At 38.9% G+C, this 129657-nt stretch overlaps 1 protein-coding gene across 2 annotated transcripts; it reads left to right on the forward strand.

The window, feature by feature from the left end:
• Positions 1-33945: 33945 nt before the first annotated feature.
• On the forward strand, positions 33946-121251 carry FAT2 (FAT atypical cadherin 2). Of its 2 annotated transcripts, none has more exons than XM_070739038.1 (24): positions 33946-34046; positions 51848-55111; positions 55720-56034; positions 70743-70804; positions 72161-72472; positions 75609-75819; positions 80470-80609; positions 83628-83903; positions 84108-84318; positions 87292-91347; positions 92928-93124; positions 93444-93597; positions 94344-94577; positions 95134-95520; positions 95948-96162; positions 97142-97279; positions 98983-99126; positions 99582-99779; positions 101565-102375; positions 104506-104651; positions 112066-112507; positions 114656-114812; positions 116831-117417; positions 119539-121251. In XM_070739038.1, the coding sequence occupies exons 2-24, from the start codon at positions 51856-51858 to the stop codon at positions 120066-120068; spliced, it is 13179 nt and encodes a 4392-aa protein (XP_070595139.1). In that variant the 5' UTR covers positions 33946-34046; positions 51848-51855; the 3' UTR covers positions 120069-121251. The 2 variants fall into 2 exon arrangements, with proteins under 2 accessions (XP_070595139.1, XP_070595140.1); XM_070739039.1 differs by lacking the exon at positions 33946-34046 and adding an exon at positions 34357-34380.
• Positions 121252-129657: the final 8406 nt, after the last annotated feature.

The raw sequence follows: 129657 nt of genomic DNA on the forward strand, positions 1-129657 counted from the left end.
TACCTTCCACTTAGAAAATAACAACCTACTCTCTAACAAACAATTTGGTTTTAGGAAAAATTATCTTGTAATATGCAACTTCTGCACTGCAAAAACATATAGACTACATAACTCGATCAGAGTAAAGCAATAAACGCAATTTACATAGACTTTTGTAAAGCACGACAAACTACTTCTGAAGTTAAAATCTGATGGCATCTCTGGACCCCTACATGATTGGATAACTGCATTCCTGTCCAACAGAAAACAAGTGGTTAAAATAGTGGTATCCCTTAGGGCAGCATTCTAGGACCAACACACTTCATACTTTACACAAATGATCTTTGTGGTCCTATTATAACCAACTGTGTTCTCTTCACTGACTATGTCAAACTATTTAACACCACAAACAGTGGTGTTCAAAAAGACCTGTGTATCAGAATGGTCAAACAAGTGGCAACTTCAAATCTCAACCAACAAATGTTCCCTCTTACACATTGTCAAGAAGAATCAGAACACAAAATACATGCTTGGAGGAAATGACCTTATACATGACCTTCATTCTGTCAAGGATCTTGGAATACTCATATCTAATGATCTAAATGCCAAAACCCACTGTAGCAATATTGGTTCTCTGGGTAAAAATGGCATGGCTGATGAAGCTTGCGGTTTGGAACCAAACTGAAAAATAGGATTTTCAGAAGTGGTTGCCATTGCATGCTTCCTAGGGCTGAGTAATTGCCCATGGAGAATAGGTTGACCCCTCTCCCTACCCATTCTTTTTTGCATCGCCTTAGGGAGCATGTAAAGTAAATATGAAGGAGTATGTAAACCCCCTGATCTCTCAAAGAACAAAAAGAGAAATATTAAGCAAACTATATATTTTTCGTATGGCTGAGGTTCAAAATTAAGTACTTAGAAGAATTATTTAAGCCTAGAGTTTCATCTATTGTTCAGTTTGCTTCCAAACCCCAAGCTTCATCAGCCATGCCATTTTTACCTAGAGAACTCATGTGCAAAAGCCTGTTTCCACATGTGGTACAGATTATCCTAGGTGGATCGGGGGTTTTGTACTTTGTTGCTCTAAGCTCTGTGAAGATAGGCCAGTTAATTATCATTTAACAACTAAGCTTTCTGAAATACTTGGTATAAATCTCACCCTGTGCCTACTTGTTACAATACACCAGTAGCTTTGGTAAGTATTTATAATGTTCACTCAAATCAATCATATCTCCTTAGAATCATTAAATGTTCAGTAACTTGTGGTAAGATGTGTGGTAAGATGTGTTGATGTGTGGTAAGATGTGTGGTAAGATGTGTAAGATGTGGTTTCCATCTTCAAAAAAGGGGGAGGGAAAGCGACCTAGGAAACTACAAACCAATCAGCCTAATATCAATACCTGGGAAGATACAGAAAAAGATAATTAAAAAACCGATCTGTCAACACCTAGAAATGAATGAAGCAATAACTAGCAGCCAGCACGGGTTTGTTAAGAAGAGAACATGCCAAACCAATCTCATTTCATTCTTCAACACTGTGACTAAACCAGCGAAACACTGTAGACATAATATATCTAGACTTCAGCAAGGCATTTGACAAAGTAGACCATAACCTACTTCTTCATAAACTAGAGAAAAGTGGGATAGACAATCTCATCACCAGATGGATCCACAATGTGTGGCAAATCATACTCAACGAATAGTCCCTAATGGGTCTAAGTCCACATGGAGAGAAGTAAGCAGTGGGGTACCACAAGACTATGGCAGTGACTGTGAGAGGGATCTTGGAGTCCTAGTGGACAACCAGCTAAACATGAGCCAGTAATGTGCAGTGGCAGCCAAAAAAACCAACACAATCCTAAATTGCATTAACAAAGGTATACAATCTAGATCAAAGGAGGTACTAATACCACTCTACAAAGCCTTAATTAGCCCTCACCTGGAGTATTGCGTCCAGTTTTGGTCAACACACTACAAAAAAGATATTGAGATTCTAGGAAAAGTACAGAGGACAGCAACCAGAAGATTGGAGACTAAAATATATGAAGAGCAGTTGCAAGAATTGGGCATGGATAGTCTAGTGAAGAGGACCAGGGAAGATATGATAGCAGTGTTCCGATATTTGAGGGGTTGCCACAAAGGGGAGATAGTCAAGCTATTCTCCAAAGCACCCAAAGGGCAGACCAGGAATACTGTAATGGATGGAAATTGATCAAGGAGAGATTCAAAGTAGAAGGAAGGAGAACTTTCTGACAGTGAGAAGAATCAACTAATGGAACAGCTTGCCCTCAGAACTTGTGGGATCTTCATCACTTGAGACTTTCAAGAAGAGATTGGACTGCCATTTGTTAGAAATTATGTAGGATCTCCTGCTTGAGTGGGGAGTTGGGCTAGATGACCTACAAGGTCCTTTCCAACTCTATTAATCTGAGTCTGGACTACATAATGAGCTCAATAAGATACAATCACTTTTTGAAAACCTGTCAATCATCTACCTGAAAGATAAGTTCATTTGTTGAACTGTTCAATCCAATGTAAAGATTCAAAGCCATTAGCAATAACAGCAAAGTCCATGAAATTACATCTAACTACCAGATGAAATAAGAACACCAATCATCTAGTCTCCACTGTGGGCAATCACTTTTTAATATAGTGATTATTTCTAAATATGTTCTTAGATTTTCCATCACAGAGTCTGGTCCTGAAGTAGGGATCAATTCAGGGATTAAATCACCCCAAACTCTTATTATTAATATTTACGAGAAGGAAAGTTAAACCTGCACAATAGGAATCCCACCAAATACTCTGCTTTCAGATGAGAAATAGCAGTGATGGCGAACCTTTTTTCCCTTGGGTGCTGAAAGTGTGCACGCACACACTGTTGCACATGCACAAGTGGCCACACCCATAATGCAATGCCTCTCCCGCACATCCTGCCCCCTACACATGCGCATGCGACTGTCTTATTTTGGCCTCCCATACTAAAACAGCGGTGGGAGAGTGGAAAGCCTCCCATCCCCAAACAGAGCTGGGACGGGGGGGGAGCCTTGTGGCCCAAACAGCACTGGGGTGGAATCTCCAAAGATATGGGAAGGCATGGGCCACAGAAAGTGAAGAGAAAGCATGTAAGTGCCTGACCCAAAAATCAGCTGGCCAGCAGGCAACAGGCACACATGCATATTGGAGCTGAGCTGGTGAACGACTCACATGCCTGCAGAGTGGGCTCCACATGCCACCTGTGGTATACATGCCATAGGTTCGCCATCATGGTTATAAAGGCAACACGTTGCTCTGTCTTCTTCTTGTTCTTCTTCTTGTTCTTCTTGTTCTTGTTATTTATTATTTATTTTATTTTATTAAGTTTGAATGCCACCCCTCTCTGTAGACTCGGGGCGGCTAACAACAATAATAAAACAGCGTATAACAAATCTAATGTTTAAAATAACTAAAAACCCTTATTAAAACCAAGCATGCACACAAACATACCATAAATAAATTGTATAGGCCTGGGGGGAAGGGAGTATCTCAATTCCCCCATGCCTGATGACAGAGGTCGGTTTTAAGCTTACAAAAGGCAAGGAGGGTGGGGGCAATTCTGATCTCCAGGGGAAGTTGATTCCAGAGGGTCGGGGCCGCCACAGAGAAGGCTCTTCCCCTGGGTCCCGTCAAACGACATTGTTTAGTCGACGGGACGCGGAGAAGACCAACTCTGTGGGACCTAACTGGTCGCTGGGATTCGTGTGGCAGAAGGCAGTCCCAGAGATATTCTGGTCCAATGCCATGAAGGGCTTTATAGGCCATAACCAACACTTTGAATTGTGACCGGAAACTGATTGCAACCAATGCAGACTGTGGAGTGTTGGTGTAACATGGGCATATTTAGGGAAGCCCATGATTGCTCTCGCAGCTACATTCTGCACGATCTGAAGTTTCTGAACACTTTTCAAAGGTAGCCCCATGTAGAGTGTTACACTAGTTGAGCCTCGAGATGATGAGGGCATGAGTGACTGTGAGCAGTGACTCCCAATCCAAATAGGGCCGCAACTGGTGCACCAGGCGAACCTGGGCAAACGCCCCCCTCGCCACAGCTGAAAGATGTTTCTCTAATGTGAGCTGTGGATCGAGGAGGACACCCAAGTTGCAGACTCTCTCTGAGGGGGTCAATAATTCCCCCCCCCCAGGGTGATGGACGGACAGATGGAATTGTCCTTGGGAGGTAAAAACAGCCACTCCATCTTATCAGGGTTGAGTTTGAGTCTGTTGACACCCATCCAGACACCAACAGCCTCCAGGTACCGGCACATCACATCCACTCCTTCGTTGACTAGACATGGGGTGGAGATGTACAACTGGGTATCATCCACATACTGATGATATCTCACCCCATGCCCTTAGATGATCTCACCCAGCGGTTTCATGTAGATGTTAAATAGCAGGGGGAGAGGACCGACCCCTGAGGCACCCCACAATGGAGAAACCTAGAGGTCGACCTTTGACCCCCCACTAACACCAACTGCGACCGACCGGAGAGGTAGGAGGAGAACCACTGAAGAACAGTGCCTCCCACTCCCAATCCCTCCAGCCAGTGCAGAAGGATACCATGGTCGATAGTATCGAAAGCCTCTGAGAGGTCGAGAAGCACCAGGACAGAAGATAAACCTCTGTCCCGGGCCCGCAAGAGATCATCCATCAACATGACCAAAGCAGTTTCTGTGCTGTAGCCGGGCCTGAATCCTGACTGTTGAGGGCCTAGATAATTTGCTTCTTCCAAGGACCACTGGAGCTGGAGTGCCCCCACCTTCTCAACAACCTTCCCCATAAAGGGAAGGTTGGAGACTGGCCGATAGTTGTTAAGAATGAGAGTGCCTCCTTGTAGTGATCCGGAAAGGACCCCCTCTTCCAAGAAGCATTGACAATCTCCTGGACCCAGCTCCATATCACCTTCTTGCTGCCTGAAACCAGCCAAGAGGGACACGGATCCAGTAAACAGGTGGCGGAACTCACAGCTCCAATAGCATTGTCCACTTCATCAGGTGTCACCAGATCAAACTCTTCCCAGACAGATGGACAAGTACGGGCCCCAGTCACCTCGACTGACTCGTTGTCAGTCGACTCTGTAATCCAATTGGAGTCAAGGTCTGCCCGGATCCGAGCGATTTTATCAGTGAAAAACATGTTAAAATCCTCGGCACTACTCTGTAAGGGCTCCCCAACTCCCCTCTGGTTAAAAAGGGAGCAGGTCACCCTAAACAGAGTAGCCGGGCGGGACTCAGCTGATGCAATTAAGGTGGCATGATACGTGCATCTTGCCGCCTTGAGCACCACTTTGTAAGTCTTAATATGAGCTCTTACAAGTGTCCGATCGGATTCAGACTTACTCTTCCTCCATCGCTTCTCTAGACGTCTCTTCTGGCGTTTCAACTCCCGGAGCTCCTTGTTGAACCATGGAGCTCTACGGGGTCTAGCGCTGTGAAGAGGTCGCAACAGTGCAATCCGGTCAAGAGCCTCTGCTGTAGCCTTGTTCCAGGCCTCAGCAAGAGACTCTTGTTCTTGTTCTTCTTGTTCTTCTTCTTGTTCTTGTTCTTCTTGTTCTTCTTGTTCTTCTTGTTCTTCTTGTTCTTCTTGTTCTTGTTCTTGTTCTTCTTCTTCTTCTTCTTCTTTAATTTAAAGAGGTGGAAGTTTATATTTCTTAGTAATAGCAGGACAATGTAGATCTGATGATTGTTTTGGTAATCCATGTCCAGATGAGAAATCATTCTGACTCTATGGTTAAGTTCATATCTGCTGTTATGGCCCGTCAAGTAGCCTGTGCAGCCAGAGCCTTTGGAACTTCCAGCACCTCTTGGCAGTGATGGGAAAGGAGGAGCTACTCCTTTCCTGAATGAAAGAGCATGCAGGGTTGCCAAGAGGCAAGAAGGTTTACTTTGGAGGAGGTCTCCTCGAGAGTAGAGCTGCAAGCAAATTGGCCATGTCCTTAGACTACTTAAGTCCTAACCATGCTGAGTCCAATTGCAGGGAACAACATGACTCAAGAATCTTGGCTTCAGTTTCCAATTTGTATCATGACTCCTGAATCTTATATCGTCATTCCTCAATCTTGACTCCAGTTTCCAGTTTGCATCATCACTCCTGAATCTTGACTCCTAAATCTTGACTTCTGTGTTTCCAGTATACCTAGTCATTACTGAATCTTGGCTTCTGCCATTCCAGTTTGCATTCCAGCCCAGATCTTGTTTCTTGCATTGTGGTTTCTGAATCTTGACTCCTATGTGGCCAGTTTGCATTTCAGTTCAGTTCGTTTGAATTAACAACTGGGGCTTTTAAAACAGAGAAACTTCTGCCTATTTTGTTCTGTATGCGTTTCTGGGAAGATATGAGATTTTGCTGTTTAAAACAAACTATGTTTGGACATTTGTATGTTACACAATTATTTGGGGCTCGGTGCTGGGACAGAACATCTACATCATCCTTTTCCCCTCTTTTTCCTCTTCTGTTTTTTTCTTTGGGTGTTGGATAATCACTTCATCTCATGGCTTTAATTTGTGACTTATTCAAGAAGAATCTCACTTGCTCAGTTGGCATCATGGACTGATTCTTTTCAGTCCTATACACCATGAAGCACTATTTTTGATGAATTAGTTGTTCTTCTTCCTCCTGAATAAGTGCATACTTGGCCTTGTAAGATGCAATCCTCACGAATTGCATTTGGGTCCTTGCTATTGAGTGTCTGGGAGACAGGCCTTTAGGGTAAGGATAGAATAGGGGTAGGGAACAATGCCAGCCAAAACTATTGCATGCTGGGTGGCATAAACCACAGAAGGTAATTATTCCTGGCTAGGATCCTGAGGCTTATGAATTAAGATCTGCCAGTATCTTCCAGCACCTACTGAACCCTCTGCAGATATTTCTGTGGACATGTTTTTTTCACATTTGAAAGACCAATCTGCCAGTAAAGTACATTTCTCTCTCAGGAAAAACCTTCACTCTGTGCATATTTCCCTGTGGGGTTTTATTATTATTATTTGCTCTTTTCCAAACGAGTCTTGGTGCGTTTTGAGGTTTCTGTTACCTGTCTTGTACACTCATTTAATTTTTCATGCGGTAATGGCAGAGAACTGTAGCAACATGCCCAAAATCTTCCTCCTTCAGAGCCTTAATAGCTGAGTCCTTTAGCCATCCTGATGATAGAAGATCCGATCTTGCAAAGGCATCTATTACTTGAATACAGCACTGGGGCTGTCATCCAGCTAGAACCTCCTTTTATTAATTTCTTGCTTAAAATCAAAAGCAAAGCAAAAGCTGCATAAATTCAAGAAAGCCATTTTTGCTACCAAGAAGGAGGTATGAAGTGTCTACAACTGCCATAGTACACTGAAGAGGAATAGGGATCTTATAGATCAGTGATGGCGAACCTTTTTTTCCTCGGGTGCCAAAAGAGCATGTACACACACTATTGTGCATGCTCGTCATTTAATGACCATTCCAAGTTGCAGTGGCACTGGAATATATATATATATATATATTTGCCGAGAGGCAAAAAAAGGAGCTGTGATGTTCCTTCAATACACCAGGGTGATTCGACACAAAAATATGTAACCCTTCCCTGGTGCAGAGCTGAAGGGATTGGATACTATAGCCTAGAGGTTAATTCTCTGCCTTACAAGGGAAAGGTTGCAGGTTGAAGTCCCAGTGAGGGTATGGCTAGCTGATGAGGCCAAAATAAGGCCAAAATAGATCTATTTTCAAATTCAGCACACACAAAAAAGTGACACACACACACACACACACACACACATATATATATATATATGACAAATTTTTCAGTTATGACCTTTGCAGTATCCTTATGATCATGTGATCACAGTTCAGATGCTTGGCAACTGGTTCATATTTATAACTGTTGCTCTGTCCCAAGGTCATGTGATCACCTTTTGCAACCTTCTGACAAGCCAAGTTAATAGAGGAGCCAGATTCACTTAATAGCTAGGTTACTAACATATCAACTGCAATGATTCATATAACAACTGTGACAAGAAAGGTCGCGCAATGGGGCGAAACTCAATTAGCAAATGTCTCACTTAACAACATACATTTTGGGTTCAATTGTGGTCATAGGTCAAGGATTATTTGTGTTAAAAGATACTATAGATGAGTCAAAATGCAAGAGCATGTATTCTTTTAACACAAATAATCCTTGACCTATGACCACAATTGAACCCAAAATTTACAATTGAACCCAAAACCCAAATGGCTCTTTAATTATGTAAGTTCAAAGGAAGATGCTAAATGCTAGACTAGGTCCAGACAGTTACTGGAAGGATGAGAAATTGTTTCCAACTATATGAGTGTACGCACATGTGTTTCGGTATACTACACTGTGTGATGTATTTGTTGTCACACACGCCTTCAAATAAGAATAGAAGCTTTGAGGTGCTATCTTCACCTATTACTCTGCACAATTTTATAGATGTGCACAAAGGTTACATTCTTCCCAAATGTATTCAGCCCACATGCATCATATTAGTCATTTCTTGCACCTTTCAGCAAGACGGTATAGAACAAGGGTAGGCAAAGTTGGCTCTTCTATGACATGTGGATTTCAACTCCCAGAATTCCTGAGCTAGTATGATTGGCTCAGGAATTCTGGGAGTCGAAGTCCACAAGTCATAGAAGAGCCAACTTTGCCTACCCCTGGTGTAGAAGATAGGAGGGGTGAGGAAAGACCCAGTTCTCTTCCCTTTCCCACAATCTTTCTGGAATGAAAGATAGCCCTCATGCATCTGAAGACCACCTGTCATGGTTCCAAGTAAGGGTCCCGATCAATTCAGGATTCTGAGGCTGTACCTTTTCTCAAAAATCTATTTTATTGGGTACATCATATTGGCACATTCAAATGTGAAGCCGACTGTAAATATAACCCACGTTTTGGTATAATTAAAAAATAGACATCCCCCACCCACTTTGTGTCACAGACCAAGTTAATCAATCAGATAGATGGCAGGCTGTTCAGCTGCTCCCTCCAGCTGTGACTAGCGTTCCTTGAGATGACTTTTGTTCTAATGGATCTTATCACTGTTATGTCTTGCACAGCGAAGGGAAACATCCCACATTGCATAGGTCCCCCTTCCCCCACCATGTGTTTGACATCTATGAAACAAAGAAAAATAAATATACCATATTTTAGGAGTATAAGACTCACCTTAGTTTGTGGGAAGGAAAATAGGGGGAAAATCTGCTCACCAGGTATTTGTCTGGTTAGCATCCTTGGCCAGCACATTATTTTATCCTCTGGTTAGGGCTTTAAAAAAATCTCTATTTGGAGAGAGTAACAATTAAAGAGCTTGCAAGCCAGTAAGAGCTGGGAACATCAAGTCTCCAGAGAGTCTCCGGAGAGGGGCGGCATACAAGTCTAATAAATCATAATCAAATCATAATCATTAGCACCTGGAACAAAACAAATAGAGCGGCACGAAGGCCCAACCAGTTTCCTGCCATTCCCCCTTTAATCCTGACCATCTGGGCTGCCAAAGGAGCGTTTTGGTGGCGCTTAAGGAGTCTTTGGCAGTCCAGAGCGAATAAATCATTTTCCTTTCTTTGGGCACTTGGACAGGGAATGAACCTCTGCCAGCGCCCAGAGAAAAGAAATGCTCCCTTGACTCTGGGCAGCCGAGGAGTCACCACAGCGAAGGAAAGGAGAGCAAGCAAGAGGAGAGGGAGCCCTTCGGCATGGGAAGGAAGAGGCAGCAGGTAGCAGCAGCAGCAGCAGCAGCAGCCAGTGTATGGGAGGCAGTGTATGGGAGGCAGCCTCGCTCTGGGTGTATTGGAGGCGTGTGCTCCTCCTCATTGCCTCTGAGTCCCTCTTTTTTTTTTTAAGCCTTAAGGTTTTGGAATTTTTTGATTCCCCTCACCTCATCTTCCTCCTTCGGCAGCGACTGTCCTCCTCCTCTTCTTCCTCCTCCTCCTCCCACCCAAATTCCGAGCTTTTATTTCTTTCCTAATGTGTTTGCATGCAATATTTGCTTTTACATTGATTCCTATGGGAAAAATTGCTTCTACTTAAGAACTTTTCTACTTAAGAACCTGATCACGGAGCGAATTAAGTTCTTAAGCAGAGGTACCACTCTATAATTGTTTGACTAAATAAATAAATAAATAAATAAATAAATGAATGAATGAATGAATGAATAAATAAATAAATAAATAAATATTTACTGTTTCCCTGTCATTAGATAGGCTCAGCCATCCTTTATCTTTTAATATAAACAACTGAAACTTTCTTTTCTAGCCATTCTCATTTCCATTCTATTTTCTTCCACTTCTTCCATTTTTTTCTCATGTCTCTTTTTTCAACGATCCACTCCTAATGCTATTGAATAATGAGAAGTCAGGTTCCATTGGTTTCTGTGTTTTTTCCTTTCCTTTTCTTTTCTTTTAAACTATTTTTGTAGAAACAAGAACTAGTCCGGAAGGCACCCAGGTTAGGCGAGATGGAGCTCTACTAATGAAAGTAGTGTCACTCTATCTTGAAATCAGCCTCTGGAAGCAGATGGAAGTAGGGAATATGGACCAGAATGTCCCCCAATAGTAACAGCTGTGAAAGTGAGACACCAATGATTATCCTTCCCAAGCAATAATCTGTAGGTAGTTTATAGAATAATTGATGATTAAATGAGTTTATGTTGTCAACAAAAAATAAACAACAAAAATAAAGGGAGCAGGGCTCTGGCTCAGCAGAGAATACTTTCACAGGCTTACGCCACAATTATCAGAAGTGTAGATTCCACCCAGGCCAATTTCATTCTATATCTAATACAGTTCCTTCTTTTTCAAGATTCCCAATCCTGATTTTCTCGCGACTTCGCCGCTCCCTCATGAGTCATAGCCTAGGGGGCAGAGTTGGTTTTTAAAAAGAGAGAGAAAGAAACATAGCAGGTCAGAGGGACATATCGGAAGACCTGTGAGTCACTGAAATGGAGAAGAGCTTCTGCATGTAGAGACGTAGCTCAGGTAGAAATGAAGCATGGCTATAATCTAAAGAATGTGCACTTGATGGGCAGAGTCAGTGGGAAAATATCTGCATTTGGACAAAAGGAAAGAAATGCCTGAAAATATAGGGGACGAGTAGACAAAGGGAGATTGGGCAAAAGCAAACTGTTTCTACCTGCTGGAAGAATATTTGTAAGGTTAACAAAAGGGGATGAGGAAAGGGAGAATAATTAAATAATTTTAGATGTAAATATTTTCACTGGTAAAGTTTATTCTTTCCCTATGTTTACTAAGAGTCAGCCTGGCCACTAAGCAGGTAATATTCTGAAGAAAATTGGAAGAAAACTAATATAAAGTTTGATGGGCTGCTGAATCTGTGGATTCATTGACTTAATTCACAATTTTGAAGCAATTACTCTGGTTTTAATGGATTTCAATACTCATTACAAATACAGACTTTTACTTTCCTGAAATAGTTTGGCGTACATTGTGTGAGAGAATATAGTTCTTCAGCATGAATTTGCACCACACTCAAAATTTTCTAATCAGGACTGATAATGAGTCCCTTAAAGAAAAGGTACAATAATCTCCACCAGAAGGAAGGTTTCTTTACAGTAGTATTCTCCTAAGTAGGGCTGGATTCCAGTTTTCTTCGCTGCTGGTTCGCTCAGTGACATGCTGTGTGGGTGTGCACAGATTGCACACATCATGCATATGTGCAATGCTTAAAACACAGCGTTTAAGCATGCGCAGAAGCAAAAAACAAGATAGCACCACCTATGGTGCCACCAAGAAAGCCAGCTCAGAGGTGTGGCAGGCCTGGGTCGCTGCATGTTCTAGCAACTCAGGTTGCCAAGTTACTACCGGTTCTATAGAACCGGTCTGAATCAGTAGGAATGCACCTCTACTCTTAAGAGACTGTTAGACTGACTTTTGGGCCAGTCTCATCCCCATCCATTTCATAGGATTGTTGTTGGGGAAATAGGAAGTGGCAGGTGTGCTGGTTATGTTCTCCATCTTGAGTTATTTCTAAAGATAATAAAGGCGGGATAAAAACAAATATCTAGATGCTTGTGAACGTTGTTTGAATTATTCTGAAAAATATAAATGACTTTTGGCTTTCTCTTGTTATTTCCCACTTGATTAATTGATTGATTGAATGATTTGAAGGTATTTTCATTATTGCATAACTGGAATATTATAAGTAGGATTGAATAAGATTGATAATGGGGGAAAAATACCCCGAGCAAGCACAATATAAATAGATATAAATAATTTAATACAATTAAATATATGTTTTAAGAATTTACAAAGACAAGTATTTTAAATGCGTAACCATTATATTTCAGTGGTTTTACATATTATATATTGTCCCCAGCTACAATATTTTCTTAATTTGGAAAAGAGTTTTTCTTGCTTACGTTATCAACAATCTAGAACAATAGTAACCTTAAAAAACAAAGTCATCCTTTGTTTCTTCTTGCACCAAAATCATGGTGCACTGGAAATAGTAGAGATTTACTCCCTGGTTAACTTGATTTCTGTTATTGAATGGGGCATTTCAAACGCATAATGCTGCATTTTCCTCCCCTCACCAGTCATGAAAGTCAAATGTTTTATTCTGCAGAGTCTCATTGAGAGTCTGTTTATCTAAGGAATAACTGTCTGTCTGTCTGTCTGTCTGTCTGTCTGTCTGTCTGTCTCTCTCCCTCTCTCTCTCTCTCTCTCTCTGTATCCAGTTGCCTTTTGAAAAACACTTTGTGACAGCCATGACCTGGATGGTTGAGAGTCTCCATAGACATTGGGCACTCTACGTTGTAACTTAGTAAACTCCCTTTAAAAAGGTATATCGACGAGGAAAGGACTGGAGATGGTTCCTTCTAGCTAGAAAACAAATGAGTCTATAAAGTCTATAAATTCAGAAGTCTATAAATTGAGCAGGAAGACTCTGAACTTAAATGTAAAAGTAAGTTTGGGAAAAGTTGACATGTATCCAAGAGCCTCACCTTGGTGAACACAAATGCCATCTCTTCATTTCCTTTGAACAGTTGCCCCTGCAGGATGTACCAAGTGCTGGAGGCCAAGCAGATACCTTTGTTCCGTTTTGACTTTCAAAACAATTTCTTCACCCCCAGGCATGATAAGAAACACTTAAGTAAACTCCTTTTGCTGTTTTAAATGTAATCACTACACAAGAATTATGATTCCCAGGATAGGGGGAGGGGAAAGGACTAAGAGGTTGTGTGATGTATTTTATTGTACATGGTGATTAATAAGAGGCGTATCTGGGATTGATCTAGCTACATGCATATCTGTGCTTTTCATCTATAACTCCTTAGCTTCATCTATGGTGAGATTCAAGAGAACATTTTGTATTTCACCACGCATATCATTTGTTCTATAATGTACCAAAAAAGCCTCTACTTCTATTTTATTATCCCCACTCTATGTCATCAGCAATGGTAAACTCCAAAGATGGTGAACATTTCAGAACAATTAGTAGAACTAGTTTTTGTCTCTGAAAGAGAATAAGGTGCCTTCATCTGGAAAATATCTACCTTGATTGCATGAACAAGAAAAAGTGCATTTGTGACTTGTGGTTTTGATGATTAGGGGAAGAAATTGGATAACAGAAGAAAAGTAAGCTTTTTTTTAAAACCAGAGTAAGTAGTAATCTTGTAATTATATTTGCTGCAAAGGAAATTGGAAGTTTCTTTCTATTTTTTTCTTGCTTTTTCTTTCTCCACTTTGGTCTCTCTTTTTCTTGCTCTTCTTTATTCTGTATTAGTTTGTATTAGGGGTTTTTTTCATTTAAGCATACGCCCATCAACTACTAGAGCATGTTTTACTCCTGTAAAATAGAATTATTAAGCATATTGCAATCAAATGTTGTTCCAGGAGAAAGTGAATGAAGAAGAAAACATAAGTAAGCAAAATATGTTAATCCTTCAAATTGCTTGAAATGTAGAGTGTAAATGCTGTCAGGTGTAACGATGTATTGGTTCATTTATTACAGCCAATTTTTGAACAAATTTCACTACATGCTAGCAAAGTGTGGCAAAATCATAACGCAGGTTTCAAGAATGCTGCTTCTAGTCTTTACTGAGAAAAAACAGTGACTATCTGTAGATCATTGCCACACTGCAAAAGGCCTCAGTCCTCTCTCTGTGACCTCTATGAGATAAAATGAGTCACTAGATCAGTGTTTCCCAACTTTGGCCACTTGAAGATATTTGGACTTCAACTCCCAGAATTCCCCAGCCAGCATTCGCTGACTGGGGAATTCTGGGAGTTGAAGTCCAAATATCTTCAAGTGGTCAAGGTTGGGAAACACTGCACTAGATGATAATAAATATGCTAATACTAGGCCCAAATCCACTCTCCATTTTTCCATTTGAGATAGAAGCATTTTAATTGTTGACCTCGTTCTCACGTTCTTTCAACATTTCTGTTGATGTTTTCTTTGCTTCATTATTCTCAGAGGAAAGTATTTGTTTCCCCCTCAAATATCTTTCCAACCCTTTATACTTCTTTTAGGAGAGCCTTGATTCAGTGGTGCCTACAGCAACCACAAAGACTGACATATGCAATGACACATAATGGTCACCTGCAGAGACAAGGACATACTGTAAGTTGCAGTATTTAGATTATGATTTCATGATACATTTTACCACATGGCCGCTTGCCTGCTGCAGATGTCCATTCTCTGCTTCCTGATCTGAAAAATCTCCATAAGAAAAGTTGTCTTAGAATGAATGACTGCACAATAAAAGGCATGACACTAGCATTCATCTCTTCAGTAAGACTCTGGATGGTCAATTTGGGTGAGACAGGTGGTAGGTAGTCTTGGCTTAAGACTATGATATCTCAATCACTTCTTCACTTTTATACTTATTAGAGTTTGAGATCAGTACCAATAGAAGAAGAAAAGGCCTGCTACTAGCTTCCCCCCCACCCAATAGTGGAATGGTCTTCCCAGAGATGTCTACCTGAGGTCTGATTTGGTTCTGGTTTGGTTCTTGTTTGCTTCTGCAAGCCAACAAGACCTATGCAGATTTCAGAGGATAATTAGAACTGCAGAAAAAAACAATTGCTGCCCACCTGCCTTCCATTGAGGACCTCTGTACTGCATGAGCCAAAAAGTGAGCTGTGAAAATATTTATTGACCCCTCACATCCTGGACATAAACTGTTTCAACTCCTACCATCAAAACATCGCTACAGAGTACTGCACACCAAGACAACTGGACACAAGAACAGTTTTTCCCCAAATGCCATTACTTTGCTAAACAAATAATTCCCTCAACAATGTCAAACTATTTATTAAGTCTGCACTACTATTAATACTAGTTTTTTCTTATCATTCCTATCACCCATTTCCTCCCACTTAGGACTGTATGACTGTAACTTGTTGCTTGTATCCTTAAGATTTTTATTAATATTGATTGTTTTCTCATTGCTTATTTGACTCCTATGACAATTATCATGTTGTACCTCATTATTCTTGACAAATGTATCTTTTCTTACATGTACACTGAGAGCATATGTACCAAGACAAATTCCTTGTGTGTCCAGTCATACTTCGCCAATAAAGAATTCTATAAAGAATTTATTTATTTCTTTCAGCAGGATGTAGAGATCCATTTTTTTCCATATACAGTGGTACCTCTACCTAAGAACGCCTCTACTTGGGAACTTTTCTAGATAAGAACCGGGTGTTCAAGATTTTTTTTGCCTCTTCTCAAGAACCATTTTCCACTTATAAACCTGAGCCTCCGAAACTGTAACCAGAAAAGGCAGGGAGAAGCCTCCATGGGGCCTCTTTAGGAATCTCCTGGAAGGAAACAGGGCCTCCACCAGGGGTGGGCTTCTGCCCGGATGGGGGGAACACAGTGGCATAGTGAAAATGGAGGTCCACCCCAGAGCACCCAAATTGCACTGAAAGATATTGAAAGAAAATGCAGGACGTCTTGCATAAGCCACACCCACAGTGTGGTAGTAAAATTTTTGGTAGCCCTTCACTGGCTTCCACCTTACCTCTGGTTTCCCTAATGGCACATAATATTTGCTTTTATATTGATTCCTATGGGAAAAATTGCTTCTTACAAACTTTTCTACTTAAGAACCTGGTCACGGAACGAATTAAGTTCCTAAGTAGAGGTACCACTACATATGTATTTGTGATCACTAAGGGACCTTCTATTTTCATATCATTTACTGTTTATTCCATTGCATAAAACAGGAGCTGTTGTGGGGATATTATTTCAGTAGATGATGGAGACCACAGGAAGGCCTTCGTCCTTATTTGATTATTTGAAAGAAAATGATAACAGTTACTAATAAACAACAGCTGCGCATATTCCTTAGTTTCTCCCCTTATTCTTGGTTGTAATCCTTTAATGAATCAAATAGAGCAATTAAACAGGATCCCTGAAATCTAAATTGGCATAAAATAGCTTGGATTGTTTTTGCCAAAGCATCTAATGTGATAATTAAAACAAAGACCTCAGATTTAGGGATGCTTTGCCACACCTCTCTTACCCACAGTTATTTCCACGTTCCTAAAATCCACATTGGAGACTCAGTTATCATTTTCAGCATGGACCTAAACCAAGTAATGGCTGAGTCATGCCTCAATGCACATTTGGAACCACTGTGAAGGGCCTCCATCCTTCAAAGCAGGATAATTCCCATCATCAGCCAATGGAATATGTAGTCTCACATTGGAAAGCTGTAATGGCATATGTAGGAATGATTTTAGGAAACAGTAAAAAGAGTCACAGCCAGCAGAACAGTAGGCAGTTTAATTTACAACTGGATTATGGGCATGACAAACGGCTCAAAAGAGACACTCTCTGGTTTCATGTGTTGTAAAGGTGACATGAGAAAAGATTACTTCAGATTTGCAAGATTTGTTAATGAAATCTTATGAAATAAAATATGGTTAGTTCATCTGGATTATCTTTCATGGCTGACAAGCAGCTCAAAAAGACATAGCCTGACAGTACTTAAGCCAGAGTTTAATTATTTCTTTTTTAGTATCATCTGAATCTAAAATTTTCTTTGCTTTAAATTTTGAATTTCCATTTCTTACTTTATGCACACACATACGCACAGGTTTTTCTGAAACTTTTGTAATGAAAGAAAAATTACAATGTCTTTATTGATGTCACTGGTACATGATCTGATCTATTACCATTATCAATCCAGTCTACTAAGGATTAGTTTACAAAAAAATTATCTGAGAACAGATTATTATATGTGTATCTACTTTTTATAAAACAGATGTAACAAGAGTTTGATTTTTTTTTTTACACATATGCATTTTGTAAATGTATTAGTTGTTTGGGATGCCTTTAATATTCATAGCTGTCTTACTGTTTGCATGTAATTGAAAAAGAAAATTGTAAAGCTTTTCAAAGTTCAAAGGTACCTTTGAACATAAATGAAATACAATCTGTACCAAAATTATATAAAGCTTTTTTAAAGTTCTGAACTAAGACGTTAAATCTCTTTATATCCCTGAAACAGAATATTCACTGAGTTACAAACATCAGATATATTGGGAGCAAGATGAAAGACCAACAAATTACTAGCCTTTTGGCTGAAACAATAGGAAAAATGTAATATCTTCTATTTAGGCTGTCAAAGTGAAAATATATTTGTTCTTAATGGTACAATACTGTACCGTTAGAACTGAGTAAGAAATTAATCTATTTGAAATAATATTTGTTTTGTGCATTTATGCATGATCAAACTGCCTCCTTAACTACACATTTTTCTCATATGTAATAATAAATATCATTACATATATGAAATCAGGAAAAGCTCCCAGACTAGGTGATTATCTTATTGAGTGGCATAAGATATTGGGTTCTCTCACCCAATACAGTTGAAAGTCTACAATGAAATCTTTTAAAGTTAGGATTTTTCGCTAACTGTACAGACGTATCTGATTCGATAGAACCCTAATACAAAATATTTGCAAAAATCCTATCAATTGATTTTATTATCACTTTTCATAATCTGGTTTTGTAAAAGATTCTTGTAATAGTTATAACTAAATGGGTTTCTGGATGCTTATTCAGAAAAATTGAAATCCGTAGTGATGGTTTCGTTGCATGTGGAAAAGGCGTTTCCTATGGTGCAACAGAAATGCTCAAAACCAGTCTTACCTAAATATGGATTTTCTCCTTTTCTATTAAAATTGTAGCTATCTCTTCTATCAAAATGTCTCACAGAACCTTTATCTTCTCTTATTTTTCTTTTGAAATTGGACCCACTGCCTGCTTATATTCCTTCCAGGTAGGCAAGGCATGGAACAGACAATACAAGGAATACAAAAATTCTTTTGTTATAAAGCAATACTTGTTAATCTCAGCAACTTTAATTTCGTCATTCATAGAGAAAGAGATGAATCAGTCAGAGATTCCTTGCATAGATCCCCAAAACATTTTTTTCAAATTTCTGCAATTATTGATACTCTAATCCAGTGATGGTAAACATTTTGGGCTTGACATACCAAAAATAAGGAAAATGCCTAACATGACTCCACTGGTATGTCACTTCCCTCCTGAAGAAAAGAGAAACAGTTCTCTACCTACCTACCAGGCTAATGGCAGTCAACAGCAGTTCTGCGGGTGGCCCAGAAGTGGAGGCATGAGCCTCAACTTAAGCCCTAGCACCACCATCACTGCCACTCAAAAGGTTGCCTTATGTCATTCCACAAGGCATGCAAGCTTTTCCTTTTATAAGGGAAATCCACTCCAAAACAAAAGCATCCATCTTTATTTTATTTTATTTTATTTTATTTATTTATTAGATTTGTATGCCGCCCCTCTCCGTAGACTCAGGGCGGCTCACAACAACAAGAGAAAACCGTTCATAACAAATCTAATAATTTTAACGATTAAAAAAAAGGAAAACTTTAAAATCCCCATTATTAAAGCATACATATACACAGACATACCATACTTAAATTGTATAAGCCGGGGGGAGATGACTCAATTCCCCTATGCCTGATGGCAAAGGTGGGTTTTAAGGAATTTATGAAAGGCAGGGAGGGTGGGGGCAGTTCTAATCTCCGCGGGGAGCTGGTTCCAGAGAGTCGGGGCCATCACAGAGAAGGCTCTTCCCCTGGGGCCCGCCAAATGACATTGTTTAGTCGACGGGACCCGGAGAAGGCCAACTCTGTTGGACCTAATTGGTCGCTGGGATTCGTGCGGCAGAAGGCGGTCCCGGAGATATTCTGGTCCGATGCCATTAAGGGCTTCTCTATGCTGTGGGTGGGTGGAGAATAATGTCTGCCACCTGGAGCAGGGCACTCAACAGTGTCCTGGTTAATCCAAAGCAGAACTAGTACTTTAGGAAAGCTGTACAGTGTTTAAATCAGATCCATCCCACTCCAATTACCTGTCTATATAGCTTTCTAATAATTCTATAACTCATAGTATTACCCAATAACCAACTCATATTGTAAGACATTCTTGAAGTGTTTAATCTTTAACACATATCTCTTAGAGTATACTAATGGTTGTAACTAGTTGTGAAGTTGTGTCCGACTCATCATGACCCCATGGACAACATTCCTCTAGGCCAGGGGTAGGCAAAGTTGGCTCTTCTATGACTTGTGAACCTCAACTCCAATCATGCTAGCTCAGGAATTCTGGGAGTTGAAGTCACATGTCATAGAAGAGCCAACTTTGCTCACCCCTGCTCTAGGCCTTCCTGTTCTCCTCTGGAGTTCATTTAAGCTCACATCGACTACTTCAGTGATTATCCAGCCACTTCATTCTCTGTCGTCCACATCTTTCGCCCTCAGTCATTCCAGCATTCAGCTCTTCTCCAATGTGTCCTTCCTTCTCATTAGGTGGCCAAAAGTATTTGAATTTCATCTTGAGGATCTGGCCTTCTAAAGAGCAGTCAGAGTTGATCTCCTCTAGGACTGACAGTTTGATCACCTTGCAGTTCAGCGGACTGGCAGGAGTCTTCTCCAGCACCATAGTTCAAAAGCCTCAATTCTTTGATGGTCAGCCTTCTTTATAGTCCAACTTTCACAGCCATACATTGCATGTGGGAAAACCACAGCCTTGACTATGTACAGGGCGATGTCTCTGCTTTTTAGAATGCTGTCTAGATTTGCCATAGCTTTCCTCCCCAGGAGCAAGCATCTTTTAATTTCTTGGCTGCAGTTCCCATCCGCGGTGATCTTGGAGCCAAGGAAAATAAAATCTGTTGCTACCTCCATTTCTTGTCCAGGCAATAATACATGAAGGGGAAGAATTTTAGATTACCTAAAATTGAGAAATGGCTGCGCAATCACTTCAAAACAAGATGAAATTCCCAAATTGCTATCAATATTGGAATGTATCTTAGGTAACATTTCTGTATTTTGAATAAACAATGAAATGTCAGAAACTTAAGAAAGACAAATAAAACCAACATTTCCTTTTCACATTACTGATAAGCTTCTAGATGCAATTCAAAATGCTGGTAGGGACATATAAAACCCTTCATGACATCGGGTCTGGTTACCAGAAGGAGAACCCTTCTTCCATTACACTTGGTAAGAAAGGGCGTAGTAGGCATGTTCCAGGCCTCATCCTTGCAATACATTGCAACTTGCATGTCCCAAGAAACATGCTTGCTATCCTAGTGCTCTCTCCCGGCCAAAGGTTGGTTTTTACCTTGATGCTACTACCCTCCTTTAAGTGAACTTGAAGACCAGGCTCTTCCTCCAGGCCCTGAGATGAGACATGATTTTTTTTTAGTTGTCAGTCTGCCCTTGTTCTTTTTTGGGTCTTAATAGTTTTATCAGGTCATGACATTTTATTGTATATTTGCTTTTCAATTAATCATTTGAAGCCATTCAAAGTTGATTTTGTTTGGCAGGTCTATTCAGTTGCAAAAAGAAACAAATAAAATATCCAGATGCTTTAGAACAGTGTTTCTCAATATCAGCAACTATAAAAAATGGGTGGACTTCTTCAGGGAGCTTAAGGTCCACCTGTCTAAAGTCTTTTAGATGAAAAACACTGCTTTAAACAATGTTTAAAAATGGTTGGCAGTCAATCTCAAAAAATGTAAAATGGGCGAGTGAATATGAGCTTGCCCTAATACTCTTCTCTTTTCATTTAATACCAATACATTTATTAATATGTTATTACAAAAGCGTGTTGAAAGATATGAGTATACTTTAGATATCCAAAACCTGGAATGGACCTCTGTATGAAGAATTGCATATTTATTGATTATGTTGGGTAGCTATTTAGACTATATGTCTGGAAAAAATATGTAGATGCCATTTTATCATCTTGGATCCCTATTGTGTATTTGTTTTTATCTGGATGAATTAGTTCTTCCTATAGGTCCTGGAAAGATTGAGCAATATTATTCTGTGACAGACTTACACCCGTTAAGAAAACCCAATACTTTAGATTGTTTTTATGATTTGATTTTTTTCTGTGCAGTATTTGAATGAAACAAAGGAATAACAATAAGATGACAACAGCAATAACAGCAACATTTGCAGGGTAGTCAATAATTTCCTGAAAGTCATTAGTAACTGGACATTAGTCTTCTTTTATAGATAACACTGAGAATTACATACAGAAGTAATTCTTAAGTTACAGGCTACATGGGTGGCCTTTTTACATCTGTGCCCTATGCTTTAGATCAGTGGTTCTCATCCTGGGGGTCAGGACCCCTTTGGGGGTCGAATGACCATTTCACAGGGGTCGCCTAAGACCTTTAGAAAATTTCCCATGGTCTTAGGAACTAAAGCTTCTATTCTGGTGCCTTGGAACATATTTTTACAATTGAATCAATCAGGTGTTTAGAGTGGGGGTGTCTCTCTGACCTTCCTGCCAATCAGCTTAATGCTCTGTCGGGAGAATTGGCACTAGACTTATGGTTGGGGGTCACCACAACATGACGAATTGTATTAAGGGGCATTAGCAAGGTTGAGAACCACTGCTTTAGATGAAATGTGTCAGTAATTATTTTTTTATCTTTCCATTGCTACCTTGAAAAGACAATGTGTTATTTTCTCAAAATAAAAGTTAGGTACCTTCATTAATCTTCCACCTTCCTCCTTGTGTTTCAGGAAACACCTCTGGATGATCAATAGCATTGTGTACCCCAACCTGAGCAACTTTAAGATGTGCAGAATTCCCAAAATTCAGGGAGCTGAAGTCCATACATTTAAAGTTGCTAAGGCTGAGAAATATTAATCTACACCCACCAGTTGCAGTTGGCATTATTGCTGAGCACGACAAAGCTGAACCGCCTTACCAGTTTGCAAAAATTTGCTCACACCGCTTAGCACTGGTGATAAAGGCCTGAGCCACTCTGACAATTGCTGCCAAAGAGAATACAGGAGAACAATACCAAGGATGCACTACCATGCCTGTACATGCCCAGAGAACCTGCTTGTTCCAGGCTGTGTAAATAAAGGTTGTGCCTCTCAGAAGGTTATGTGCGGATTACACATCTTTATTGCTGAATTTCCCATTATTAGGCATTTAATGTTATTTATATATGCGTGTGTGCATTACTATAACTGGCATGATTTGTTTTTACCCTTTGCATATTCATCCTTTTATTATATGCCTCTCCTGTCCATCTCACATTTTCAGGTTTCTGAGAGGAATCTTTTGCAGATCCTGTGTATGACATCGAGATATTTCTGCCTTTCCCAGGATGGAATCTATAAAGTTAAAACTAATACATTCTTTGCTGTAGTTACAGGAATGAAGGTCAAAACATTTTTTTTACCTAGATACTCTTGATCTTTCTTTCCAGATGGTTGTGTGCTTTAGTGTTTTTATTTGAACCCGGATGGTTGTGTGCTTTAGTGTTTTTATTTTAACCCAGATCAATTGGTATTAGACAGGAACATATGCATCTTTAGTAGTAATAGCAGCATTAGTATCACATACTCATGTAATGCACATAATCATGATAACAGTGTCCCTCCCAATGGGTGTGAATGTATTCACAAGAAAATAAGTGATGACTGTTGGGAGTTTAGAATGGCATTATTGTATCATTTGGCTAAAGGAAAGTAGACAGATACCTACCTACAGTACAAAAATTCTTAAATGAGCCTTTCAAAGATGCTTACCATTGAAAAAGTATTCCATATGTTGATATTTCTGTAAGGTAATTTGCACATCCACATAAAGGTTATTTTATATTCCGGCCATCTACTGAAGAAAGGTAGTAAAGAGAAGAGAAGCAATTATGAAATGAGCAGTTTTGTTTTGCCTCTCTTTTACAAGAGATCAGAAATAGCAAGAGAAGTGAAAATCGAATTCAAAAAACGAATTCCAACACTTAGTTACAATTATATTAAAAGTAAGTACTTACTTTTGGTAGAGACTAAAGTATTATGGCAAAAAAAAAAAATTGGCATAAATTTGTTTAATCTTTATATTAGAATCCCATTTGATACTCAATGATGTTACAGTAATAGTACGTTTTGTATTTATTCTTTAGCATCTATTGCCCTCCAGTTATATTTGAAAGATTGTTTGCACTTAATTATGAAAGGGCACAATGCTCAGAGTACATTTCTCAAGGTATTGCTTTAAATGACTATCTGAACATTCCTCCACTTTTGGCACAGAACATGACAGGACAAACTATACAATTTCTTTAGGAAATGGATTCATAAGTGAGGGGGTCCCCATTGTAAAATACATCCCAGTATTTGGACAAGTATAAATATCAGACTACATCTTGCATTCTATTATATATATGTTTCAGGAGATAATAGATGGATGGATGGATGGATGGATGGATGGATGGATGGATGGGTGGGTGGGTGGGTGGGTGGGTGAGTGGACAGATGGACAGATAGACACTGTATTTTTCAGAGTATAAGATGTATATTTGTCCCCTTTAAAAGAGGCTGAAAATTTAGGTACGTCTTATAATCTGAATGTAGCTTTTTTGAACCTTTTCTTTCCCAGCCCTAACAAGGTGCTAACAATCTTCCCAGCTCTTCCCAGCTTGCAGGCTTGTTTTCATTGCTACTCCCTCTGAAAAAGATTTTTTCAGTCCTAACAAGGTGCTAACGATCTTCCCAGCTTGCAGGATTTTTTCATTCCTACTCCCTCCAAAGAAAGTTTTTTTTCCCAACTCTAAGTCTTTGCAGGCTTGTTTTCATTGCTACTCTCTCCAAAGATTTTTTTTTCAGTCCTAACCAGGAGATAAAATAATGTGCTGAAGCTGATCAGATTAAGGACACCAGCCAGATAAATCCCTGGTAGGTAGACTGTTCTCCCTATTTTCCTCCCCAAAAACTAAGGTGCGTCTTATACTCTGAAAAATACAGTAGATAGAGATAGATGGATGGATGGATGGATGGATGGATGGATGGATGGATGGATGGATGGATAGATAGATAGATAGATAGATAGATAGATAGATAGATAGATAATGTACCAAGTACAGTGGTACTTCATGATACGAACTTAATTGGTTCCAGGAGGAGGTTCGTAAGGTGAAAAGTTCGTAAGATGAAACAATGTTTCCCATAGGAATCAATGTAAAAGCAAATAATGCATGCAAATCCTTCAGGAAAATCCCAAACTTTAGAAGGGAGGCGAACAGAGGGCAGGGAGGAGCAGCTAAAGGGGGCTGGTGGAAGAAGCAAGGCTAGGCTAAAGGGTGAGTGGGAAGGAAGAAAGGCAAGGGGGGCACCCCTCCCTTTTCTTTCTTCAAAAGACACAGTTTCAAGCTGCTCCTCCCTTTTCTTTCTTAAAAAGACACCGTTTTAGTGCTTGCAAACACGCTGTTCTCCTAGTTATTTAAATGGAGTCTTTCCCCCCTCCAAGCCGCCCCTCCCTTTTCTTTCTTAAAAAGACACCCTTTCAGTGCTTGCAAACATGCTGTTCTCCTAGTTATTTAAATGGAGTCTTTCTCCCCCCCCCAAGCCACCCTTCCCTTTTCTTTCTTCAAAAGACACAGTTTCAAGCTGCTCCTCCCTTTTCTTTCTTCAAAAGACACCCTTTCAGTGCTTGCAAACACGCTGTTCTCCTAGTTATTTAAATGGAGTCTTTCCCCCCTCCAAGCCGCCCCTCCCTTTTCTTTCTTAAAAAGACACCCTTTCAGTGCTTGCAAACATGCTGTTCTCCTAGTTATTTAAATGGAGTCTTTCTCCCCCCCCCAAGCCACCCTTCCCTTTTCTTTCTTCAAAAGACACAGTTTCAAGCTGCTCCTCCCTTTTCTTTCTTCAAAAGACACCCTTTCAGTGCTTGCAAACACGCTGTTCTCCTAGTTATTTAAATGGAGTCTTTCCCCCCTCCAAGCCGCCCCTCCCTTTTCTTTCTTAAAAAGACACCCTTTCAGTGCTTGCAAACATGCTGTTCTCCTAGTTATTTAAATGGAGTCTTTCTCCCCCCCCCAAGCCACCCTTCCCTTTTCTTTCTTCAAAAGACACAGTTTCAAGCTGCTCCTCCCTTTTCTTTCTTCAAAAGACACCCTTTCAGTGCTTGCAAACACGCTGTTCTCCTAGTTATTTAAATGGAGTCTTTCCCCCCTCCAAGCCGCCCCTCCCTTTTCTTTCTTAAAAAGACACCCTTTCAGTGCTTGCAAACATGCTGTTCTCCTAGTTATTTAAATGGAGTCTTTCTCCCCCCCCCAAGCCACCCTTCCCTTTTCTTTCTTCAAAAAAAGGGGGGGGAAGAAACCCCTTCATCCCAGCAGCAGTGGCTTGGGTTCGTAAGGTGAAAATAGTTCGGAAGAAGAGGCAAAAAAATCTTAAACACCGGGTTCGTATCTTGAAAAGTTCGTTAGAAGAGGCGTTCGTAAGATGAGGTACCACTGTGTATACTCTTGGTGGCCACATAGATGATTTTACCCAAGATGATCTGTCCTCTATAGTGGTTCTTCAAATATTTCAATGATGCATGCATAGCCTCAGTAACTGAATGCATCCACGTTGTTGCCAATCAGAATAAAGATCAGGTTAATGGAGAAAGTTACCTGTAAAATCTTAGACATGTCAATTGGAACATGGAAAATAAGAGATCCATCAAAGGAGGAAACAGAAAATCTGAAATTTTATGTGAGCTGTACTTTAACAGTTTAGCTGCCCAGAAAGGATAGGAATGCTGACATTGTCCCACACTAATACTCGTTTGGCAAAAATACCACCATAGAAAAATGGTTGTCATTAGTGACTCTTGATTTTTGTTTACAGACTTCCAAAAAATGCATACAGTAATTTTAAAAGTTTAAACAATTTTACCAACTCTAAATATAGTTCAGTACTATGCAGTTCAATACATCCCTGTGTTTGTTAAAGGTCTCTTTTTGGCTCTGAGTCTGCGGCAGTCATCCTATGAGTTCACACTTACTGGGAACACAATCATATTCAAACTGGATGATCAATAGATCTTGTCCAGAAATGCCAGTTATTGCAGCATTTGCTACTCTAAAAAGTTGTCATGAAGTTTTTATCATCCCTTGACATACCTAAAAGAATAAGAGAATAGTTTAATTTCTGAATCCTTGTGATATGGATCCAAAGATTTTTCTGAAACTTACATCTTCCCGCCCCTTCCATTCTTCCATTTCTTTTGATGCTCTGCTATATTCAAGACAAGCTGCAGGGATAATAGCCCAGTGGCAAAATATAGACATTACATAAGAGCTTCAAAAACAGATGAAGATCGATTAGCTGAAGATGAGCTAATAGTTACAAGTACAGAAGAAATACTGATGGCCAAATCATCTCATGGTGGGTTATTTCTCACCTGTCGCAGTCTGAAAGAACAGTTGTCATGATCCATCCTTCTGTCACAAATCACTTTTTTCTAAAAGAAAAATTGTGATTCACTTGCTAGATGGGTGCCAACTCATTAACTGAATGCATGAGCGAGTTCCCTAGCACTCTTTGTTTGCTCAGAGTTTCCTGAAGCATCCCTTATCAGGACCCCATCTGCTTAGAGGAGGAATGACAACTATCCTCAGCATGACACTGGCATCTCAACTTGCAATAAGCTTTCTGTTTCATCATGTTCTCAAAGTCATCATGGAACCAGATGGCCTTGTATAGGATGATTTCATCTCTTTTAAATACAATCATTCCTTCTAGTGAATTCTGGGAACTGGGTATAAGTGAACTCTTACATTTAGTCCAGAAAATGGTCCTGAGAATATATCAGCAAAGATCAATAATCAGGTTAATTTCATCCAAAATATGACTTTATATAAATATCTGATTGGAATCTGATAAAAGGAAATGCAAGTAGTTCAATCTTTGTTTTATGTAAAATACAGTACCAATGAAAAATACTTTTGCCTCACTTATTTAATTTTCCAAAATAGTTTGTGCTATTTGTTATATGACATACATCTGAAGAAGTGGACTTTTAATTCATAAATGTATATGCATAATAAGTATACTATCAGTCTTCTAGCTCCATAAAACTTTTCTTTTTACACAAAATTAGGGTATTCTAAGTATATACTATAAATTATCTGCAATTCTGCTCCTGGAATATATAGTGTGAAGAGAGAGGAAGCAATATTTAACATTACTTTTTCTTAAAATTTTCACTTTCACAGACCCCTGCATCTCCTTCAAATTTTTCTTCAGATGGACCACAGAAGGCTAATACCTTCTCCTGATTATACATATAAAAAAGACATTTCCTGAAAGAAAATGTTCCACTCATAAATCCTAAAACTATATATTGAGTTATTAATTGTACCAATACCAATTTGCTGTTAGAAATTGATGGATCACTGACACTGTTCAGTGATAAAAATGGTTCCCTGTAGAAACATAGAAGACTGACGGCAGAAAAAGACCTCATGGTCCATCTAGTCTGCCCTTATACTATTTCCTGTATTTTTTGTTAGGATGGATATAAGTTTATTAAATTACAACATATTAAATAAAAAATAATAGTTAGAATTTATTGAACTCCATTAACATCTGTATAGAAAACGATTATCCACTCTAGAACATGGTTTTGTTGGACATGTAACAAGGACATTGCTTCTTTAAAGCACATTTATTTTTACAATGTCTTGTATTTACTAAGCTTTGGAGAAAATAGTTACTATATAAAAATGATTGTGTGAGAAAAGCTAAATTTTAAGAGGATAGTCTCTTGAATTACATATGTAGTATATGCAATTTGACAATTGGACAGTGCAAATAGTTCTCCATCCCCTTATAATGGCTAAAATACTAATATTGCAACTTTGGAAAGATAAACATATGCCTTCCCCTTTTACTCATTGCATTGAAGACCTGATTATACTTGCTACCTATGAACATACTTCCCACAGATATAGACCCTACATGGATAAGTGTAATGAAATATAGTAGTCCCTCACCTATCGCTGGTGTTACGTTCCAGACCTGGCCGTGATAGGTGAAATCCGCGATGGGGAATTTATCGACTGATAGTACTTATTTAAGTATTTATATTGAAATTGTTTGGTAAGTTTTCATTGTTTTAAGTGTTTATAAACCCTTCCCACACAGTATTTTAGATACAGTATTTAAATACAGTATTTACAATTTTAGATATTTTTTTTTTGAAAAACCTGCCGATCGAGTTCGGCGGGCTGTTTAAATCTGCCGATCGACTTCCTCAGAAACCCGCAAACCAGCGAAGATCCGCGAATGATTTTTCTCATTAATATTTCTTGAAAACTCGCGATGAAGTGAAGCCGCAGTAGGTGAAGCGCGGTATAGCGAGGGACTACTGTATGGGATTCTTTCATGCCAAATACAGAAGGTTATAAAGCATGATAATTATATACTGTATATGTATTATATTTTTGACTGTTTAGTATTGTAATGACAAATACTGTTGCATGTTTTCACTTATTTTTAAGGACTTGATAAATGCTGTTAACAGATCTAATATTAATCTGGAGGTTCTGCTGAATTCACAACCTGCTCAATGGGCTTTTGCACATCTTTGTATTGTGCACCAATTGTGCCCATGTCAGGACTGAACCGCTTTGCTTGTTTCAAAGCCTATCTTTATTTTGATATACTGAGAAGTTATGCACAGATTGTGAGATCCTGGAAACCATCAAGGTCACCAGTGCAGCTGCTTGAGAAGGCGTTGCACTGTTCCCATAAAAAAATAATGTCTCATAATTGGATAGTGCGCTCACCCAGGGGTGAGGAGAAAGGGAACCTATTGTTAACTTGGCAAGCATTTGTGTAGGAGCACCAGAGCTGATTTTGATTCTTCAGTATCAAAATGGGGTATTCAATCAAGTTTTACTTTTGGAAATTCAATGCTCTCAAGAATGTTTCCTTATTTTGGGTTCACTAACTGGACAGTTAACAGTAGATCAATGGACCCTATTCATAGTCACTCGTGCAACTGGACATCTGCCAGTCGGACTACTATAATTCACTCAACATGGGTTGCTCTTGAAACTTCAGCTGGTGTAAAATGTAGTGGGATGTGGTAGAACACACATTACACCTTTGCTTTGAGAGCTGTGTTGTTGTCAGTTTGCTTTCAGGTCCAATTCAAGGTGCAAGTATTAACCTTTAAAGTGCTTCATGACATAGGAGTGGAATATTTAATAGATTGCCTCTCCTGGTTTTAATCTGCCCATCCCACCCATCCAGGAACATGTGCAGTCAGCCTGGGAGCTACATTTGGAAGGCACTAGTTACTGGGCCTTTTCTGTAGTGACAAGTGTTATGAAATCTTCCCCCATCTGAGGTGAAATTGGCCTCATCATGGTTGATATTCCAACTATCCCTTAAAACCTAACTGTGTCAGGAAACCTGAGTGTCACAGGAGAATGTGAATATATAAATTAAAAAAATAAAAACATGATGTTGCTACATTATTATCTTTAACATTTGTATTTCCTTGTTTGCTTTCATTTTTCATTTTTAATGTTTTTGTTATAATTAATAGTGATATTTGTTTTTCATACTTAATTCACTCTTTTTAGCTTTGTTGTGTGCCACCCACATTCACTTTTGGGTGAGATAGGTGACTATAAAAGATGGTTGGTAGATGATAGATAGATAGATAGATAGATAGATAGATAGATAGATAGATAGATAGATAGATAGGCAAGCTTGCAGACAGAGACAGACAGACAGACAGAGGTAGACAGACAGACAGACAGACAAAGAGACAGAGATATTTATGTCTTTGTGTCAAAAAAGTATGTAATGACTGCATTTGAATGATCATGCATGCATATTTTGGCTACAATATGATCTCCTAAGGATTCTAGTGAGCCCCAATTTTTGTTCATCCTGCCATAACACTGATATGGTTCACCTACCATGTATTGAAGACTTTTCTCACAGTGGTGCCTCCTTCATGGATTGGCTCCTTTGGGGATAGGCTGAAAGCAGATTCAGGTCATCCTAAAGCAGCAGTCCCCAACCTCTGAAGCTTGGCAGTCTGGCTGGTGGCAGGGGGAGAGGCAGAAGAAGGCCTGCTGGTCATGCAAGTTGAGCTGTGTGGCACACAAGGGCTCTGATCAGCCGCTTGCATGGCCCAATTCTAAATAGGGAATTTTATGCAGATGAATGTAAACAAATGGATGGGTATTGAGTGTTGATTCAAAAAATGTGGATTGAGAAGCTGCTAAGATAGACTCGGGGCGGCTAACAACAATGATAAAACAACATGCGACAATCCAATAATAAAACAACTAAAAACCCTTATTATAAAACCAAACATACACACAAACATACTATGCATAACTTGTAATGGCCTAGGGGGAAGGAATATCTCAACTCCCCCATGCCTGGCGGTATAAATGAGTCTTGAGTAGTTTATGAAAGACAGGGAGGGCGGGGGCAATTCTAATCTCTGGGGGGGAGTTGGTTCCAGAGGGCCGGGGCCACCACAGAGAAGGCTCTTCCCCTGGGGCCCGCCAAACGACATTGTTTAGTCGACAGGACCCGGAGAAGGCCAATTCTGTGGGACCTTATCGGTCGCTGGGATTTGTGCGGTAGCAGGCGGTTCCGGAGGTAATCTGGTCCAATGCCATGTAGGGCTTTAAAGGTCATGACCAACACCCAGTACCCATAAGGTACAACACTTAATGATAGTCCGGGCACAAAAAAGCAACCAAGTACTCAATAAAAGGGCGATATTTATTTAGTTAGTTAGTTAAGTAGTTATTTGTTTGTTTGTTTGTATGTATGCCACCCATCTCCCTAGGGACTCTAGGCGGCTCACAAGAATTAAAACATATAAATAATATTAAGACCTCTAAAAACAATTTAGAACAATTTAAATCCCACAGTTTTTTAAAAAAACATACATGCTATTTATGGCTGGATCTTGATAATACACCATCAGATCAACAACCCCAGGCCTGCTGGACAGGTCTTTACAGCTTTCCAGATGGCCGGTAGGGTGGGAGTAGTCCAGTAGAACCAAGAGGTAGCTGGTTACAGAGAGTCGGAGGAGCCACAGAGAAGGTCCTCCCCCTCGAACTCGTCAGCAGACACTGTTTAGCTGATGGGACCCGGAGAAGATCAGCCCTGTGGGGCCTTATTGGTCACTAGGAGCTATGTGGTAGGAGGTGGTATCCAAGATAGTCTGGCCCTAAGCCATGTAGGGTTTAAAAGTAATGGCCAATCAGAAGCCAGCGCAGCCCGTGGAGGATTGGTGTAACATGGGTGTACCTAGGTGCATCCACAACAGCTTGCGTGCCTGCATCCTGGCCAGTTGTAGTCTCTGAAGGCTCTTCAGGGGTAGCCCCATGTAGAGCCCATTGCATAATCTAACTATTAGGTGATGAGGGCATGAGTGACCATGAGAAGAGCCTCCTGATCCAAGTAGGGTCGCAACTGGTGCACTAGGGGAACCTGTGGAAAGATCCCACTAGCTACAGCTGTCAGACGTTGGTCTACCTTAGCTATGAGTCTAGGAGGACACCCAAATTGCGAACCCGTTCTGAGGGGTGTAATTTTTCCTTCCCAAAGGTGGTCAGTTGAAATAATCCTTCGGAGGCAATAATCACAGCCATTGGGTCTTGTCAGGGTTAAGTCTGAGCCTGTTTACTCCCATCCAGACCCTCACAGTCTCCAGGCACCAGCACGAGTCTGCGGAGAGGGGCGGCATACAAATCTAATAAATAATAATAATAATAATAATAACAACAACAACAACAACAACAACAACAACAACATCATCATATCCACTGCTTCACTGAACTGACACACGATAGAGATATATAACTGGCTATTATCAGCCTATTGCTGGTACCTCACCCTGTGTCGTTGGATGATCTCACCCAGTGGTTTCCTGTAGATGTTAAATAGGAGAGGGGACAGGACCGAACCCTGATATTGGAGATGAAGGTATGAATAACCATCACAAAGTCCAACTAGCACAGAAAGGCTCAGTTTTCTCATAAGCTCCTTGCCACAATCATCATTTGGAAGGCTAGTGGCAGGCTGTGGGTCAAGGAACACTTCCTCTTTCTGAGTCCAATCCTTGAATCCAGACATTCCTTTTATCAATAGCAGTTTTATATTGTCTATATATAATTTCTCTTTGTTCTTTGTTTATCAAGTTTATACATTGTTCAAGGGTGCTATTTACTTCCATTATATTAGGTGGTGCTCCACTTCAAAGCTTCAGCAGCAGCTGCATGCAGATGTTTAAAAACAAGATAAGAGCCTGGAGGGATGCCAAGTATCAATGGTCTAGGAGTCAAGCCTTGGTCCCCCAGTGCTAAAATCTGGTTGCAAAGCCTGAAAGATTGGATGCATCCTATAAACAGGGGTGGGCTACTGCCTGAATGGGGGGGGGGGGAAGAAACGCAGTGGGGTATCAAAAATGGAGCTCCACCCCAGAGCACCCAATTTGCACTGAAAGATGTTGAAAGAAAATGCAGGGTGTCCTACATAAGCTACGCTCACAGTGTGGTAGCAAAAATCTTGGTAGCCCTTCACTGCCTAAACCCAACTCCCCATGAAACCCAATTCCACCAGATAACCCAGAAGGATGCATGGTTGATGGGCTAAAAAAGCCCAAGGAGATTCACATCAATAAAGGAGACTATTTGTAACTCAGGGTTGAAATGAGGGGTCTTCGATGCTCTCTGAGCTTGGTTATTTTCTTACAGATTTTTCTAACTAGCACCTGGTTTGGGTAACAAAACACCCACAAGAAAACAACCAAATTAAGAGAGCACCAAAGTTGCACATCTCTACTTAAAAGTTTAAAACCTAGATCATCCGCCAAGGTCACCGACAATCAAATCCAACCCAATTGAGAAAGGAGTCAGAATGATCCATTTCAACCAGATGCACCTTGGGTTGCAACGGCAGCAGCCTTATCAGTCGCTGGAAGGAAGAATTTAAGATTAGAGACCAGTAAATAATTAACGAAGAGTTTTCAAAGCTGTCGAGGCAATATCCCTCCCAACCCTCACTTTGAGGAGGAGCCCATCTTTTGCTATTCGAGGCTAAAATAAAAAAAAAGAAGAGGAGATGGCGGGCAAGAAAGAGTCCACATCCCCCCTCCCCCCCCTCCCCTCGGACTCTAGTATTTGGTGTCCCCCCCCCCCTCAAGAGGAAGATAAGCCTCGTTCTGCTTTTAGTTCTTTCTAATTTGCGCTCCCTCAGAAGCAGAGTTTTCCACAGGGCCGGGGCCCCTTCGCGCCTTTCCACCTTGTGGCGCGCCCCCAGAAAACTCCACAGCCCGCCTGACACACAGCACTCCGGCGCGCGCTTTTTCGCTGCCTCAACCTCCACCTCCGCCGGTTGCGCTCGACACCTTTTGCTTTACACTCAAGCGCGCGCAGGCACCCCCGAACCCCACCCCACCCTTTTGGCGCTGCCTCTTTCTCCTCCCCGGCAGCCGGGAGGAGGAAAGGAGCGAAAGAGGGCGCGAGCGCGGCAGCCCCTCCTCTAGCTCCTTCGGCAACTTTTCAGCTGCCTTGAACTTCTCGGAAGAGCCGCCGCCGCCAGCGGACATCGTCATGCGCTTTCTCCTAACCGGCTCGGCGCTGTACACCGTCCTCCTCGGAAGATCCAACCAGACAAAGGGAGAGCTGGTGAAAAAGATTTGGAGGAACGCTCCTTCCCTGCAACGCCAGGTATATAGAAGGAGGGGCCGGGCGGCTTCCCTCATGGGTTTTAGCGCGCAGGAAGGGTAAGCTGGTGCCTTTTGCTTAGGGAAGACCTTTCCCCCCCTCAATTCGTTTTGCACGGGCGCGTTGGATTCGGGCGCCCCTTTGGAAAACACATGGAGACAAGCGTGGAGTGTGGTGGGGAAAGCGATGCGGGCTGAAGCAGGTTTCCTGGTCGCCCTCGAAACCTTCCGGCGATTCGTCCGGGTAGGATTTTTAGGCGCGTGAAGACGAACGGCGCCTGGGCTGCGTTCACACGGCGCGGCGCACTAAAGCAGAGTTAGGACAGAGTTATTAGAAGGTAACAAGTTCAGTTGGGTTTCTTTTATTCCTTTTATTTCTCACCGTTGTGTTTCTTTCGGGTTGGTTGTGTTTTGTGGCTTAGTGATAATCACAAAAGCCAGCCCGTCTGATTTACTGGTAATTTCTTCTCTGCAAATTCGGCATTCGAATGAAACGTGTTCGGCAAATCCAGTCGTTTTGGTGGTGGGCACTTTCATGGGGTCGAATTGTCCCTGCTTTTTAATGCCAACTGATGTGGGAATTATTTTGGGGAAGCTTGGAGTTGGGTTTAACTAATCTTCCCTGTTGCTGCAACTAAAACAACCCTAAGAAGTTGCACGTCTACCGAAGTGAAGTCTTCGGTTGAAAATCAAGCAAACAAAAAGAGATGAGATATGAGCAATGAAAGTGTATGCTTATTATTATTATTTTGCAGAGACTTGCTAGCTGCTTGTCTTAGCCTCCTGATTGCTCTGTGGAGGTAAAAATATTGACCTGTTTTAAGGATTATTTTGATAAGTACTGAAATCATAGCGGGGAGTGCTTTCAACATCTGGAATGAAGCACAAAACAGTACTATGTTTTATTTTAATTTTTTTTTACAAAAACACCAGTTGGCTGTTGAGAAGGGTTTCTTTTATTACTTTATTCCACCTTTGCTGTGTTGCCCAAGTTCTAACTCTGAGAATACCAAGATGAGTCAGAGTTGAGTTGGTTCTTTATCTAGAGTGAAATCAGTGGATTTAATCTGCTGGCTTTAATGGAGCACAATCAAATTGTCAATTTCTATTTTGAGAAGACTATACCTTTCAAAAGCATAAGTGCCTTCACGTGGATAACTTTGCAAATGAATACAGTGGATAATTAGTAAGAAATGGATTTAGTTTTTGGAACCGGGATGTAGAGATGAATGTTTTACCAAAAACATATAAGCAGGTTGGAATGATCCTTCCCAGGTTTCTCTGTTCTATTCATGTGTCATTGTAAAATTGAAGCTAATCTTCCATTGGAATTTAGAACTTAAAATGAAACCATGCCAGAATGTTCAAACAAATGAGTAATTTTGCCACTACAGATGTTTGAACAAGATTGTAAAATATTTCTATCAGCCTGACTGCTTAGGCTGTCATCGACAAATTGACAGCTGTGAGAAGTGTTGAACAGATACCTCAGTGGAGCCAAGGCCTCCCAGTTGTTGTCTTTCCATACAGGTGTGATGTATGTGCACACATGTATGTACATACCTTGCATATGTGTGAAAAGGTATACCAGATTCTTGATAGACCAGCAGGATTGACTGCCTTAGATAACAATCTCCAAGTAAACTGAAATCATGATTGCTATATATCTTGTTTCTTCTGGGGCAAATGAGAGAAATATAGAAGATGAGTGAGAAAGGATAGGAAATATGCAGATATTGACAGAACAAAGGTAACACAAGCAGTAGCAGTTATCAGAGAATTAACCTTGGGGATTTAAGAGCAGACTAATAGCAAAGATCAGTTGCTCAATGGCACATACTTCTTGCAATAATGTGACATTTCAAATTAAAATGATATAATTCTAAACTTTCCTGGAAAGAGCCACAAAGTAGAGTATCATGTGGAGGAGCATGGATTAGACAGCAAGTAATTTCTGATACTTCTACTATCAGGTGCAACCTTACAAATTAGGCAGTTGTTGCTAATTGTTGAATAGAACGTAATGGCATGAATAGAATGTAATGGATCTGATATAGAGAGTGTTTTATCTATTAAGATGATTGTACCATAAACATATCATGTTTTCCCCAAAATAAGACCCTGTCCTTAAATTGTTTGAACCCTGAAATAAGCACTTGGCCTTATTGCCATGTACTCAAAAGCCCAATTGGGCTTATTATCAGGGGATGCCTTATTTGGGGGGAAACAGGGTAGGTAGGATTCATTTATTTCATTCATGCTTCTGTGGATGCAGAATACATCTGTGTTTACATGCAGTTTAACTGGAGAATTATGGTGCCATTAATTCTGATTTAGTTTTTCCTATCTGCAGGAGTGGCTTAACTAACCAGGAATTAAAAGTTTAGTGTTACATCCAAACTTTGTGAGTGGCTATTCTTAAAGACTGTAAGCCAATTTTGTATGGTTTTTTTTTTTTGAGGGGCGACCCTGCCTTTGCAATCCAAACTTCTTGCAATGGCATCAAGTCAAAGCTTCACTTTGAATTGTACACAAAGTCTTAACTTCTGGTTCATTAAATCATTCATTTTGGTAGGAAGAACAAAACAAGAATGTACCAGGATGCAACTCTATCCATACAGAATTCAATGTCTTTGTATGCATAGTGAATAATGTGCATGGCTCCCCCCACCCACCCAAGTATATTGTAATTAATTCAGTATAATGAATAGTCCTTTAACGAATTAATTATTGGCCCTATATTTTCAATACTTTAATGCAGAATATTTAGTCTTAAAATAATTATTTCAATAATTTAAAATAGAAAGATTAAGTTCAAAAGTCCTGCCCAAGGCTTTCCTGGAAGTTTAGCAGATGAGTAAGTTTTGAAACCTTTTTTTACATCATACAAGTTTAGTTTACGTTAAATAAAAAATGAATATAGCGTATTAGTTTACTATTTACCGTACATTACTTCCAGCTCTCTGGTGTTAAGAGGCTGATACTTTTGTTCTGTTTGGTAATAAATTTTTGTAGAAGACCATCGGAAGTGTTAAGCAAGTAAATAAACATTGTCCTTATGGTGAAAGGGAGGTAAAATAAAAAATAATTTAAGCACACCTGGAATGCAGCATCAGCTCCAGGCAACAAATGCATTTTGCATTATGATGTTGTAGAGAAACAACTTTGACTTCAGTACAGATTGTATAGGATTGTTCATGCTGGGTCTTAGCTTCAGAGCGTGGTCTTTTTTTTTTTAACTGCCTCTCATTAATTGTGTCTGTAATTGTAAGTAAATACAGGCACAAATCTTCCATACATATCAACAGGCACATTTTAATCTTCAGAAATGCATGGAGATAATAGGATTAAAAGAAAGAGACTTTTCTTGAAACCTAGGTACCATTGTGTTATTAGAATAAACCCAATTTTGCTGAACAGACAGGATTTCTCCCTCTCCCCCTTTTTTGTGGTTTTTCTGGAGAGGTGGAGTAGAAAAAGCAAGCATCATGCAGTAGAGACATTTTCTTTTCCTGGTTCTTCAAGTTGCAATAGAGCCCTTTTAAGCACAAGGAAGAATCGTATTTTTAAAAAAATCAGAAATCAATAGAATGGAATGGAATGGAATGGAATAGAATAGAATTCTTTATTGGCCAAGTATGATTGGACACACAAGGAATTTGTCTTGGTACATATGTTCTCAGTGTACATAAAAGAACCTATGCCTTCCATTTTGTAGAACAATAACTAGTAATAACTTTTTCTTTGGACATCCCTCAAAAAGTGCATTCCTACAAATCATTAATAAGAATGGCTTTTAGGAATAGCTACTCCACCCTAAAACTCATCACCCTACATTTATATATAATTGTTAATGGAACACAGAAAAAACAAATGTACCATGTATATATGAAATTGTACACATTCAATAAAGGTTAACCATATTTCATAGCACTTATCCATATATAAGCTACATCTTATACCCTACTTAACTGTGAGTTATAAGTAACATCAGTAGTCCATTGAGTACTTGAGTCTACACGTTTATATTTCTAGTGTTGAATGACTTATCTCTTAACAAATATATCACAAAGAATCCATTTTGGGGTGATTCAGTCAATTTCCATGTAATAGCAATAGTTGAAAAGAATATACCAATAGATGTCAGAAAACCTTGTCCCAAACTCATATTAATATGTAACTACTTTCCCCCAGAAGAATAAATTTAGGACATTTGAAAAAAAATGCTTTAAGGCAACTTTTAACGTTTTGCGTGCAGAAAATATTCCCTGCATAGCAACATCCAGGCAAGAAATTAAAAAGAAAAGAAACCTAATAACAGAGGGAGGTTTATTTATTTACTTATTACCTGCCTTTATTATTTTTATAAATAACTCAAGGTGGAAAACATATTCAACACACCTTTCCTCCTCCTATTTTCCCCATAACAATAACAACCCTATAAGGTGAGCTGGGCTGAGTGAGAGAGAATGGCCCAAAGTCACTCTGTTGGCTGTCATGGTTAAGATGGGTTTAGAACTCACAGTCTCCTGGTTTCTAATCTAGTGCCTTTATCACTAAATTAGCCTAAACAAGCTCTCTATGCTGCACTTACACAAATTTGGGATCAATGATAAGTGCTCAAATGGGATAAATATATTACACTCCAATTCTTACATCATTCATTCAATCAACCAACCAACCAGGTCTTCCGGTTTTCTTACACTTTATTTTTCCTTCAAACTCACAAAACTCTAATGATCATAATGTAAGAAGTCAGACATTTTAATTGTTTTTATTTCTATGCTGTCCTTCAAACTGAAGTTTTCCATGGATGGTTCTCCATGGATAGATGAAAATCAGTCAAAATTATAAAACAAAATACATACCCAAATACGATTATTAAATAAAAGCAATAACATGCATAATTTTAACAGAATAATAGAAGTGAGGACTGACCAAAGCAATTCCCAAATTTATTTTTCTCCTTGGTGGAATTGATGTTCTGAATTTTGTGAAATTTTCTGCCAAGGATTGAACCCACCAAGAATATTTTAACCACAAATCTTGCTTCTACAGTGAACAAGAACTGTTTGTAAGGACATGGCTCTTGATAGTCAGTTGAGTAAGAAGGACCAGAAGGTCCTGCTTGCCCTATCTTTCATATGGTGTGATTGTCACACAACTTTCCAGATACATTCTACTTTTCTATCTTTTGTTTTTTAAAGATGCTTTTTAATCTATGGAGATGTGTTCATAGACAATAAAATCCTATGAAATCCTTGTCAATATCATTTATATCCTATGATGTATACTGCCTTTTAAAGAGAAAACAACACCTTGATGGATTTGAAATTACAATCCTTCTCTATGCCATAATGCCTCCATGTTTGCGTCTTTCAATCCGGAAGTATCTGGGGACACTGTTGTAACGATGGTGAGACCACACTTGGAGTACAGTGTACAGTTCTAGTCACCACACCTCAAGAAGGATATAATGGAACTGGGAAAGGTGCAAAAAAGGGCAACAAGAATGATCAAGGGAATGGAGCATCTCCCTTATAAAACCAGGTTGCAACGCCTTGGTCTCTTCAGCCTTGAAAGACGGCGTTTAAGGGGTGACTTGATCGAAGTGTATAAAATCATTCATGGGATAGAAAAGGTGGATAGAGAAAAATTATTTTCTCTGTCACACAATACTAGGATGAGGGGGCACTCCCTGAAGCTCATAGGTAAGAAAGTGAGGACAAATCAAGGGAAATATTTCTTCACCCAGAGGGTCCCTGGTTTATGGAATTCACTTCCAGAAGAGGTTGTGACAGCTGTCAGCCTTGATAGCTTCAAGGCAGGATTAGACAGATTCATGGATGCCAAGTGTATCGGTGGTTATTGAAACGGATGTCCATGTGCTGCCTCTATGTTGGTTGAGGAAGGCAGGATTCCCTTGAGTACCATTTGTTGGGGGTCAGGGGAAAGGGAGGGTTTTGCCTTCTCTTTCTGCTCAAGATCCCCATGGACAATTGGTGGGCCATTGTTTGACACATAATGCTGGATTCGATGGGCTTTGGCATGATTCAGCACGGCTCTTCTTATGTTCTTATGTTAACAGAGTTGGTATCTAAAAGCAGCAGGGAGGTATAGAATAGTCTTGTGTGGCCTCGGTATTTATGCAACAATGATGAGACAAGGCTAGTACAAAGCTCTGTGTAGTACAGGAATTGTAGACTCACACACACTGTTGCTTCTGTGTGTCTGGAGTCACGGAGACATTGTCTCTCTGGGTAAGGAAGCCTCCTGCACCTGCCTTCAAGGGTAGCTCATGGGAAGGCATGACATCATGCCACAGTTAAAGGCTCCTGATTAGATCCAATTTGCACTCTCGGTCTATTACTCGCTACTTAATAAATGTTTTGGCTAATCAGTATCCCATGCTACATAGAAGACTTGAAGAACAGCAGCCTGCAATATTTTGGGCACCAGAGACCGGCTCCACGGAGAAAGGTTTTTCTGTGGACCAGAGGAGGCATGGTTTTGCATTTTGCCTACATCCTACCAACAGGGTTTTGCTTGTTTGTGTTGCCCGGTTGCTGGCATGCCATGTCCCTGTGCCAGCTGATGAATATGGGTTGGGGATCCCTATTGTCGAGAACCCCTATTATGAGATTTCAGTTGCTATTGCCTGTTCCTATGTGAATTGAAAATTATCACTCAGTACTGACATCATCATCATCATCTTGTTTGCTGTGTATTACTGTTTTTTGTGAATAAAATAATAATTCCTTCAATATTTTTCAAGTGCTGTCCATGCAGAGCTTTGGTTTTCCATCCATTTAATCTGCTTTTCCTAACCATAACCCATATCCAAGAGTTTTACAGAACACGTCAAGAAATTGCAGTTTCCTGCAATAATATCAGAGGAATTGCAAAACACTATGCTATTCAGAACATCATATATTGTAAGCAGATACCTGGTTGATACCTAGGACGATGGCAGCAACGTGTACCAGCCATTAGTAATAGTCAATGGCATTTGTGACACATTTTTAAATGTCAAGTTGACCAAGTTTCATGTTTAATGAATAAAAGAGATGATGGTGATGATGATTAACTGTTTCTTGGAAAATAGTGGGGAAAGTCTATGGTTAACTTGACTGCAATAGGGTGATATTTGCAAGTTTTCATTTTTTTACCCTCACTTTACCACATCATGATTCATGATTTTGGACAAATTCTGCTAGATTCAGTTTTTTTCTCATTATTTGCCCCAAACTATAGCAAAAACTATTAGTAGATTGCTGAATAATTTAATCCATCTTCTCAAAATATATATGAATTATTAAAATATATAAATTACTTACATTTAAGGGATCTTTGGCTTTAGCAGATATTCTCTTCTCCTATTTGTTCATTAAATGAATGGTTTATCCCCCCCCCCCTTTTTGTAAGGTATCTTGGAAATTACTGAAGAGGTAATAAAGTAAGACATTTCAATGTTTAAAGTAGTGTCATTGCTTTTGCTATTTTCAAAATGGGAATTTTTATAGAAAGCATCAATTTATCTGAAGTATCCTAGGAAAGAAGAGACAGAATTTTAAAATTTTGGCCAATTTTCTATGGAAACAGATTTAGAAACTGTTTCACCAGTGAAAGTCATACTTTAAAATTTAAAGAAAAGTAGCTCCTTGCATTTATCCTTGCTTTGCATGGTTAAATGTTTCAACTAGCAGAAGAGAGGAAACATTTGAAAGATGTTGCCAATCAAAGTAGCCAATACTGAGCTTTCTCTCTTCCAGGTGGTATCTCTTTTGTGTATCTGTTTATTTTTCCAGTTTGAAACCTAATATAAAGTTCAAAATGTATCTTAAAATCTAATCTAAAACATATCTCCATGAAAACTTGCATTTGGGGGAAAGAAAACCCTTCATATAACTTGGATTTTTCCCCACCTTTCACTGTGTTTCACTTTGATAGTTTACTATTTATTGGCTTTGTTTTTCAAGATATGAAAAATTAGAAGAGAATATTTGTGGGCCATGTTTGAAGTATGAAGTGCTCTCCGATCTTGGTTGTTTGCTTGCAGATAGAAGTTTCATTACCTAACTAGGTAATATCTGCAGTGCTAGAAGGGAAAAGGGGTTTACTTTCTGTTTACCTATAGTAACTTACCCAGTCAGTTTTGTGAGGGTGTTGTTTTCTCCTTAGTTTCTTGACTAGGTTGTTCTTCATTGCTTGTTGTTTAAGTAGGTTGTTCCTTAATTAGGGTATTGTTTACTGCTTTATTATTTGTCTAGTGTTAATCCTGGTGTTAGTCCCTACTTGTTTGGATGTTGACTGTTGATGAGGTGGTGTTTCCTTTTTGGATTTTTTTCTATCTCTTGAATGGTGTGCTTGTCTCTCTATGTACCTGTTGATGGCTGATTTGTCTGAGTGCCAACTTCCAGGAATTCCCTAGTTATTACAGTCCAGACACTGTATTAAATGCAATTCCTGTACTTTGTTTTTGGGTACTTTGTCTATTAGTTTACTTAAATTGTTTTAGGGGCTTTAGTCGATTTGCATGCTGTAATGATGCTATATATTCATAATAGTCTGTTGGTTGTTTCTGAGATGTTTTTGATTTATGTTTAGATGTATGCTTAGATGTTATCCTTTCCATGTTGCGTTGGTTGTGCTGTAGTGAGCTGAATAGTCAGATACTTTTTGGTGAAATTCTGTGGGTATCCATTTTGTTGGAAGCTGTTGTGTAGGTGATCTGCTTCCTTCTTGTAGTGTTATGGTTGCTACAGTGTATATGTGCTCTTACACACCTCATCTTGTGGCAGGACATTGGATTGTTACTTTGGTAGTGGAGAATTTAGTTAATGATGGTAGTTCTTTTGATAAACTTGTATTTCTAATTTGATACCATTTCCTCATCTGATAAGGTATTCAGGAAGGATAGTATATTGTTATTTTCCTCTTCTGTTGTGAATTTTATTCATTTGAAGATATTGCTGATTATTTCATGTATCTTCTCAACAAAAAAAGAAGTAATTGCTTTTTAATTATGACACAAAGGTGCGTTCAGATTTGTGTTCAGAAGCTGCCCACCCACAAGTAGAAAGGATATCAGGAACTGGAGAGGTTTCGGAATGAAGACACTACAGCAAGAATTCTTCAGAAGACATTTACTTCTTCTTAGTATCAAAACTATACTCTCTATTCTATATTACAGAGCACCAAACTATCCTACTAGACAACCATAACGATAAACTACAATAAAACACCACTGACCACAAGCCACACCTATGCAAAGGTACATTTCAGTATATACAGATCTTGACCAATCAGGTTGTAGCACATTCTGCTGATCCACCATGACTCAGCATTCATTTTACTTTACACTAATTACAACCTTCTTCACTGTAACTGGAATATTATCTCAGGTATTAATCCTGACAATCTGCATATGGGTTTCTTACTTTTAATTGTACAGGATTATAATCTCTGCTACTGAGAGTAGTGATTCCATGGTACTCTCTGACTTATTGGTATGGTTGTCCATCAAACTGAAAGAAGATAGTAAGGTAGAAATTGATGAAATCCATGATTTGGGGTATTTTCAATGTTTGTGTATTTGATTAGGTCGGGTGTGTTTCATAGTATCTCTGCCATGGATTCTTGTGCTTTCATAACACCAATATAATTACCAATATGTCCCATCTGTGGATAAATAACAGTAACTATTTCAACCAAAATATTATGAAAAATGTATTAACAGAACCTGCTGATAACTTGCTCCTCAACTTTTTAACAGCAGTAGTTGGTGATAAACTGCAGATGGTTACATCATATTTTAAAACCATGATGCAATTTTTTAAAAATCTGAACCTTGGTCTGCAGGTAGGCAGATAAGATGAAGCCAATTTTGGAGGTATATTTTGGAACCTAAAATTCTTAACTTATCTTCAAGTAATTTAACTGTCTCTCTCATTTATTTTTTTGTATTTGTGTGTTTTTCAATCCATTTTTCACCCAAGCCTGGAGAGGACTACTGCCTTTGAACAATGTCAAGGAACATAATGGGGGCAGGTATCTCCTCCATCTTAACAGTAGGCTCCACAAAAAGGATCAGTTGATCTAAAAGCAGTCTCATAAAAAGAAACTGGGATGGTATCCAGGCAGGTGATGCTTTTGGTTTTAAAAAGCAAGAATTTGAACAGGTGAAATGACCAATAATAGGAGGCTGGTCTGTGATGAGGCCTTCATCCTCAGATAAATCAAGATCTCTGACTTCCTCCTGCCCAGACAAGGATTCGTAAACAGCCTAGGCTTGGAAAGACCCTGTGGTACCCTGATGGTATTCCTCTCTTGGAACAACCAGTTCCTGGCGGTGCTCAAGGTTTCTGGAGATAGAAGGGCAAAAACTGACCCATTTTTCATCTTTTTTGTGAAAAACAAGGAATGCAGAGGGTTTGGGAGGCCTGCCAAATGCTCCTAGGGACTGGGGAAAACAAAAACCTCCCCCATTTTTGTGAAAAATGGCCCCTTTTGCCTGTTTTTCACAAAAAAAACCAGGTATTTTTGCCTTTCCCTAGCCAGGAGCCAGGAGCACTCTGCGGGGCTCACAAACCATTTGCGCCCCCCATTTTTGTGAAAAACAGTCCCATTTTTTTTCAAAAATGGGGTGTGTGGGGGACAGAGCTTCGGGAGGCCACAAATGACTATATTCAGTGTATAAGACACCGTGCCATTTCCACCCTCCTGGGGGGGGAGGCATTACCATATTCCAAAAAACACAGTATGGTTATGAGTTCATAGTTAGAAGAACTTGCAATTTGAATTTGATCATCTTTGTTTACTTCATGTCACAATATTGTAACAGTTGGGAAGGGGGAGCCTCAATTGAGTCAGTTTCTGATTGCCGTGTATTCATTTCTCATTAATATAACTTGCAAGTGAATGGTTACAGAACCAAATTCTGCATGCATTTATATAGTATTCTTCTGAAAGAACCCATAATTACACCGAGAGCAGGGATGTAAAATTCAAGGCCCGCAGGCCGCATCCGGCTCACAGGGTGCTTAGATCTCACCCATGGGGGCCATCCTAGAAACAGCGAAAGACCAGCCTGCGGTGCCTCTGCCAGCAAAACAGAGCTTGGGAGGATGCCTCCAGAACTCCGTTTTTGCTGGCAGAGTGCTTGGGCCACCATAGGTGCCCCTGACACAAGTGATATATCCAGCTGGCCATGCCCACCTGATTCCCCAAGGTGAAACACAACCTGATGAAGCCCTCGATGAAATCAAGTTTGACACCCATGACCTAGAGTGTGCTGGGCAGGAATTCTATATCCCATCTGCAATATAGAAATCATCTCTGAATACCCTAAAATGCACAAAGTTTTTTCAAGTACCATCTGCAACTTTCTTTAGGCAAGCAGAGACAAAATGGCATTTCTGCAGACAGCCATCTGCTATCTAATCTCCTAATGTAACCATTTATCTTTCGTTATTGTCCTGGGGCTCATAGTAGTAGAAAGCTGTGTGTTTACTCTATGGAGTTATACTTCTCTTAGGTAACTTGATTGTTTACAGAATAATATCAAAATGCACATACAGTAATTGGAGTGTGAGCCATTTCTTATCTCCAGGGTTATAGCCTCCATTATTATGGCTTTGTAGATTGAAAAGGACAGACAAAAAGTATAAAAAAGTGCCCCAGTTTAGCCACTGCTTTTTGACCTGATTATTGGCACCTCATGACATTGGGTGTATTCACATATTAAATCACAATACTTTGCTAAGCTTACTATGGTTGAATATAGTTACTAGTACTAATAATAATAATATAGCTTACTAACCATGTAAATTCACTGTGGTTCAAATTCACATTTGCAAGTTGACATTCAATACTTTCCAATATTTTCAGGAACACTAAAAGTCAGGATAAATCCACACTATGTACTATATTGTTTTTCTGCATATCATTTTTTTGAATGCTGATGATATTATTATTTATATTATACTTTGTATGACAACTTGCAAGACCATGCTCATAGTATATAAGAAGAAAAGGTGTGTTTTAAAAATCACATTTTCTGTTAGAAAGACAAAGCAATGGACATTGTATCATTTTTGAATACTAGTATGCCAAACGAATGAAATGACATTTTTATAGTCCTCTGTTCATTCTGATCAATCTTATTAAAAAGGGATTTTTTGCTAGCTAATCAAAACATGTTAGCATTAAATATGTCTGCTATGTATTTTTATATTAAATAAGCAGTTTATCAGAGACTGCACTTAATTATACCACTACCAAAACAAACTCACAAAAATTAAAGTGCTACATTAAAGGAATTATATCTTTCTCTGATCCCTTGATCACTTACAACCAAGTCCATTGTCTACTGTTGAGTCTTTGATGTTTTTTTTTTAATTATTCAGTCACAGGGACATAAAATTTCTAGGGATTCTCCCAAAATCCAGTTTTTCATCATAGTGAACTATGCTTATACTTCTGTCTGTATGCCTGCTGACCAGCTTCCTGACCAACAGATCACAGAAAGCCCTAACATTTTTCCCCAAGGGAGATTGAGGGCAAGCCCAATAAATTTTGGCTGAATGTTCAGTTCAGAAGGTTTGGTTTGTGTCTTCTGTAGCAGCCCTCTCACGTTCAGCCCTCTGTTAATCTCAGTTTGAATCTTTGTTTTGGAGGTAGGGCCTAGTTTTGTTGTTTATTACCAGATTTCCACCCTTTTGAAACCCCTATGTTTGCTTATGGGAGCAACTGTGTCAGCTTCCTTCAAGTTTAGCAAAGTGAGAAGATAGATCAGTTTGCAAAGATAGATATTGGTATTCACTGTACCAGAATTAATGCAAGGACATCATAGTTCACCCATCCTTCACCCATGAAAATTTCCCCAAAATTATCTTTGAAAGCAGTCTCAAGAATCAATACTTTGTGATCAATCAGATTAAATGCGAACTGATAGAAACTGATGTGGGGGGATTTTTCTGCTATGCATTACTATGTACAATAATTGGATTCCCAATGGAAAAGGTAGGAGTTATAAATATAAGAATAAATGACCTTTTAATTCATTGGTCTTCTGGAGAAATAATCTGTGTGATTTCTTGCACATTTGTTTATTTATCCTGCTATTTCCAAGTGACTTTTTCAGAGAATGAAGCAATGTGCATGACAAAGTCAGGTCAGTATTCTCCACCCCCTTGCATGAGATTGTAGATGGGCCTTATTTGTTCTACCTTAAGGCTCCTGTCTGCATGTAGAAACATGATCTTGTTAAAGAGCAGTAGAAAAAATAAAGAAAAGGATGCAGGTGGAGAACTCTCTTCTAGTTTTTCAGATGACTCACAACAGGGTCAGTTTTATTACTATGGTAAAGTACAAAGTTTGAAGATTAAGAAGCATACCTTTAGCAAATGTATGAAAAGAATGCACAGAAATGTAATTGGTCTTCTTTTGATTTTCCAGTCAAGATAATATTCTGTGAAATTCTTCCAAGTTTATCAGACAATGATTCCAATACTCCTGTGCATACAGCAGGAGTCTCCAAGCCACAGTCCATGAACTTGCATCAGTCTGCAGCTTGCTAGTAACCAAGCCACATGTAACCAGTAACCAATCAAACAAAGCCCCATCCGCAGGATGCAGGCAGTACATGAAACCATTCCCCCACCGATCTGTAGAAAAACCTCTTTCTACAGAAACAAAATGGCTGGTGCCAAAAAGGTTGAGGGCCACTCATCTACATTGTGGAAAGACGAGGACATGCCAGGGAATTATATGTCTGAGAGATGAATGCAGCAATGTTTAGAGATGATCAAGAATAATTATGCAATCAGTAGATATCGATCATTATTTGAACTGTGTATTCTTCCAGCGCAGTTGTATCAGGATGAATTCATTTAAACAAAAGAAAACTAAACCACTTCAACATAACTTCAGTATAATAGATTCTATGTTTCTTGCACCTTGCTTTCCTCTCCCAAACTCGTACATTTCCTCTTTTCACTGTGCATTTTATACTACAGGAACCTCTGAGCAGAAACTATATAAGTGACAGTTCCTCCTGGACACAAAGGAAGAAGCCTCTTTGACCAGTATGGAAACACAAAGTCTAAACCTCTTAGTCAGTAGTGGGTTCTAAAACTCTTTTTCTACTAGTTTGTATGTGCACTTGCGAGCACTTTCGCAATACTTTTGTGCATGTGCAGAAGAATCCTGGGCAGGCGGGAGGAGCATCTCGGGCAGGTGGGTGGAGCTTCCCAGGTGGATGGGCAGAGCATCCTGGGTGGGTAGGTGAAGCATCCTGCCGGCAGCACTACCAGTTCTTATAATCGGGCTGAACCGGGAGCAACCCAACACTTCTTTTAGCGGAAAACATTGCTGACAGCTTAACAATTCTGTTTCAGATAATTAATTAGCCATGCACATTTTGCATTCTGCAGCCCTGAAGCTATAGCAGTACTGTAAGGAAGAGAGGAAATTCTTCTACATTCTCACAATCCTTCTACCCTCTGGAAGTTTCATGCTATTTCTTAGAAGAAGTTACTGCTGCTTCCTGGAATAAGGAATGTGAGGAAAGGGAAAGGTTAGGAAAGATGTTCAGTTGAAGTTGTCAAGCCCTATGTAGTTGGCAAATTCAAGAATGGACAATTAGTTGGACTTAAGAAAAGAATTTCAAAAGCTAACCAGAGTAAGAATTAATCTTGAAAACTGCAAGAGGAATTTCCCAGCATTATTGGGGTATCTGAATAATTGCCACTTCAAACTTAATATAAAGTAATGTATGATAGATATTGCTTCTCCATCTTCTATTTTGCTCTTTGTCTAGTCTCTAGATGGTCAGTGTCCTCCAACCTAATAACTTGATAATATTGGACTGTAGTTCTCTCAATTCTTAGCAGGTCAGGCCAATTATGGGAGCCCAATACATTTGGTAAATATTTACGGAAAGCTGATATAGACTAAATATAACATACACTGGTGATATGGTTAAAATGGAGAGCTACACTGTTTGTTTGTTTGTTTGTTTGTTTGTTTGTTTGTCTGTTTGTCAAGCATGTACAAGATAGTAGGTATTGGTATAAACATAAACATTAGCAAAGTAGGTACAGGTAAATTAGGCAATAGGACAGGGACAGTATGCACAATGGTACGCTTATGCATGCCTCATAGGAATGGGGTGAGGTTGATTGTAGACAGTCTAAGGTTAAATTTTTTGGGGTTTGGGAAAGAAACCACAGAGTCAGATAATGCATTCCAGGCATTGATTGCTGAGGTCGTATTTTCTGCTATCGGGTTTACATTAAGTTTGAATTGATTGTGTGCTCATATATTGTTGTGATTGACACTGAAGAAATCATTGATAGGTAGGACATTGTGGTAAATGATTTTGTGAACTACATTTAGGTCAGATCGAAGGCAATGAAGTTCTAGGCTAAGCCCAAAATTTCAAGTTAGATTAGATTAGATTTATTAGATTTGTATGCCGCCCCTCTCTGGAGACTTGGAGCAGCTCACAGTCTCGTGGAATAAGGTATTCTGTTGCAAGCAGAGTGGAGAACTCTTCTTGTGAAATATTTTGGACTCTCTTGATTTTATTAATATCTGATATGCAGTGTGGGTTCCAGACAGGTGAGTTATATTCAAGAATTGGTCTAGCAAATGTTTTGTATGCTCTGGTTAGTGGATTAATATAGCCAAAAAGAAGTTATGCAGGATTAGATTAATAACTCTTAGTGTCTTTTTGGCAATGTTGTTACAGGGGGCTCTGGCATTTAGGTCATTAAATATGAGTACACCAAGGTCTTTGACAGAGTGAGGATCATAAGGTCGTGTCCTCCAAGTTTGTATTTTTGTGTTCTGATTTTTTTTTTGCCAATGTGTATGACAGAACATTTATTGGTTGAGATTTGAAGTTGCCAGTTGTTTGACCATTCTGATACATGGTCAAGGTCTTTTTGAAGGGTATTAGTATTGTCAATGGTATTAAATAATTTAACATCGTCAGCAAAGAGGATACAGTTGCTTGTAATATGATCACAGAGGTCATTTGTATGAATAGTATTGGCCCTAGAAACTTCCTTGAGGGACATCAATGTTGACAGGTGCTGCATTTGATAGGACACTCCCTATTTGAACCACTTGTTATTTATTATTATTTATAAGATTTGTATGCCACCACTCTCTGCAGACTCGGTTGTCTGTTTGACAAGAATGCAGATATCCAATGATGAAGTGTACCTTAGATGCCATAGGATTTGAGTTTCAAAAGAAGTTTGTCATGTACTACTGAGTCAAAGGCTTTACAGAATCTATGTAAATTATATCTATTGTTTTACCCTGATCGAGATGTGTAGTCATAGAAACATAGAAACATAGAAGACTGACAGCAGAAAAAGACCTCATGGTCCATCTAGTCTGCCCTTATACTATTTTCTGTATTTTATCTTAGGATGGATATATGTTTATCCCAGGCATGTTTAAATTCAGTTACTGTAGATTTACCAACCACGTCTGCTGGAAGTTTGTTCCAAGGATCTACTACTCTTTCAGTAAAATAATATTTTCTCATGTTGCCTTTGATCTTTCCCCCAACTAAATTCAGATTGTGTCCATATGTCCATATGTTTTTGCAATGTAGGAGTTGCAGGTTACAGGATTTTTTTTCTGAAACCAAATTGTTAGAGAGTAGGTTGTTGGTTTCTAGATGGAGGGTAATTAATTGGTTTATAATTGATTCCATGACTTTGCAGGTGACACAACATAGTTGTATGCCACATGAAATAGTATTTCAATATAACATGTTTTTCTCATGTTACTGATTAATGTGTCTGTAAGGGTCAGAGAATGCTTTCCCAATTATACTGTGAAAAAAATAATACTTGGTTAACTATTAAAGTGGTTGCTTTTTCTAGAAAGAAAATAGTGCTTTCAATTACTATATAACTCTTGATATTACGCACACACACACACATTTATGTAGCACATTAAGGTTTAATGGTTTATAGATTAATATGATGTATTAACCATGTCAATTATATTTAACCACTTACTAAGACATGAGATTTAGTCATGTGAATAACGTTTCTACAATTCAGTAAGGAAAGTGGTGACAACATCCTAAATACCATATTATATACAGCTCAAAATCTCCATATTGTATGTAATTTTACCATAAAATAACATATTAAGGCTGTAGTGCTTTGGTTTTAATTCCAGAAAGGTGCTTCAGCCCAAATGAGTTGCAGAACCCAATCTAAAAGTGCCTTCATCTTTTCTTGGACTCAAGCAGTGCGGTGCAGTCATAACATATATTTTCGTTGCCACCTTAAAAGCATATCATTATGGGATTTTCTCAAATTGTAGACTAATTACTGCTAACCTAAACAAATAGATCAAGAAAAAAAGAATCTAGTAAGCTTTTAAACTACAAACATTTTGTTTCAGAAGAAAAGAAATATAAATCAGTTTCTTGCCTAAATTGGAAAAGCCATATAGAGCAGTAGATGACAAATTTAGATGACAATATGTATGTTACAGGGTCACAATTCAGCACTCCTAAACGGTCCAATACACGCAGAAGAGCTGCCTTAGAAATTGAAATAGTACAGTTAAAATAGAAAATAGCACTATTTCTGATTGTCAATCTTGAAAAGGGTTTTGAAATAATAAATCTACATTGTTTAAGATTTAAAAATGTCAAAAAGAAGAACTTGTAAACAGTAAACATGTAGCTTAGGTGTCACATTATGTTTTTAAATCATACTTTGTTTAAAGCCATTCACTCTCTTGTTTTCATTTTTCTCCATTTAGGATTTGCAATGGATACAAGAAAGCTTTTTGTGAACTTCGCCCTTTGCTTAGCATTCTTTCTGGCATGTGAAGGGAATTCAGAGAAAGGCAATGGATCCCTTTTGCACTTTGCCTATCCTCTTTATAACACTTCAATCTATGAAAACTCGGCACCCAAAACTTACATGGAGAACTATGTCAAAATGGGTATATACATCACAGACCCAGCATGGGATATCAAATATAAAATAGTTTCTGGGGACACTAGTGGTCTCTTTAAAGCTGAGGAATATATTGTTGGAGATTTCTGTTTTTTGAGAATTAGAACCAGAAGTGGTAACACTGACCGGTTGAACAGGGAGTTCAAAGACAAGTATCTTTTAATAATCCATGCCACAGAGAAAACATTTGCCTACGAAACATGGACCAAGGTGCTGGTCCAAATTCTTGACAGAAATGACCTAAAGCCTCTATTCTCACCCCCTTCTTATAAAGTGACAGTTGAAGAAGACACACCTCCGAAAACCGCAATTGGTTTGGTCAGTGCCACAGATGCTGATATTGGCCAGAATGCAGAATTCTATTATACGCTAGGTACAAGGTCACAATTGTTTACCATTCATCCCACCAGTGGAATAATCATGAGTACAGTCAGATTGAATGCTACCCACAGAGGAATGCACCAGTTGAAGGCCTTGGCTGTGGACAGAATGAGAAAGATCTCTGAAGGAAATGGTTTTGGAAACATGGCCAGCCTTACCATCCTGGTGGAACCATCTACTAGGAAGCCCCCTCTTATTGCTTCAGTGAAGCCAGTTGATTCCGGTGAAGATCTCCTCTATGCTACTTTAAGTGTAAAAACTGATGGCTCAGGAGCTGAGATAGATTCTGTTGATATTGTGGATGGAGACCCACAAGGGTATTTCAGAGCTATAAGATCATACATGGGAAGTAATGACTTCATGGTAGTGTCAGACAAAGAGATCGATTGGAGCAACAGTCCCCTTGGTTTCAATCTCAGCTTGCAGGCTAAAGACAAGAACAAGCCGCCTCTTTTTTCCCAGGCTGTATTTCTTCAAATACAATCTTCAAACTATATCTCTGCCAAATTTAAAAAAGATATTTATCAAGTCCAACTCAATGAATTTGCACCTCCTGAAAGTCATGTTGCCATTGTTCAAATTACTCCAGTTCTCCAAAATGTAAAATATATGCTGAAATTAAGTTCTGATAGCATTAACTTTAAAATCAACCCACAAACTGGTCAGATAACGACAGCAAAACAAATAGATTTCCATGAACAGTCTCATTTTGAGTTGGAAGTTACAGCCAGTTATAGACACCTTTCCACCACTGTTATTGTTGACATTGTTGATTGCAACAATCATGCTCCTAGCTTCACCCAATCTTCATACCTCAGTAATTTTGATGAAAATCTGCCTCCTGGCTCAAGTGTCTTCTCAGTAAAAGCTACAGATAATGATAATGGGGAAAACAGCTTTGTTACATACAACATAGCCAATCAGAGAACAGTTCCATTTGTCATTGAACCATTTACAGGTGTCATATCTACTACTAAATTAATGGATTACGAGTTAATGCAGAGGTGGTATTATTTGCGTATCTGGGCATCAGATTCAGGATCTCCTTTTCATCATCAGACTGAAGTTTATGTTTCCCTCATTCTGAATAACCTAAATGATAATGTGCCAGTATTTGAGAAGATTAACTGCAATGGAAGCATTCCATGGGATTTACCTGTTGGGCACTCTGTGTTCACAGTTTCAGCCATTGATAGTGATGAACTAAATCCCATAAAATATGAAATCAAGTCTGGGAATGAAGGACAGTTTTTTGAATTGAATCCCGTGTCTGGTGTTATTTCCCTTAGAGCACATTTCAAGGATCTCTACCACCAGTCACTCCTACCAATCTCCTATTCTCTCAAAATTAGTGCTACTGATGGAAATAATTCTGCATCCCCAGCATGTATAAATATTACTGTGGTCAAACAAGGGACTCCTCTCTCTTTTCAATGTGAGGAAACGGGGGTGCTCAAGGAACTGGCTAACACCATCATCCATTTTGCTGACTCCCCAACTCCAGACCAACTGGAGGAAGATTCATCCTTGAATACATTTCTTATAAACCATCACGCACCACAGTTTGACGACACTTTTCCACAGTCTATTGACAAATGGGAGACAACCCCAATTAACTCTACCATTGCTCAGTTGAGAGCAATAGACAATGATCCTGGCTTTAATGGAAAGATGGTCTATGTCATCTCTTCTGGAAATGAGGAGAGCTGTTTTGATATTGACACAGAAACAGGGCGGCTGCTGGTACTTTCTCCTTTGGACCATGAAAGAACAAGTTTCTATGTGCTTAACATCACAGTATATGATCTCGGCAGTCCTCAGAAGTCAACATGGAAATTATTAGCTGTGAATGTTCTGGATGCAAATGACAACGCACCTGCGTTTTTGCAAAGCACATATTTAATAACTGTACCAGAGGACATAAAAATAGGTACAACATTTGCTGTGTTGACAGCTAATGATGCTGATTCAAATGACAACAGCCGAGTGAAATATTCCTTTCTCACACACAGTGATAAATTTGCTATCAACAGTGTTACTGGAGAAGTAGTAGTGATTGCTACTCTTGATAGAGAATTGGAGCCTCAGTATATATTAAAAGTTGAAGCCAGAGACCAGCCGCAAGAGGGTCATCAACTCTTTGCAATTGCTGATCTAGTTATTTCTTTGGAAGATGTAAATGACAATTCTCCCTACTGTATCCCACCCTTGAACAAGATGAATGTTCCTGAGGACTTGCCTTTGGGGACCACCCTCCTCTTCCTGGAAGGCTTTGATCCAGATGTTACCTCTGAGGAAGAGCTGAAATACAGTCTGATCAGTGATAATGAAAATATGTTTCATCTGAATGAATTTACAGGGTCTTTAACATTGGAAAAAGAATTAGATTATGAAAAAATGGACTTTTATAATCTCTCTGTGAAGATCAGTGATGGTGGGATGTCCTATTCTCTCTCTTCTCTCTGCTACATTGAGATAAATGTTTTGGATGTTAATGAAAATCTGCACCCTCCTTCCTTTGATTCGTTTGTGTATGAAGGGTCAGTGAAAGAAAACAGCCAAGAAGGGACACCTGTGATGAGAGTAGTAGCTCAAGACGGTGATAGAGGAAAAGATGGACAAATCCAGTATTTCATCAGAGAGGGATCTGGCATGGCTCTCTTCAACATTGAAAATGACACAGGTAATAATGGGGAATTGTGGGGGAGAATAGAAGAGGAGTGGTCAAATGATAACTTGTTATTTGATCTAAGATTTTGATTTATCATTATTTGCTCTGGTATTAACTATCATAAGCCTTATACAATAAATGTTGCCTGCCTTCAATAAAATATAATTCTGCAGGAGGCATACATTACTTATTTTATTTTATTTATTTATTAGATTTGTATGCCGTCCCTCTCCGAAGACTCGGGGCGGCTATACTTGAATGCATGCTTCTTTGTAATATACTAACTAGAGTTAGTGGAAAGCTATATTATATACATTTCACAAGAGAACATATTGGATTGTCAGATGTACCTGATTTTTTAGAACATGTTTTTTTTTACTTGTTTGTTTTAATGATAAAATTGGATCAGCTATACAGATTGCACTGTATTGTTAGGATAGATTTACATCTGCAGAAACTGAAAATGTAGTCATTATAAAGAAGAACAGTACATTTTCATAGATTAAGTTGCTTCTTCAAGAGTTCCAGAAGAGAAACTCCACTTTAATATATATATACTGTATACTGTATTTAATTTTGTTCTTGCCACTAGAAACCTTATAATACTCTGTTTCTCTCAGGTCTTATTTTTACCATGGGGCCACTCGACAGAGAATTGTGTTCTCATTATTGGTTGACAGTACTTGCTGTTGATCAAGGATCAGTCCCCCTGTCTTCTGCGGTTGAAATTTACATTGAAATCAGGGACATCAATGATAATCCACCTCAGATGTCCAGACCTGTCTTTTATTCTTCTGTTTTGGAAAATTCACCAGCCAATACTTCCATCCTTCAAGTTGAAGCGGTTGATTCAGATTCTGATTCACAGGGAAAACTGACTTTCCACATCATAAATGGAAACCATCAAGGATTATTTGCTATTAATCCATTCACTGGTAAGACGCTACATCCATTTTTTATTTATTTATTTATTTATTTATTTTATTACTTAGATTTGTATGCCGCCCCTCTCCGAAGACTCGGGGCGGCTATTTTTATTTTTAAAAGACATACCTAGCATATAAGATGTGTGCTTTAGTTTCTCTAGCTCACTATTTTGACATTCAAATGTATGTTCATATTGCTTGAGAAAAATGTATATGCTTTTAGTTTAGATTTCTCTGAACATTGCAGAAGGAAGATTAATTAACACAAAAACCTTTAGTGCTTAACTTCCATTAAGGTGAAGTTGTTATCTCGTATAATTGTAGGATATTGAGAAATGGTAATTAATCTTAGTTAAATTTCTATGTTACCCATATGCTGTTATTCTTTAAATTTACAGTATCTATTTGTGTCTGGCATATTAATTTTAAGACAAATGTTAATACTGCATTTTCCTAACTTAGCACTGGTCAAATTTGTTTGAAATGTAATTCCTACAGTTCATTTTTCCCCCTATGGATGTTTTCATTTTATTATAAGTTTGGTAGCTGCCTAGAGCCTTCAGGATTAGGTTTTATTGAAATGAAGAAAACAATCTAATAAAGCATTAATTTTATCTAGAAATTCTGAGAGTTGTATCCATAGGATACAACTAATATGGAGGGTTCCAGTCTGGAGAAAACTATTTGCACCATGGCCGTTGGTCCTGACACAGAACAAGGTTGCTAACCTCTACCTCAAATAGTTTTCTCCAGACTGGTTCCTCCATATTAGTTGTACACATAGTTCCCTCTAAGCTGAGCAGTGAGCAATCGCTCACTTAAAAATCATCATCAACTCAGAGTTTTCCAAACCTGCCCAGAAGCAGAGAGGGAAATTTTATTATTATTTCTGTGCTGCCCAGTCCCGAAGGGACTGCCGCTCAGACACTATACTTTTCCGCCCACCCCAAAAAAAATTTAGAGAGAACACTGGTTGTACATACAACTGTATCCATACAGTGTGGTAAACAGCACTGTTTTCCTCTTCTTGTCTGCCTCATGGCAAATCTCACCAGTGGGAGGCATCCTGCTTTACTCATGCTAAGGAGGTTTTTCAGTTTCTTCAATATTCTGAAGATGCAAATCATCTTGTAGTTTGAGTCTTAAACATTTACTTGCTGAGTTGATCAAAAACAGTTCTGCACATATTTATTTTGCTTCAACTGTTGTCAGTTGAAATGTCAGTTATTGATGACACGTAGATAATGGATAAGTAATTTAGTGTGTGGAATTTAATCTGCATTAATCTGTTCCTATATCTAATGCTATGTTATATCTTTAGATATACAGTGGTACCTCTACTTAAACACTTAATTCGTTCTGTGTTCTTAAGTAGAAACGTTCTTAGGTAGAAGCAATTTTTCCTGTAGAAATCAAAGTAAAAGCAAATAATGCGTGCAAACCCATTAGGAAAGAAATAAAAGCTCGGAATTTGAGTGGGAGGAGGAGGAAGAAGAGGAGGATGACAGTCGCTGCTGAAGGCGTCCGGGGCAGAACAACCAGGACCTTCTGCACTTCCTGGGATGAGTGAATCAGCACTTCCTGTGAGGAATGACTTTGCATTTCCTGGGCTGTGTGACTCTGGGGAAGAGGAGGAGCCTCTTCTGTATGTCAGGGTTCGTAGGGCATTTAGTAGACAGGAGTAGTTGGCTAAGAGGATAGTCACTCAGGAGTAGGGCTGTGGGTTATTGCGTCACACCATGAGGGTACTTAAGAGTGAGCAGAGCCACGCCATGGTGCAGAGAACAATGGATTATTCTGGCTTCTAGTTTCATGATCACTGTCTTGCATTTGAAAGAACATTTTTGGCTTTAGGAAGAACTCTGAGCTTCAAGATTATTCCAGTGCATCTTTGCTTTTTATCTTTCCAACTGGTGGTCTGCATTTGGATTTTTGGGGGGCTTGGTGCTACCACATAACATAAGTTTTTTTGCAAATATTCATTTTTTATCAAGGTGCTTGAGAGTTCTATCAAATTTGTTTGTTTGCTTGTTTGTTTGTTTATTGTGGTTGTATGCTGCCCCTCTTCGTGGACTCAGGGTGGCTCGAATTTTACACATTCATTTGGATTAGCCAAACTATTGTAGTGGGTTTCATCCCTGGATTCTAGCTCCAGAACTGCCTGGGGCATTAGATCATGTGGTCTGGAGTTCATTTCTGTTAATCTTCCTAAATATATCTCTGACCATAGTATCCTGATCAGTTAATTGTCTGTGTCTGGCATTATTCTTATCTCGAGGTTTGTTTCCAGAGAGTGGCTTCTAGGATGTTTGTTTTTTAGGAACCGCCATTATTGTTCAATATTCCTATGAAGTTGCGTAGTGAGATCAACTGTGGGTTGGAGCTGGGTGCCATTAATATGCTGATAATATGCAAATTATAACTTTTCCTAAGAATTGTATTGAATGTTTTGTGGAGTTCTAGTTTCAGGGTCCAGAGCATCCTTTTTTAGTATCAAGTAGCTATAGTGACTGCATTCACAAATCACACTAATTTTGGTTTTGATTTGGTTTTAATTTACACAATGTGTAAACCTACTCATTATGGTTTAAATTTATATGTGTACCCGATCATTATGTTTTGTTAAACAAATTAGACTTCAAAAATCAAGGTTTCATATTGTGAGAACACCTAGAGTCTTGCAAAATAGCTAGCATGTAAATACTGTAAAATAAGAAAATAAATAAAAGTAGGCACACTGTTATTCTATCTCCATGCAGCAAAGAAATGAGGTTTTGATCTTCCAGGCAGTCTGAATTTCCAGTTTCTTTCTATTTTTTTGTAAGTTAAGCATTTAGCTTAGCTTCTTGCTTTCTACATTGTCTTTCACCTTTCTGGATTTGTATTGTATTTTCCTACAATTTCTTTCACTGGGTACTTCCTGATTATTTTATTTTTCAATTAAAATTTTCAGCTGTGGTTGATAAAATAGTTTAACTTTTATCTACCCAGGTTGATGAAATTGTTCATTATCCAACATCTCTTTAACCAAAACATATTAACTCATTACAGTTTGGAAACTGTCTTTTTTCCTATCCACATAACTTGTTTTTCTGCAGCGAACGCCAGCAATGCTAATTGTAAATAATACTTTGCAAATCATTTGTTTTAGAACTGAGTTTCATCCTGAGATAAAAGGAATAATAATGAAATTTTGTTTAGTTTTTTAAGAGAAGAAAAAAAAGTGACTGGTTTCAGAAAGTGGAGACACAAAAAGTGTTGCAATATGAAGTACAGTTAGTGAATTAAAAATCTTTTTCTCTCCTTCTATCCCAACCATCTGTATTTTGGGTTGATTTAGCATTACAGTGATCCCTCGATTATCGCGAGGGTTACGTTCCAAGACCTCTCGCGATAATCGATTTTCCACAGTATAGTGGTGCGGAAGTAAAAGCACCATCTGCGCATGCGTGCCTTTTTTTCCATGGCCGCGCATGCGCAGATGGTGGAGGCGGGGAGCGACGAAAGTGCAGAAGCCGACAGATTGCTTTGAATACCGGCTGCCCCTGCCCCCCCAGCGCCTCCGGCGCCCTCGCCGCTACCGCCCGCTCACCGCTCGCCCGCCCGCCTGATCCACCCCTCTCACCGGCTAAGTAATGTAATTTCCATCCCTTCCTTTTTAGCCTTTTAAATGCATCTCCCTCGTCGCCCAATAATAGCTCGTTCCGGGGTTTGTTTTTTTGACCATCCAACGCGTGTTTTCCCATTCTTGGTGAAATTTATGTGAGAAATGCAAACCTGGCGGACCCCGCGGCCAAGCGATGGGGCGGGAGGGGGGCAAAAAAAGAGGGGGAACTGGGGGTTCCAACGAAGGGGGGGCACCGCGAATTTTGTGTGTGGGTCCCGGGGAGGGCTTGTGTGTGTGTGTGGGGGGGGGGAGCAGTTTCTCTCAGGCAAAATCAATCTTTCTCCCCTTTGGAAATGGATGGCGTTGTAATTTTTAAATTACTAAAGTGACTCTTGGTGATGACGTATGACATCATCGGGTGGGAAAAACCGTGGTATAGCAAAAAAAAACGCGGACGTAATTTTAATTTATTATTTTTTGAAAAACCGTGGTGTAGCGTTTCGCGAAGATCGAGATCGCGAAAATCGAGGAATCACTGTATAACTAAACTGTTTCGCTGTTTGCTTTACTAAAGGATAGTTTTGTAATTCTTGAGATTCACCCAAGCTTATTAAAACTTTCCTTCTGATTTTAATTAAAACATTTTGGCTGCAACCAGAACTTTCCTGTGTGAATGTTATAGATGGTATGTTTATGCATAGATTTTCCAAGCCCTTCCCCTCCATTTTAATGCTTATCTTTTATATTAATCATGCTTATTTAATCAAAATATTATTGTATTTCTATTATTTTTATTTTTAGATTTATGTACTGTATTGAATTGATTATGTGATATGTAATATTAAAGAGCTACACTCGGACAATGAATTTGCTGGTAGCTTCAGAATATTGTGTAGGCAGCCTGACATTTTCTAAGTATTTTGGACTATATTACTTGCCACTGCAAGTTTGCATTGCTACATTACTTGCCACTCAGCAAAGCATAGGGAACTGAAATCTAACTGGAAAATACTCCAGGATACTCAATCCTTATCATGTTCAACAGGCAGAAACACAAAGAAATAAATATTTAATAGGGAACACTGGAACCATGAAGATGGTTACAGTGTTAATAGTAAATGGAATAAAAATGCTGCCTTGAAAAGATTGAAGACTCTATTTGGATGATAGTAGCATTATAGTTAATAATTGTGAAATAGAGGCAAATTATTGGATGACATAGGATGGGATCATGGTTCCCCTCCCCCCACAAATAAAATGCTTACTTTTTCTTAACTGTAGTTATTTTGAGGAACTGGGACCCAAATACCCTTGCTAGTTTTTGAGATCTTTCACTATGGTTTTCATCTATGTGAACTAAATAGAAAATGTGCCTCATAAATACATGACCCATGTCATGAATGCAGACTGACCCTAAACCTGTTATCAGTAAACTGTAGTAGACTGCCCTTGTGTCCTATGTTTCAACAATGTGTAGATATGATACTGTGTGAATAAATTAGCTGTTAACAGCATGCACTTATTCATGAATGCAACATACACGGTATTTATAATATAATTTTATACAATGGATATCTAAATGCTGTAATTATTTACCACAATAATTAGTAGTCCTAATACACCTAGTTTTAAGCACCTGCATATAATCATTTTGCACTTCAGCTTGTCCTATCACAGTAACTATTTTCTAGTTCTGTAGTAGTTTAAAGATTGTAGTTGTAGCTAAAGCATTAGGTGCTATGAAGTTGGAGATGGGATTCTGTGAAGAACTAGTTTTTCTGTTTGGGACATTAGGACTTGAGCTGAAACAAGTTACAGTTCACCTGATATCTGGTACCTATCTTCTATTAACCCCAAAGTGCTGTTTAGTGTTTCAATGAGTTAACTTATTTCCTGCTGTTTCTCTGAGTGTTCCAACGAAGTTGGAATAATCCCGTCTGCCTTAGGAGACTGCTAGCATTACCTTTTTCTACTCTTGATGATTAGACCATGCCAGAAATTCAGATTTGGAAGCAAGTTTGAATTTATTTATTTTTTTGGGGGTGGGGGTGGAGTTTGCTTGTTCCCATAATCTGAATACAGTGATCCCTTGTCTTATAAACACCTTGTCATACAAACTTTTCGAGATACAAACCTGGGGTTTAAGATTTTTTTGCCTCTTCTTACAAACTATTTTCACCTTACAAACCTACTGCCGCCGCTGGGATGCCCCGCCTCCGGACTTCCGTTGCCAGCGAAGCACCCGTTTTTGTGCTGTTGGGGCTCCCCTCCATGGGAAACCCCATCTCCGGACTTCTGTGTTTTTGTGATGCTGCAGGGGAATCCCAGCAGTGCAAAAATGGGTGCTTCGCTGGCAACGGAAGTCCAGAGGTGGGGTTTCCCAGCGAGGGGAGTCTCAGTGAAATTGCAGCATCGCAAAAACACAGAGGTCCAGAGTTGGGGTTTCAAACACTTCAGTGTTTTTGCGATGCTGCGATTTTACTGATGCTCCCTTTGCTGGAAAACCCCACCTCCGGACTTCCGTTGCCAGCGAAGCGCTTGTTTTTGCGATGCTGGGATTCCCCTACTGGGATTCCCCTGCAGCATCGCAAAAACCCAGAAATACAGAGGTGGAGTTTCCCATAGAGGGAAGCCTCAGAGGAATCCCAGCAGCGCAAAAATGGGCACTTTGGCTGACAATAGGGGTGAATTTTGGGCTTGCACACATTAATCGCATTTCCATTGATTCCTATGGGAAACATTGTTTCGTCTTACAAACTTTTCACCTTAAGAACCTCTTCCCGGAACCAATTAAGTTTGTAAGACAAGGTATCACTGTATATGCATGAATCCAACAATGAACATAGAAACAATCTGTTCTTACACACTGGAGAAAATCTGGCCATACACACTACTCCAATTTAAGACATTAGAGACTTTGAATAGAGAAGGTATCTCTCTCTCAGTCATGATGGGGTTACAGAATATAATCAGTGCAAATTGTTTTGAAAGGAAATCCTTTCATTAGGAAAATATACTTTATCTTTATTCATAATATGGATGTAGTGGGATGGGAAAATCCTATGCTTTTACTCCTCTTTTCTTTTAATTCCAAATTTCTGAAGCTAGGTAGGGTAGGTTTTGTCCCTTTTACTTTTCTTCAACCCTTTTTTTTTTACTTTTACTTTTTTTTCAGGCTTTTTGTTTTTTGTTTTCAGGGCTTTGTCCTTAATTCTGCCTTTGCCAGAAGAAATGCAGTGAAATTGAATGTTGTTGGGTATTCTTGTTCAGGCATGCCCTTAGTTTTCTTTACTGACAAGAAGCAGAAGGAAGGTATTCCACAAATGCAAGTGTTTCAATGCACACACATCTATACATTCAAATTCCATTATACATGGACAATATCTGTTTTAGAGGAATTGTGGAACTAATATTCATTAAAGTAGAATAAAATATTAAAAACACAACATCTTTAAAAACATTTATATTAATCCAAGATGTACATTCAATTAAATCTAGTAAAATGAATAAATCCCATTCAGACACAGATCTTTTAATCATATTTTTCAGTAGGGATGTCCCATGCTCTATAGTTAATATTACCAGCTCATTTGTAATTCCAATGGTGATAAGCATAAATATGGTTGTTCTGACACCTTTGGGGATTTTAACTAAAGGTTATTGCTTAAGAGTGATTATCAGCTGACTAGGAGAGATACAGCGCACCTAAGAGATATTAGTCCAAGACAATTTTCTGTTTGGGCATTACTACAAATAGCATTCAAGACATCATAGTTTAAATCATTTCTAGTTTGTGGTTATATGGATGCTCACATTCTCTCTCTCTTTATCTATCTATCTATCTATCTATCTATCTATCTATCTATCTATCTATCTATCTATCTATCTATCTAAAAAGGTGGTTTGTTAGGGCAGAAATTAGAATGGTAACATTTACTCTTTTCATAACATGTTTTGATTTCCCCAATATACACATAATCTGCACACCAAAAAGGGCATATAAATTGTACAGGCCTGCATGAATCTGACATGGATCTTTATGTACTAATATGCTGAACCTAATATGGAGATAGGTGATGGATGAAGCAGAAACATACTTACCTGACATTACATTGAATAGACAACATGTACAATTGTTATCAATATAGTTTTTCTGCAAATGTATCTGTCATCAGAATATATAAGTCAGTTCTCAAGATACATAGATAGACTGGGAAAATGTTTTTCCGGTCACTTGAAGAAATTTTTTCATTCATATATGTTGCATTTTTACAGGGCTTATTTGTAAAGTAACTTGTGAAGACTGTGCACAATAAGCTCTGGGTACATCTGTCAATCAGTGTAGGATCTGAATGTAACTCAGTGACATGTTAAATTTCCTGACCAGTGAAATAATTATACTCTTCTGAATGCCTAGTTGTCATTTTTCTTGTTTTTAATAGACATTTTGAAGTTGTGAAATATAATTAAGGTGTTTAAAAATTAGGATTTTTAACGGAATAACTGAACAACAGTGTTGGAAGGGATCTTGAAGGTCATCTAGTCAAGTTCCCTGCTCATTCCTTAATGTATTTTTAATGTATCCTTAATAGCCTCTCTTTAGCAATTTGCATCTCTAGTTTCCATCTGTCTGTCTAGCAGATCGACAGCTTCCTTCCTTCCTCTGCACTTCCTTTCTTTTGACAAGAAACTGTAGTGACAAGTGATTGTATTCATTCCAGTTAACTTTAGTCTAGGGCTTTTTTCCATGCCTCTTCTAATATTTGCTACTGGAATCCACGCACATGCATTTCATTTTTGCATGCCTTGACAGGAACAGAAACACCACAGCTCTATTTTGGAATTAGGGTAATTAACAATTAACCTCAATTGCTCTAAGATCTCATTTTGGGGTATTTAACTGGCCTTGTAAGGAAATATGTGTGTGTCTGAGGCATTCTGGAGTCACAAGGCAGCCAAACCAGATTGCCTCCTTCCTACTAGTGGATAATAAATATCGAGGCAACTTTTAAAAGGAGCCATTTAAAACTTTCCCCCTCCATGTGTTGATTCTCTCCTATGAACTTTAGCCAGTGCTAAAATTAAAATTGTTTGGGTTTTAAAAATATACATATTTTTTGAAAAAGTCATTTTTTGAAAAGGTATTTGCCAAGAAAGTATGCATGTCTGAATAAGACACACTATAAAACAAGTGAACGGGTCCAAAGACGGGCTACAAGAATGGTGGAAGGTCTTAAGCATAAAACGTATCAGGAAAGACTTAATTAACTCGGTTGCCGATCAATTTCCGGTCACAATTCAAAGTGTTGGTTATGACCTTTAAAGCCCTTCATGGCATTGAACCAGAATACCTCCGAGACCGCCTCCTGCCGCACGAATCCCAGCGACCGATTAGGTCCCACAGAGTGGGCCTTCTCCGGGTCCCGTCAACTAAACAATGTCGGTTGGCGGGCCCCAGGGGAAGAGCCTTCTCTGTGGCGGCCCCGACTCTCTGGAACCAACTCCCCCCCCCGGAGATTAGAACTGCCCCTACTCTCCCTGCCTTCCGTAAAGTTCTTAAAACCCACCTTTGCCATCAGGCATGGGGGAACTGAAACATCTCCCCCGGGCATGTATAATTTATGCATGGTATGCTTGTGTGTGTGTTTGTTAGTATATTGGGGTTCTCTTTTAAACTTTTTTAAATATTTAAATTTATTTGGATTTGTTACGATTTGTTTATGCCTTGTTGTGAGCCGCCCCGAGTCCACGGAGAGGGGCGGCATACAAATCTAAATAATAAATAAAATAAATAAAATAACTTAATCTGTATAGTCTGGAGGACAGAAGGAAAAGGGGGGACATGATCGAAACATTTAAATATGTTAAAGGGTTAAATAAGGTTCAGGAGGGAAGTGTTTTTAATAGGAAAGTGAACACAAGAACAATGGGACACAATCTGAAGTTAGTTGGGGGAAAGATCAAAAGCAACGTGAGAAAATATTATTTCACTGAAAGAGTAGTAGATCCTTGGAACAAACTTCCAGCAGACGTGGTTGGTAAATCCACAGTAACTGAATTTAAACATGCCTGGGATAAACATATATCAATTGTAAGATAAAATACAGAAAATAGTATAAGGGCAGACTAGATGGACCATGAGGTCTTCTTCTGCCGTCAGTCTTCTATGTTTTCTATGTTTCTATGTTTATTTTTTGTATAACAAAAGATACTTTATAAGAGGTCTGTAAGGGGTGTGCATAAGTGCACTTATGTGCCTAATGTCCCTGTCCTACTGTCTTATTATCCTTTCTATTACTACGTTCTACTTATGTTATGTTATGTTATGTTATGTTAATATGTATTATAATACTATACTTGTTTGACAAATAAATAAAAATAAATAAAAATAAAGTATAGCTGCAACCATCCATAACACCTATCCCCTGTCCTAACCCTCTCAGACCCTCCTGAGACTTTCCATGATTACATGTGGCCTATCCTGGCCCTCCCCTGATTCTCCCAAGCTCTTCTCCACCTTACCACTATGACACCCTGTTCTCCTGGGACTCCCATCTTTTCTAACTAAAATAATCCATGCATTTTGGGATTATGACAGCAACCAGTGACATCAAACTTTACAAATACTTCACTTAGCAATGGCAATCCTGATTCCAATTGTTGTCACATGGTACTATGTATACCATGTCTTACTATGGACTACTGATAATGTGATTACTGTTATAATAGCATTAATGGTTATGCTGCTTCATCGTTTTTCTGCTCATTTTTGTCTTTGGATATGAGATGGGTGGCAAATAAATTTTATAAATTGAAACTCTTTATCTCCATTACCATAATTGTGCCAGCAATTCCATATTTTTCAGGGAAAGGCCTTTATAAATCAAGCATGCAGTAAATTTTCTTTTTCAAATTCATGCTTTTCTCCATGACTGTTGAAGAGCCATGCATTGGGAAAAAACATACAATACTTGAGAGAGAGGTTTTGGTTTTGTATGAAATACACACTACATGTGTATTTTCACACTATATACTTAGATCATCAAAACATCCTTTGCTGAGTCTTTCCTCCACTGAGTCATGGCATTAGAACCATGTTTATCAAAGATTGTATGTATGTATGTGTACACACACACACACACACACACACACACATACATGCAGACGTTGCTGCTCTTGGGATCTTCTGTTCATGCACAGATATAGGATTAAAACAACAACAAACCATATAGAATACACAAGCCCATTAAATGCAGCTTGTCTTAACACATTGCTTTTTTAAACTATAAAATAGTTTATAATGGGAGCAAAAGCTGAATATGCATAATCCCTAACAGGGAGAAAGTCATGAACAAGTGATGCCTGCAGACTGCAGCCCTGTTCCAAATATTTCTAGCATAATCCCTGGAGCAGTGTTGTATGTGTTTTTCCCATGGAATGTTTTTTTCAATAGCAGGTCTACATCCCTGGTGACTTTCACCAAGTCATACAGCCATTTTTACAGCAATTCAGATTCTTTGCAATGATCCTGCTTTTGCAGTGCTGAATACTTGCCAACAATAGGGTTAATGCTAGCCTCTTAGGCTGCCATACATACAGTGAAATCTATTTTCTTGATGGTGTTCTGTCGGGCTCTCTGGTAGAATCCTCCCAAAAATTCACAGGTACAAATTTCAGACACACACACGTTTGAAAATTCAAAACAATGTTCTTTATAATGAAAATTCACTTAAACCAAGCCCTCGTTTGGTATAGCCAAGAGCACTCGTCTCCAAAGAAACTGGTAATTTGTACAAGTCCCTTATCAGTTCTGTGATACTTAGCTTGCAGCTGTGAGGCAATTCACAGTCCTTCGTCTTTCACAAAGTGAAACACACTTTGCTCTGGTTTAGTTTCAAAGCAGGGAAAAATCAGCACACAAAAAGTCAAAGTCAGTAAAGCAGTCACGAAACACAAAGATCAGATAATCCTCCACAATGGCCAAACCCACAGGCTGCTATTTATAGCAGCCTCGCTAATTACCACAGCCCCACCCAACCACAGGTGGCCTCATTTTCTTTGATAATAATCTCTCAGTTGTTGTTGCCTATGCATCGCTCTCCGCATGCGTGGCTGTATCATTAACTCTTGTTCTGAATCCAAGGAGGAGCTAGATAATTGCTCTCCTTCTGAGCTGTCTGCCACACTCTCCTCCTCCCTGTCACTCATGTCTTCTTGGTCAGAGGAGCCTTCATCATCAGATTCCACCGGGGGGGGGCGCAAAACAGGCCTGCATCATGTGGATGTCCCTCCCACATCCACAGTCCTTGGGGCAGGAGCTGGGCCAGAGCTAACCACAACAGATGGAGAGAGAAGAGAGATGGGTGTAATATTATTTGCAAACTCCTCTTCAATTAGCAATTCCTTGATAATTTGCACGGATTTCTATTGTACTTGTTATGCTTGTTAACAAGATAATAATTTGCACAATCATTTTTAAAGACTGTTTTCATCATATACAGTAATGAGAACTGAGAAATTATTTATAGAAAGGGATCAATATTGCAATAGCAGGAGGGATTCTTTGGATCCTCTTTTGCTTCTTCTTTTCTGATTTGGGTCCCCCCCCCCCCCCGCCACATGGACTATAACCAGATATTTTCCTTCATTTGAATCTCACAGTACTGAATCTCATAAGGGGAAAGAGGTAAATGACCAGTAGGCTTCTATCTTTCTTGTTGATCAGTAACCGATAAAATTCAGAACATTTCCTCAAATATCCTTGAATCTTGCTAATATTTACTACTTTAATCCCATGTCAAAGTTATTCAAAGCATTACAGTGGTAGGTTTTTTCATCCACTGTAATTTCAGTTGCAAAAGCTTGACATTGTCCAGAGCTCCTTTTGCCTGAGAAGATAAGATAAACTGCAAACTAAACATATGAGGGGTGGGAGGAATTAAATATATGTTTTGGTCTTCAAAATGCAGCATAAACAAACTTATTTTTCCAATAAAAAGTATTTGGAAATATCTTTAAATGCATTTATTGTACTGTTGTTGGCATTCTTTTAATATAATCTTTTTATGAAAGTGGATCATCTGGGTAACAGTGTCATCTTTTAGGGAAACATTGTTCAATGTTGCATGCTACAAATGACAAATAATAGGACAATTAAATAAATATGTGATGTAGTCTTCTCACCGCTGGGTGAGATCATCCAAGGGCATGGGGTGAGGTATCATCAATATGCTGATGATATGCAGTTGTACATCGCCACCCCATGTCCAGTCAGTGAAGCTGTGGAAGTGATGTGCCGGTGCCTGGGGGCTGTTAGGGTCTGGATGGGTGTCAACAGGCTCAAACTCAATCCCAACAAGACAGAGTGGCTGTGGGTTTTGCCTCTGTCCATCCATTACCCTGGGGTGTGGGGAATTGTTGACCCCCTCGGAGTGGGTTTGCAACTTGGGCATCCTCCTCGATCCACAGCTAACATTAGAGCATCATCTTTCAGCTGTGGCGAGGAGGGCGTTTGCACAGGTTCACCTGGTGCACTAGTTGCAACCCTATTTGGTGCTCACCCTATTTCATGCTCTTATCACCTCGAGGTTCGACTACTGCAATGCTCTCTACATGGGGCTACCTTTCAAGAGTATTTGGAAACTCCAGGTCATGCAGAATGCGAGAGCTTTCATGGGGCTATCCAGATTTGCCCACATTTCTTCAACACTCCATGGCCTGCGCTCTGTGGCCTGCGTTGGCTGACAATCAGTTTCTGGTCACAATTCAAAGTGTTGGTAATGACCTATAAAGCCCTACATGGCATCAGACCAGAATACCTCCGGAACCGTCTTCTGCTGCACAAATCCCAGCGATCGATAAAGGTCCCCCAGAGTTGGCATTCTCTGGGTCCCGTCGACTAAACAATATCGTCTGGCGGGCCCCAGGGGAAGAGCTTTCTCTGTGGTGGCCCCGACTCTCTGGAATCAACTCCCTCCAGAGATTAGAACCACCCCCAACCTCCTTGCCTTTCATAAGTTGCTGAAGACCCACCTTTGTCACCAGGCATGGGGGAATTAAGATACCTCCAGGCTTATGTAGTTTATGTATGGTATGACTGTGTTGTCTGGTTTTAATTGATGGGTTTTAGATGTTTTTAATATTAGATTTTTTACATTGTTATTATTATTGTTGTGAGCTGCTCCGAGTCTACGAAGAGGGGCGGGATACAAATCTAATAAATTATTTATGATTATTATTATTATTAGTCAATATAGAAAGATATATCTATTGCTGAACATGTTTCCCATTTATTTAACAGGTATATGACTTTTAATTTAGTTGACTGCTATACTGGTGGGTTGTAAATATTTTGGCTACTGGGTCGAGTGCACCCGCATGGGCAATGCTCCTGCGCATGCACGAAAGCATCTCGGGAGGGTGGGCGGAACCTCCCACCAGAGGTGCTACCAGATCTAAGAACCGGTTCAAACTGGGAGAAACCCAAGCCATATTCTATGTCTCCAAATTCTCAGCTTTGGAGACATAGATTGTGTTCAAAAACAAAGCTTTCAACTTTCAGACACATTTTCATTTTTTAAAAAAAAGCTTCAGTAGACCTTTGCATGGAGTATATCTCAATCCAATTCCTGATTGATTGGATTTTTTAAAAGAAAAAGTTGAAAATTTCAGGAACATACAGCTAATTAATATGAGTCATGTGAAGGTGTGTATTAGTGAGATGGGCAGCATATACATTTTAGAGAGAACATCACAGAGGGACCAATATTTATGGGTTTGATGTACAATCCTAAATAATCTTCCCCCTACACAACCCAGTCTATTTACTTTGATATGGAGGTGGTTCTAATCTAGACATCGTAATACAATGAGATTGCTGTTGAATATTTGGGAAGGGGATGGATTAAATCACTTTAATTAATTAGGACACGCAGAAAGCTTCCACGCTTAGGTGGCAGGAAATATTTTTAACTATAAAGTTCTTTTGCTTATAGCGTTGACTTGCTGCAGGGTATCCTCGTTTTGAGGATTAGCTGACATTAGTCGCACAGGTGAGGATCACGTGGATTACAGTGCCTGGATCTCACCATGCTCTTTTCTCTCCTAAAAGGTTTGATTTACACCACTTCTCAGCAGTTAGATCGTGAACGCAAGGCTGAACATATCTTAGAGGTGAGTAATGATGAAGTTGCAATTAGTTTTATTTACTTGTAAGTAGTTTTAAAAAAAAAAAAATCCTCAAAGACATTTCCTTGCAAGTCAGAGCATAGATAGAGGAGAAGGAGGAAGACTCATTTCATCGTTTCCAAATTGCTTAGGAAGATAATTGCTTGTTCTGCATTTTTGTATTTCTGCACCCAGTGCCAGCTTAAGAAATATCTCATGACTTGACTTCCTAACTGAAGACTAAAGCAGAAATCTTGTTCCAAAGCCAAGCTGATTTATCCAGATGTTCTGGATGTCTGTTCCCACATGTTGCTTCTATCTAGAACATAAATGCTGGAAAATATCATATTTAAAATCAACCCAAGTGGAGGGCACCATTTTAAGGACGTCTTCCCATGAAGAATAGAACTTGGTCATTAATTTCCTGCCACTTGATAAAAATTTCCAGTTACTTGAAAAATCATGGTATAAAAAATATTGACTTACTTAATTTAATGACCCCATGATTATTAAATGAAACCCATAAAATGAATAACAATACATTTTAGATAGTTGCTCATGTCATGTCCTAAATTAAGAAAGGGCTGAGTTAGACCAACTTTTACTTTAGTTGACAAATGCAGACTCCAGTAGTTTTACTTTTGAGGATTTTTACTAAATTTCTTGCTAGGTTTCTGCTATATACGCAAACTTATTAATGTGAATTTCTGTTTTCTTCTCCTTTGCTTAAACAATCCAGTAGACATAGCTTAGTAAAAAAAAAAGCCATTTGGTTTTTTTAAAAGCCATTTATTACTGAATAAAGATAAATGACATTTTTAATGCTAGAAAGTTGAGAACCTCAACTTTATAGCATTTATATTTTGTGAGAGACTTAGTTGTATGTCGGGAGTGCAGAAGCATTCTTGGAAATAAAAATTATGTGGGCCATTAAGCAAGCTTTCTTTGAGTACACAGGTGCTTGTGGGTTCCATGATACAAGCCAATGATTTAGTAAAGTTTTCTAGCTGTGGGTTGCAAATGTGGCCTGTATTAAACACACAAACACAGTAATTGTATTTTTTTCTTTCTGCTGGTGGTCTTCTTTTCAACTTGCCTTTTCCAATAAAAAAGGTTTTAGACTTTTAAGGCACTTGTTCTTGACTGATTGCCTTCCATATCTGAGTCTGTGACTCACCTATCAATCTAGTCAGTGTAGTCCAGCATGCAACAAACTGTTGAAGACTGACTTCAGTCATCTTTAGATGAATCATATCTAAACATGAGTTTCTTGCCTGGAAAGAAGTGCATGTCTATATTACAAATAGATTCTTACTTTCCATTGTGTTTCTGATGGGAGTCCCTACTGGCTTTTTCTTGCAGGTTTCAGTTTCAGACAATGGGGATCCGGTTTTGCAGTCTAGCAGTAGAGTGGTAATCCAAGTCCTCGATGTGAATGACAATCCTCCCAGCTTCTCCCAAAAGCTGTTTATGGTTCAGCTGCCAGAAAAAGCAGCCTCTGAAACTCCTTTGCCAGTCTACAGAGTGATCGCTGCAGATCGTGACGAGGGACTGAATGGCCAAATCACTTACAGCCTAGAAGAAAACAGCGAGGGACTCTTCAGCATCCATCCAGTGACAGGCATAGTGTTCTCCCAAAAGGCTTTTTCTGCTGAAGAATACAACATACTTACAGTGAGTATCGTTTGAAGCCCAAGGAGACTAAAGACAGGTGGTCGTCTTTCTGAATATGGGAATGATATGAAATAGTACTTTTCATTGGGATTTATGCTTTTTTCCCTCTTCTGGCCAAAGTCATAGGTTCGCCATCACAGCCTTAGGTTACATAGAGATTACTTTTTAGATAATTTTATATAGGGTGTGTATTGCCTGCTGTCTGTCTTTGTTAGTTGTACTGTATATGGCTTGCTGTTATGCCCTTTGTTAAAAGGGCATTACAAATCAATGCTTTTTAAAAATTGTTTGTTTGTTTGTTTATTTATTTATTTATTTATTTATTTATTTATTTATTTATTTATTTATTCGATTTTTATGCCGCCCTTCTCCTTAGACTCAGGGCGGCTTACAACATGTTAGCAATAGCACTTTTTTTAACAGAGCTAGGCTATTGCCCCCACAATCTGGGTCCTCATTTTACCCACCTCGGAAGGATGGAAGGCTGAGTCAACCTTGAGCCGGTGATGAGATTTGAACTGCTGACCTTCAGATCTACAAGTCAGCTTCAGTGGCCTGCAGTACAGCACTCTACCTGCTGTATTATTATTATTATTATTATTATTATTATTATTATTATTATTATTATTATTATTATTATGTCAATGCAACACAGCAAACGAAATCGCTATGCTGGATTTCGTATTTCATTACCAGTCGGGTGCTTCCCAAGCACCTAGGACTGCGTGATGTAGTGGCGAATTATGTTTGCCGATCCCAGTAAAGCGGCCTTTTGCAATTGACAGGTGGAGATTTTGTCAATTCCGATGGTTTTCAAATGTCCGCTGAGATCCTTTGGCACTGCGCCCAGCGTGCCAAGCACCACTGGGACCACTTTCATTGGCTTATGCCAGAGTCATTGCAGCTTGATTTTTAGATCTTCGTATTTCACTAATTTCTCTAGCTGCTTCTCCTCAATTCTGCTGTCTCCTGGGAATATTATTATTATTATTATTATTATTATTATTATTATTATTATTATTATTAAAACTATATATATTCTGGTAATACTTTAAAAAGTACACCTCTTTTAATAACGATTTGATCCTAGCACATTTGTAAACAATTCAATAAAGATATTTTTAAAACTGTTATAAATATAACATGCTTCTCCAACCCAGTTTAAAAGAATATTGGAAAAGGGAATTAAAATGGCATTGATGAGGCATGGAGTAGTTAGGCAATGCAAGGACACACTGAAGAGTGGGGCAAGGTTTTTTATTAGTAGTACAGTATGTATTATTTTTCACTACACAGTGAAATCTTTGCATACTATGCCATCTGTTCAGTTCATTAAAGCTGACTTATTTGAACTAGATGTTGTATTCTCAGTAGAATCTTTTTATTGACTATTGCAAAGGAAAACAGCCTGACATGGAACTCATCCTAAAAATAATACAGTATATGTGGAACTAAGTAGAACTTAGTTCATTTATTGAACTGAGTGCAAAGTCAGAAACAGACAATCTTTGTTTAGCAACCACAATTTGGGTCAGCAACTTCATATGGTCATTAAGTGAGACATGATGTGCTTACAACCTGACTCCCACCACAGTTTTTAAGACATTGTGTGATTATGGCCTGAGATTTTAGTGCCAGCTTCTCTATTATCTGCTTGAATGCATAAACCTCACCAGTTGCAAACATCCCAAATCCTAATCATGTGACCATGGGGATGTTGTGATTGTTAAAAAAAAGTTACTTTTTTAGCACTTAAAGTTACTTTTTCTATAACTACAAACACTTGCTAAATAGGGCAGATGTTAAACTGGGATTACCTGTAATAGCAGAAGCAAGACTTGATGGAGCACAATGATAAAAAGAGAGGCTAATGAAATGTAAGATGTACTTATTATATTCATCCTGGAGGCACCTGAGTAGAGGAACCTTTTATCAAGGACAGAAGGGCTCTTATGTTTCTTTGTGTTGAGCAGTAAATTGGTTTAAGCTAGTGCTTCTCAAATAGTGGGACGCGCCACCCTGGGGAGGCACGGACCCATGTCAGGAGATGCATGTGAACCTGGAGAATGTGCTTTTTTTGCCACAGGGAGTAGGACGTGTGTCCTACCTGACAGTTGTCCTGGTACCTCCGTTACATTCCTCGGTGTTGTATCCAGGGCAGCCCATTCTAAAAGAAAATGTCTAACGAGTTCAATCAAACTTCTCAAACTTGTGAGACGTTTTCTTTTAGAATAGGCTGCCCTAGACACAACACTGAGGAACAAAAAACAGGTACTGGTACAAGTGTCAGGTAGGACATGCATCTCGTGGTGGGGCATAATTCGGGGGTGGCAGGTCGGGCTGGATCGCGATACTATTTACATTTGTGGCAGAAAGTTGGGGGCGTGTGAAATGTTTTCTTCTTCCTGGGTGGGGTGGGGCGATAACATAAATAGTATCACGGCCCAGCACTGGTTTAAGCTAAGCATTCAGATCATGGTTCAATATTTTTTTAAATTTAGGAGGATATTTTTTGTCCTAATTAGGTTTATTTGTCCTACTGGTAACCATTATCGTTCAATCCTTGACATGGTGGTGGATACAAATAAATGAGCATGCCTTGATTAATTAGTTAAAATAATGTAAAAATATGGTTCATCATGCATGTATGGGGTTGTATAAGCAATAGACATCAATTAGTATATTAATGCTGAGATATTACATTTGTCTAACTATGTTTTGTGTGTCCCCATCCTAAAAGTATAGAAGTATAGAATTGTGTCAACCCCTAACCCCCAACATTTCTCCCTTAGACTCTCCACGATTGACCTCTCCAGGTTCCTAAGAGACCAGTAAGGGGCGTACATAACTGCACTGGTGTGCCTTTCGTCCCCTGTCCAATTGTCTTTCCTTTCTCTCACTTATCATATATATATTCTTTCTTTCATATATCCTCTCCTCTAAGTTCACTTTACCTTTATATACATTACTACATGTCTATTTTTCTTCCTATGTATTTGTGTATTGGACAAATCAATCAATCAATAAATAAAAGTTTAATTTAGGCAGGAATATGTCACAAGCATAGCAGAAACTCATCAATACTATCTTTTGGATCCCTAGATCTATATAAGCTAGTGTATTTCTCTCTTGGCAGGTCAAGGCTACTGATAGTGGCACCCCACAGCTTTCCTCCAGTGTGAGGCTTCACATTGATTGGATCCCAAAGCCCTTCCCCTCCTCAGAGCCATTGGTTTTTGATGACCCTCATTTCAACTTTGCAGTCATGGAAACAGATCCCGTGAACCACATGGTGGGAGTGATCAGTGTTGATGCTGGGCTCAACCAGATCTGGTTTAATATCACAGGTGAGAATATGTGCAGTTGAGAAAGGAGCTTCACTGTGATTCTGAACTGAAAATAAATGTTGTTCACATTGTCCTGGTATTTCATATCCATGAGGAGGGGGAGGGCAAGCTATCAAAGGCTGTTCATATTGTAAGTGGCAGGAGCATTATAAACAAAGCTTCAGCACTGATATGAAGCAGCATTCAAGTTGATAAGAGTGCCATGATCAGTGAGGTGAACCTTTTGTATTACAGTACCTATCACAGCTTGCAGCATGATATTGCTTGGCAATTTTCCAATCTTAAATGAAAATTCTAGTGTTTTCAAACAGATCAAAACAGATATTGTGGTTCACATGGAATGTGTAATAATCATGCTTATTTCCTACAACAATAAAAACAAATCTACTCAAGGGGGCAGGGTAGGGGGAGAGAAAAACATTTTTGGAAGACTGCTGCACTTGATTGTTCCCATGTTTCTTGTTCCCCTTCTCCGTTTTTTTGGCCAACTATTCTGAAATGCTCTTTACTTTTTTTGTAAACAAAGAAGAAATAAACATCTCCTTACAGCAAATAGCTTTCTTATAGAAATATATTGATCAATGGGAATTGTTTGCTTTATGTCTTTTGATAATTTTGTTATCAACAGAGGTAGTGATTAATTATTTTTTTAAATTAAGAAATCTATTATTATTATTATTATTATTATTATTATTATTATTATTATTATTATTAATTGGATTTGTATGCCGCCCCTCTCCGTAGACTCAATACTCTAATAATGACCTGAGTTTTACCCAAAACCTATGTGATAGCCATCTATGATTATTAGTCCAGCATGTTGCGGCAGCAGCCACCCAAAATCCTTAGGCAGTCGGCAGTCCCAACACAATTAGAGGGAGCTAGGTTGGAAAAGGCTGTAATTGACCAACAATGTTCCCATTGTGGAAGGATTATTTTGCTATTGTGGATGAAAATTAGAAGCTGGGCTCTATCTGATTTCAGTAAATGCCATGAGGTAATACAGGAAATACTGAAACAAAGTGGAAAATTCATTTGTATAGTATAGGGATAGGCAATGTTTTGGTAGCCATGGGCCACACTTAAGGGGAATATGGTGTTTTCTTGGCCTTTAATTGTGAAGTGGATACTTAAGGACTTATCCTATAATTTTCCTTCACCAGAATGTCTATTTTCAGCAAGTATGATCATTGGATCTTCCAGGGACATAAAATAGCATATACTGTAATATGCAGTAGAATGGAAACACTAGGGTTCAAATTTTTGCCTAAACAGCTACAATAACTGGATGGTTTTATCACTAATGACCATCCAACTTGAGCCATGGAGTTGATAACAATAGTAAAGTGAATTACTTAACTTCATTTACTAAAAAATGAGGTAGTTTCACTTTTGAGATAAGGATAAATAAGTAGTTTTATAACAAAATTTCTAGACTTTTAAAAACACACAGTTTCAAGTAGTTCACACTAAATAAATTGGACTGCTTGGTATTTTGTTTTTGTTTTAGAATCTGGAAATAAAATACAAATTGTAGAATTAAATACAGTCAAGGAAACAATTCTATGCATCTGGTAAAAACTAAGTCAACATTCATGGGATGACCTCTCCTCCCAACATAAAATGAATGTAAAAAACTTTATAATCAAATTGTTTCATGGAGTAGAAATAGGAATACAGTACTTAGTATTTAGTATAAAGCATTCTCTATGGCAGGAGTCGGTGGATTGGCACCTGTTCACGGCCTACCAACCGATCCATGCAAGTGAGTGAAGCCCCATCTGCGCACATGTGCAATCCAAGGACCACATGAAATCACCACCACCACCCGGTCCAGGGAAAATCTGTCCTCTATCCAAGGAATAAAATCCCTGGCACTCAAAAGGTTTGAGGCCACTGCTCCATAGTATATAGAGAGTCCTATCATTGGGCTTCCACAAACCCCAGGTTTACATTACAATGTTCTATAATATTAATTCAGTTTACAGTATGTGTTTGCCTTAATCTGCATACTTTTACTAAAGGATTCATCTCAAAGAGACAGTTTTAGCAGAGTGAATTTGCTCCTATTCCCAGAATGTGACTAGATCAATTTTCCTCAGTTAGGACGTCCAAGGAAGGTTGAGACTCCAACTCCTAGACACCTAAGCCAACATGACTTTGTAGAAGGTGCATTTATGATACATCTGGGGAACGAAAGGATAACAAAGACCAGATATATATTTTCTTTGAAAATTGGCTAATTTGGAACCAAAATTTCCAAATTTCCATTGCTGAGAGAAGGCAGTTTTTAAATGAGTTGCACCTTTTTATTCATCCAATTTTAATCTATGTAGCTAGATTATATTTCATATTTATATCTTACAAATTTTTATACATCACAATTTTTTCAAAGCAGTGAAGAGGGAAAGCGATCATGCCTGTTACAAATTAATTTTATCTTTGTGACAGTTTCGCAAAGCCTGAAATTGGGAATATCCATGAGAATGTAACTATTACTAGCATGCTGTGTATGAATTGAAGAATCAATATTCTTTTACAGTATAAAATGAACTTAATGGTCCTGTGAGGGACTATTTCTTAGAGTAAGCACATTTTATTGTGGAAATATTATATAGTGTATCAGTGTAATATATTTTATAGCACATTAATATAGTATATTTTATTTTTTAAAATTAGCCTCTATCATAGTAGCATCTGGATGCGTGCCATCCTATTCACCCTCTTATGTAAGGATGCTAAGTTGATTTCCGACTATCTTGCTACTTTTTGAATAATTATTTGCCCTTGCCTCTTGACCTTTTGACCCTAGGACAAGCCTTTAATTGCATGGGCATTTCTGTATAAAAATGTGATATGTGAAATAATTTTGTAAAACAGAGAATGAAATAATTATAACCTGTAAACAAGCTTATTTATCTAAACAAAGTTTTCTTTCTAAGTGTGCCTTTGTGTCTCTGAAAGAGTATGTTGTATGCCGCATGTAGCATGCAAAATAAATTTAAATATAAATAAAGACAGGAAAATAAAGAACCTTTATTTCAGAAATTGGCACAGCAACCCTTTCGTTTTCTTCATTCTGTCAGGATCACATGGGAGGAAACAAAAAGTTTCGGAACATAGTCTGCATGGTTTTTCCAGGAAATACGGAGCTTTCCCATTATTGTTATATCGGATACCACAAAGCTAATTCATTACATTGTCTGTAATTTCCAAATTTTGTGCCTCCCTTTACACTTTCTTCCCTTTCACCTGATTTTTTAAGCATTTGTACAAGTTAATGTTCTTACCTGTCTGCTCAGATAGATCAGCTGCACAAGTTCATTCTCACAAGGCAGCATCCTTTAGCTTCTTTGGTTTTTGCTTTCCTGTTATTTCTTCCTATAATGAATGTTTTTCTTGATGTTTGCTTTCTTGAGTTTTTTCCCTTTTTCCACCTTAAATCATTACTTAAAAAGCAAAAGCGTTTTGCACAGGGGTGCATATTTTTTTTCCCAGCATTCAAAACAATTACTTCCCTTCCCTATGTGTTATGCTTCCATGGTCCTTTGAATTATATGAGACATGCATTTTTGCATCAAATAAATAATAATTGATTATGACTGTTTTCTCTCCCCACATGCGCTCTCATTTTCTATACAGTACTTATCACATTCCATTTTAAGTATATTTTTAAAAAAATTTAGAGGCTATGGACTTCCCCTCCTTTAAAAAAAATAAGGCCATGTTCATGATCAAGAAAGACTGCTTACACTGTCCTATTTCTGTTGCAGGGGACGTTTAGCATGAGTTTTGCTTCTCCCCGCTTTTCAGGAATCCCTCAATAGGGCTGCTGATAGTAATTCTCCAGCTTTATTTCACTGCTGCAACAATGCTCTTGGGTGCGTAGAATTTGGGTTCTCATCTCAGTTTGACTAAGAATGGGAAAATCAAATGCTGATTTATTCAGAAATAAATCAGTCGGGTGTTGCCTCGTTTGACTGATGAAACATCTGCAAGAAAACAAACAAGCTGAGAGAGCATTAAGAACCCATCATCGGACAGATTGTCTGCACATATACCCCTAAATGTGCACACACACACACACACACACACATGCATGCATACACGCAGACATTACAGAGCCCAGTATTATCATTGAAGAATTACAAAAAAGGAAGTGAGCAGGAGGATGGACTGAAAAAATTCTCCAGGAAACAGGGCAAGCCTCAACAGGGCATAAGCAAGAGAGCGGAACTGGCTTAAGCATTGCACCTTGAAGTGGAGCCAGAATATATCCTCTCTCTGCCAATTTGCCCCAATATTCCCTGCTCTCCTGTCTTTCACTGGTTGATGTCAGTCTCCTCCCTTTACCTTAGGTAACATTGCATTACAAGTAGACATTACCTTCTTAAGTCAACACTGTATATAAAGTAAATAAAGATCAGTGGGTGACAATAGAAATCTTTCACAGAGATTCCCCGCCCAACTTTTATGCCATTCTGTTTCCTCCCTCTAAATGTTTCTAATCAAACTCCATGAGTGAGCTGGTTACAAATGCTGCCAACTGCAAGGATTGTTTTCCCCTGGTCCTCCCCAGGAGAGGAGGATGTTCAGACATCCAGCCTCCATCATAATTCTTTATTTCTAAAGTCCTCCTTCTCTTCTAAGGTGGCGACGATGGTATGAATTTTGACATTGAGAAGAGCACTGGCAGTATTGTTATTGCAAGAACTCTAAATGCAAAGGAAAGGTCAAACTACAATCTCACCATAGAGGTCACAGATGGCTCAATCATCAGTAAGACACAGGTCAGTGCCACAAAGTCTAATTCAAAATCCAATCCAGCAATATGAACAACGTTTTCATAATGGCCTGTATATAGTGCTCACTGTAATATCTGTTTTATAAAAGTACTAGATATTCAAATGCCAATTTGAATTAGCGTTTCAAGTTTACGGTTAAACTTTCTCTAAAATAATCAATTTACCCACTTCTCATGCTCTGGTGGATTAGAACCAGTAAACAAAATATTGTCCATAATGTGATTGCATTTGGGGAAGAAGGATCCAAACTACTATTGGTCATTTAGCAAGCCAAATAAACAGCAGAGGGATATCTTTACTCAGAGATTATTTCCTACATTTCTACTTCAATAATTGATGATTGGAAATTCAAAAGGATTGCAAATCTACAAATTCACTTCTAATTTCAGACTCCGCCAAGAGCTATTGACTGTTGAGGTAGATGAGGTTTAGAGCTGGTTTCTTGTTTTACTTGTTTCCTCATATATAACCAACATATGTTCCAATAAGCTGCTTCAATAGAGCCTTCTCTAGCTGGAATTATAGATATAGGTTCCATCTTGGACTACTGTCATCTATCATGGCAGCTGAGGACTGAAGTATATAGAAGTTTACTTGTATAGATATCTTTTAAGCAAAGATCTAGTCTGATTATTACCTCCTTTTAGCAATAAATTCGTGGACCACTGGTGGTCTGTGAGAATATGTTGGTGGTCCGCCAAAAATTATTATATTGCACTAAATGCTATTTATCTTTTAAAAAACATTCATATTACAGTAGTGGTCCATGGGATTTAAAATTATGAATTTAGTGGTCCCTGAGGTCCAAAAGTTGGTGACCCCTGATCTAGTGTGATTATTACTTTATTAAGGACTATGAATATAATGTAGAAAAAAATATAAATATATATTTATATATATATAATGTTTTTATAATGTAGGATAATCAATACTGAGATGCCCTAGCTCGCTGTCATTTTGAATGTCTTAGAACTTTATTCTGCTACCAATAGTCATCTTTTGATACTTTGACTAATGTAAGAATTCCAGTTCCAGGATCATATTTCTCTGCTTACTTTAACTTTTATTATTGGATAGGTAATGAACCTGCTATACAAAATCATGGACTCAGTTTTTACTGAAGAAAGAAAGTCCTTTTCCAAGATGGGTTCCATGAAATGTACTTTCTTTGAAATGTTGTCTCTAAAATAATATCCTCTAAATACACACTGCCCCAAGCTTGTTGTCTTTCAAGCCAATCTTGAAGACCTGGCTCATCCCTCCATTATTTTTACTCGGGTGTAGTCATCTTATGATGCATGATGGGGAAGGGGGCATTACTAATTGTTTTTATCCTAACTGCCTGGTGCTAGTTGAGTTGGGCAACTCCATACATTTCATAAAACAAATAAGTATTCTTTAATTTGATACTTGCTTCAGGGTAAGTATATTGAGGCAGCCAAACCAGTCACTGCTCTATATTCATTTTGCTTCTTCACCAGCTGCTGCTTCCTGGCATCATTTCGTTCTTCCTCTTTCTCCTTTGCTATTACCATCTCAATCTGGTTTGGCTAAGTTTCCATTTCATTTAACTATCTGTAATAAACTAGATGATTTCATTTTGGGATGAAGTCCTGATTGTCATTACAATATATATTGTGCCATCAAATCAAACCAAGTATCAGCATCTGGCATCTTGGGATATTTGCCAGACCGCCAGAATTTGAAACTTGCTCTAGGCTCATTTTATTACCTTCTTATGCAACCAGATGCTTACAAGTACAATAGAAGCTGGATATAGCTGTCATGGTAATATTTGACCAAGGTATAGTATTGTTAGCAATTCTTGGTTCAGATTCTCAAACCATAACAATGACTTACCACAAGATACATTATGCAAACTCTCCCCTTCCACTAATATTTTTTTAAAATTATTATTATTATTATTATTATTATTATTATTATTATTATTATTATTATTAGATTTGTATGCCATCCCTCTCCGTAGACTCAAACTTCTTTGCATTAATTGATCAACAATAATCACAAAAAGCAAGTACATGAATCTGTAGATTAATAAGCATGAGAACTGTGAGAATAAGGAAGAGCAGAGTAAACATCTGAAAAGGTGGATATGTCCTTGAGCTTTGTTTGCATAGTGCTTCCCTAAAATACACTTTTGAAGCCATTTGTTCAAGGTAATGGATACCAAGGAAAAAATTTGAAGGCTCTAAGGTGGACAATAGTAACGCATGTTTTAGGAATTAATTAACTCATGGAATATCGTGCCACCAAAGCCATCTTAAAAGAATTTTAGAACAGTTATACAGTATATAGAATACCTCCGGAACCGCCTTCTACCACACGAATCCCAGCGGCCGATAAGGTCCCACAGAGTTGGCCTTCTCCGGGTCCCGTCGACCAAACAATGTCATTTGGCGGGCCCCAGGGGAAGAGCCTTCTCTGTGGTGGCCCCGGCCCTCTGGAATCAACTCCCCCTGGAGATTAGAACGGCCCCCACCCTCCTTGTCTTTCACAAGTTACTCAAAACCCACCTATATCACCAGGCATGGGGGAATTAAGACATCTCCCCCAGGCTTTCTTATATTTTATGTTTGGTATGTATGTGTTGTATGGTTTTTAAATTGTTGGGGGTTTTAATGTAATTTTATTATTAGATTTGTTCTATTGTTGTACTGTTTTTATTGTTGTTGTGAGCCGCCCCGAGTCTTCAGAGAGAGGCAGCATACAAATCTAATAAATTGAATTGAATTGAATTGAATTTCGCCTATGAAAGATAGCTGCACTTGGCCACAGTAAGACTCTTCATTTTGGAATGGTGACTACACCTTGTTGAATCATTCAATTCATGGTAAAAGTATCAGAATGGTAAAAGAAGAAAACAAATAATGGAAAGATTGCTTTCTTAAGCAGCACTTCACTTGTACCATCCTGGAAAGGAGACGCTTTCATAGCTCTATTGATGACCTTCTCTACTGCTTGCTTTTTGTCCACTTCTCATAGGCTTACATCCGTGTGATTGACATTAACGAGTATCCACCACGGTTTTTGGAGTACCACTATGAGGCTCGCATTCCAGAAGACACGCCCCCTGGGACAGAATTCCTTGGCGTCAGTGCAGTCGACCAGGATCATGGGAAAGGGTTGATCTACACTCTCCATAGCAGCTTAGATCCTAGAAGCCTGAAACTCTTTCAAATAGACCCAAATAGTGGCACGCTTATGACAGTGTCAGACCTTGGTAGTCAATCCATGCCATTGCATACTTTGACAGTGATGGTACGTGAGAAGCAAAAAATAAATGATTTATTTATTTAATTTCTATCCTCTTTTGTGTGCTTGTTGCATTTAATGATACTTTTAAAGAAAAAAATGGATAAAATGAGAATGAATGGATTCAAAATTATACTGCAAACTTAAATCTTATTTGTGATGTATTATTGTTTAAATAAAATATCTGTGGTTTATTCATTGGCTCTTCAGGTACGAGACCAGGATGTCCCTATCAAGCGAGATTTTGCCCGAATTGTCATTCATATTGAGGGCTGTAACAGCCACCCTCCACAGTTCACCAGCCTACATTATAAAGCAGAAGTTCTGGATATGGCTCCGATTGGCACAGAAGTTGTGCAAGTCCGTGCCTTGGATCCAGATCAAGGCGTTAATGCTGAAGTACACTATTGCTTTGAAGCAGGTAATACACACTGCCTTATGAAGATTTTTGCTTGTGTATGTGTTTTAACTACATCAATTATATATATCAGCTAATCATATTGTTCTGAATATGTATATATAAAAGCGAAAACCACTCACACATTAATCGCGAAATCTCCAGAACCATAAATCCTACAAACTTGAAAATTACCACATATGTTTCTCTTGGCTTCTATGTGCTTACTAAGAAAGGATTTTTCACAATGACCAACAAGTTCTGATGCTTAGGAGTTCTACTCCCCACCTGAAGAGAAATCTGATCCAAAACATGAAGAGTTTCAGTTTCGCTTTTGCTTTCACAACAGCAAGCAGCTTTGCTACAGAACAGTTGAACTAAGCCATGCACAGACTCTTTCCAGTCTCCTTCTCCTCCAGCAAATACTGTTTGAGTTTCCAAACATCCCTCAACTCACACTAACAGGATGTTAGCCAGATGAATACTAATGGATGCTGGTAGGCAAAGACAGATTTCCCCCCTTTATTTTCCTCCTCAGTTCAGATGAATCTGTCTACTGTAACACCAGTTAAAAAGGGAAAAGAGGCAAAAAAACCACAGGGAAAGATTTACAGATGCGATTAGGAAAACACAGGTAAGGGAAGCTATCTGTTTCTCCCTGGCTAGTTCTATGTGGCATACTCCAGAGTCAGTTCACCTGACAGCCTGGTCATCTTCCAAAAACCAGCAAAACCAGGAATATTGTTTACAGGGAGGTCCTGAGCAATTCATCTGAGAGATAGGTTTAAAGTCTATGCTATGTAACATATTAGCCTGGCTACATAGACAAAACAGCCACATTTGCTGCTGGGATTAATTTAATTTAATTTATTTGATTAATAAGTTGCCCTTATGAATGGGCTTATAGATGGGCTTAAGCCCTTATTAAAGGGCCTAAGCCAATCTATTTCATTATTGCTACACTTGCAATAATGTCTTCATCTGTAACATAAACTTATTTTACCATCTCTAACAAAATAATACTGTCACTTTTTAAACTACTCATTACGTAGTCTGCATTGGTTGCCGATCAGTTTCTGATCACAATTCAAAGTGTTGGTTATGACCTATAAAGCCCTTCATGGCATCGGACCAGATTATCTCAGGGACCACCTTCTGCTACACGAATCCCAGCGACCAGTTAGGTCCCACAGAGTCAACTAAACAATGTGGCTTGGTGGGACTCAGGGGAAGAGCCTTCTCTGTGGCGGCCCCAGCCCTCTGGAACCAACTCCCCCCAGAGATTAGAATTGCCCCCACCCTCCTTGCCTTTCGCAAGCTACTTAAAACCCACCTCTGCCGTCAGGCATGGGGGAATTGAGATCCTCTTTCCCACTAGGCCTTTACAATTCTATGCATGGTATGTATGTATGTATGTATGTCTGGTTTTTATATTAATGGGTTTTTAATCGTTTTTAATATTAGATTACTATTGTACACTGTTTTATTGTTGCTGTTAGCCGTTCCAAGTCTCCAGAGAGGGGTGGCATACAAATGAATGAATGAATAAATAAATAAATAAATAATTTTCAAGCTTTAAGTGCCAGTCAAGCCCCATCATATAGTTTCGCAGTGAAGCATAGGTATCCAGCTAGTCTACTATATATTCAGAAATAAGTAGAATAAGAAAATTTGAACCAACTGGTCCATGAATACTTTCTGTTGTGTTCCTTCTTCTGACCCCTAACACTCGTTTTGTGAACCTAAGGGCACATTTGCTGTTAATATTGGGGGGCTTCCTATCTTGGGCTCATGCTTCTTGATTCAAAGTTTCAAATCATATACAGACTATGTCATTTTTGCATCATTTCCCCTGGTTCTATGCCCTTCTCACCTTTTTGTATCTGGAAAACAAACACCAGTCACTTTCCTTTCGGTAGGCAAGTTTTCCTAGATATACATGCTCTTTATGTGTGTGTATGCTTGTGCGTGCGTGCATGCGCACTCAGGTGTATGTAAGAGACAGGGAAAAATTAAAGTTATACATAATTTGAAGTTATATGACAAAGTTCAGAGTAGAAGACTGCAGGCCCCCAAATAGACCATAAGTTGCCTGAGCTACCTGAAAGCTGAGGTTGAAAACTGACCTCAATTGTCTGGAAGGTCAATGAAATGGCAAAACTACACTATAGGAAATAAATAAATAAGTAAGTTCAGAAAGAAAATCAGAATTGAAATGAAAAAATCCAGCTAGGTTTCAAGCTAGTAATGTTTGGGATACAAAATAAATGTTTTGTATCCCAAGTATAAAAAGGGAAGTCGAACAGCTATTAGAGTTAATGCTAAGAACTGGCTCATTTGAAGAGGTTATCTTTCCTTTGCAAAATATCCAGTGACTAGCTGATTCAGTGTTTTGCTCAATCAGAAAGAAACAGTCAAAGGAGGAAAACAGTACATTTGAATTAAAGCAGGGGAATGTGTGAGGCGCTTACTTTCAGAGTGACAGAGAGTGACACCATTTCTTTCTGCCTTCCAGAATTGTTTGCTGGACAATTTTGAGAACAGGGTAAGAAAGTGAGCAGACCTGCTTAAAGACAGTCATCTCTGATATTATCAGTGTCTCCAAAGCCATCAGCTGTTACACTTTAATTTATTTAAGAGAGAGCTTAGGGAGTATGGCACAATGACATCATCAAAGGGCTACAGCCAGAATATTCATCTTGTTTTGTTGGTTTTGCTTTCAGAGGAAATGGGTACATTCGTGCAGGAGAAATGCAATATACCTATTTTCCATGTCTTTAGTTTTAAAAAGACTAAATTGACCCAAAAAAAGGCATGGCAAGACTTTTTTATCTACTTTTTTTTAAAAAAAAATCTGCTTCCTAGTGACTTTTTAAAAAAAGAAAAAAGTACATTTAATTGTAACAAACTAGTGTGATGGAAAACAATAAACATTGTAGAATTCAATTACGCTTTTTTATTAAAGATTTGTTTGTTTGTTTGTTTGTTTGTTTTCAGGGAATAGTGGAGACTTTTTCACCATCAGCAAGTTATCTGGAATTATTACAGTTTCTCGGAAGTTAGATCAAGCCAAGCAAGAAAGATTTACTCTCACAGTAAAAGCAGAAGATCAAGGATTTCCCCAGCTGAAAGATTCAACTACTGTGAACATTTATATTAAGCCTTCAGATGCTACTCCCCCACAGTTTACAGAAGAAGAATATGTTGTAGAGATCAGTGAATCTGCAATCATTGGCTCTCCAGTAATCCTTGTTTCAGCCATAAGCTCTTCATTAGTTACTTACGAAATAAAAGCTGGAGATAAAGACGGCTTCTTTTCTATCAATTATCAATCTGGACTTATCTCTACCGAGAAGAGCTTAGATTTTGAACAGATTTCATCTTACCAGCTTAAAATTCGGGGCACCAACATGGCAGGTTCATTTATGGATGTTCCAGTGTTTGTTTATCTCATAGACCAAAATGACAACTTGCCTATCTTTGATAAGCCTTTTTTTATTGGTTGGATTAATGAGAATATTCCATTTGGTAGCATAGTTATGGATGAAAACAATGTACCACTAGTGATAAATGCAACAGATGCTGACCAGGATTCTAACGCTTTGTTGATTTATGAAATTTTGGAGGCGGAAGCCATCACTTTTTTCAAAATAGACCAAAATGTGGGCACTCTTACTACTTGTGCTGATATAGATTATGAACAAAATACAGTTTTTCACTTAAGTATCCATGTACATGATAGTGGCAACCCCATTTTATTTGCTTCCAAACCTGTTCAAGTCACAATTTATGTCAGAAATGTAAACGACTGTCCTCCAGTATTTATCAAAAGTTTTTATGACCTTTCTGTGATACTTCCTATTCATAATGGTATGGAACTTTTAAACGTTAATGCAGAAGATGCAGACTCTGAAGTAATCTACAGTATAGTTGAAGGGAACCTTACAAATACTTTCTTCATCCACAAAACAACTGGTGTTATCTCTGTGCTAAATCATACTAATGTAGGAAACTATCATGAACTTACAATTAGAGCTGGAGATGGTTTATTCATGGCCAGTACATTGGTCAAACTACATTTTACTGAGCCGCAAGACAGCTTTTTAAAATTTGATCAACATTTATATTTAGCTACAGTAAAGGAAAATTCCACTGAAGTTCAGAATATTATTGTTCTTGGTGTTATTGGGAGTCAAATGAATGAACCACTTTATTACTCTATCTTGAATGGCACAGAGTGGTTCAGAATGATTCCATCTTCAGGAGTGTTACAGACCAAGAACGTGAAGTTTGATCGTGAAATCCAAGATATGTATGAAATAGCAGCGGAAGTAAAAGATATTAGAAATCCACTGAGGGTCTCTCAAGCAATTGTAAGAATAATAGTGGATGATATTAATGATAATCCACCCCAGTTTGAAAACTTACCTTATTATATAGCAATACAGGCAGGCACTGAGCCAGGTGATATTCTCTTTAAAGTTTCTGCAACAGATCAAGACCTGGGAAATAACGGACTGATTTTTTACTCCTTTGTAGAAGACTGCCAGCATTTCTGGATTGACTCCTATTCAGGAGACATCTCACTCAAACAACCACTTGATCTGCAAACTTTAAATAAATACACACTGAGTGTTGTTGCCCGAGACGCCAGTGAGCCTCCATTATATGCTGAGGAAGAAATTACCATAATGGTGAAGAACACATCAAGCCCTCTGTTTCAAAGTCTCTTCTATGCTGCAAAGGTGCCTGAAAGCAGTCCACCCTACACACCCATTCTCCACCTCCAGGCCCGAAGTCCTGAAGGCTTACGCTTGATATATAACATTGTGGAAAAAGACGTTCTCAGACTGTTCCATATTGACTTCAAAACTGGCATGCTTGTGGCCACAAGCCAACTGGATTATGAATCTGATCCAAAACATATGTTTACTGTCAGAGCTACAGAAACAGCATCGGGTTCCTACTCAGAAGCAATTGTGGAAGTTCACGTTGAGGATGTTAACGATAATTTTCCTTTATTTTCACAGACTGTTTATACTGTGTCTGTCTCAGAAGATGTGCCAGCTCAGACCCCTGTAATTCAGCTCTTGGTTACGGACCAAGATTCAGGGTTGAACAAACTTGTTTCATATCAGATTTTAGAGGATCGCTCAGATGCCTCAAAGTTCTTTAGCGTTGATGGCAGCACTGGTGAAATATCAACAACTCGGGGTCTAGATTATGAAATGAACCGTGAATTTCATATTAAAATGAGAGCCACAGACCATGGGCTGCCCCCACTCAGCAGTGAAGCTCTTGTGATAGTCAATGTGCTGGATATCAATGACAATGCGCCAAAATTCAGTCAACTTCAGTATCAGGCTAATGTGAGTAAAGTGGTCAGCTGTGGTCAGGTTATTGTAAAGGTACAGGCTTTTGATCCTGACAGCAGAGATATTCCTAGACTGGAATATATGATACTTTCAGGAAATGAGAAAAGGCATTTCATAATTGACAGCACTTCTGGTATCATTTCTACACTAAACCACTGCAAAAAAAATCTGGAATCTTTTTACAGTCTGAGGGTTTCTGCTTCAGATGGAGTTTTTAAGACCACTGTGCCAGTATACATCAACACAACTAACGTAAACAAATACAGCCCAGCATTTCAGCAGGATGTTTATGAAGCCGTATTAGCTGAAAATGCAAAAGTAGGAACTAAAGTGATCGAACTGTCAGCTGTGGATCCCGATGATGGTGCTTATGGCACCATAAATTATATCATCATAAATAAACTTGGTCAGGAGAAGTTTCTAATAGATGACAAGGGGCGCATTGAAACATTGCAAAAACTGGACAGAGAAAATTCTACAGAAAGAGTTGTTGATATCAAAATCATGGCCAAGGATGGGGGAGGAAAGGTGGCATTTTGCACTGTCAAAATAATACTTACAGATGAAAATGACAATCCACCTCAGTTCAAAGCTTCTGAATACCTCTTGTCTATCCAGTCCAATATGAGAAAGGGATCTCCAGTCATTCAGGTTTTAGCTTATGATGCCGATGAAGGAGTAAATGCTGATGTCATCTACTCTGTTGATACAGTGGAGGAAGTCATTGCAGAGGATGTGATTGAGATTAACACTGTCACAGGTGTTGTCATAGTCAAGGAGAGTCTCAAGGGATTAGAAAACAGAACAGTGAAATTTAGAGTCAAAGCTGAAGATGCCAAGCCTCCCCACTGGCATTCAGTTGTCCCAGTGAAGCTTCAAGTTGTTCCAAGGGAAGTGTCTTTGCCACGGTTTTCTGAGCCCTTATATACCTTCTCAGCATCTGAAGATCTCCCAGAAGGTTCAGAAATAGGATTAGTTCGAGCTATAGGAAAAGAACCCATCATCTACAGTCTGGTAGAAGGAACCTCTGCTGAAAGTAATGAGGAAGAGATATTCACTTTGAATAAGCAAACAGGTGCCTTGACTGTTCAGAAGGCAATGGACTATGAAAAGATGAAATGGTACCAAGTAGACGTCTTGGCTCGTTCTTCATATAAGAATACCGAGTTGGTCTCTTTAGTATCCATAAACATCCATGTAAAAGATGTCAATGATAACAAACCTATTTTTGAAGCAGATCCTTACAGAGCTTTTGTTATGGAGAATATGCCAGCAGGAACTCCCGTGATTCAGATCACTGCTAATGACCAGGATACTGGAAGCGATGGGCAAGTGACCTATAGCCTAAGTTCAGAATTGAGCTACATCAGAGAATTCTTCACCATCGATAGTGAAAATGGCTGGATTATGACCCTTAAAGAACTAGACTGTGAAGTTCAGAAAAGCTACAAATTTTTTGTTGTGGCTTCAGATCATGGAAAGAAGATCCAACTTTCTTCTCAAACTCTAGTAGTAGTGACTGTCACTGATGAAAATGATAATGCTCCAGAGTTCTCCAAAAAATTTTACAAAGGATCAGTTGTTGAGAATGCTGAGCCTGGGCAGATTATTACCATTCTTAATAGTATTGACAGAGATCTTTCAGAAGAAAATAGACAAGTCGTTTGTTACATCACCGGTAAGTATGTATATTTTTAAAGATTTGGTAAAAAGGGGAGAGGGTGCTCTGGATAAATTTACTTAACTTTGAAGAGCAACCTTTTCTATAAATTAATCTTGCTGACATCTCTGCATTTGCAAATGTAAGATTTGCATTATTTTCATTATTAACAATGGCCATTTGATGCAACATATGTCTTAATTGGGAGATATTTGGGGACTAAATGTGTAGAGAAATAGCTACATGCCAATATTCGTAGAAAGAGTACTTTCTATTGACTCTTATTAGAAGATATTATAGAGCTCTATAGAGAGCTTCTACACCAGGCTCAATAATTGCTTTAAGAAAAATTCTGATCTAAAATGCATTGTGATTTAACTTCATGACATTTATCTGACTCTAAAACATTGCTGTTAGTCAAATGCAGCTGCATTATTTTGAACCTGCAGTTTTAATTCCAATCCTTAATTAAATTTCTGATCAACAATCAAAAGTTAATTACCAGTATCCATCTATGGTAACTCTCATGTCAATTGTATATTCTAATGAATGTGTCTTTGCATGATACATATAAACTATGGAGGCACCTTTTATTATTTGTGATTTATTCAGCACAGATATAGAATAGAACTAAGAAGAATTGCATTTCACTGTAATACAGTGATCCCTCGAGTTTCGCGATCTCGATCTTCGCGAAATGCTATATTGCGATTTTTAAAAAAATATTAATTTTAAAAAAAAACCACTTCCACGTTTGGCTTCAGGACTCAGCTGGGAAGCGGCGCGGCTGTTTTAAAAGGTCGCAGCCAGCCTAGGGGGCTTCCCAGCACCCCCCCGAACCCCCAACCTGGGTCTTCCCGGCCGCCCACGCAAAGGGGAAACCCCGGCTCCTCGCTGATGCCCGCCGCTCGCCCGCCCGCCAGCAAGAGGGGGAAGACCCAGGGAAGGTTCCTTCGGCCGCCCAGCAGCTGATCTGCTCGGTAGCGCAGCAGCAGCGAGGAGCCGAATCGGGTTTCCCCTTTGCGTGGGCGGCAGGGAACGCAAACTCCACCATCTACGCATGCGCGGCCATAGGAAAAAAAGGGCGCGCATGCACAGATGGTGTTTTTACTTCCGCAACCCTACATCCCGAAAAATTGATTATCGCAAGGGGTCTTGGAACGGAACCCTCGCGATAATAGAGGGATCACTGTATATGAAATAAACTATTTTGCAAATTATCACTGTAGATTGAAACATTGTCTAGCATAGTAAACAAGGTTTAGTCAGTTCTCTATGCATCTTTGTAATTAATCTATAGTCAGTATCTATTATAAAATTGTCCCAACCCAGAGAGTGAAGAATAATAAAATACTGTAGCTGCTTAAGAGCATACCATAAGCAGCCCATTTAATCTCCCGATTAAATATTATGAATTGACTCCGAATCAGTTATCTGTATGATATAAATTATTTGCTATAGAGCAAGTAAATGTCCTGCTTCTACGCATAACAAGGGTGAGCAATATCCAGAAGGCTCCAGGCATATGCCTCTTTCTGTTTTCTTGAAACATGAAACACTTCTCTTTTTTCATAACCATATATTCTCTGTCTTATCAGAAGGAGATGTTCTGGGGCAATTTGGTGTCAGTGAAGTTGATGGGAAATGGAAGGTTTTTTCCAAGAAGCCTCTGAACAGGGAAGAAACAGAAAAATACCTGCTCAAAGTCATGGTATCTGATGGAAAATTTCAAGCAGCCACAGAAGTGGAGATTATAGTCCTTGATGTTAACGATAACAGCCCTGAATGCAAGCAGGTAATTGTAGATGTATGTAAAAGGCTTCATTCTGAAATTATACAAACATGTATGCACAGGCACTGTATTGATATGGTGCCAGAATTGACCTGGACAGTTATGAAGCAATTATTTGAATAATTACACATCTGCACAAATCTTCTATTAGTTGCTCATTTGGAGAAGTCATGAATTATTATTACCTTGGAATAATATCATGTTGGATAGCATTAGAGTAGCAGGAAGAAGCCCATCTGTTATTGGTTAACAAACAGGTATATTGTGCACGTGGCTTAGGGTTAACCTTTTAACTTGGTAAAATAATTTTCTTCCTTTCCAGACACTGTACGAAGGGAAAGTTACAGAGGATGCATCCCAAGGATTTTCTGTTCTTAAAGTGTTGGCTACAGATGTTGATGCTGGTAGCAATGGTCAGATCACTTACAGCCTTCATGGGGTTGGTGCTGAGGATTTTAGAATGGACTCTTATACAGGTAAAATTATTACATCCTTTTAAAGGAACAGTTTTGCTGTTCATAGTCATTCCTTCACCACATATTAGAATTAATAATATAGTTTGCTCCTGTTTACTATAAAGCAGAGGTGGGCAGACTTTTTGGTATACCTTGAAGACTTCTTCAATTGAAATATTAAGACTGGTATTTCTCTTGAATGGCACAAATCTCTCCTTGTAAAACATTGGTAGGATTTAATTTAGTGTAAAATGTTACTCAATTATCTTGCACCAAAAATCACTGTAATAGTCTTGCCTGGTGTTTCCCTTCTTGTTCTTAGAATGCAAGAAGACTTTGCATTAAGAAATCAGGTTTTCTTAGTTACTACCTTGTAGGGCTCCTATAAGACTTAAAATAGATTCATTATTTATATGAATGAGTATGTATGTATATTTTTTTGCAAAATAGATTAGTTCAAATCTGAAAAATTTGAATTTATTTAAATTTATTGGCCACCCAATCCCAGTGGAAAGATGATTCCTTAGATATTAATCCATATAATATTCTAATTCTAATTATATTAGAATAATATAATTCTAAAGAGTTATGTTCTGTGATGTCCATGAATAGAAGTAAAATATGAATGTTTTTAACCTTTGGTAAGCATTTATATTTGAATCCTTTTTTTCTATTTGCCTGGTTCTATTTCTTAAATGGAAGGAATCTTGTCCACAATGGTATCGAAAGTCCTGACCAAATCTTTGTCTTCCAACTATACTTACTAGGTGAACTGACTACTTCTACATTATTGGACCGGGAACTGAAATCAAAGTACCACCTTGTTGCAAAGGCAACAGATGGTGGAGGGCGTTTTTGCCAGATGGAAATTACTGTGCATGTAGAGGATACAAATGACAATGCTCCCAGGTTCTATCCCAGTCATTGTGCTGTAGCCATATATGATAATACATCAATAAAAACGCCCATTGCCATTGTCTTTGCAAAAGATCCCGATGAAAGTAAGTTGTTCCCAATTCCTAAGTCACGTGTGATTGTTTTCAATGCGTAAAGGAGAGGGCATGTTCTTGTTTTTGAGGTTACCTATTAACTTTTTCTCTTAAGTGAATAGATGTTGGGTCAACTTGAATGATGCACAACCATTTCCCCACATTGGTGATATCTTTATATGTAACATAGTATTTTTTAATAAATGAAGATGGGAAAATAATAACAAGTTGTATATCTGTTATCCAAGGGGAGGGGGAATTTATCAGGTGTTTGAGATATCTTTTTCAGCATTCAATTGGGATGGACATTTTATGTTGAGTGTTAATGGTATATTTGTTATTTGTTCCACATGCTTTTTATTATTGTACTTTGTTCTTTTCCTTTTTTTTTAGTTGATGTTTTCTTTTTCTTTTGTATTTTAACTTTGGAGATAAATTTTAAAAAATTTACAAAATAAATCGTAGTAGGTACTACCGGAAGTTTCCCTTCAATTCATCCCATTTCTGAAAGAATAATTCCCGAACCAAGTGAATTATTTCATGACGTTTCTCATTTGATATTTTCCAGATCTCAATGGTGAAGTGACATATCACCTTGCTGAGTCAGCTAATGGCCATTTCTCAGTTGATGAGGTAACTGGTATAATCCTTCTAGAGAAGTCTCTGAAGGAATCACTTCCAGTTCTGGAGTTGACGGTGTTGGCCAAGGACAGGGGCATTCCGCAGTCCCTCTCTTCTTTTACAACGGTCACTGTCTCAGTCGTGGATCTAAAAGAATACCTGCCAGTATTTCTCAGCACAGAATACTTAGTTGAGGTAATGGAGAATGTCGCTGTTGGGACCGAAGTTTTGAATCTATCTACCTTGACAAGAAGTACCGTTGCAAACACAGAGATTAGATATGAAATCACAAGCGGAAATGATCTCAGGAAGTTCAGGCTCCATTCAAGCACTGGTGAGTTCTTTGTTCAGCAAATAATCCAGTCTCCCTATTGTTTTCTTATAACAAGATTTACTTTATTTATGATCTATTTCTTTACTCATTTAATTATGAACATATCGAGATTTCAGCCAGAGAAAGAATTTAGAGAAATGTCAAACTTATTGTTCATTCCTTGCATCCACTTTTTAATGTTCCTATCCAATACTCAATAAATGTTGAAATTTCTAATTAAAAATATTGATTTATCTGTGACAAGTTGATATGCCCACAAAGCAGCCCAAGTGGCAATCCTATTACCACTACATGGCATCCAATGACCATCAAATTTTTATTGCTTGTTTGTTTTGAAAGGTTAAAATGTTTTAAAGTAGCCAGTTTTCATAAAGAGAGGGCTGTTTTAATTTTGTGGGATTTTTTTTTATTCCTCCTGTATTTGTAGGTATCCTGTATGTTAATGGAACTCTGGATTTTGAAGTTGCCCATGAATATTATTTAACCATCGAGGGTATAAGAAAAACATCTACATCTTTCAGTGACATCACAATGGTTGTGATCAATATCACAGACATAAATGATCACGTGCCAGAATTTGGCCAAGATCTCTACATTGCCAACATCAGTGAGGATGCAGCCATTGGTGAAATAGTGCTCACGGTGAGACATAATTGCAATCAGAGTGGACAATGTTCTAAGCCACATTTAACCATGTTGTAAAGGGGTATACCTTTCATGTTTTTCTATCTGGATTTTTGATGGATGTTCAGGAAGATCTGCTGGTTTTAAAAGTTACAATTAATCCTATTTTCTATGTAGTTTGTATTATTTTTGTTCAAAGTGACAGAAATCTACACTACTCATTCTTGCACCATCAATAACAGTGGAGTCCATGAAAAAAAAAGCTTCAGGGTCTGCTTGCCCAGGCAAATCTGTTCCTGACTAAAGTCATGCCAAAATGATGAAACATACATTATAGCATTATGATGCAACCTCCAAGTGTTTATAGTTACTTTTATTGCAATACTGCAAGCAAGGGCATAAGAGGCAGAGCTTGTTTCATGTCATCATATTATACATTTTGTCACTGGCACTCCCACTCCCCTTCCTCCGTAGTTCCTATGCCTGCATATGACTTTAGGACTATAGGTTGTCCAAGCCAGGTCTATGCTACAACTTCATTTCTCCTGCAAACTTGGAAGAACATTGGAGGATACATAGAACAATTGAACACTGTAAAGTGTCATGGGAAAGAGAAAAAAAGAATGGCATTGTTGAAGTCAAATTGGTTATCTCCAGTCTTTTCTAAAGTCAGACCAAGCTATAGAAACCACTTTGACATTAGAGGGAGTGAGGGAGTTATTATATCTGTGTTGAAAAACCAATCATTAATGGGGTTTACATTAATAATCAATCCCAAAATTAATAATTTCTTTAAAAAGTTGGCATTGGCATGGACAATGGTATTGTGCCCACAAAGAGGACTGCTCGTGTTTGTTGTTATTCCGAGTCTTCGGAAAGGGGCGGCATACAAATCTAATAAATAATAATAATAATAATTATTATTATTATTATTATTATTATTATTATTATTATTACTACTACTACTACTACTACTGCATGTTTCTCGTTTTGACAGGTTGTAGCCAATGATAAGGATGGCTTGATGAACAATCACATCACATATTCTATTGTGGAAGGAAATCCATTAGGTCATTTCATGATTGATCCCAAAACTGGACAAATCTATGTTGCCAAATACTTGGACAGAGAAGAAGTGAGTAACATGGTTCACTTTGATACTGAAAATAAAATCTCTGAGCCATAGCTCCACAAGACATAAGATTTCCTGACATAAGAACCAAGAAAGACCATTTTTTGTCCTTAGAAAGATTACAGCTCTAAAATGATAGGAAGTGCTTTTCAGTGGAGCTGTGGAAACATTTGAAATAGATCCAAATAATCTTTATAATCTTTATCTCATGGAGTTGATTCAACAGCTGCTCACAGCTGCCTCTACCTGTGAGTGATCTCAGCAATTTCTGTACATTGCAAAGAACTCTTTTAATTGCTTTGCACACTCCTAATACATGGCAAGGAGTGATATTTGTTAGTTAATGGACTCAGACTTGAGTTTATTGATTTGGTGCATTTCTTCTCCGTTTGACAAGTCGAAAGTACTGTACAGTGGAACCCCGACATAAGAGCTGCTCTACTTAAGAGCAACTCGAGATAAGAGCTGGGAGGGGAGAGATATTTTTGTTCTACTTACAAGCCCAAATTCGAGATACAAGCGCCAAGGAGCTGTCTCCTGAAGCCAAACGCTAACTTCCGCGTTCGGCTTCAGGAGACAGCTGCGAAGCGGCGCGCGTGTTTTAAAAGGTTGCAGCCGGCCTGGGGGGCTCGGGGGGGTGCTTGCAGCTTTCTTTCTTGCTCTTTTTCTTTCTCTCTTTTACCTTCCCTTCCTCTATTTCTTCTTTTCTTTCTCCTTCCCACCTTCTTCCCTCCCTCCCTCCCTTCACTCATTCCTCTCTTACTCTCCCCTTTCATAAGTTTCCTTGCTTCCTTCCTCTGTTCCTGTCCCTTCCCCCTTTCTTTCTTTCTTTCTTTCTTTCTTTCTTGCTCTTTTTCTTTCTCTCTTTTACCTTCCCTTCCTCTATTTCTTCTTTCTCCTTCCCACCTTCTTCCCTCCCTCCCTCCCTTCACTCATTCCTCTCTTACTCTCCCCTTTCATAAGTTTCCTTGCTTCCTTCCTCTGTTCCTGTCCCTTCCCTCTTTCCTTCCTTCCTTCCCACCCTCCGTCCATTCATTCACCCATTCCTCTCTTGATCGCTTAAAGCCGGTCCCTGGTGCAAAAAGGGTTGGGGACCTCTGTCCTACAGGATTGGGTGGCAGAGAAGTTGAACATATGTAAATTTAAAAGTTTAAGAAAGTTTACAAGTTAAGTGAAAGAAACTTCATTATTCATTTATATGTACATGTACATTTCTTCATTAAAAACATGTCTTTCTGCATAATTTAGACTAACTTTGTGAGTTTTTTGAGGGCTGGAACCAATTAAAATTATTTACATTAATTCCTATGGGGAAAAGTCGTTCGAGATAAGAGCTGCTCGACTTAAGAGCCCAGGTCCGGAACGAATTAAACTCGTATCTCGAGGTACCACTGTATAACTGTTCTCTTTATTTAGAATCCATTACTGGAGTTGATCAGTGAGTTACATGTAGGAAACATGTCATGTAATAAATTCTCATTATTGGTCTGGTAGAATTTGGGGGAAGGTCAGAAAGAAACTAACTAACCATCTGTATTAAGAACTAGAATATTTTATCATCTCTATTTGGTTAATATGTTGTTTCTCAAACTTGGCAAATTGGGGAAATCTGGGATTCAGAAACTTAAAGTTGCCAAATTTGAGAAACACTGGGTCAATAGTTGTTGGAGTTATAAATTATCCAAACATGTGTTATATTTTTTTAGATATCCAGCTATTCTCTCAAAATCCAAGCCATGGACAATGGAGAGACAGCTCTTTACAGTGACACCATTGCACTCATTCATGTGTCTGATGTTAATGACAATCCACCTCGATTTTTTCAGCTCAATTACAGTGTTGCAGTTCAGGTAAGTCATTCACAGACACCAACCTTACCCAATTAACCTTTTACAGAGATAATCTTGAAAGTTGCCAAGTTAATCATAGGGTTGCCAAAGATCCAGAGATAATAGAAACTTAGTAGCAGTAAGAAATCAGCCAGTTGCAATCCCATTAAAGTTTCATTCATTTAAAGGTTGCTACATATAACCATTGAATTAGATTGGATTTACAGACAGTTGTGATCAGCAGATATCTTATAGCAATAGTAGACAAATTACCATAGTCCCTTAACATTCAGATAAATAAGAAATATCTGGGACATGTTTATTATGTATACAATAATTATCTTTAGATTAATTTACAGACCTTTCTTCTGTTTGCATCTTTTTAAGCATTCTACCTTCTGTCGCTTTTCCTTCCAAACAAGGGAGACTGATTTTTTTTTCTAACTAGTTTGTTTTTTCACCAACTAACATTTCAGGAGAACTCTCCAGTTGGTACCAGTGTTCTGGAGCTAATCTTGAGTGACAGAGATTCTCCAGAGAATGGACCACCATACAATTTTCAGATTGTTGAGGGAAATGAAGGAAAGGTGTTCCAGATTAACCAGGCTGGAGTATTAGTGACATCATCCACCTTGAACAGAAGAACAAAGGAACAATATCTTCTGCAAGTCCAGGTAAATTTATGTCTGGATCAAGCTGAAACTTAATAGGAGAAGGTCTGATTGGATCTTCTAACTTTTCTTTTTGACAAGGAGTGATCAAGGAAAGGTAGATAAGGGGCTGCCAAATTGTTTAACTCTTTTCAGGAAACATCTGTTCACCACTGTAGACAACTGTTCACCAAATGTTCTGGCTTGTACAGTGAAACTCTATATCAAAAAAATCCCAGCCACTTTCAGATATAAAAGAGTAGACACCAAGTATAATATTGGCATTAATTTTCTTAAAACCCAGTCCTATATGATGCCAGTAGAATCTATCAAAATTTCATTACAGACTCTCTGGAATGTTGTTGAAATATATAGATAACAATAATACAGTGATACCTTGTCTTACAAACCTAATTGGTTCCGGGACGAGGTTCTTAAGGTGAAAAGTTTGTAAGACGAAACAATGTTTCGCATCGGAATCAATGGAAAAGCGATTAATGCGTGCAAGCTCAAAATTCACCCCTTTTGCCAGCCGAACCGCCCGTTTTTGCACTGCTGGGATTCCCCTGAGGAAACCCCACCTCCGGACTTCTGTGTTTTTGCGATGCTGCAGGGGACTCCCAGCAGGGGGATCCCAGCATCGCAAAAACGAGTGCTTCGCTGGCAACGGAAGTCCAGAAGTGGGGTTTCCCAGCGAAGGGAGCATCAGTGAAATTGCAGCATCACAAAAACACCGAAGTCCACGAAACCCCACCTCCGGACCTCTGTGTTTTTGTGATGCTGCGATTTCACTGAGGCTCCTCTCGCTTGGAAACCCCACCTCCGGACTTCCGTTGCCAGCGAAGTGCCTGTTTTTGCATTGCTGGGATTCCTCTGCAGCATCACAAAAACACAAGTCCGGAGGTTGGATTTCCCATGGAGGGGAGCCTCAGGGGAATCGCAGCAGCGCAAAAACGGGTGCTTCGCTGGCAACGGAAGTCCGGAGGCGGGGCATCCCAGCGGGGGCGGTGGGTTTGTAAGGTGAAAATAGTTTGTAAGAAGAGGCAAAAAAAATCTTAAACCCCAGATTTGTATCTCAAAAAGTTTGTATGATGAGGCGTTTGTAAAACGAGGTATCACTGTATTTGAAAATGAAGGCAACAGAATATGGACGCTCATAAGTGTATTTTGCAGATGGGGCATTGGGTCCCTTAATCCCCAAAGATATTTTCACTGGATTTCACTATAGTCATACAAAAATGCAACTTGTATCTTTTTAACATTTTAAAAATCCAGTTTACTGCCTAAGTTAGACTACTGCCTAAGTTAGACTTCTTTCTTATTAGTAGAAAAATATGCATGGAGAACTGTCAGTATGCTAAAAATGCAAGGATAACTGTTGTATTGAAATGGATGTTTCTTGAAAATACTAGCAAGAAAGACATTTTGTTGGCCGATGGAAGAAATGGCTATAGCACTTAGACTTATATACAGCTTCACAGTGCTTTACAGCCCTCTCTAAGTGGATTAGAGAGTCATCATATTGCCCCCAACAATCTGGGTCCCCATTTTACCAACATTGGAAGGATGAAAGGATGAGTTAAGCTTGAGTCTGGTGAGATTTGATCTGCCAAATTGCAGGCAGCCAGTAGGCAACAGAAGTAGCTGTAGTACTGCATTCTAACCACTGTGCCATCCCAGCTCTAAATGGAGCTTTGACAGCAAGAAGTTTGGATTCCTTGTTTTGTGACTTAAATAAGCAAATCAGATCTACAAGGAAAGTATGTATGTTCTGGTGGTAATAAAGATTTTTGTAATTTTGTCCAATAGGTTGTTGATAGTGGTCACCCTCCTCTTTCTTCTTTGGCATTTATAAGTATCTTTGTGATACAACAAAGCCAGTACCCTCCTTCCGCACTTCCTCTCGAGATCTTCATCACAACTAATGAAAGAACCTTCCGAGGCGGCGTTCTTGGCAAAATCCATGCCACTGATCGAGACCCCCATGATACTCTGTTATATAGCTTTGTGTCAGTAGTCCCTGAAAAGAAACAATTCTCTGTGGGACTTTCAGATGGAAAAATAATTGCAACTGATGGCCTCCAACATGGCCACTATTCGCTGAATGTAAGTGTGAGCGATGGGACCTTTTCAACCATAACCAGAGTCCATATTCATGTGTGGTCCTTCAGCCAGGATGCCCTCGATAAAGCTGTGGCGCTGCATTTCCGCCATCTTAACCCAGAAGAATTTATAAGTGACCATTGGCGCAACCTGCAGAGGTTTCTGGGGAATATCTTAGAGACAAAGCGACAGAATGTCCATATGGCTAGCTTGCAACCTTCAGAGGCTTCTGATGGGGTGGATCTTCTGTTAGCAGTTGGGGAACCCCAATATTCACTGTATAAGCCCAGCTTCATTGCTAACCGGATTTCTCAGTCGACTGAAGAAATGGATCAGCAGGTTGGGCTGCGGGTAAAGAAAGTGACCTGTCTCCCATGCCATGAGGCCAACTGCATCATTCAACGCGCTTGCAAAGAAACCTTTCAACTTGATCCAGGCACAGTGTTCACGTATAGTACTGCCCGATTCAGTGTGCTCACCCCTCGGCACAGTTTGGAACAAATCTGCTCTTGCAATGGTGAGAAAATATTGCTGTTTATGATCATCCTTTTCCCTTACTTTATAAAATAGACATTGTAACGTAATTAGCAGTGCTTGTTTTAGTACAATGTCTGAAATGTTTTTAGTCTAAACTGGCATTTTATTGCATTTTGTTCAGATTGCTGACCATGTAGATATTTTCCTCGGCAGGTGGAAAGAATCTATCCCACTCAAGTTCAAAACTGAGGGATTTTTTAAAAAAATGAATTGCTTCCCAAAACTGAGAAAATAGCTAAGTTATCACAAATACAGATTTAACCCTGTAGAGTTCCCAGTCATATCCTAGTAAGTTTTGCAGTCTTTTGTCCTATCTCATGACCTTCAAATTATCCTGGACATTTATCTTGATTCCATAAATAATGGAATGAATAGGAAGGGGAGGAAAGCTCCTACTCTCTGACATTGACAGGGAACAAATCATGCCATATTTGATAGGAAATGTCATTTATTCAGTGCTACTAAGCAATCTTTCTAAGCCAGAGAAGAATTTCTGTTCCAAACATCATAATTAGTCCATTATTAATGTATAATTTCTTACTGGTTTCTGTTTAATGGACATAATAAAAACCTTTGGGGTTCTTCTGGGCTCATAGTTCCTGTTCAGGTGGCAGCTATGCTTAGAAGAACTTTTGCACAAATGCATCTTGTGCAGCATCTGTACCGGTAATGAATTTCACTTACCTCTGCTACCGGTTTAGAGAGGTGTGTGTGTCACTTTTGTGCATGTGCAGATTATCCATGATAACATCTGGGTGGATGTGGGGGGAGCCTCCCATTGCCACCGCTACTGTTTCATCCAAACCAGGGCAAACCAATAGCAACCCACCATTGATATGCATGCTTTTCTAGGTTGGGAGATACTAATCATTATTGTTTAAGCCTTAGTTATCTCCCTATTGGTCTGTTGCAAAATGCTGTACCTAGGGAAGCTGTAGAAGAGCATTTGGAAGCTTCAACTGGTCCAGAATGCAGGGATGCATGCAATAGTGGGCTCACAATAGTATGACCATGTAACACTATTGTTATGTGAACTGCACAGGCTCCCAGTAGAATTCTGAGCACAATTCAAGGTGCTGGTCATTATCTCTAAAGCGCTACATGTCACAAGTCCAGGTTATTTATGAGACTATCTATCCCTGATGGGTTCTGTTCATTCTACTACATTCAGCATGGTGGTTAAGTACCTAGTCTCCTTGCTGTAGTTCTGCCTGATGGACTCTCGTAAGTGTGTTATGATATGGCACATGCCTTATGGACTAACTTCCCCAGAAATTAATTAATTTATTTATTTATTTATCTATTTATCTATTTATTTATTTGTTTGTTTGTTTGTTTATTTATTTATTTATTTATTTATTTATTTGTATGCCGCCCCTCTCCGCAGACTCGGGGCGGCTAACAACAGTAATAAAACAGTATATAATAATAATCCAATACTAAAAACAGTTAAAACCCCATTAGTATACAAACCAAACATACATACAGATATACCATGCATAAAATTGTAAAGGCCTAGGGGGAAAGAGTATCTCAATTCCCCCATGCCTGGCGGCAGAGGTGGGTTTTAAGCAGCTTACGAAAGGCAAGGAGGGTGGGGGCAATTCTAATCTCTGGGGGGAGTTGGTTCCAGAGGGCTGGAGCCACCACAGAGAAGGCTCTTCCCCTGGGTCCCACCAAGCGACATTGTTTAGTTGACAGGACCCGGAGAAGACCCACTCTGTGGGACCTAACTAGTCGCTGGGATTCGTGCAGCAGAAGGCGGTCCCTGAGATACAGATAGCTCTTATTTTGCTGGCTTCAGACAGTGAAATTCTGCCAATACCCCCAAGCAATGGGGCCAGGATATGGATGGAGCCAGCATGGTATGATTGATAGCTACAAGTTTTATCACAACCTTAACATTGTTTTAATTTTTTTAAATTATAATGCAGTTTTGATTGTTGATTGCTGTCCACAGAGTTCCTTCTGTTAAATGAGAAGCTGTATAACTTTAATAAACAACACAAAAATAAGTTTGAACAATAATATTTAATGTATTAAACTTGAAGTGCAACTGTTTGCAGCTGTTCTTTTTTCAGACTGAAACTTTCTTTGCTTATGTTGTCAGGCACAGCACTGAAGTTCAGTGGGCACAGTTACGTATGGTATCACCATCAAGGAAAACGGGATTGGCAGATCCACTTCCATTTACAAACACACCAGCTCCATGCCATACTGCTTACTACCAATGGAAGCAACAGTGCTGTTCTACAGGTAGGATTTGTCTGTCCTCTGACCATACAATTCATCTTTTTCTTGGGCTGCCATAAAACCACTTCTCAAGACTAAAACACTGTTTCCTTGCCTCCTGGATAAGAGCGTTTACCTATGTATATAAAATTGCAATTATCCAAATAAAAGGATGATGGGAGGGTTTTTGCCAAATATAGCAAGTTCCTCTTAATCTGGTTTCCTGCAAAACCACATTCCTTGAACCTAATTCTGCCACCATTATCTCAGTAGAAATTTGTGTCTTTCAAATGGAGGGGTTGAATTGGAGAGCCCAAAGTTGATTTAGATGTGGTACAGGAGATATGTGATCAACAACAATATAATAAAAATAATGCAATAAAGATGTAGGAAATACTTGATAAAATAAAGTAGAGGTAAGGTATTTTACAGGGAAAAGATATAAAATGTGTTAATCTAACATAATTTTACCTTTGGTAGTAAAATGCTAAATAAGACAGGCAGGAGGAAAAGGGGAATGTAATAATTTTTCTCTTTCAGTGGGTTCATATCACAGTGTCTGTCTCTAAACTCTGTAGGAAAGCCAACTGCATTTGCTGTTGCAGTTTTCACCAGCAACACTTTAGCATTTTGTGTTCTTTCCTCACTTATTTCCTTTATTTCTCAATTTAAATAATATCCTCTGTTGTCCAGAAAAGTCGTTTCTGATTTAGACATTGCTGATTCTTTCCTTTTTAAATATATTTTCTTCTCCCTTCCCTTTTCTTAATATTTAAATGCCTGTTGTTAAGCATTACATCACCACCAGTGCTTTAATCCTGGCCACAGGCACCCTATATTCGGAAGTTTGGAGACACCTGTAGAGATATTACAACATAAATCCACCCCTTTAATACCTGGCCCCAACATAGGACACAAACTTCAAAGTTGTGTCTTGTCATTTGTCCCTCTGCCCCATCCTTTTTCATATGCATTTCCAGCTATGAAATTCAGTTGTGGGTTTTAACAGCTATGTCCACTGCCAAGGATCGGGGAACTGCAGATCAGTCAATCTGTCAATTGGGAAAATTCTGAATAAACAATGAAGTAACCTTTCTGTAAGCACCTTGAACATTATACTATTATGCCTACTATTTAATAGTATTATTATATGCCTCTTGCTAGTTAGCATGAACTAATAAAAACCTCATGAATTAAGCTTATTTCATTCATTGATAGGATAATTTTATTAGTAGATTGTGGGAATATAATGTAACTTGTGAGCATAATATAGTATTTGATCTCAGCAAAGGACTCCTAATGTTATTTAATTTAGCAAGCTTGCTTACATGTAGGTTGAAAGATACAAGTATTAAGGAAAGATTTACAAACTGTTTACTTTCTGAATCAAATTGGAAGGAGATATTAAGAGGGATTCCACAGGGTTTGATGCCTCCTTGGTTACTTTTGATATTTTTATTTATGACTTGAGGGATGATGAAGAGGAGGATATATATTACCATACCATTTCATATATTACATGAAATTTAACAGAGGTATGGAAATGAAAAAGAAGTTAAATGTACAAATCTTGGGGAGAGAATTAGTACGTTGAAACAGTAACAGTTAACTCTTTTTGTTATCGCTGTTCCTCATTTGTCAGACTGAAATATCCCAAATTACTGTCTTTTTCGGAGTATATGATGCACTGGAGTATAAGATGCACCTTAGTTTTGGGGGACGAAAATAGAGGGGGAAATCTACCTACCAGGTATTCATCTGGCTAACATCTTTAGTCTAGTCAGCTTCAGCACATTATTTTATCCCCTCGTTAGAGCTGAAAAAAATCTTCTTCGGAGAGAGTAGGAATGAAAAAAATCCTGCAAGCCAGAAAGGTCGTTAGCACCTCGGTAGGGCTGAAAAAAAGCTTTTTCGGAGGGCGTAGCAATGAAAAGAAGCCTACAAGCTGGGAAGAGCCGCAAAGATCATTATCACCTGGTTAGGGCTAGAAAAAAAAGCTTCGAAAAAGCTACTTTTGGAGCTTAAGATGCACTCAAATTTTCAGTTGGGTACACAACTTTGGACATAAATTAGATGGAAAAAAAATCCTAAAAACAAATTTGATTCTACCATCTGATGGTCAATCCACGTTTTTTACTAGAGCAGTCCAGATCTGGCAAGCAATATTGTTGGCTATTATTCCTATATTTTTGTTCTTTTTTAAAATTGATTGTAAGCAGCATTGAATCATCTAATGCATTAACTGTATGAGATATACCTGTTTTTAATCAATCAATCTCTATTTACCAAAGTCCAACAGACTACTACCTAATATCTCTATATTATTGGACTTCGGTAAATAGAGATTGATTGATTAAAAACAGGTATATCTCACACAGGTAATGCATTAGATGATTCAATGCTGCTTACAATCAATTTTTTAAAAATTACAAAAATATAGGAATAATAGCCGCAACTCGGAGCTGCCCAGGGCACATATTTGGTTTCTGGTGCGTGCATGCACACAGGCCAGCTAATCTTCCAGGTTTCTGGCGTGTATCTCTTTGCAATGATCAGCTGGTCGGCGCATATGTTCATGCAGGAAAATGGAAGACCAACTCTTCCAATTTTCCGCATAGCCATATGCATGAATGCCAGATGATTGTCATGCATGCATGCGTGCCAAAAACCCAGAAGAGGAATGGGCGCCACCGCATATGCTAGGTGACATGGCTTCGTGCCACTTTGGGCATGCGTGCCATAGGTTCACCATCATGGTTCCATATCTAAGATATTCAAGTAGCATGCATCTTTTTCTTGTATGTTTCATCCATCTGAAATTAGATACAGTAGTGATTTGAAAGCCATACTTTGATGAAAAGAATTAAATACATAAATATATGTATAACTGGAAAAGGCAGTCACAGGAATCTGTGTAGGTATCCAGTGATTAAGAAAATGTATATAAAAATAAAGAATGAAACTGGTTGGATAATAGCACTGTTCAGGTTGGTTGATCACAATTTGCACTTATGGTACTTTGCGTATTTTATTAATTTTCTCAGCACTTCTGGATTGTTTGCATTCTAGGTCTGGGCTAAAAATAATTTGTATTGCTGTTTGTTTGCCTTGGCTGTATCCTAATTGTTCATACATTTTCTCATTTCAGCTGAAATGTTTCTGTAGAGACTATTATTTATTAGAGTAGAATTTCCAGTTTGCTTAGATATCCATACAGTGATGATAAAGGAACTGGGGCAGTACTGAGCTTTATTGGAAATCTAGTGTTAGAGCCTTTTGAAAAACAATCTCTTCTGAGAAGGTCTATCACAAGATATTTTACTTTTTACATTTCCTTTGATTCATAGTAGCATGGTGTGTTTTTAGATTATGAGATAAATCTTATTCTATGCATTGCCAGAAGCCTAAATGACAGAAGATTTATGGATTACGGATACAAGTTTAATAAAGTTAAAGTACATGCAATCTTACTAAAATGAAAAACATAACACACACAATATAGTCAATAAGATCAAAGCATTTTATACTAAGCAAAACAAAACCTCATCAGCTGCCTGATGAGGTAACTCTTAAGTATGACACTTTCTGCTTTCAAGTTAATTATTCAAGAGCCTTTAAGCCACCTATTTACTCATCCAAGTTTGCAAGCTAATCCAATTGAGATCTGGAACATATGTTACACATTGACCTGAAGGAAAATATGCTTTCATTCACAGATCCTAAAGCTTTTCTGCCATTAATAGAGGGATGAATAGATGATCATTGCTGCCATCAGAATATGATTTCAACTAGTACTTCACAGAATTTAACATGACTTTTGAAAGACATGCTACATCATTTAGTTTTTCATGAACAGTTTAGGTAAACACTGAAGAGTTGTGAACAGGATACCAGATTAAAATATAAATCACATTAATGTCTTTGAATATCCTCCACTACCACTTGGGGTAGTGGAAGGGAAATCTTAATTGCACACTTTCTCATAGCATCCTCTCTTTTTTTGGCTGTGTATTTAAAATCCATGTGCAATTCAAAGAAATGGGCGTAGTCATTTGTCAAGAAGTTTAAAAATACACATTTATTATTTATATGGCTGCCTATCTACCAAAGGAACACTAGGTGGCAACATCAGCCTCCAGACAGAGTTTTGTTAGTGACTCAAGAATACAATTACTGTAGATATAAAAGTGAGATATTGGTTAGTTTTCAGAATTTTAGTACTTATTCCCTCTTTGCTACTATTAGGTTTTAAGCATTCTGATCAGCATTCTGTATCCAGAATATAGGATAGGATAGAATAGAATAGAATAGAATCAATATTAATATTGATTATTTCCTGATTGCTTATTTGACCTCTATGACAATTAGTGTTGTACATCATGATTCTTGACAAATGTTTTTTTTTAACGTACACTGAGAGTATACGCACTAAAGACAAATTCCTTGTGTGTCCAAATACACTTGGCCAATAAAGAATTCTATTTTTAAAAAAATTATTATTATTAATTATTATTTATTTATTTATTCAGCTTCTATGCCGCTCACTCCCAATGGGACTCAGAGTGGCTTTCAGCAATATAAAAAATACAATACAATATAAAAGAAGAAAAATATTAAATTAAAACAATAAAAACCCATTATAAAACCTACAAGACAAAAGTCCACTCAACATATATATATACCACTCATACACATTTCGGCCATGACAGGTGTAATGTTCATGGGCCCCACGCCTGCCAGCAAAGCCAGGTCTTCACAGCCTTTCAGAAGGCCAGCAGGGTGGGAGCAGTATCGATATCAGAGGGGGGGAGTTGCTTAGTCGACAGAACTTGGAGAAGGCCAACCTTGTGAGATTTTATTGGCCCCTGAGAGGTATGTGGCAGGTGATAGTCCCATAAATAGTGTGGTCCTTAGCCATGTAGGTCTTTAATTTACTGGGATATAGAGAAAGCTCTTCCCTATATAAACTGTAACAAAACTAGGATTAGGAATGTTGTCAGAATAGTTTTATGAGCTCTAACTTGTTTCATTCCTTTGAACAATGCTAATAAAGCATCTTGCTTCTGTTCAGTAAACTCTTCCTTAAACTTATTACTACGTTTTGCAATAGATTCATTCATTTATAGACGATCTCTATATGTCCTACACTATCTATAAGTTTATTCAACAATTTTCCTATCTATCATTCTTTGCATGACATGATCAATTCACCATGCTTCTATTTATGCATAAATGACTCACTCTGTGATAGAAGAATCAGTGCAATCCAAATGAGGAGAGACCCCAGTTTTGGGCCTATTCTAGGCTATAGCCTGAAGCACTGATTAATTCTGAAGCAGGCGTGGAGAAATGTAATTTGTTTTCTCTCGGAGAGAAGGAGAAAGGCCTCTCATGGTTTCCAACCTGACCGGCATGGGGAAAAAATAGCCCAGTGCTGTCTGATGAGGTCGGGGTTTGGATCTATAAATTATTTTATAAAGTAAGCTGCAAGCTTTCCTTCACCATCATGATTTGTCCCAAATACAATTATTCTCATTTAACTCATCTAACAATGCCTTTAGGAATAGTGGAGAGAAAATACCTTTCGTTGGCATCTCTGTAAAGTCACAGCTTTATTTTCTCCTACCTCCTGTAGCCTTTTACCATGTTTATTGCATTTATTGAATGGTACATTATACAAACATAACACCATCCTTCTGACCAGAATTGCTATTGCTAAACAAGATGGTGGTTGAGAGAGTCACACCCAATTTTACAACCTTTTTGTTAAGTGAATCATTATGGTTAAATGATCACATGGTCATTAAATGAATCCAGCTTTCCCCAACTGACTTTGCTTGCTGGAAGCTAGCTAGGAAGGTCACAACTGGCAATCACATGACTCTGGGATACTTCAACTCATCATAAATTTATGCTTTTGCCAAGTGCTCAATCTTTATCAATGACTGGAGGGATGCTGCAATAGTCATAAGGGTGAGGACCAGTCATAAGTCACTTTTTTCAGTGCTATTGTAACTTTGAATAGTTAATAAATACAATGGTACCTCTACCTACAAATGCCTCTACTTACGAACTTTTCTAGATAAGAACCGGGTGTTCAATATTTTTTTGCCTCTTCTCGAGAACCATTTTCCACTTACAAACCTGAGCCTCCAAAACTAACCCGAAAAGGCAGGGAGAAGCCTCCATGGGGCCTCTCTAGGAATCTCCTGGGAGGAAACAGGGCCTCCACCCTCCCTGCGATTTCCACAATCGCAGGCATTATTTGCTTTTACATTGATTCCTATATGAAAAATTGCTTCTTTTTACAAACTTTTCTTCTTAAGAACCTGGTCAAGGAACAAATTAAGTTCGCAAGTAGAGGTACCACTGTAAATGATTTTAAGTCTAGGACTACTGTACCTGCAGTGTTATTAGTCACATTAGTCCCAGATTCGCCCACGTATCTACAACACTCCGTGGCCTGCATTGGCTGCCGATCAGTTTCCGGTCACAATTCAAAGTGTTGGTCATGACCTTTAAAGCCCTACATGGCATTGGACCAGAGTACCTCCGGAACCGCCTGCTACCGCACGAATCCCAGCGGCCGATAAGGTCCCACAGAGTTGGCCTTCTCCGGGTCCCCTCGACTAAACAATGTCATCTGGCGGGCCCCAGGGGAAGAGCCTTCTCTGTGGTGGCCCCGGCCCTCTGGAATCAACTCCCCCCAGAGATTAGAACTGCTCCCACCCTCCTTTCTTCCGTAAACTACTTAAGACCCACCTATACAGCCAGGCATGGGGGATTTGACACACCTTTCCCCCAGGCTTATTATAATTTATGTTTGGTATGTATGTGCTGTTTGGTTTTTAATTATGATAGGGTTTTTAGTTTTTGGTTTTTTTTAATATTAGATTTGTGCCAGCATAATATTGTTTTTATCGTTGTTGTGAGCCGCCCCGAGTCTTCGGAGAGGGGCGGCATACAAATCTAATAAATTATTATTAATAATTATTATTATTAATGAAAGAATTTATCCTGGTCCTTGAATTTCCTAACAGAGGGAAGAAAACGTATTGCTTTATTTCACATAAGGTTTTTGTTGTTGTTGCTCCTCACTAAGAGGATTGGAGGAGGAAGAAATAATGAACTTAGACTAGCAAGGACTTGATTCATCAGAAAATATAGAAGCTATTTGAAATCTAGTTGGACACTCATAACTTAGAGTGTAGAAACTGTCCAATGTCAAAGATCTATTATTTTAGAGCGATAATTGCTCAGTGATGCAAGTAAAGCAGTTAGATGTGGAAATTTCAGTAGATAATTCAAAATGAGGCTGTCGTTCATTTGACCAATTCAGAAAAAAAAATGTATAAATTATGTTTTGCATTCTTAGATCTTTGCAACCTGAATCAATACCAGACACTTATTTTACATATGCTTTGTATATCTCATGCAGCTTGTTAATGGAGTACCTCATCTTGGATACCGATGTCGGAGTGGCTTTAGTGCGAACCTTTCGTCTCACCATTTTGTGAGTGACAGCATGTGGCATTCAATCTTCCTAGAAGTGAAAAGCCACACCATCCATTTGCTGATTGATGATGTGGGAAATGCCTCTCTCCATCTCCCAGAGAGCTGTAGCATTTCCCACTCCACCAGAGATCTGTTGATTGGAGGACTAGTACAGCATCATCAGCCTCAGAGAATCACTGGTGGGTTCAGAGGTTGCCTGAATGCTATTACTGTGGACGGAAGAAACCTGGTGGTTCTGCCCAAAGAAAAACGATCCAGAGGGGTGGTTGAAGAATCAAGCATTAGGCAGTGCTGTCCACATAGTGGTGCCTGTAGCAGTAACCCCTGTCTTAATGATGGACTCTGCAGTGAGGTGCAACATGGAGGTAAGTCTAGTTTGGAGTAGCTCATCTTGGGGAAATTACAAGGACTTGTGAGATGTCTAGGTAACTGATTGCAGGCACTTCTCCTTTCTTTTCCTAGTTAGTTAACTTCTATATTCCAGAGTTGTGTGTTCTGAAAAGGCATGAATTTCTGGGGGATAAAGAGCAGAGACAGGCAAAGTGAGCAGGTTGAATGTTCTCATGTTTTCTTCCATGTTTAAACTTCCATTTGCGGGATTTTCTCTTAATGAAGGAACTGATAGGCTCTAACTGTAATGAACAATTGTTGTAAACTGCCTTGCAACAGAGTGATTCTGGTGGAAAATAAAGCATGATTATGGAAAATGGGTGAAAAGAACTATGTATGAGTTTCTAGCAGAGTAAATAGAACTTAAAATATAAATGATTATGTTCATGGGTGAAAATGAGGTGCTCAATAAGGGAGGAAGACATTTAGTTGCATTAAGTCTTCGTATAAATCATTTTTCTGCATTTTCTTCCTTTATCCTGGTCACATGGAAGCAATTTGATACTAATGTTTAGTAATAGAAGGCGTCCATCGGGAAACTCATGGCAATACCTTCTCTAGGGTTAGGGTTCAGTTGTGCACTTTGTTACATCTGCCTAAAGCCTGCAGCTGCAGCTGAGTGACATGTCTTGACAAATAAGCAACTAACACAAAGTGGACTACATCCCTCTTGCTTTCCTAGAGCTCACAGTGACAAAATCAGAATCCTGTTTGCTCAACTCCTCATTTAGTTCAGCTGCTCTTCATAAACAAGATTCACTAAGAGAAGGGTGTAAGTTCAAGTCCATGCAGATTTATATTCAGGTCAACAGCATATGGCTGAATTGTATTTGTGAATTTACAATACTTTTCACATCAGTGTCAATACCTTATTCCACCAGACTTGAAATTTTGGACGTAGACAATTTAGAACTACACTGTCTTAGGCCTGACCTAAGTGTAGCACATAAAATTATCTGCTACAATGTCCTACCCTTCAATACCCAGCACACAATAGATACAAACTTAAGGTAAACCACTCCAAACTCTATTGCAGAAAATATGACTTCAGCAACAGAGTGGTCAATGCCTGGAATATACTACAGTAATACCTTGTCTTACGAACTTAATTGGTTCCCGGAGGAGGTTTGTAAGGCAAAAAGTTCGTAAGACGAAACATTGTTTCCCATAGGAAACAATGTAAAATGAATTAATGCGTGCAAGAAAAAAACCCGCAAAAAAACGCCACCGCCCAGCTGTCACCTTTTGAAACAGCCAGGCGCTTCTCAGCATCCTCCCAATGCCGAACCCGGAAGTTCGGCAAAAGTTCGGGTTCGGGTGACCGCCGAGAACATCCCCCCCCAGGCTGTTGCCTTTTGAAACAGCCGGGGGGCTTCTCGGCGTCCTCCCAAACCCGAATGCCAACCCCGAACTTTTGCTGAACTTCCGGGTTCGGCGTTCAGGAGGCTGCCGAAAAGCCCCGCTGCCCGGCTGTCGCCTTTTGAAACAGCCGGGGGGCTTCTCGGCGTTCTCCCGAACCCGAATGCCAAACCCGAACTTTTGCCGAACTTCTGGGTTCGCCGTTCGGGCGGCAGGTTCATAAGATGGAAAAAGTTCAGAAGAAGAGGCAAAAAATTTCCGAACCCCAGGTTCGTATCTCGGATTGTTCGTATGGCGAGGGTTTCGTATCACGAGGTACCACTGTACCGGACTCTGTGGTTTCTTCCTCAAACCCCCAAAAGGTTAATCTTAAATTGTCTACTGTTGACCTCATCCCATTCCTAAAAGGTCTGTAAGGGACGTGCATAAGTGCACCAACTTGCCTAGTGTCCCTGTCCTAATGTTCCCATGTACTCATAACCATCTCATGTATACAGTACATGTTTATATTTTTTACTGTAATCTTATATATATTTGACAAATATTTTTTTAAAACAGTGATTTAAGTGGAGACATCATATTCCCAGCTTCTTAATGGAGATTTCAATGTATTAAAAACATTGTAAAGAGGAACTATAATTTGCCTAATTGTTATAACATGTCAAAACACCATCTGAATTATATTCCAATTTTGTATATGGCTTCCCTATCCACTTTTTAAAAAATAAAGCTATTTTTGCTTTTATTTGACCTATTTTCATTAGGTTATGTTTGCACCTGCTCCACACAGTTTTCTGGAGATCACTGTGAAGTGGCTGATGGCCTTTGTGAAGGAAATCCCTGCTTACATGGAGGGACATGTGAACTTTCTGAGAAAGGTGGCTATACTTGCCGTTGCCCAGACAGATATTGGGGGGAAAGGTAAGACTCTTCTCTCAATGCTGCTTCTGTCCTTTTGGACTTCAGTGAGGACATCATGCCTATATTATTCTGCATTGCACATATTCATCTCCCAATGAATATCGCAGTGCAGTAGCCATGTCTGTTTAGGAATGTATGAATAATCAATTTTAGAACATTTTTAAAAAGATTTTGCTCACCTTATTCTTTCAATAAAAAGATTGATGATCAAATGAATGGACTGCTATGTAGACAAATGAACTGTTATGATTTTATAAATAAGCAAGACTGGGGATACACTATCGATGAATACTTAGAATTAATTGTTTTGCTGCATGAATTTCTGCTGTGAAAATCCAGGGCATGACTTTAATTGTATTGTGATTGTGTAGATTCATGTCTCTTTCTGTTAAATAGGTGAGTCTTTGCACTGACAGAACTTAGCAGAGGATTGACATTTTAAACAGGGAACCTTTATTCTGGCATTTTCAGCACCATTTCAGCCCAGCTTAAATAGAACAGTGAACAGACTTTTGAAAGTGTGTATAAGATGCACCTTTGTTTTTTGGGGAAGAAAATGGTGGGAGGGGAATTCTGCCTACCAGGTATTCCTCTGGCTAGTCCTTAACCTGGGCAGCTTCAGCACATTTATTCGCTTGCTGGTTTTGAGGTGGGGGATAAGCTTCTAAAGCACAGCTGATCGTCGGAATGAGCAGCAATTAGAAAAGGAGGCAAAGCAGGGAAGATTGCTTAGCTCGGCTGAAAAACAGCTACAAAAGCACAGCTGATCCTTGGAGGGAGCTCCAGTGACTAAAGTAGGCAAAGCTGGGAAGGGGTAAGAGAAGGCAACAGTTGTTCCAGGTAGTAATTTTGGACACTGTGCGAGCGTTTGGAAGCTGCAAATGCAACATGCAGAGCCAAAAACACAAGCCATTGTCAGCAGCTATCTCAGCAGCTAGGAAGAAGATGCACGGAGGCCGAAGGATGGGGGCTGGCAAGTGGGCGGGGCTATATTTGGAGTGTAAGATGCACCCAAATTTTCAGCCTCTTTTATGGGTGCAAAAGTGTGTCTTATATGCCAAAAAAAACAGTACAGTGGTACCTCATGATACGAACTTAATTGGTTCCAGGAGGAGGTTCGTAAAGTGAAAAGTTTGTAAGACGAAACAATGTTTCCCATAGGAATCAATGTAAAAGCAAATAATGTGTGCAAATCCTTCAGGAAAATCCCAAACTTTAGAAGGGAGGCGAACAGAGGGCAGGAAGGAGCAGCTAAAGGGGGTGGGTGGAAGAAGCAAGGCTAGGCTAAAGGGTGAGTGGGAAGGAAGAAAGGCAAGGGGGGCGCCCCTCCCTTTTCTTTCTTCAAAAGACACTCTTTCAGTGCCTCTGCAAGCACACTGTTCTCTACAAAGTCTTTCCCCCTCCAAGCTGCCCCTCCCTTTTCTTTCTTTAAAAGACACTCTTTCAGTGCCTCTGCAAGCACACTATTCTCTGCAAAGTCTTTCCCCCTCCAAGCCACCCCTCCCTTTTCTTTCTTCAAAAGACACTCTTTCAGTGCCTCTGCAAGCACACTATTCTCTGCAAAGTCTTTCCCCCTCCAAGCCGCCCCTCCCTTTTCTTTCTTCAAAAGACACTCTTTCAGTGCCTCTGCAAGCACGCTATTCTCTGCAAAGTCTTTCCCCCTCCAAGCCGCCCCTCCCTTTTCTTTCTTCAAAAGACACCCTTTCCTGTTCTCTGCAAAGTCTTTCCCCCTCCAAACCGCCCCTCCCTTTTCTTTCTTCAAAAAAGGGGGGGAAGAAACCCCTTCCTCCCAGCAGCAGCGGCTTGGGTTCGTAAGGTGAAAATAGTTCAGAAGAAGAGGCAAAAAAATCTTAAACACCGGGTTTGTATCTTGAAAAGTTCGTTAGAAGAGGCGTTCGTAAGATGAGGTACCACTGTATATATAATTTTTTCCCTAAAGGTCCCTAGGTTTGGTTTCACAACTAGCGTTATTGATATTTGCTTGTTTATATTCCTTTATCAACTGTCTTCCATTACAGGTGTGAAAAAGTCGCTGAGAAATGTTTGAAAAATCCATGTCAGAACTCAGGACGTTGTGTGAATAGTGAGGGTTCTCTTCACTGCATCTGTACAAATCACTTCCAGGGAATGTTCTGCAACCAAAGGATTGGGATTCCAACTCTTGAGCCATCCAGTGAGATTTGGAAGCCTGAAGGGATTGCCAAAATCTCTGCTGGGGTGCTAGGTATACTCATCCTGGTGATAGCTATTACAATCGTCTACAAACGCTACTGCCACAAAGTCAAAGCTCACAAGCCAGTGGCCAAAGAAGATCCGGACCTGCTCTCTAAGAGTGAATTCTCAAAAAGCGTTGGGGTTGGCACTCAAGGTCTTCCACCCATTGAACTCAATATTCTCAACAATGGTCATCACAATCATTTCAGTGCTCTAGACCCAGCCAAATCTTCTCTTGTCCCAGAATTCACCACCTTCAATTCAAGCAATGTGCAGAAACAACGGGGTGTAATTGTGTGCAGTGTGGCTCCCAATCTCCCAGCTGCTGCACTCTTATGTAACCTTGATAATGACACTACGTTGAAGAATTCCTGGACTGGGGAAAAAATGGGTTTGTTTTATCTTTGTTTCACTTTCCCCTTTCCTCTGTTTCATTGGATCTTTCCAAATAATGTAGTTTCTATGCTATAAAGCCACACTAGTTATTCCTACATTTTGGGGTACCTAGCTCTCCTATTTCATAACAGCATTATGTTATGGTGGTATCCGTTTTGTCACATTTAAAACAGAAATATACATTTCTTCAGTTCCCTTTCCAGTTACAGTACTGTTGTCCTACACATTGAATGTAGTTCAAGTATTAGGTAGTTATCATCTGAGTCATCAACAGCAACACAACATCGTGATAATTAAGTTCTAAGTAAATAAATATAGCCAGGGTTTGGTATTGAAGTTTCTCAACTATTTTTCAAATGAGCTAAATAAACTAGTTGTGATTGATATCTTCCAATAGCAATATTCTTCAAAGTTATAGTAATGGGCATACACCTCATATTAAACACAGTTCATGTTTTTTTTTAAAAAAAGATATGATTAGTCACAACAGAAAGAAATTCCATAGTCCATTTCTATAAGAACTTGGGCAGAGCAGAAAATAATAAGGGTCAAAGAATTAGAAACAAGAACCATATAAAAAGGAAGAAGTCTATATATAGAATAAAAGAACATTCAAATATATAAAAGACAAATTAAATTTGTACCAAATTATAACTTTTAATATGAGGAAAGAAGAAAAATTAAAGTATATGGGATATTATCTCATCAAGTGTCAAAATGGTGATACACAGCACAAGATGTTGTTATGTATCCGCAGAAATAGTAGAATAGGCTATAGTGAGTATTAGTAGTTGTTGGAAATAGCATTTGTATAGTAAATAAGAATAACAAATAATAGTAGTGCTAATAACAAAACCTGGTAGGTTTGAGTATTGATAGTATTGAGTGTAATTCACTTCTGGAAATATCAAGCAATATATTTTGTTTATCCTGTCTGTAATTCTGTCACTGAGTTTGATTCATGCAGCGAAAAATCTTTGACAAGAATTTACTCAAACCAAGTACAGTGGTACCTCTACTTAAGAACTTAATTCTTTCTGTGTCCAGGTTCTTAAGTAGAAACTCTCTTAAGTAGAAGCAGTTTTTCCTATAGGAATCAATGTAAGAGCAAATAATGCATGCAAACTCATTAGGAAAGAAATAAAAGCTCGGAATTTGGGTGGTGGAGGAGGAGGAGGACAGTCGCTGCCGAAGGAAGAAGGTGAGGTGAGGGGAATAAAAAAAATCCAAAACTTTAAGGCTTTAAAAAAAAAAAGAGGGACTCTGACGTGGCAAGGAGGAGCACGTGCCTCCCATACACCCGGTGCGAGGCTGCGTCCCATACACTGTGCCAGAGAGAGAAACCCAGGCGGGCAAGAGGGGGGAACCTCCCGCTCCTTTGAACAAAAGGCGGTGGTGGCTGCTGCTGCTGCTACCTGCTTCCTCTTCCTTCCCATGCTGAAGGGCTCTGCTCTCCTCTCGCTCACTTTGTAGCTGGCACTTTTCCTTCACTGTGGTGAGTCCTTGGTTTGGCTGAAGCCGAGTTGATCCGGCCAGGGTGAAGCACCCCCTTTTGCCTTTCCGTGCCCAGATGCTCCAGGAGACAACAAAATGCTTTGTTTGCTCTGGACTGCCAAAGCCTCCTTAAGCACCACCGAAAGGCTCCTTTGGCAGCCCAGAAAAGCCCGAGATGGCCGGGATTAAAGGGGGAATGGCAGGAAACTGGCCAATTGTGCCACTCTCAAATTTCCCGGGAAATTTTTCAGGCTTGGATTCTTAAGTAGAAAATGGTTCTTAAGAAGAGGCAAAAAAATCTTGAACAGCCTGTTCTTATCTAGAAAAGTTCTTAAGTAGAGGTACTACTGTATTGTATTGTTGGAAAATTAGAACTAGAATAGCATGCTAAGCTGTAGAAAATTGTATTAGTTCCTGGTGAGATGTTCTCTGTGAGTAAATAATTTTTATTCATGCTTACATAGTACAGATTCTTAATTATACACTATTTAAGAAAGCAAGTTTCCCCTTGGCTCCAACTTATGAAAAAAAATGTGGTTAATATGAAAATGCAGTGAAATAATAGTTATTGCAGACTACACATTTATTGGGAAATATTCATACGTTTCTGGTTTTATTTCAGTGTATCCAGGAGAAACAACCTACTGGCCACCAAGATATCATTCAACAGACACTCAGGAATATCACCAATATGAAATTATTGAAACCCCTCTTCCACCTTCTCCATGCCATCAACCTCCTCCTCCTGCTCCTCCTGTAAACACAGATTCAGCTGGCCTTTATGATGGTTTTCCTTTCCCACTTGATCAAAACAACAAGCGGGCTCCTATTCCATCTCGCTATAGCAATCAAAATCTGGAAGACTTCTTACCCCCTGGTCCTGCTGAACTACCTTCTTCCCAGTGTCAAAACGAATACACTGCAATCAGCTACTACCCTTCTCAGTTGGTAGAAAATGAAGGGCCACTTTACCATCCAGACAATGGGTACAAGAGGGTTAGCATGAGACTTAGTGTAGCCCAGCCCTCCTACGCAGACTATGACATCAGGCCTGTGCCAAATGTCAGAACTCAGCCAGCATTGCCTTCTAACTATGAGGGCTCCGATATGGTGGAGAGTGACTATGGAAGCTGTGAAGAAGTGATGTTTTAAAAACCAAAACAGTGCATCTGCACTCTCAATGTGCCTGAAAGGGAGAGGACATTTAATTCAAGTATATGTAACTGGAATGTGCAACCTTTCCTTTTTTAACAGCAACATCTTCCCTCCGGGGTAACTATGCTTAAAGATAGCATTGATGGTTCTGCCTACACTCCAGCTCCATTTTACTGACTTGGGTAGGACTCCAAAAAGATCATATTGCTGTTTTATAAAGTTGGATTGATATCTGGACAGAAAGATGGAATTGCAAACTAGGACATGTGAAAGCAATTTCAGTGAGTGCTGCTGGCAACTATTTTTCTCAGTGTCACAGTGATTCCTTGAAAAGCAAATGGCAAACTACACTAATTCTTGGGGGAGGTTTTCCCATGTATCTCATTCCAAAAATGATTACATTTATTGTAATGATGCAACGGAAGGCACTTATTGGTTGTCCACTGTAAAGGTAACAAAAATGGATAAAGTGGATTCCTGCTGTAAACATCAGAGAAATTGGAACTAAGATATTATTGAGTAACAGTCAGAATTTTTTAATAGTGCTTTCATTCCTAAGAGCCAAGATTTTCATTGGTCTAAAAACTCCCAGAACAGAACTGAGATTTTAAGGATAGGTTATCCTGGAGTTGTGTCAATGGTCATTGACAGGGGAAAGCATCTGAAATAACACAAAAATGTATGAAAGCCGGTTGCATTGGCTTTAATCTAGGAATTTATTTCTATTAAGAAATAATATACAAGGGTTCCACAATAAGCCAGAAAAGATACTAAAGGATTTTGTTTGATGGGTACTATCTTTTTTCTGATACTCATAATTTCCCAGAAATTGTTATCAAGAAACTACATATTCCTATTTAGGAAATAATGAGGTTATGAATCAAAAAAGATTGACTTTATCTACATCAATTTGAATATATTCCACAAACATTGACTTGAAATATTCATGTTATGGATATGGTACATATGCATATATTGTGCAAAATTGTATATGAGAGAGAATGTGTGAGAAAGTCCATTTATGGGTTACATCGAAAAGAACTAGGCAAAAAAAAGAAATAATTATTTAATACAAGGCTGGGCCATAGTTTAAATGCACTGTATATCTTTGGTTAAATTTCTCTGTGAGAGTTTATTGTGAATATTTGTTTATAAAAAGCAATAAAGAATTTTAAAATGTTGTATGTGTACTGGTAGTAGAAGAATGGATGGTATTGGAGATAATCAATAGTCTCTATAACTCTTGGTTTACTTAGGGCAGAGGTCTTCAAACTTGGTAATTTTAAGACTTGTGGACATCAACTCCCAGCATTCTTCAGCCAGCATAGCTATTATTAAAGCTGATCTCATGTGATGCTAGCTAGAACATTAAGCTCAGTAATATCATGGCCACCTTCGACAATGATTTGTTTTGATAAGGATGGTGGCCATTATGGTGCAAGATTAAGAGTCTTTATCTGATGTTATCTTTTTAAAAAAACTAAATTTTATCTTGTCATGCCATGACAATAATATACAACTAGCAATTAGTCTGCATCACTGTCCATCTATTATATTATTAAATGGCATTATTAACCTGGCTTGCAAGAGGATCAGATGGCACCAACTACCATACATATTGTGATCACCGGCATCACTTTAGTTGTTTTAGTTAGATTTTCCTCCACAGCCTTAGTTTCTTTCCATGGACGGAAAAAATTAATAACCGTTTAAGCAGCAATGAAACCACAGGAGAAGCTACTTTTTCACCTGTGCTTTAGAACTTCACGGGGACAAGGGAGCGAAAGGGCCAGAACCGGAGAAAGGAGGTAAGTCTGAAATTTTTTTAAAAAGCGGAAACTTTTCCTAAGAACAAGCAGAGCAAAAAAGTACAACTGCAAACCACGCCTTGGCTTTACACCTGACCTCGATTGGCCTGTTCACCAGCCTCACTACAACATTGTGGGGTGGGGAAGCACAGAATGCGTACATAAGTGCACTGGTGTGCCTTTCGTCCTCTGTCCAATTGTCTTTCCTTTCTTTCACCTATCATATATTCTCTTCCTTTCATATATCCTCTCCTCTAAGTTCACCTTCACCCTCTTTTATATTATCACATGTCTATTTTCTTCCTATGTATTTATGTACTGGACAAATGAATAAATAAATAAAATAAATAAATAAATAAATGGGCAGCGACTCCACAGGACTAGCACCTTTGAGCGTAATTGCTGGGAGGCAACTGGGTTGATCCCACGTGGAGGGGGGGGGTCTGCGCCAACTACAGCAATAGTGGGGGAGGGCTGCTTGAGAATGAATTGCAGAATCACATAATTGGAAGGGACCTTGGGGGCATTCTAGTCCAACTCCAGGCAGGAACCATCTACCATTCCAGACAAGTGGCTGTTCAGTCTGTTCTTGAAAGCATCTAGTGATGGAGCACCCATGATTTCTGAAGGCAAGCTATTCTTCTGGTTAATTGTTCTCCGTGACAGGAAATCTCTCCTTAATTCCAGAAATGTACAGTAGATTAGTTCAAAGATCTAGTTTCCCTTCCCAGGAAAATCCTCTAGCTGACAATGACTGGATGACACCGCACGATTCTGAAAGGTTCCAGCACTTGGAAAAGGCAAATGGTTGATAAAGCTTTAACCCCCTTCTTTTGCTTCGCCTCTCCTTGAATTGGCAGGTTTGATCAATGCTCTTTGCTTCCTCTGAAATTATTATAAAAACACAAAAATTTGAGATGGTTTCTCTGTCAACCTTCTGCAAAGAGCAAAGCAAGCGTTCTCCCCTTTTAAAATAATTCTATAATAATCTGGCAATGATTACATTCTTACATTCCATAAGGATGTACAGATTTTAGTTCTAGGTTGCTTCTCTTCTCTCCTTGATTAGTTTCCATGATTGTTTTTTGTCATGCCTTCTGATACTTTGAAAAATAGGTTGAGCAAAACAACTAAGTAACAACTGGTTCAAGAAGCGGTGATGTAATTTTTCCCATTGCCCCAAAGAGTCAATCTAGGTATTAATAAGCAAGGATTTTATTGTTTGTTTGTTTGTTAGATTTGTTTGTTTGCTTGCTTGTTTTCCTGCCTTTATTATTATTTCTTTTTATAAATAACTCAAAATGGTGAGCATATCTAATATGCTTTCTTCTTTCAAATTTCCCCACAGCAACAACCCTTTGTATTGGGTTGGCCTGAGAGAGTATGACTGGCCCAAAGTCACACAGCTGGCTTTCATGCCTAAGGCAGGACTTGAACTCACAGCCTTGTGACTTCTTGCCTGCTGCTTTCATCACTAGACCAAATTGGTTCTTGGAAAATACTATTTTTATCTTATTCTTATCTGTCTTTTTGTCGGTATAGCACAGAAATCAGTTATTTTAAAATACACAACATCTGCTTAAAAAGATATGCAATTGTTTAGGCAATGACGGCCTCGGTGGCGCAGTGGTTAGAGTACAGTACTGCAAGCTACTTCTCCTGATCACCAGCTGCCAGCAGTTTGTCAAATTGAATCTCAGTAGGCTCAAGGTTGACTCAGCCTTCCATCCTTCCAAGGTCGATAAAATGAGGACCCAGATTGTTGGAGGCAATATGCTTACTCTCTGTAACCCGCTTAGAAAGGGCTGTAAAGCACTGTGAAGCGGTATATAAATCTAAATGCTATAATGATTACTCATTTATGAAAAAAACATTTTACGGTGATATAAAAAGCATTTTATGATGAAATGTCAATATTGTTGAAATGAATGGTATATACAGTTAAAATGTAATGAAATATAATACAATATAAACATGCTTGTAACTGAAAGAAATTCTATACTTTCTTGGTGTTGACACAACTCTTTTGGGTCTACTGGATGAAATTTTATATTAAATGATCCCAAACTGTGAAGCCAATCAGAAGGCAAGTTACATAGATGGTGAAATGCTGATTCAGTTCCTTGTGATATTTTCAAAGAACATACAAAGTTCATTTAATGTTCTCTAACTGCAGCCAGTTATATTGCATACATTTTTATAATGATACACAAACATGACAAAAACTAAAATAAGAGCCAAGGCTCTCTATGATACTTTCACTAAGAAAATAATAATAATAATAATAATAATAATAATAATAATAATAATAATAATTTATTAGATTTGTATGCCGCCCCTTTCCGAAGACTCGGGGCGGCTCACAACAATGATAAAAACAATATTATACTGGCACAAATCTAATATTAAAAACCCTAAAAGCCCTATCATAATTAAAAACCAAACAGCACATACATACCAAACATAAATTATAATAAGCCTGGGGGAAAGGTGTCTCAAATCCCCCATGTCTGGCGGTATAGGTGGGTCTTAAGTAGTTTATGGAAGACAAGGAGGGTGGGAGCAGTTCTAATCTCTGGGGGGAGTTGATTCTAGAGGGCCGGGGCAGCCACAGAGAAGGCTCTTCCCCTGGGGCCCGCCAGACGACATTGTTTAGTTGACGGGACCCGGAGAAGGCCAACTCTGTGGGACCTTATCGGCCACTGGGATTCGTGCGGTAGCAGGCGGTTCCAGAGGTACTCTGGTCCAATGTAGGGCTTTAAAGGTCATGACCAACACTTTGAATTGTGACCAGAAACTGATCGGCAGCCAATGCAGGCCACGGAGTGTTGTAGATACGTGGGCGAATCTGGGAAGCCCCACGATGGCTCTCGCGGCCGCGTTCTGCACGATCTGGAGTTTCCGAACACTTTTCAAAGGTAGCCCCATGTAGAGAGCGCTGCAGTAATCGAACCTCGAGGTGATAAGGGCATGAGTGACTGTGAGCAATGACTCCCTGTCCAAATAGGGCCGCAACTGGTGCCCCAGGCGAACCTGGGCAAACACCCCCCTCACCACAGCCGAAAGATGATGTTCCAATGTCAGCTGTGGATCGAGGCTGACGCTCAAGTTGCGCACCCTCTCTGAGGGGGTCAATAGTTCCCCCCCCCAGGGTAACGGACGGACAGATGGAATTGTCCTTGGGAGGCAAGACCCACAGCCACTCCGTCTTGTCTGGGTAGTTGTAAACTTCTACAGACTAATCAAGTATGGATCAGTTTATTATTTCTTTGTTTGTTTAAGACAATAGAACAGTTTTATGCAAGAAGCTGATAATTGAGTATTTTAAGATTCTCACTGTCAGGAAATTTCTCTTTATTTTAGATTGGATCTCTGTGATACATTTCCATCTGTTGCTTGTTGTCCTGTCTTCAGGTGCTTTGGAGAATAGGTTGTCCCCTTCTTCTTTGTGGCAACCCCTTAAATATTGGAAGACTACTATCATGTCATATTAGTTGTTTAGTATTGGATTTTTACATGCTGTTGTTTGTCACTGTTGTTAGCCGCCCCGAGTCTGCGGAGAGGGGCGGCATACAAATCCAATCAATCAATCAATCAATGTCATCCCTTTTCTTTGTTAGATTAGATATACCCAGTGTCATATAATCATTCTTCATATGATTTAGTCTCCAGTTTCCTAATCATCTTTGTTGCTGTTCTCTGTACTCTTTCTAGAATCTCAACATCTTTTTTATACCAAGGTGCAAGGCTGTTAGTGCTGCCAGTCAAAAGTCATTACCCAGCTAAACCATGTTTCTCCTTTTATTATCTGTGATAAGAAAAAAAAGGTTTGTAGAAAACCGTGAGAAGATTTTGAATGGAAAATCCCACTGTTTGGACTTTTGCAGTGGAATTGTACAATAAATGCTTAGACTGGAAACACCCTCTGAGTTTTGGTCAAAGGTGAGAAGCACAGAAGGTGTTGTTTGAATATATTTTTTTGCTCTCTGGCATACAATATTCAACTATATTGCAATGTACTATTAGAATTGTGTGTCTTCCTTCTTCAACTTGGCCGCTTTAACCCTGAAAGTGATATGTGTAAGTTGCATACTGACAAGAAAAAAGATTTCTTCTGAAGTGGAGAAGAATTGCTATTCAATCAGACCCTTAATCAATCAGGAGAAGAATGAGTGACTATCACTCCTTCCAGTAATAAGATTTAAATTAATTTATTTCGCTGAAAATTATAAATAAATAGCAGATGGGTGCAAGGCTGCAACAATACCTGATATCAAACTTTCTTCTAGACCAGGGGTAGGCAAAGTTGGCTCTTCTATGACTTGTGGACTTCAGATCCCAGAATTCTTGAGCCAAGCATCCTAGCTCAGGTATTCTGGAAGTTGAAATCCACATGTCATAGAAGAGCCAATTTTGCCTACCCCTGTTCTAGACTAATATGAACATGCCTAGTTGATGTAATTTGGGATGAAATATGGGAAATATCTCCTAGAGCACAATTATTATCTAATCCAGCTAACAGTCTAATTGTCTAAGCCAGCTAACAGTTTCAACCCTCATGCTTCATCTTAATTTATTTATTTATTTATTCGATTTTTATGCCGCCCTTCTCCTTAGACTCAGGGCGGCTTACAACATGTTAGCAACAGCACTTTTTAACAGAGCTAGGCTATTGCCCCCACAATCCGGGTCCTCATTTTACCCACTTCGGAAGGATGGAAGGCTGAGTCAACCTTGAGCCGGTGATAAGATTTGAACCACTGACCTTCAGATCTACAGTCAGCTTCAGTGGCCTGCAGTACAGCACTCTATCTGCTGTGCCACCCCGGCTCTTAATAATTAAGGGTTAAGAGGTAATTTGGGATAAACAATTTACTTTGCAAGCAGGCTGTCCTAGACTCAGTCTCCAGAATTTTCAACTGGGGCTGGTTCAAGACAGCTCTCTATTTTCCTTTATGCGAAAACGGGTGCCTTGGGAAGGATATAAATTCCATTGTACTCACAAACATACTTGTGTCTAAAATTACCTTGGTCTTACTCAAAACGTGGTACCAATGCTGTGTTGATTGTCCATACTGACAGTTTCCAGTGCAGTCAAAAGGGTGGCAATATCAACGGGAAGTGAAGCCTCTGTTGTTAAAACTGAGAAATGCTATGTTTTGAAAATGAGTATTCAAAATATGAAGAGCAGGTTGGGAAAGGCCCAGGGGTGGGTAATTTTTACCTCTATACCAGTGTGCTGAGAAATCTCCAAAAATTGCACGTGTGTGAGCGTTCCCTCGTGCAATTTTGCACTGGAGCTGTCACACACAAATGGCAGGCCACTACCGGACTACCAACCAGGGCACACCAGTAAGAACTTACCTCTAAAAGGGCCTCATTTCTGTGCTTTTAATTTGTTGTGGTTTTTTTAATGGGGAACTGAAGGTGTTAAAGTGCTACTGCAGAATTTTTGGGATTGCACCTAAGGTGCTTATTACTATTGGTACTATCTTTGCTTTCTTTTGTCACAATTATTTTATTTATTTATTTTATTTATTAGATTTGTATGCTGCTCCTCTCCGTAGACTCGTACTCGGAGAATCATACTACTGTATTTCTATTTGCTAGGTCTTTGCATTTTGTGATTTCCCCCCCTCCCCAGCTCTTTCTCTTTGGTTTTGCTGTCTCCATGTATTACAACATCCACTATGCAAACTTTTTGTCTTATCAAGAGTGCTTATCTGTTTGAATTCTAAAGCTCCAGAATATTTTTGCATCTTCATTTTCTATTACTTTGCCTATTTTGTGGTCCCATCAGTTCTTGCTTGCAGGCAAATGATATTTGTTGCAGATATGTCAGTGCAGCATTGTTACTACTTTGTCATGCCGTTGTTTGTAGTTAGTTTGTGTGATCTTTTTGCAACAGCTAATTAGATGATCCAGTGTTTCTTTAGCTTCATTACAGAGGTGGCATTTGATGTTCATTGCTGTCTTTTCAATTCTGGCTTTGTATGCATTTATTCTTAAGGCTTGGTCTTGTGCAACATCTTCAGTAGCCTCCATCTGAGCTGTACTGCATGTGTCCAAACTTTGAAGCCACATCTAAGAATGACCAAGAACCCTTCATGGTAAACAAAAATTGTTCCCAGAGAAAGTAAATCACATGGGAAAGCATGTGATGTTATACTTGCTAGCTTCCATGGAATGAATTTGAAGTCAGGGATAGCAGGATGGGGCAGAGAAACTGAAGAAAGCTTTGTTGGGAAAGGAAGTAATTAATCTAACAACCAGTGAAGATTTGTGGATCTATTTTATTTTTACAAAACACAACACATCCTTGGGTATCATTCAGGTATGCAGGTTTTATAGAGGATCATATAAAGTGCCCTCCCCCATTTTTCTACATAAGATTATGTAGCCAAGAAATTGGAGAATTTTTTGCAGTTTTTGGTGCTCAATTTGCCAATTTAGGATGGTTGAGGCTTGAAATTATTTATGCTTATGCCCATATTTTAATGATTGGTTACCCTCCATTCACCCAATAACAATCCATTCTCTTTGGCCATTGTCTTTTCTTTTATTGTGGTCATTTTAAAAATATTTTAATACTTAAAATATATTTATATTTGTTCTTTTTTTATGAAGAATTGGGATAAATTTAACATTGAGAATTGACTATCAACACCTTCATTTTTCAGGTCTTATGGATTCAAACTGAGATAGCAAGAATTTTTTCCAAGATATCAGTGTCCTCTATGACAGAAAATAATTGTTTAAGCTTTGTTTTGGTGAAAAATGGAATATCTAAATTCTGATGGAAGCAAATGAGTTGGTGAGCTGGAGGTTTTGATCCAAGATCAAAAATTTTTTTAAAAAATTCCTTGCAGATCCCTAATTCTTGACGTCAACATCTGATAATGGATTTTATGCTAGAGGATACATGGAAACTACTTGCCTAAATAGCACTATCACTTAGACTTATGTACTGATTCTCAGTGCTTTACAGCCCTCTCTGAGCAGTTTACAATGTCAGCATATTGCCCCCAATTATCTGGGTCCTCATTTTACCAATTTTAAAAGGAGGGAAGGCTGAGTTTGTCTGCAATACCACATTTTAACTAGCCTGCTACCAGGGCTCCTAAAATTCTATACTCGCTTACAATTAATTTAATCATACTTTAAGGCCATTTTATTCCAAACCACCACCCTGAGTCTAGGTTGGGCAGAGCTTCCAGGATTGAGTGTCTATTTGAACTTTGGTTTCCCCAGTCCTGCTGCAACAACTACTACACCTTTCCAAGTTCTCACTGTGTAAAAAACTGGAGCACACATTTGCCTGAAATAACTCTTATATGCTAAATTGGAATATCTTGTATTGCAACTTTCACAGTAATTGTGTCTTATCACAAGTTTATTAGTTTTTAAATTGTGAACAGTTGTTAATAACAATGGCTGTGTTGATTTTGGGTATCCGCAGTTCAGATACAGTGATACCTTGTCTTACAAACTTAATTGGTTCCGGGACAAGGTTCTTAAGGTGAAAAGTTTGTAAGATGAAACAATGTTTCCCATAGGAATCAATGGAAAAGCGATTAATGCGTGCAAGCCCAAAATTCACTCCTTTTGCCAGCCGAAGCGCCCGTTTTTGCGCTGCTGGGATTCCCTTGAGGCTCTCCTCCATAGGAAACCCCACCTCTGGACTTCTGTGTTTTTGCGATGCTGCAGGGGAATCCCAGTAGGAGAATCCCAGCAGCTCAATAACAGGTGCTTCGCTGGCAACGGAAGTCCAGAGGTGG

This window comes from Erythrolamprus reginae, chromosome 2 (assembly GCF_031021105.1).
Source record: "Erythrolamprus reginae isolate rEryReg1 chromosome 2, rEryReg1.hap1, whole genome shotgun sequence".
In the NCBI taxonomy this organism is placed as follows: Eukaryota; Metazoa; Chordata; class Lepidosauria; order Squamata; family Dipsadidae; genus Erythrolamprus; species Erythrolamprus reginae.

Excerpts from the sequence above, each read along its gene's own strand:
- FAT2 (XM_070739038.1), top strand. The coding sequence starts at position 51,856 with ATGGATACAAGAAAGCTTTTTGTGAACTTCGCCCTTTGCTTAGCATTC. Across the intron at positions 96,163-97,141 it reads TTGGTGAAATAGTGCTCACG|GTTGTAGCCAATGATAAGGA; the intron begins GTGAGACATAAT and ends TCGTTTTGACAG. Across the intron at positions 117,418-119,538 it reads CTGGACTGGGGAAAAAATGG|TGTATCCAGGAGAAACAACC; the intron begins GTTTGTTTTATC and ends GTTTTATTTCAG.